General features: G+C 38.3%; 2 protein-coding genes across 5 annotated transcripts; one reads left to right on the top strand and one right to left on the bottom strand.

The window, feature by feature from the left end:
• The first annotated feature begins 24,441 nt into the window (after nucleotides 1–24,441).
• On the top strand, nucleotides 24,442–70,332 carry VRK2 (VRK serine/threonine kinase 2). 4 transcript variants are annotated; one of them, XM_032989417.2, is made up of 14 exons: nucleotides 24,442–25,006; nucleotides 35,899–35,954; nucleotides 36,476–36,545; nucleotides 37,383–37,470; nucleotides 37,609–37,717; nucleotides 39,142–39,234; nucleotides 47,853–47,985; nucleotides 57,985–58,105; nucleotides 60,647–60,705; nucleotides 62,549–62,730; nucleotides 66,570–66,746; nucleotides 67,067–67,261; nucleotides 68,018–68,109; nucleotides 69,793–69,882. In XM_032989417.2, coding segments are annotated over exons 1-14 (1,512 nt in total). In that variant the 5' UTR covers nucleotides 24,442–24,870; the 3' UTR covers nucleotides 69,794–69,882. The 4 variants fall into 4 exon arrangements, with proteins under 4 accessions (XP_032845308.2, XP_042645629.1, XP_032845306.2 ...); XM_042789695.1 differs by lacking the exon at nucleotides 68,018–68,109 and having other exon boundaries at nucleotides 24,447–24,659; nucleotides 24,866–25,006; nucleotides 69,793–70,332; XM_032989415.2 differs by lacking the exon at nucleotides 68,018–68,109 and having other exon boundaries at nucleotides 24,447–25,006; nucleotides 66,573–66,746; nucleotides 69,793–70,332.
• On the bottom strand, nucleotides 70,021–102,161 carry FANCL (FA complementation group L). The gene is made up of 14 exons (XM_042789696.1): nucleotides 101,790–102,161; nucleotides 98,677–98,735; nucleotides 97,664–97,724; nucleotides 96,531–96,587; nucleotides 94,710–94,807; nucleotides 87,939–88,035; nucleotides 83,019–83,087; nucleotides 74,645–74,795; nucleotides 72,769–72,852; nucleotides 72,079–72,124; nucleotides 71,908–71,989; nucleotides 70,995–71,111; nucleotides 70,593–70,664; nucleotides 70,021–70,131 (listed from the first exon to the last, which is right to left on the bottom strand). The coding sequence occupies exons 1-14, from the start codon at nucleotides 101,880–101,882 to the stop codon at nucleotides 70,096–70,098; spliced, it is 1,122 nt and encodes a 373-aa protein (XP_042645630.1). The 5' UTR covers nucleotides 101,883–102,161; the 3' UTR covers nucleotides 70,021–70,095.
• Between the last annotated feature and the right edge of the window lie 42,018 nt (nucleotides 102,162–144,179).

Here is a 144,179-nt window from a genome sequence, read left to right as displayed (position 1 = left end):
TAAAGGAAAGATAAAACTGCATCAAGAAGGGGTAGGAAGAGCCTTTTGTAAGGCTGCAATACAAGTAACTTTTTGTTAAATCCCCTGTAAGAATGCCACAACAGAGCTGCTTGCCCATCTGTTGCTGAAATACATACACCTCCTGGCACCATAACTAAGTGTCAGGTTCACAAAGGTGCTGGATTGGGGTTTCCTGGGGGGTGCTCAGCCAGCACATGGAACCTTTTCAGCCAAGATCTAAGCCTTGAGAAGTAAAAGGAAATGAAGTTATAGCATATCAGAGTCACTTAAAAAAAACCCAAGTTATTGCCTCCCTTCAGAATGTGCCCAGTGTACCCTGAAACATGTGTTGTCCCCTTCTTATCACATTACAAGGAAGTTGGTTGCTGTTTTTTTAAAAGAGTCCTCATTGTAGTTTGACATACATACGCCTGCTACAGCATTCAGGCATTGGAGTCTGTAGGTATGTACAATTCATTATACACAAGAAGAATGCTTGAAGAAGCCAGGGAAACAGTGCTGCAGAAGCCTGTCTTACAAACATGAGCACAAATCATGCCCTTGTAACAGCAGATGGATAAAGCTGCAGATGTCCAGAGCACATTGCTGAGAGCGTGCTGGAGATCATATCTGCTGCTCCAGGTTGGTGAAAAGGGAGTGAGAAGGGGAAGCAGGAAGCAAGTGACAGAGGTGTGCCTGACACTCCTGGGTGAGCAGCATGCCGCCCATCATGAAGAAAGCCTTAGCTTCTCATAATTATACACACTTAATACAAAGTTGAATTTACTATGTGAACCAATAGCTGTATTTTCTCCAAGCCCTAAGAGATCATGATAGATTTAGATTGAGCAAGATGGCCCAACAACCAGGGAAAAACTGAAACATTAGATGTCGTCAGAAGAGATCACTAGAGCCATGAAAACTGACAGCCATTGCTCTAACCCAGAATGGGGAGGCATATAGGACTGGCACACAATTCAGACAAAATCAGGTCAGGAAAGCCATCCTGCTGTTCCTATTGCTGCCAGAAAGATAGAGAAGAGAATCTTGCTACTTTTCAAAAGGACAACTGCTTTTTGCAACAGTTGAAGAGACCTGGCCTAAACACTCCAACAGAACTAATTTGCTTTTCAAATCTAGCCAAGGTATACCAATGTCCAGCCACATTCCTGAGAAGTGTGATGGTTAGTGATTTTACAGACAGCAAAGAGATTTTCCCATAAGAAATAACATAATAGAAGAGGGATGGATTCAGGGACTTCAAAAAGACACACCATTTAAATGCACAAGGTCAGTATGGTGAAACAGAAGATCTTCCCAATTATCCTAGCAGCACTGCTCATAAAAGCAAGATCTGGACGGTGGGAATGCAGAAGAGGCATTCTACTGTGTAGGTAGCCACACAGGTGATACCCCATACAATTCTATCAGCATTGATGTGATACATAAATATTACTTAAATATTAAAAATACTGAAGACTATTTTATCTCTTATTTTAACACAAAGAAGTTCTCATCAGGCACCACTTCAGTGCAACTTGGTGGCTCAGGGCAGTCTGTCAGAAAGGCAAAGGAAGGAAGAATAATGAAAAGGGGATAACCAATGGTCATCCCCTAACATGATGGCTAGAGAAGCCCCAGATACCGACACATTACTGTAGAGACACAACAGTTCACAAAGCCAGAAGTCTTTGCTAACCATAGAAATCTGCCGCTCTAGGTAACTACCTACAGGTAAAGTAAGTCCCAGTTTTCTCTTTAGAGGTGTTGTGGCTCCATTCACTGAGATTTTTAAAGGGCCACTCCTCTGAAAGCAATCCTGGGAAACAGGCACATATAAGCATTTTTTTGCCTTGCTAGAAAGAACATAAGGACCATATGGTTAGAAAGGGACAGGCTTCAGTTTCTTTGTCAGCATGAGAACTGTGCACACTACAGTACAGAATAAAGCTTCTGAAAACTGTGGGAGAAAATGGTTAGCGTAAGCTATTAACTCTAATTTTCTACATGTGCTGGGCAAGTATCCTGTGAAATAGCAGGACTCTCTCTGCGGTTACAGGGACTATAAAGCAACTCTCAACAACTGTTTAGATAGGAACCTGCTTTAAATCCTGAAAGCCTGGAATCACTTTATTTAGTCAGCAGTGGGGCAAAAGATGATTTAGAAATAGCTTCCTGGTGTGTCTGGAAATACATCTGTATTTCATCATATAATGGAACAAACATGGCATAGTTCAAATGCAGGAATCAGTTATATAGATGATGTGTTCATTATAGGTACAAATTAGGAAGCTCCTTTGGGAAGATCAGCCTATTCTGAAGGTCACTGTCAGGTCAGATTTATTCCAAAGCAGCTTCTTTTTACAGAACCTGGAACTAACACGCTTCTCTTAAATGCTCAGCTTGTGTTCAGCTGAGTTTTTATTTGTGTTTTGCTTTTTAATTTCAGAGAAGCCCTAAACTTAGGCACACTCATTCCTGTCTTTACAGCTTTGGAAGCCTTCATGCTGCAATGTCATGCCTGGCGAGAGCTGACACTTGCCACTGCTCTCACCCCCTTCCTGCTGCTGATAGGAGGCTCCTAAGCCTGAGCTGCATACGCTGAGCCCCATTTCCCTTGCAGCCCTATTCCAGCAACAGGAGACAACACTTTGCATTTCTGAGCAGGGGAGCAGCAGCATAGCTATCCCTTAGCCTTCTCACCCCAGCCAGATCTCACATCCCAATAAAGCAGCATTACAACTGTGCAGAAGAACTAGCACTCAGCATGAGAAGGATCTGAAGTTTTTCTGTGAAGTGAAAGAGAAAGGAGTGTGGAGTGGTCTAGAAAGGAAGAACTGAGGGGTAAGGTGGGGCTTTTCCAAGAAGAGGGGAGTGCAATGGGAAGGCAAAGCAAGGGAAAAATCAAAGGGATTAATAGGAAGATCAGGGTGCAAATGCTAGCAGGAAGACATGCAAGGAAGGAAAGGTTTTGAAGCTATATATTTATGTATATACATACACATCTATTTCAGTCTTTGGTACCGATTTCCTGTGGGCCCTTGGAAGAAGCATGACTTTCATATGCATATGTAAAGTGAAGATAGACACTTCCACCCCACAAGAAAGTGGCATCAGTTTCAGCTACTTGGAAGGAAATACTGCTGCTTATACAGGTTATATCAATACCAGATAGCTACTAATGTTTTTGTGTTAAAAACGAGTAGTGAAAGTAATCTGTGCAAAAGCTTAAAGAGTTTATTGTGGCAAGCCAGACTGAGTTAAAATACACAAAATCCTATCTTTTCTTCTCCGAGCAGTTAGCCAAAAACTCAAGAGTCTTAAGAGTTTATTCTAGTTAGAAGGCAGAACTGGCAATGGAGCTGTGTATCCCCTCCAAGTAATTCTGTTCATCTGTAAAGAGCATATGAAGTTCCAATTCCCTGAAGATGGCAGGACTCAACAAGAAGCACTCTTTTTGCTCAAATTCCAACATGCCTTCTCAGTCAGTGCCTACGCCTGTAGCCCTCCTCTGTGGGATTTTTCTGCGACCCAAACACTTGGCCCTGGTTTTCTTCTCTCCCTTGTACTCAGAAATGCAGATGCACACATTCAGTTAATTCCACTTGTTAATGTGGTAGATATATCAGTCCCTGGAAATATATCTTAGTGCTATTTGTCCTCACTTCTATTTATTTTTGACAGACTGAGATATGGTGTGTCAGATCTGGATAAAAAAAAAAAATTGCCCCGTCTGAAGCCTGGATGGAAGGACAGTTCCTAGACTCACCACCTGTTGCTGTTTGCTCACAGTATTAGTAACTTTCAAAAATGAGCAAATTAGGTAATTTCAAAGTTGTATCGCATCAAGGATTTTTTTGTTCTTTCATTGTTATCCTCTGATATTTGAAGTATCTCATAAAGGCCTTGGTTTCTTGTGGTACTGTGAGTCGATAAAAATTTCAGTTCTTATTCTAAAAGATTGTAAACCTTGCCATTAAAAAGAAATGTTGGAAAACATGAAATCATAGAAATCCAGGAGATAAATAAAAAAACCTGACAAACATTCACTTCATCGTTTCAAGTCAATGCTAAAACTTTGCAGAGGCGGATATATAATTTTGAACACTTGAGACTACATATTTAAAATCTGCATTTTCAAGTTACATAGAATTTACATGACAGATGAGAGACTTACAGCTACTTCCCAGCAAAAGCAAATCCATGTATGTAGGAACCCATCCATGACTGTCAGAAAGCTTCAATAATTTCTAGCTCTACCTAGTTGAAATGGAAATTTCACGACTTTACCATAAGTCCATAATTTAGGTAATAAGTCATATGACACAGTCCTTATAAAAGATCTTATTTAGACTAGAAAATATAATAAAATACTTGAATATAGCAAGAAGCTGCAGATACCTTCAAACCTACACTTCTGTCACGATTAGAATTTGAAAATTGAAATTTTCAAACCTGCAATTGTGGGTGACTGCCTATCATGTGAAATATTAAGAAGTACCAAAGGGTAAATTGCTTTCAGAAATTAACTTTTATTTAAGGCAAAAAACCCCAACCAAATCAACACCACCAAAACAAAAACAAAAATCCCCACAAACATAACCTTTAAAATAAAAGAGGATGCTCTAAGTACTTGCAGGAATTTGGAAATTCTGTAAATTTCTGAATAGGAAGATATTTACATTTTTATTAGATCACAAATATCTTAACTTTTTAGGTCAAAAAGTCAAATAGTTAAAAAAAGGTCTTGTATCTTACCATGAAGTGAAAGATTCTGCCAAGTACTTCCAGTGAAATCAGTCAAGTCAATGGACCACTCTACAGATGCATGAGACGCTGCACGTTCAGGGTTTACAACACTGTGTAGAGATGGATAGCAGAAAACTGGCCTGCAACCACCTGCTAAAACCAGCTGAAAAAATACAGAAATTCAGATGCAATCTTTAGCTGCCATTAGACACAATAGCTCTACCATCATCACAGCAGTTTCCAAGCATGAAAATTCTGCAATCTTGCAGAGCCTCAAAGAGAAACTGAATCAGACTGCAAATATACCTATCCCAAGGAAGGTAATCCTGTTGAAAAAAATGTGCCCAAGACACAGATGAGGTTCCTTCTGAATTCATCTGAAGAGCCAAACATTATAAGAAGAGATATAGACCATATTTTGTGATGTTTACGTATAAGGACAAAGATCTCGTTGACAAAATTGCTTGGAAGAATCTCCTGAAGGACTGGGATAAGCGTCAAATCAGCAAAAAAGTAATTTTGGGGCCCACATTTATAGGAAATGACTGAAGAATAGAACAGAGACTGGTAAGTACAAAGCAGTCCATTGAGTCTGGTAATGCAATCTATTAGGAAAACATGACAGAGCATAAGGAGCAACTGTTCCCCATAATGTGCTACAATGCTAAAGAATGCCAAACATACTTTAAAGAACCTGGCTTCCAAGAAGACTTCTGAAGTTCTATTTATTATGGTTTTTGTATAAAAGCTTACAAAAACCTTTTCAAACATTCACCCTTATATCTGAAGAATTCTAAACATTTGCAGAAAAAAAAATTATATGAAACACACAGACTGGCTTCTTATCACCTTGACTCAAATAGGTTTGCAAATATTTTGGTCCAAATAGCAGCATGATAGAAATGGTATTTTTGGGAAAGGTATCCTATTCACTCTATTGATGAGTCAACACATAACTGATTTAATCTTTTTCTTCCTATGCTGATCTCCAGACAATACTACATTGAAGTCCAGCTGACCTATTTAAAAATATCATCTTTGAATCTGATTTCAATTTTCACACAAGAGAATGACATGATAAAAAAACAAGAAAAAAGTGAGGAAACAGAAGAACCAAGTATTCTGTTCCAAGTCTTTTTTCCACAGAACGCAATGAGGAGTTTCCCATTGACTTCACTGAACTGGGACTTCAACTAAGTGGGGAGAAGGAAAAGAAAATAGAACAGTACTTAGGTTTGTAATATAACTTGTGGTTACATAATGTAAAACGTTTAAAAAGAACCGAGGTAAGTAATTTATCTTGCAGATATAAGATTTTTCAGATCTTTGAAAATCTTCTGCAAGTAGAAGTTGTGCAGAAGACAGTTACCTCGCCTGTATTTAATAACTTAGCTTTTCATGCCACTAGACCAAACAGTACTTTTTGATATTATACAAACCTTGACTCAATTAAAATTATTCTAGATATTCTGTTCTATATGTTACAATTTGCTCAGTGGATTTGTTCAGAATTATAGAAAAATGACAAATAAATAACAATGATATTCCTTAAACTACAATTTTAACAAGGGTGTAAAAAACAGAAGAGAAAGCAAAACACCTGAAAGAACTTTCACTTAATTAAAAAAAAAAAAAAAAATTAAGTTAAACTGTACCTAACTGTGAAAAGCTATTTTTGAAGTGGGTTGGAGTATTACATATCTGTTACACAAGATACACTTCTATGAATTAAAATATAAAACTTTAATATACGAATGTTTTAAACACACTCTTTGTAATCTGCAAATCATCTGGTATGTCACTACCTTCCTAGGCTACCAACAGCACTGTAGTCTACTTCAAAAACACTAAACAAATGCACTTTCATACAGTCTTGCTAGTTTGCTGCTTTCCTTGGAAGTCAAAAAACAAATCACCACAACAAAACAAGAAAACCCCACACAGATACAGATGTTTTGTGAAAAAAATCCGAATTCTTATGAATGCCTTGGAACAGCATCTGCAAAATAGATGCAAGTTTCATTAAAATCTAAATACTGCTACAGGTGATTTTGTTTAGTTCCCTTTGGTACCTCATGCTACTGCTAAATATTCATTAATTATGTCATCAGACTAATTGTCTGTTGTACCTCACTGAAACAGAGACCTGACATTTGTTTGGATTCCACCTAAGCCCTAAGAGCAATTTCAGTACTGTGATCACACCAATACAAGCATGTGCTTGTACTCTACTTTCAACTGCTCCCCCTTTCAAAGCAGTAAAAGTTCTTTAACAGGTTTTTTTTCCCTCCTTTTTTTGATAGTCCATAGTCTCAAACTTGGTGCAGACAGAAGACTTGCACTTGTAAGTTAGTAGTTTGACGCATGAACTACAAAGCTTTTGCTTTCTTTGCAAAAATGCAAAATCCTCGACCTCATATGTATCATGTGTCACTTGGGAGAGTGCATTACATGCTAGCTCACAGTACATTATAAGATATGAAGTTTTTTTAAAAAAAAAAAAAAAAACAAAAGCACCCCACAACTTGAAAGCATGTTGCATGCCTTAGCAGTAACTAGTAAAACAGAAGAATAACGCACTGAGATCTTGGACTTTTCAACACTTTGTCTACATTTCTGTTTCATCTGCTTGTGTTTCTTGACTCATTCAAATGTCAGCATGAAAATCACACTTAGAAACACAGCCCTCTAAGCATCTATGGTTTTTACTATGCATTTTGAACAAGCTTTTTGATATTTTCATTTTATAACCAATTAATGTAAAACCACTCTGAGCTATAAAGAGGAAACAATGTCAGGTTCTGACAGATGTTGTGCATGCATGCTGCATTTATTACAATGTTTTCACTATTAAGCTGGAAAGAGAAGCTGCAAATAATATTTTGTTTATCCACTGCACCTTAAAAATACAATTTGGGGAACCCTCGGGAAACTCAATGAAAAATCATCCCAGATGCAGAAAACAAAGTTCTGTGAAGTTACAGAAGTCTCCAACATTCCTGCCCAAAAGAATAAAAAGTTAGGTTCTTTCCTTGTTCTCTTTTACTTCTCTTTCTACAATCTCTTTAAACCTGGAATGTAAAATATCTATTACCCTTTTTCCACTCACTACACTTGGATGTCCTTTGCCTTCTCTTCTCTGGATTTCAACACATGGATCAGAAGCTGAATGGCTATCACTAGAACCATTCTGCAGAGGCTGAGTCTGTGCCTTTATCAGAGTGATTACTGTTTGCAATAGTCTCATAAAACTGTTTTGACCCCAACTACAGGTTTCAAAAGGGAGATGTTTTTTAGGCTTTTCTGTTTAGAAATTACCTCTTTGCCTAATCCATAAACTTCCTTCTTCACTTAAATATTTTTTTTAAATAGCTGTATTATGCCAGCAGTTTTGATTTTTCCATCAGAAAAAAAATCTCTCCTTGCTATAATAACAAAAAATTTAAAATCCAGTTACGCTTGAACTTTACCAAACAGCCTTGTACGAAACATCCCAGACTAGCTGATGAAAAGAACATACACATCTTTTAACACTTAGACACTTGCTTAAGTTCTGCCTTCTCTAACTGAAAATTATAATGACTTTTTCATCAGCCTGCCTCATACAGTTGCATTACAGCAACATTCAGTGTCAGCAACACAGTGTCACCTAGGGCAGCGTGGCTCTGAGAAGGATAGAGCTCAACTGAAGCAGCAAATTCCTCCGAGGGCTGCCGCGTAGTCCCTCGTGAAGCTCATCAGGAATCAGCAGCAGAGCTGCATTAAAACGCTCTGCACTAAGCAGTACGTTGCTCATGACAGCAGCTGCTCACTAAAGGAGATGAGTGAAAACACAGGAGCAGTAGGGTTTCCACAGGGCAAGGTAACTTTTCTGCCATGGACTGACACCAAATTTTTGCTCAGTGTTAGTAAGACCCCCTAGAGAGGCCAGTCTCAAAACAGATCAAAGGGGATCTGGGCAGTTACTAAGCATACACTCTTCTTTTATCAGGAAGTCTGCATAAGAACACTGATGAAATTAAAGCCTCACATTAGGCAAATACAAAAGCATTGCAGTATCAAGGAGTCAAGGAATGCAGAGTAAAGCCCAGAGAGTGTGTTTGGAATTATCTTACTCTTCCTTTTGCCAAAAAATAAGCCTGTATTAGTACAGAAGAACTTGGGCCAAGAAATATCTCCCAAGAACTGGAAATGAAACTCACCACGGTGTGCATGTAGCTATTAAAAGAGACATTTAAAAGTCACAGTGAAACTCCACTATAGAGTTAAGGAACAAAGCACAAGAGAGCTAGAGAATGACAAGATCACTGACAGCTTATGGGAAACCTTGAGAACTTAGAAAGTACTGTGAAAATGAAGCAACTCCAATTCATCTAATTGTAGGGAACAAGTACCTTCTGCAGGGCAGTAAAACAGACTGAACTGATTTCTATTTTGATTACGAAATTATGTTAAACTACTAAGCACAATTGCTATGAAACCAGAAACAATGCATGTATCTGATTTACAACAGGCTACAGCTAAAATGTTCAGGTCACTGGATGATGGCATCTATTTTCAAGTTAGGAGCAACTATACAGAGCTTCCTTTTAATGAAACAGGAGTGGCAACCAGGGTTACAAATATCCAGTGGGTACACCTTTGCCTGACAGTACGTACAGTTGAAAGGTCTAGAAATTTCAGAGATGCGAAGGCTGTGACAGCCACTGTGATCATCTGTTCAAATAATCACAAGCTATAAAACTGCACCCTGTAATTTCCACACCCAACCTAGTTAATGGGGCCAAATCCGTAGCCTGTCATAACTTGGTAGGATGGAAGAGCTGATAGCTATTTACTCTGAAAGAAAGATTACTCTTACAGCCTATAAGCAAGAAATTCATCTCAAGACACCTGCAAATCTTTCCTCTCTTCCATACTTGATATTTTGCAGTCAGTATGTACGGAACCAAAATGGTTTTTCGACATTTTAAAGTAACCCCAGTTTTGGAAGCTGAGTTATAGATTTACTTCCTCTCTCCCAATTCTGTGACTTGATCACTAATTTAATCTCATAACCTAGGAGCTTGTTGGCTGGGAGCCTTTGGCTTTGCGTCATCAAGCCTCTTTAAAATCATCTGGCTAATTTGCATGGAGAAAAACAATCTATTTGTCAATGTGCATTGTGTGTAGCCATACTTCTGAGCACATCTATACCTGGTGACTGGCCATCCTTCCCTCCTGGAAGAGGAAGAAGAGCCTGTGGCCAAGTATGCATTCTATTGTTGATGCAATGGGAAGCCATTCCCCACAGTCTGTTTTAAAATCTGTGGTTCCAGAGTTTGTGAAGAAGGTTTAGCAGCACTGCAGAGGTTTTGAGTCCTACACTGGTGTTGGATTAAAACCAATAGCAAGGACTCCCTGGAAATCATCACCTTTTGGTTGTGATGCTCCTTATACACATGTTCTCACCATACTGCAAAGTACATATAGCCCTTCTAAAATACCACACGCTAGGCTCACCTTCTCTATGGGTAACATTTACCTTGGCTGCATTATTGCTTTTTTATATGCCTCATGAACAAATGTACAAAGAGCTTCTTTATAGATTTTCTGCCACCTATTAGAATAGGGAATGTAACTCCATTTTCTTTATGCATATTGTCTCTCATTTGGATTCAGGCGCCCTTCACTCCTTAAGAGTAGGGTCAGCTCTCTAACAGAGAAAAAGTGCAAGACTGTATTTCTCAGTCTGAATAGATTGCTATCTACATGGCGATACGGCTGCTGGTTTACACATGGCTCTTGTAGTGTCTATAATGGTTTCATAAGAATGCAAATACAATTCAATATAACTTTATAAAGCTCTGTTGTATATAATTGTTGTATAGCTAAAACTACTCCTTTCTCTTTACATGCCCACCTCTGCCAGAAATTTAGCCACACACCTGCCAAAACCTCTCACCAAAATTTCTAGGATGTCAGCTAGTTCCTAGCACCCTTTCCCCAAGCATTAACTCCATCAGGTGCTGAACTGAGCCACACTGACAGAAAGGATACAACTGAGATTTACTGACTTGCTATGTGTATACATAGGCAGTGGTGTAATAGGGAAGAATGGGAAGTGTGTTTTTTATTCTGCTCCAGCCCCATAGAAGAGTCATGTGTCTGTGGGTCTCTTCCCAGGCAACAAATGATAGGACAAGAAGAAACAGCCTCAAGTTGCACCATGGGAAGTTTAGGTTGGATATTAGGAAAAAATTTCTTCACTGAAAGGGTTATCAAGCACTGGAACAGGCTGCCCAGGGATGTGGTTGAGTCACCATCCCTGGAGGTATTTAAAAGACCTGTAGAGCTGGCACTTAGGGACATGGTTTAGTAGTGGACTTGGCAGTGTTAGGTTAACGGTTGGACTCAATGATCTTAAGGGTCTTTTCCAACCTAAACAATTCTATGAGTTTATTCTATGATTCTATTCTATGTGAACAAGAGGATGGACTGGGATAGATTATTAGAGCTTAATGACCCTCTGATTAATCTGTTGACATTTAGTCAGAGGAGGCAGCAGAAGAGAGAATATAGCCATAAGCAAAAGGAAGGACTACTCTGGAGATTGCCTAGGGTTTGGTGTGTATGTAAGAAAATTTGGTAGTTTTAACAGTTATGCTAAACAGCTGTTCCATTATTTATGTAAAAAGTAGTAGCATATGAAGACTAGGATTCTTGGAAGGAAATCTTTTTCCTTTTCCTAAAGACATGCCTCTGGATTCCTGCAAATGATATTTATATCCTCAAGGGATTTCATCAAATGTCTTCCCATGACAATCTACTTTCCATAAAGCCTCAATCTGATGAACCACTCAACTACAGTAGGCCACTGTAGTGATATAATGACAATGTCAGGGAGAGATGCTTATACAAGGCAGTAAGGCAGTTTTATACAAGCAGAAAAATTCTAGTCATCTCAGGTGAATTCCTAGTTATTTCAGTTACAGTGCTTTATTTTGGAATTGTTTTTATCCTCTTGGTGCAATTTTCCAAGTGGGGCTCCACATAGTACATTTGGCATGACAAAGTCTATGCACCATTAGTAGTGCTGCTGAAAGTTCCCCGTGTAACTAAAGAATTCAAAGATGGTCTAAACAACAACTGCATCCCAAACCTGCCTGCCCCAAATTTCAGTAGCAATCTCCCTTCTACCCAAGCCACTCCAGAACATGGGCTGCAAGGTGGAAAACAAAGTCTTGAACATCACCTCTCTGTCTCATGTTCCTGCCAAAGGGAGAGTCTTGTAATCTACATACTAGTGATGATGCCATGGGAGTCTCTCATGGTTTATGCATAATGCTGTAAGAATGACAATGAGCTCTCCTTTGTTCCCTTTCTGCCAACTTCTCCATTCTCATCTAATCTTTGGAATATATCTGCCACTTGGACTCTGAGCAGAATTCTCCCTTTTGAAGAATCAATTGCTCAAGCCCCCTTGGTCCTCTGTAGCTTCAGGCATGCAACAACTCTGCTCTAGTTCAGCACTGCAGAAGGCACAGGAGACCACAAAGAATTGTCCAGAGCTTCCAGAATTGTGGCCAGAGAGCAAGAGAATGGCCACTGCACAACTCCTTACTGCAAAGTAAAACTGACCCGGCAAACATGTGACAGTGCCTAAGGAAACATTCAGCTCAACTTTCTACTACTCAGCAATTCCGTGACAAGGTGATTTCAGAGTTAACTACTTTACCTCTCTGTGTGATCAAAATTTATAAGCACAAAAAAAAAAAAAAAAAAAAAAAAGACTGTCAGATGAACAGACCCTCAACACTTACTTCCCCACCATAAAATTCTGGAATCCATTCATTAGCTACCTCGAGGTCATTGTTTCTTCAATGAATTTATAGCTTTTAATATCTTGAGCCCATCTTCCCCAATGATGCTGAAGCACAGACACTATAGAAATAGGTTAAATGGTTGTTTTTAGAGGCTACATGTTTCTCAATATAAAAAGCTATGGACCACTACTGAAATGTAAATGATGTTCACGTTAATTAAAACATTAAATACTTCAAACTGATGTATACAAGATGTATGATAATATATGCACTGCTAGGTTACCGTGTATAGACTTGAATGAGTACTTCTGTGTATTTTTCTTAAAGGTAGACAGTAAAAGCCTGGTGGTTTTGGTTGGATGAAGTGCTGAATGTGTTCCACTGTGATAGATTTGTTTGGAAACAGGAAAGTTTACCCCATGTGTTCTTACTGTTCACATAGCACACACAAATGAGTCCGAGTCATGAATCCAGACACTATCTATAAAGTGCTGTACAAACAAAGCAACAGAAAGATGGTTTCTACTGCCACAGAACATTTATACCTTGGGATCACAAGCTACATTTCAGAGACTAGCCACTTCTACCTCTCTATTTTTACCATGTTTGCTATGGGAAGGATCCAGTCCTAGCAAAGGCCTGTGGATGCCACTAATATATATCTGTTATTAGTGCAGATGAAGGTAATTAGCAAAAGAAAAAAAAAGTAAATTGTAATAAAACTGCCAGACATTCAATAACAAACTACTACACCTTTCAAAAAACAGGGAAGCCCTGGCCCTGTGCAATTTGATTTAGCTTCAAAGACTGATATGACTTCAGATTGGTCCTGCTTTGTGTACTGTTGTAGATCAGGTGACCTCAAGAGTTCCCTTTTGGCCTAAATTCTATGATATTGTGAAACTGTAGTTACCAAAGTGAAACATAAGTATTCTTGAATAATTTACACCTTCAAACTGTCACTTCTATGTATGGTACAATTAATCCTATGACCAATCTAAAAGCCTTCATTAGATGTGATGCATCACAAGAATTTATGTATCATCTAAGGAATCAAATCTGTGATAAAGAAATTAATACAGTACGTTACACCATAATGCACAAAGAAATCAGATATTTCATACAAAAACTTCCTATAACCAAAGTCCTTCTCTCATCATGTGCAACTTGCAGACTCTCCTATCTAAAGATGCTGGTTTAATAGTAATCCTTGAGACCTGTACCTGCTCTTGCTTCGCCATTTCTTCTAAACTATGGATGCACTTCAACAGTGTTTTACTTCAGATCAGGGTTAGACTTTTGAAGTAAAGCTCCTGATTGTCTCCCCTTGCAATACCTTAGTTTGTGTTACAGAACAGTTGTGGCGTATGAGAACTGACTCCTTTTGGAGTGAAAGAAGCTATGTGAATGTGAATTTATCTAGAAAGGTATTTCCTGGTGAGTTTCAGGGTACCAATGCTGTTACTGCCTTTTTCAACTCCGCACATCAAGCGTTACTAAAAAATAACCCTGCGATATCCCTAAAGGGCAACTAAATACAATCCATATATTACTGATGGTGGGAAGAGAAGCTGAATGTAATGGCTTACCCAGTTAACACCACAGCATTGGCAGAGCAACCGATAGAAAGCCAACAGCATCCTGACTTCCTGCTCCCATCTCAATGCCTAAGAAGGGAGGGAACTGAAATGTCAGTAAATGAGAACTATTACAAGCTACTGTTCAGCGGGCCAAAAGTCCTTTTAACGCCCTGGCATGGAAGGAAGAGTTTATGGCTTTCATACAACCTTTGACGCCCTATTTGCAACTTTGAGAGATGACTGCTGTAATTTGTCCTAATGCCCATCCCTTTGCTTGCTCACGAATTCACGGTTTCACTGCTGTGTCTATATAATACCTTAAATATTGGCAATATAGTCTCCATTCAGCAGTTAAAGCAAGTACTGAGTGTACTGTAGTAAAACAAACAGCTGTACCCTACACAGAATAGTTCAAACCTCCAAATGAAATACTGAAATGAATCTCTACAGTGCATCTAGCTTTATTGCACAGAGAGATGAGTCCATGAAGACTATATACACAGAAGCATTATTTTTTGATGGAAGTATAGTACTTAGCTTTTAGAAAAGCAGTGCTGACTGGTTTTCCTGTGCTCCACTTGTAAGTACCATGTACCCAGCTGTCCCTTTTACACAGCTTTATGTATCATTCTATGTATTATTTATACTTGGAAAAGGCAATGCCACACAGGAGTCAGAGCTGTTTTACATATCAGTTATGTAGGAAAGCTATTGATGCTATTGTGTCAAAGGTATTTTTGTTTATTCAGCATCTTATGATCCACAGACGACAAAAATAAATTAAACAAGCCCTGAAGTTTCAATTAAGAGATAGTTGTGATATTTCCCCCAAAATATATTATAGTTCTATATTGATTTAATAGCCTGTTACTTTTAAAGTGACCATTTTTAAAACAGTTGCACATAGTTGCCTTTATTATTACAAAAGCACTGTCAAATATAGAAGTATGGAATTAGTATACTTACATTAAAGAAAATTAAGGCAGAATGCCCATCTTGGTAACTTTATGTTCCTCTTTATGTTCCTTTAATAGACACTCATTCTTCATCTTTTTCCTTTCAAACGTAAGGAAGCTTGAAAGACTTAAGCCAGGTTTAGTTTAATAAGAGAAAATAAGAAACCTGCCACACAGAAAATGACTAAATTATGCTCAGTTTAGGGGTTCCACTTTTCTCTTTTGCCTCAGGCTTTTGGGACATTAAGGCCATGTTATAAATCCTGGTCAGTGCTTTTTTCTAAAGAGCAGAAATGAGAGTTTATTAGCATCACAGTGGTTGCCTCAATAATGACAAAACAGTTGCTCATTACTGCTCATTAGATTCATATTAGATTCATTTGCAATAGCAATACATCTTCTATTCATAGTCGATTGCAAAACAACAGATATGATTTGACACCTGCTGTAGTAGAGAATTCATTAGAAAGTAATAATACAAATAGGAATTCAATGGATGGACTTAGTCTTCTGTCTCTGATGGGTCTAAAATTTGTCATTTAATGTAGAATTTATATAGGATAAATACCACAGCAGGCAATCAGCTTCTTCAAACTGTATGTGCTCCAATAAAATATCACACACAGAAGCAGATATGCAAAGAGCAGACAGACATACAAACAAATTAACGGTACCATATGCGGTATATTATGTATGCAGTAATATACATGAACTGTTTCTGTTGATAGCCCTACTATATTAATGTAGTTACTAATTTTTAAAATGACAGAAAAAATGCAAAAAGTCGCATTTTCATCAAAATGTTAAGTCAACAAGTAAACAGGTCCAATTTTCCCTTGAAAACTTCTGGCACAAACTGAAGTCCGGATGTTACTGAAATACTACTTACAGGCCGTTCTCTTAATCGAGTAGAATAGTGCATAACCATTATTGTATCACTGTTCTCTGGAAGCACTAAACTAATAATGGTGCTTAAATGGTCTGAAATCTCTCCTTTTTCTAGAAATTCCCATGGGAAAAACCAAAACTATCTCAAAACTCAGCAGTTCTTGTCTTTTTTCCTGGGTAAGGGATGAAAGTATGCCCAAGCAATAAGTCTTCACATCATGAAGTAAAGTAAGTGGAGGATTCCAAAATCTAGCCCTGCATATCCTAAAATAATCCATATGGTATTACCCTCAGCCTCACTATTACCTTTAATAGTATTTCTGATGTTACTTCTCAGGGTACAAAATGAGTACCACCTTTCTGTCCTCTGCCCAGCTCCTAATTCATCTATCAAGTTAAATAATTCCCTACCACTTACTGTTTATACAAAGGACTTTCTGTGTGTTCTTATCCCTCGACACACCTAACATCTGAAAAGCGATGTAATTTTGTTTACCTCTGGAAAGAAATGTCTTCACAACTTATTTTCAAATACATTTCTTACAAGAACTTCTTTCCAGCAGAAGAGGTCCTCTTTCAACTCAACTGACAGTCACAATCTAGCTCTGCTTTCCACAGCAGAGCTGAATGTGATCATTTCCCTCTGTACACATCATTTGAGATAACATTCATGATTTAGCACTTAAGGAATATATAGGACAGTAAAGATGAATTCTCAGTTAAAGACTACCAAATATGTATACTGAATTTGATAATAAAAGTACTTGATCTGATATAACCTAGAATCAGGCCTGACTTCTTAAGTCACATTACCAGCCCGTGGTCATTCTGTGGTTCTCCTCTTTTTCCTCTAAAGCAGCAGTCTCAAAAACCATAGCCTCAAATTTTGTATTATGAAATTCTGGTTTGTTTCTCTTACAGCAGTACTTCAGTGCCTCACAACTTTATATTCATCTACAAATTGTATAATGACATTTCTATCTTGTTTTTGTTGTTCATGAAATTAGTAATACTGAATTAAACAGCTCCTGAGGTAGATCCTTAGGAAGCTAATAACCTCTTTGTCATTCACTATTTCCCCTTTCAGTTCATTACTCCTTGACCATTTCTCCATTGTTTCACACTTCTTGCACTTACTCACACATTCTCCAGCTTAATTAATAATTTCTGCATCAAATGCCTTGAAGCCCAAAAGAATCAGTTCTACCACACTTGTCTACCAAATCAGTTATTTTAGCAAAGATAGATACCAAGTTTATTTGGCATGATGCAAAGCAATACTGCATTTTATTCCATCTTCCATTTAGCATCATGCACTACTGTTATTCTTTCTTCCAAAATGAGTTCTAAAACTGTAAACTGCTGAAGTCAGGCTACCAGATTTTAAGTTGTTCAAATCACTTTCTTAATTGTAAGTATTTTCTGTATGGCAACATGTCATACAGACACATTTATTTTCCTTGCTGTCTGTAAACTATGAAAGTCATCATCTTCCCTCTTGACTTATGTCACCTAACACAAAACGCTCTGTATTAAACAGAAAGACTGCTCATAGAACAGCGCTTATAAAAGGCATACAAGTATTCCTCCTCTAAGTGGGTGATGTTTTCTCAGAACCTCTAGAAACTATATAGTATTATTTAAAGGTTATTTCAATGCATGATCTCTTATCCCTGTTCTTTATAGAGCAGACTTTATATAAGTCATACACAATTACTCTATGAGGAATATTTTAAAACAACAGATCTGTCTCGGTTCAGGTAACTATTAGAACAGCAGTTCAAAGCTTGGATTTTCAAGAGTCACTATAAATACAAAGAGAAGGAAAAAAAACCAAAAAGTCACACGCGTGCAAAGCCTCTCTTGAATGAGCTAACTGCTTTTAAAAATCAGCTGTTAAGAAAATTACTAGCATTATTGGAGAAATCAGAGCCCTAGATACTGAATTTCAAACCATCAAATTATCCCATCAGTCTGCTTTCACAACTATGATTCTGCTCATGGAATTGACTGCATGGCAATGGGTAGTGGAGCACTATCAGGTAAGGACAGCACCTTGCTTTCCTGGGCATACTGGAAAAGCGACACATTGCTGTCTTACTAGATGTACTGTACAATCTGTTTGCCACTTCACCACTGTTTTCAATTTTAAAAAATCCCACCAAACCATAAAAGCAAGAAAACAAAGAACAACAACAAAATTAAAAGTCTGAACAGTCGTTAAAATCAACAGCTTCCTGATTTCTCCTGGGACAGAAGGCACCGGCACCCTGCCCTGTCTTTCTGGATGGGATCAAGAAATAACAGTGCAAATATATTAATATTGCACGGTCAGGGCTACTTTCTATTAATATGCCATTAATAGAATGGCCTTTGCACTACAATTAAAGATCATGAAGATCAATATTTATTCAGAGGTCAGAAAAAAAAATCAATCTTGCAGTAAAATGAGTCATATTTAATATATCCTATCATCATAATTAAGTTTATACATAAAAAGTAGCATTGATATGTGAATAATGAATGCTATGACAGATGAGTTTCCCTTCTCAGACAACTTTATGCAGATAATCTCAGAAATGGAAAGACTTAAATGATTATATGTGCCTTCTCTGAGTGCTTTGCAAAATTCCTCTTTGTTTCTCTAAACCTTTTCGCATACACTGCTGTATAGGAAAAAAAGTCACTGCCTCCTGTAGGCCAAGAACACTGGTGTGCTACTGCTAATATTCCTGTAATTTCTTCATTTCCATTCCTAGATACCCTTTGAAAAGGCCCAGTGTCTAAATAATCACCGTGGAAGCTTAGCAACCTTCCTCCTGCTTTCTGGACCAGTGTCTCTTTACTTGTATACCTTGGGTGAAATGTACAAGAATACCAGTGGAGGCAAACTACTTGTTTTCTTTGTGATGATGTAATAACTTTAACTTAATGTAAATTGTGTGTGTTCCATGTGTGTTTGGAAGGGAGAAGCTTGAATTAAAAAAAAGCACTTGAAACAATGACAGAAAGAAGAATGTACATTTGAGCTGCCTATATGGGAAACCAGTTCTAATGCATCACATGTCCCATGGTAAGATAGGGCTAATGTTCACCACCAGTTAATAGCCATGGCAATAATACATACACAGTGACTCTCGCCTGAGAACCCCACTGCCTTAAAACAAGCCACCCAGACTGCTGCAGGTGGATAAAATGAAACAGATACAAAATTATTCGTATAAGGTAGTATACCAGTAGCAGAGCCAGGATTAGGATTCCTGGAATTACTCCCATAAGGAAAATCATTCCTGATCCCCTTCTTTGCTCTAACCACTAGACATTCTGCTCTCCCTGCAAACACAATCCATTCCCAAAACAACAATAAACTTACATTATCCCTTTGTACATTTCTGAAAGTAAATAAACATGGATAAGAAAACATTTTTTCTTCAGTGCTCATAAATAATTGTTTTCTAAAGGTATGAGCAATAAAACCTCTGACACACAAGAGATAAGGAACACAGCCATGGTCTGACTGTCTTTTCAGTTATAGTGATAGGAACTGGGAGCAGCATCTCATCCCAACAGCTATTAAAATGACGCGAGAGCAGGAACAGACTTGGTGAGCAGAATCCTGACCCTGAGTAGACAAATCCTGTAGCTCATTCAAAAAGCAGACAGCACTTATTCCCTGTTTCAGGGCTTTTGGTGCTTTTGTTGCCAGAAGGTTTGACCTAGTTGTAGTAATCCTTTATTCTGGCTAGTTCAGGACGTAGAACTGGTTACACATTGCCACGGCATCAGTAGCAAGGTGAGTGTTAAAGGGGGACTGGGTAGACAAGTTACAGAGGCTGAAGCTGCCCCTCTAGAAGTATAGGAGTCACTCCCTCATGCAGGCTACCTGGCATTAAAGCAAACGTCACCCATTGTCATTGTCATCTCCTGCACTCTAACAGAGCTTTCCTAATAGTTTGCTTGCACTATTATAATTAAGATGAAAGTTCTAAGATCTCCATTTCTTTCTATTTTCTTTAAAAAGAAAGGACCAATTTCTTGCCTGCCTTTTAAAAGTCTTGGCTGTTTTCTTCTGCTCTGTTTAACATGTAAAAAGCCTTTAGTACTTTGAACTTATTGTGAGATGCAAAATACAAGACCCGTCTATGTGGAAAACCTTAATCAGTCAGGAAGTTGGTAAATTATGTCTTCATGCCATCCATATTGAGTGTCCATTACTCCTGGACATAGCACATTAACTGACTCATTAGCTATTTCAAACCATATGGACTTAGGTTTGGGTGGGTTGATCTGATAATATCCTGAGGTGAGCTTCCTAATTATTGCAATTATGTGATCTCAATCATGGGGCCAGTCACACAAAATAGAGTCAAGAGTCTTTAAAATGGGTGTCAATGCACCTAGACAATGACTGAGTTGAGCAACATGCCCCCTGGATGTTGGAGATCCCATGATACTGCAAAAAGTAATTACTTTAAAAGTTCTAAGAAACTGGCAGTGAGCACAGCGACAACTGAATAAGCAAGGGCAGCGCACGGGACTCTGCACAGATGCACAAACTTGAATAGATTTCTCAGCAGAAATCGGGAAGCGGTCTGAAACTTGATGCCTTGTTGTCAATGGTCTTAATACAGAGATGTTACATCTCTAGTGTAAATTTAGCCATGATATTTTAAGCAACAAGGAGATCTGGAGCAGAGGGGGGGAATTAAATGTGGAAGTGCTAAAATGTCAGTGTTAAATACCACAAAAGCGTCACAATGCAACAGCAAAAGAAGCTACAAGTTGCTCACTTACTGTAGCACGTTTAAGGGGATTTCTGTATGTGATACTGCAAGTTTTCACATAAATGACTAAAGTCTTTTAAACTCAAGCTTTGATCTGAGCAAGAAGAAGAAAATGATTGAAATAAATGGAAAATGGACCAAATGTTTAATGTACAGTGTTTTAAAGCAAACACAGGAACAAATACATCTTCAGGACAGACATAAAAATAGTTTGCTGTATTATTAAACACATAAAGAAAGCACTCTTTGAGAATTTCACCACACTTTTTAAATGCAACCCATGATCTTACAGCATAATTTTTTGTCACTCTCTAGAACTTACTCTGGAAAAAGGACTAGGAATAGATTACTGCTTCTGAACCACAGATCAAGATAAAACATCTAAAGTTTATATCCTACAGGTTTACTTCCAAAGCACCTCCTGAACACCTACACATCCAAAAGGGCAGGTATTAAATAGCACCAGACACCTGAGTGCATAGCTAGATAGCAGAGCCACACGTTCAGAAGTTACTTGAATACGTAACTTTGATCCACTATGTAAAACAATTTACGCTCATATCTTCACCCCAAAACTAGATCACTGTATTTACCTTGCAGAAGAGCCAGCCCAGGGTATTAGCAATGAGTGCAGAACAGCCTCAAAAGTATACCATCACCATTTTCTTTTTCAGTAATATAATAGCAGCCATATCTGTACCAACTCCACAAAGAAACTCAGATTTCCTCACGTATCGTCTCAATACATGTATACCAAACAATACAAATTAACTTCTAATATATAATTCTCAGTATCAAGGAAAATACTCACCTGAGCTGCAAGAAGGATATGTTCTTCATGAGAAAGGCCTGTGGCTCTCAGCTGTTTGCTGCAATGTGCCATTAAGAAGTAAAACAACAGTAATTTGGTAGAATCTTCAGTTGTATGCTGGCAGGATTTGTATATTTTTACACCTACTATCATACACACCTTTCTCCTATAAGGATTCTTGAATTTGGCAGTAACAGTGGCTGTATCACCTTGAAGATAAATTGCTTCCATCATAATTATGCTTTCCTGAAAAAAAAAAACCACAACCAAACAACAATCAGATAAACCCACTCTTGTATCTACAGTTGTTTTGGCCACTCATCCCCTTTACACCACATCCCCAAATTGCTAATTTGAAGCAACTGTGAAAAGGCAATGGAGACTTTAACCCATTTAAATGAAGCTCATGTTTCTTGGGAGGGTTGCTAACTGGTTGGTGATAAGCAGGGAAGGGAAAAAAAAAAAAAAAAAAAAGCTAAACCAAACCTGTCTCCAGCCCAACAGGAAATGAGGTTTACTTAGTCTCACTCACAAAACACAGGGATGTGCTATTTATAAGGCAAAAAGGCCTAGTATTGAGCTCTAATCTGACTAGAGCTTTTTTTTAAGTAAACTGTTGTTTTAGTTTGTTATCTTTAATGATCTTTGTGGGGTTTGTTTGTTTTCATTGTATAGCACAGATCTGTATGAAAAATTTGCCAGCAATGTTTCATTTTTTTGTGGGTCTCCTAGTTATGGCTGTTTGTTAATAAAGATCTTGCTGCACAAGTTGTGGAAGAGCTGCATGATATTAAAGATGGCTAAGACTTAAGATACTCTTGTATTTGGATGGAGTTGAAGCTGTAAGCTTATAATTTCTTTCCTTTTAGTGGGAGAAGGAAATTTTCGTTTAAAAACTGAAGACCTTAAACCTTAGCTATTTATGTAGGTATCTGTGTTGTAGGAGTCAAGCAGATGTTATATAGTTTAACTTTTCAAAAACAGTAACAGATTGCATATGCTACTATATTCATTAACAGTGAAACAGACCCTTGTGTATCTATTTCTACTTGCAGTTTTGCTATTAGCTTATAATGACTGTTTTTAAAATAGCCTTTTCTGATGACTTCATTATTCCTTAGAATTGCATAAACTTGTTTTTGTGATCTTATCCTTGCTCATGAATAAAAAGCACTAAATAAGCTCAAAGCACCTTATATTTCTATACTGTTAAGTTTTGCATTGAATCCCAACCTTACATTAAATCAATGTGTTCCACTAACTTCTCCATTTTAGAGCATTCTCAATGGTTTCATGGGGACAAAAGGGAAATCAACTCTGGTTTTGTATACTTAAAAAAAAGGCAATATCTAACCAGTTTTGTTTCTTTAAAATTATGTATCTTTCATTCATGAAAACAGATAGAACTTTTTCTTCACGCAATTTCTATAAATTTTGATTCTTTTATGGGGTTTTCTCCTGGTTCTGCAAAAAAAAAAAGCCTTAAACTGTATAAAAATGTAGGTGTCAGCTAGAAATCAAATACTACCACTGGTATCTGCTAAATATGTAGAAGGTAGATTCAAGCCTTATCTGATTTGTTTTACCTTCTTATGCTGATGTACTTTTGTGGGCAGGGAAAGGTAGCTCAGAAACAGTAAACTCTCATTCCAAGTGACAATGTGAAAGGGTTACCAAAATGGTCTCTGAATAAAGGTGCTAGCTCTCTCCAGTGAGAGCTAATGGTTTCTTTGATGCGGCATTAGGCATCTGTGATTGGTGGGGTTTTTTTAAGAAAACAAACAACCCCAACCTCCTACAGAAACCCTGTGAAATGCTTTATGACAATCTTGAATTTATTTGCTTTATGGCTGAGTTATCTACTGGCAATTCTATAGGTGGTCCTTTCAGTAATGTTAAAACCATGAAGCTGGCAAGACTGATGAAACAGAAAGGGTTGCTATGTTAAGGTCTAATCTACTGACAGCAACATATACTTTGCAGTCACAATGTTAGTAGTTTTAAATTCATTTGCAAATTATGTAGTTGCTGAAGTTCTGGATTTTGATTTTTCTTGAACCTATTATTTTGGTAAAAACTTGTAATCATTGCTTGGAGTACGTGGTGGTCCCCAGTGAGCTCTACCTAGGTGTAGTGTGCTGGCTGGGTGGACCCTATTAATAAAGCAAAGCTTGAACAAGATGGTGGCTTGTGACCAGAGGTATGCCCTGGGAGTTTGGGGAGTGAAAAAGACCCACTTCATGGTGACCTTTATTAGCAACTCACAAGCTGATGGTGGTGATGGGGCTGGTCTACCCTTGGGTACCTGCCTGGAGCGATGGGCCGCAGGCCTGTGAGGTGGCTGTTCCCTCTTTCCCTGGCACTGTGGGGCTGTGGAGGGTTTCCAGTGCTCCAGGCTGCACAACTCTATCATCTCAACTGGCGCAAACGCAGTGTTGCATGCTGCTTTTGGGTGAGTATTTGTGTTCTTGGATGTAGAAATGATCCTGGAATACAAGAGGGAGACAGTGAAGGGACTCTGATGGAAAGATCCTGAGGTAAAAATGAAGTGGCCTGACTGAGTGGGGCCACTTTGACTTCACTACTGCCCCTGCCGTCCTTGCTGCACACGGAAACACCCCTTTTTACCTCAGTCAGGGAACAGTCTGACCAACTACTTCTATATTTACAAAAGCTCTTTAAGGAAAAAAAGAGGGGGAAGAAAAAAAAAAAAAAATCCTCACTGGCGAAGGCCGCTTAAAGAGAGAGACGGGATCAGGTGCGCCATCGAACTTCTCGGTTTGTCGCCTCAGGAAGGAGCGCGGCGCTGGAGGGGAAGCGGGAAACCTCCCCCGCACCGGCCGGGCCCCGCCTCGCTGAGGGGAGAAGGGCGGCCGAGGGAGTCCCGCCCCGGCGGCTGGGAGGCAGGGCGGGCAGAGACCGCGTCCCGCCCGGGGCTGGCAGGGCAGTTCCCCTTCCCGGGGTTTCCCGCCGGAAGACGGCGGCCCGCCTTCTCCTCCCGCAGCGGGCGGGCTCTCGCCTCCTGGGCCCGGCCTGCGGGAAGTTGGCGGCCGGCGCCGGGGGAAGGCGGCGGGGCCCCCGCGGAGGTGGGTGCGGGCGGAGCGGCCGAGTGCGGGCCGCCGGCTGCCCTGCCCTGCCCTGTCCTGTCCTGTGGGGCGTTGGAGGGGAGGCCGCTGCGAGTGAGCCGCCCCGGCCTGCCGCCCAACGGCAGCGCCCTTCGGCCCGCGGAGAGCTGGATATTGTTTCTTCTGACAAAAGTCAACTTTTTGTTTCGTTTTTCCACCCCGCCAAGGTGCGATGCCACCTAAGGATCGCGGCAGAGGCAAGCTGCCAGTTCCTCTCCCGAAAGACATGATCCTGAAAGACACCGAAGGAAAAGTCTGGAGGCTGGGCAGTCAGATCGGCCAGGGAGGATTTGGCTTGATCTATTTAGGTAAAATACTGGTGGTAATTAGAAGGGTGACTTGTAAACTTCTTTGTAACTTCCTGACACGAATGAGACAGAATGGGTTTATAAAGTTGCTGTTGTTTAAATGCTGGTGGGTCATCTGTGTTGAAGTGTGGTTTTCGGAGGTTTGCAGCGCCTTGTTGGGTGTCCTTCTAGTTCCAAAGTGTTGCTGATGGTGCAGTTTGTTCTCCACGGGCTGTCCAGCTCGGTTTGATGGCTCCTAGTGCCCTTCTCTGTGGAGCTGGCGTGGGGTAGGCAAGGTGCTGGTGCTGCTGCCAAAGAACACTGCCAGGTGATCCTCTTCAAGCTCTGGAGTGCTCTTTAGGTTTCCAGTTATTGGAAATGTTATCTTCTGGCCAACACTAAATCAGTTTTCATCCCAAGAAATGTAACAGTAACAATAGTTAGCTGGGTGTTGCCTCTGAATTAGTCTTTCACCAGAGGTGGAAATGCTGTTCTTTATTTGCTCTAGCCTAGGTGCATTTCTGTATTTTCTTCAGAAGAAGCTGCTGCATTTCGCTCAGTCTGTGTTTTATAAAGAATGAATGGTTCTGAAAGGCAGTTTGTAAAGCATTCTGGGTCACTGGAGAGGATATAGTGTATGTTACTATTGCTGGTCTCTAAGAAAGAGTAAATCCGGTTTTCAAGGCAATCTTAGGAGTTTGTTTTGGCTTGTGTTTTTTTTTTTTTTTACTTTATTTTATTTTGTCACACCAAATATATACAGGCAAGCTAGTCTACAGCAACTGTTAGGGACTAAATTGAGCTTGTATTAAGACAGCACTAAAGAATTATTTAGAGGCAGTTTTGTGCATCATCCCTGGAGCCAAACATGATCTTTTTGAGTTAGAGGTATGTTAACTCTCTATTTGAAGTATTAATGTTTAAAACTTGATAAACAAGTCACTCCTATACCTGAATTGACCTCCTTTCATGCATAAATCAGGTATACCTTATTTTTTTAAGCTTTTCCTTCTTGTGCGTTTCTGCCATGGAAAATAGAGTTTTGATTGTTTCCCACTCGTGTTTTTTTTTTCAGCTGATCTCCTAATAATGTTTCCTTTATATTGAGTGATTTGTCAGAAAATAATCTGTTAACATACTGTTATGCAGCATGAGCTTTCCACTTAGTGTGATTTCCAGATTTTTATAACAAGACAAGTTTTCATTAGTACAGGCATCATATGTCATGTGCCTTCTCAATTCTTTTGTCTTTAGTAACTCTTTTCAAATAGCAGAGCTGTGCTAGATTCAGTGTGGTTTCATGGAGGTGAAGGAGTTGTCCGTCAGTGTCAAATTGTAGCATCAGGCACCTACTCTAGAGAGAAAAAGTGTGTGTTTCCTATAGAAGGGTTAGCACGTTTGCTCTTTTCGTATTTGCAGACATAAACGTAGCACTTGTGTGCCACTCGTCTCTTGGTGACAGATTTACTGTGATCTTTGTTACATCTGTCTGGCTATCTCATGGTGCTTGTCTGCTTTCAGCTGTTCAGGAACATTTTATATTGCACTGAAGTGTTCTTCCTCTCCCTCTTTTTCCTCCTTGTGTCCATTATGGTTAATCACAAAGAACTGAATGGCAACTGAAGACTCATATTTTATTTCATGGTGTGATAGTCCCATATGTGGTCAGATTTTGCTTCTCTAAAGTGGTTGCCCAGTTGTACTGTTCTTCCAGCTATTAATGTGTGGCTGCAAACTGGATTTTACTCGTGCATCTAGACTTCTAGTTTGAGTAGAGAAGCTTTCTAGTGGGGGAAAAAGGGCATAATCTGGCACTTTGTTCCATTCACTGCCTGTGTAAACAAGGCAAGAAGATTTCAGTAACAACCTAAATGCCACTGCTTCTGCTTTTCCTCAAAGCAAACCCAGTCACTGAAAAACCTGGAGAAAACTAAGCCTGTGTATCTGTTTGCAAGTAGTTTGGTGTAACAGAAGTGAATGAGTAAATGGAAACAGTTGGTGGATGTGGCCCTACATCTACCCTTATTTAAATTGAGGGTTTGTTTGACTTTGGACTAGATTTGATGTGGTCTACTGCACTGAATTTCCTCACCAAGTGCATGGTTTGAGGCTGTTTGAAGGAACTGTTTTGAATTCTTAGGTTGCTGTTAGTAGCTGGAGTACATCTGCTAGGTTCCTGTAGTGGAGCTTCTGGTTTAGTTTCCCCTGGAATTCATACAGTTCACGCATACCTAACTGCTCTGCAGACTGAACCAGTGGGGATGATAGGGTTTTCAACTAACTGCAGTTATAGAGGGGTCAAAGGCTAGTGCACTTTAATAATATTTACATTATTTTTCCTTTTGATATATCTGATAGCTAATTATGACTTTCTTTGAAACATAAGTTGGTTATGTTTGAGAGATGCTGTGCATAGAGCATGTATGAGATGTTGCCATAAGAAAATAGACCTTAGTGTGAGCTAAGAAGTAAAGTTAAGGTGTCTCTGGATATTGCTATTCAAGGATAAAGGAGAGTAAGAAACAAACTTGCAGAAGGCTCTCACGGCGAGGAAGGACTGTGGGAACTGGGGATGCAGTGCAGAAAGCAAGGTAGTAGTAGTTTTCCATGTGTAAGACAAAAAATGTTGTGTTCCTGAATCACTCAGAATATAACTCTGTCATCTGCTGCAGTCAAATCACGCCGGACCTTGTGGGTGGTATCGTGTGTGGGATTCAGGCAGTTTCATGCAGATTTGATTAGTTTTCTGCCTGATCTCACAGACCACTGAGGTGATTTCATACATTGTGGTGTTTGTTGCAGTTTAGCTCCCAGTGAACCGAGGTGGAAAGCAGTCAGTGGATTAGTTGAGAATAAGAATATGATCTGGGACCCTTGGTATTATTACTATTCAGTGTTTTTTCATAAGTGACAGCATGGCTGAAGAAATACAGCTGCCACTTTTATAATGGTATTTGTGTTCCTTTAATCTCTTCTTTCAGAAGGGGTAGTGAATGTTACATGTAGCACTAAACTGAAGGCTTAGTTCCCCTTGTAGCTCATCCTACAATTAAAAGAGGAAATGGGTAAGGTTTATCCCCAAGTATTGACACTGACTGCAGCATTCTTTAGTCCACCTCTTTCTGATACATGTTTATACTATGTAAATTATACCATTCAGTAGCTTTTTGGGAGCTTGATCCTACAAAAGAATTCAGCTGTCTTTGAGAATCAAATGGAGTGAAGAAGGTGACAAGCCTTTGAGAGTAAGATACGGATGCTTGGTGCTGAGGGGCACCTTCTTTTTCTGTGCTGTTCGGGCTAGTTTTTAGTGCATATACAGCAAGATGTGAGAGGACCACTAAACTTTTAGTGAGAAGCTAACCCAGAAAGAGCTGTAGAGAGGTGGGCAAGACAGGAGAGCAGAGACAGATTCGACTGCCTGCCAGATATGAACAGCACAGCCCTTTTATAAAAGTAAAGGTTAACTTTGCCAGCTATATCTTTTAATAAGTATTTTTACAGTAGCGGTGTAAAGACTTTGATGTGCATTGTTATAGCTTAATTTCCCATTAAGGGTACTCCATACTCCATTAATCTATAACAATGTTCTCGAAATTTTACAGGAGCTCTGCAAAATATATTTACAAGGGATGCATTCTGTGGAAGATTCTGTTCATTGAATCAAAGCTGCTGAAAGCCGTTTACTGACCCTAAGCCCTAGGATGCAAATAGTCTCTTCAGGTGCAGGGCTTCTAAACTTCTAATTACGTACATGAAAGTTATCACTATCTACAAGTTTCTATCCTGCCTCACATTTCCCCTGGTTTTCTAATTATTCCTTCTCTTTTCTGTCTGTGCCATCTTGTCTGTTTCTTTGTTGACTTGTTCTGTCCCTTGGATTCCCTATATGTTTTTATCTTGACCAGAGCAAATCCAGGAGCAGAAAGCTTTTATAAATACCGATTCCTTCCAGTGCTTCTGAACAGGAGAGGTTCCTCTGCTGCCAGAAATAATAGAAGTCATCTAGAGATGTTATCTGAAGCATTGCTGTTGTAGCAAGAACAATATGGATCATAAGCTGGAATTAACTATGCTGTTGTATATCAGAAATTTTATTTTATTTTTGTTACTGGTACTGATTTGCAGACACCTCAGACAGTACTGTTATCCTTTTGTTAAGAAGGAGCAGAATGGAGAGCAACCGGACAAAAATGTGACATGTTGGTGGTCTCGGGACTAGTTTGTAGCCCTGTGGAGAACAGTGGCAGTACAGTGGAAAATTAAGCAAGAGTTAAGGGGGGTGCTACTGAGAGGCTTACATTCTCTCATTTATCTTCTTGATCACAGTCAGTAATTAACACCAGTCTTTATATAAATCATTCTCTAGTCCTACTGCAAGTACTCTATTAATGCACAATTTGGACTGAAAATTTAAATGCAGAAGGTCACACAGTGTTTTGCTAAGATTCCACTGTCACAGTGAAATCTGCTGTACACAGCATTATCTACTTGCAAGTTTCTTTCTCATGAAAACTGATCGTTCTGCAAAGTATTTATTTTTTATCTATATAATTTTATATGCATGCATGTTTGTTACTGTCTTTTACAATAGAATTTACTACATTGTAAATGTATTTTAATTGTATTAATATGTATATTGTGATGGAACTTTGAAAGTGATAGGTGAAAGCTAGGAGTTTTGAAACCATTTTTCATAGCTGGCTTTGCAGCAGGTGCTTACATGTTGCTGTTTGACTGCTATTTTTGTGTGTGTTACAATATGCAAAGCTCAGGAAAGTGCATGTTGATAAAGCTATAATCAGTGGTGACTCTGCCCTGCTTGGAGATGTGTCACCAGTATAGCCAGCACACTGACCTTTTCTTTTTTTTTTCCTTCCCATTTTCCAAGAAGAGACAAAGAGTATCTGCTTGAGTAAGCAGTGATTATTGTCTCTTAACGTTAAATATTGTTTTTTAATACCAGCAGCACAGGGAACTCTGCTGTTGGTGGAGATAGGGAAGAGGTATGGTTGTGGCCTTTTCTGCTTTCAAGCTTGGACCATAACACACTCTGGGGTTGATATTCTGAGGCCTGGTGTTCTGGGAATCAGGATGAGGTGTGAAAGTAAGTTTGTTTCTCTTTCAGAAAGAGTAATTTCCATGGATAATTTGTATAGCTGTAGCAGGGGTGTACATGTGTCAAGGAAGAGAAGCGTTCATGGAAGCACTTTCTGTCATTGTCTTGCTGTTCATGCCTTGGTTTGGGCTAGGAAGCTAGCTTTAGCAATTGGTTCTAGAGAAACAAAGTTCTTCAACAGTTGCTTCACTGAAAATACTTATTATAGTGCAGCAAATGAATTAAAAATGCAGTAAAATTACACTGAAAGATACATGTACAGCATATTTTTTACAAACTCAACAGAAAGAAGAATATTAATAGAAAACCGCTGTAATTAATAGCACTAGCAGCTAACTGTCTGGTTAGGGATAGATTTTTTTTCTTAACCTTCAGATGTTAAAATGCATTCCATCAAAGGTCTCATTGTACCTGCAGGTGTGAACCGTACTGTGAAAATAAATTTGTTGGCAGGCAAACACTATTTCAGGAAAGAGTGATTTTTATCTAGTCACTAATATTAAACTGTATAAATATAGATATAGCAAGCAGATTACCTAATTTTTCACCCTGTCTACAGACAAACTAAATAAAAAAATTAACCCCAATTTGTTACTCGGTGATTACTTAGGGCTGACCACGTGGTACAGGATCAGCCTGCACCATCTGTTAAAGAGGAAATCCTCTTTGCCTCAACCAGTTCTTGCTGATAATTGCTTCCTCTTGGATCTTTCCTTTTTCTTCTTTTTTTTTTTTTTTGGTCCTCTGTAGGCTAGAAGTCTTAACTTTAAAAGCAGAACTCATTTTTATACAGTAGTCTATAGTCTGTTATAAAATCTGCAGAGATTGCTACTATTACACTTCAGTGTTCTGCCACAGAATGTGTTGGTGTTTTTTTGTTTGGTTTTTTTTTTTTTCCCCACATGTATGGGCCTGTAATTTGGGAGCCATTGTCATGCTCTTCACTAGTCCCCCTTGCAAGAATTCTGGTCAGGGACTGAGACCCTTGCATGCCAAGTAAAACTAGGAAGTTCAGAGAGCAGGTTTGAGGTTTTTTTTTTTGTTTTGTTTTTTTTGTTTGTTTGTTTTTTGTTTTTTTTTTTTTTCCCCAGTGTGGGATGTATTTCTGAGCAGTGTTATACAGTAACAGGAAGAGCTGTGGATGAAAGGTAGGGCACCTGTTGCCTTATGGAGGGCACTCCCTTCAGCTGTCTTTGGCACCTGTACCCTACTGAGGCTGGTGTAGTATCTTCTGAGTGGGCACCATGTCAGACTAGCAGATGGGCTGGAGCAGAATCTTGCCAGAAAACAGTTTGTGCATCAAGGTTTAAATATTAGAAGCCTGGACTCCCATCTGAGAGTGCTGTAAGAGCAGACCACGCATAGCTTTTCTGCCTGGGGTTAAAGGATGTGCCATACCTGTTCCAGTTTAGAGTAATTAACTTTGAAAGTCAAACAGTGGCTTCCATTGCTGTGGAATACAAAACTTTGGCTCTAGTGAATCAAGATTAAGGTTTCACAGGAGGATGAGTAAGAAATGTAGAGAAATTTCTTACCAGTGATGAATGTTCTTGGAGGCATTTACAGTTATCCGCAAAACAGTTCAGCAGTTGAGCACAATTTTCTACCCAAACCAGTTTAGTTAGGTCTTGTGGAAGATGGTTTCACAAGCATGGTACAGAGGGCTATATATATGTAATTTGTGTAATAAAACTCTGCATTCATAAAGCTACCTAGAAGAAGAATCTAGAAAAAAAAACATTCATAAACACGGCTTAGAAAAGAGCCAGTCCAGGAAATGATGATGCATCTTTAAAGTAACAATATAAGCAGAGAAGCAGGTCTTCCTTCAGCTACAATAAAAATGGACTGTAAACACCCTTCAAGCACTGAATGTTTCAGTTCTCGGGAAAATATTGGACATTGTGAAGTCAAGGGGAGAAAGCAGTGTGCTTTGCTGGCCTTTGAATGTTTGCCTTAGTACCCTCCCTATGTAGGAAATATTTGAAGTTGTGTGTTAAATAGCAGGTGCTACTTTTTATTTATTTGTGTACATTTTGTTTTTAGTAACTTTAGTAACTTCCAGCAACTTGGATTGTGTTTTATAGTTAGATGCTCTGAGCAACACTCCTCCCCAGCCCCCCACTTCCCCCCATTTGTTAGCCATTGAAGTTAACAGCTCTTGGCTTGACTTAAATGGGGTCAGAATTTTCCCAGTTTTTTTTTATAGGTAGCCTGTAATTGTGAAGTGTAATATTTTTGAGGTTAGTTTTTGTTTCTGTGGAAAACTAAGCTGATGGTATCACTCTTCAGGATTAGTTAACCAATGAAACAGAGCAAAAAAAAAAAAATGCTAGCAACCCAAGAACTTCTGAAAATAATTTTATTCATGTTTCTCAAACAAATATATCCTCAGAGTATCCAGCAGTGGCAAAGACACCAGCTGTGGACAGGAGCAGGGATGTTTTTCCAAACTGCCAAATCAATGCTGTTTTCTTTTCCACTGTGTAAACTTTGTCAACAAAACTGGTTCTGTGAGAGCCATTGAAAATATTTCACCATATTCCAAATGTGACTGCCACAAATTAACTGCTAGAACTACAACAAGCACGTTTGAACTGGCAAATAGAATTGGCACGTTTCTTTGTCATACTGCATGCAATTGTGCTGTGTGGTTGTAGGAAATCGCAGTTCATCCAGAAACACCCTTTTGTTACCATGTCTTATTAACATTTAGAAAGCTACATTAATTAAGGTTGTGGCACTCAGCAACAAAATGGATGAAATTCATGATTAAAGTGGATGATAAGACCATGACTGCTGTGCCTGGGTGAAACTAGGGAATTCTGGACATGGGTTAATTTGAGGTAAGTTATTTGCTCTGTTGTGTAGGCACAACAGTTGGAAATGATGGCAAAGGATGTGAATCTTACTGCACTGCTTTATTTCAGAGTGCATTTTAAATTTGTATGCTTTTCACTGGCATGGTAGCTGCGATTGTGGGATGAAAGGGAGGAAGAGAAAATAGAGCTGTGCCCTTTGCAATTGTTTTGTGAGACTTGTCTTGGCAAGAGACAGAAACAGCCACAGCCCCCTACACAGCTTCATCTTGGGCCAGTGCTCCCAGTTAACAATTATGCAGACAATGGTTTTGATTGTGTACATGCACCAACATCCCTCCCCCCAAATGTAAGGAGATTGTGCATCTCTAGTTGATAAAAGCAACATTAACTGCAAACTGGGAACTCTCACACTTGTTATGCTATTTTAAGATATCCTTTGCAAACATAATCTCACCATATAGTGCTGCTGGTACTCTATGTGTATACTTATATGCCATCAGAGACCTCCTGCCTATCAGCATTGCTCTCCTGCAGGGTCTCTGCTTACTGTCCTGCAGTCTAGCATTTAACTGATTGTAATATTATAAATAGCCATGTGCTACCACACAGAACGAGGCTAGCACATGGCTAATTACGAGTATACAGTAATTAACTATGAGCTAAACTCGCAGGAGAGTATGTGGTGGTGGTCTATGAGGTATGTAATCAGACTGTTTGTTAAACCTTGGGAGCCTTTCCAGTCTGTTAAGTAACTATACATAGTAATGAGACAATTTTTTAAAAACCATTTATGTTTATTTATGGACAAAAAATAGTCTATCTTATTTCTAGGCTGCGGTTAAGGTATTGCTGCCTGATATATGAATGGTTAATTAAAATGATGTAACAAAAGGTACGCATGCAGGTTCTGCTTATCTGTAGGTATGAGATTAATTGTCTAAGCATTATCTGTGTAAGAAGTTTAGAGTGTTATTCATGGTGAATGTTATGCCTTGTTTCATGTATGTGCAGTAAAAACAATAATACCATTTCTCCTTTTGTAGATTTGAATGTCGTGTTACTCATTTTGTGGAGCATCTGTTCCTGTATCTTGTTGAGCTTTGTCTGACTTTTTTCCCTTTTCACATTGTAATGATTGCCAGTTAGTTTTGGTTTTATTTTTCTTCAGGATGTTCTTTCAGTGTGACTCCAAAAAGCATCCACACTGGCACAGTGTAAGAACCATGGGGGTTAGGCCCTTTTGCTGGGCTACCTCCTGTTAATTGCTCTTCTTCATTACCCTGACAGCTGTTACTGTCTGTTCCAGATTACCATGAATGAGGCCTCTCTTTATAAAATGTCAAGGTGTCTACAGGGAAGTTAGATCAGACTCTTTAAAATAAATTTAAATTTGATACTTCTCTATACCTATCAAACCTCTGTTAAGTAACTTGGTATTAAAATACATTTTCTTATACACAGATTCTTTTCTGATCCGTGTCAGTAAGGGAGCACATCTAATTCTGTTTGGGCACTGTGATGTTGTTGAATACAATGAAAACACATGGGACCTTCCTTTAAACTAATGTCTTCAGCTATTAACACATAGTCTACATGTGGCAGAGAAAGATAAAGGCTTGGGCACCTGTACCTTAATTCCCAGTTCAGTACAATGATATGGTAAGAACAAAGTTTACCAAAATTTCTTTCCTGGTCGTATGATAGCTTTAGATTGTATTCTGAATGTGACTGCTACTTGTTTGAGTCTATGGATAGTTCACACCTTCTAGAGATACTGGTTTAGGATGTGTTCATTTTATCTTAGTGTGTTATTAGCACAGAAGCATTCATGTGGGGGAGAGTCAAACAGAAGGCAGCAGGGACCCTGCGGGTGTTTGGGGTGTATATGCTGGCAGATTCAACCCAGATGCTGAATAGAATTGAAGGAAGATGGCAGCTGAAGGAGTTGGTTCATTGTAAAAATATTTTTATGCCCTGACCATCAAAAAATGTAAGCTTGGATGGTTTGATTAGATCCAAGTTTACTTGATTTTTATTATGTGGATAAAAGTAGTCTATTTTTGTGTGTGCTGATAGTTGAAGTATTTCACACCTGGACTGTTGTTGGTATTTGATCATTATAAGAAGTTTGAAAGGGACACTTATTTCCTAGGAACTGTATTCTTTTTAGTTTTTTTACAGTGATGATTCTAAAAGATGATTTAGTCTCATTAAATTTTAATCCCAGTGTAGCTCCATGTAGCTTCAGTAGTATCAGAGAGAACTGATAGTTCTCTCAGGGTCAGAAGAAAATAGGATTGCATTGTCTGTGCAGAGAGGTTCTGTCTCCTGGGCTGTAATTGGCACATGTGGTCAATTATTGTTTTGAAATCTCTACTTGCACTGAGAGACACAATCCCTCATCTCCCCTTTAGGCAGGTGGTGGTTGTGCTATCCCTAACTTAGGCCAGTGTCTAAATAATGTCAGAATAGAAATCAAGGTTCTAGGGCAAAATTAATTTGTAATAGAGGAAAGCAGACAATCCTGCCTAGAAGCATAATGTAGGTCATAACTTTTAAGCGGTGTCTTTGTCACGACAGTGGATTGACAGCAACCAAATACAGAGGTTATCCAATTGACTGGAATGACTTAAACATAGTCTGTTATAATGGAATACCTCATTGTGGTGCAAACGTGCAATGGGGACATCCTGCGTACTCCTTAATTAGCATCGAGGGGGAGACTTCTGAAAATGCGGATTAAAATTGCCTCTGTACTTCTTGATTAAAACTTCCATGTGTGTGTTGTTTTCGTTTTGTTTTTCTTTGAACTTGGCAAAACTCTGACCTTTAAAAGCAGGAATTCAGACAAAATGGTGGGTATCTCTGTCGTGTATTTTTTTGGTCACCTTATGCAATGTTAGCTTGGTGTTTGTTTGCAATTATATTTTCTTGCATACAGCTCGATCCCCATCTCTTTTCTCATTTTGCAGCTTCCCCGCAAACTCATGTTCCTGTAGAAGATGATGCAGTGCATGTAATTAAAGTGGTAATGTGTAGATCTCATTTCTAAATTGTTAACTTACATGCAGTTCTTTCTCTTAATTATCTATCCTTATTTTCAGCACTAGGTCTGTATTGCATGCTTGTGGCTTTTGTTTTTTTCCCTATTTTTTTATATCTCGATATACTTTCCCTGCTTGGGGATATATTTGGCATTTCTGTGACACACAGTATTTCCTTGACTTGATTCTTTCCTTTCATTGATTACTGCCCTCAACTGTTTAGTAAAGAAAATCAGACTATGAACTTAAACACACCTGTTTTACAGTATTTCTGAAAATAATGTCTTAAATACTTTCTGAAAGAATCTGTTCTCTTTATGAAAATGTGTTGCCAAACAACTTTTCTTTTTAGCTACTTATTAAAGTTACATTTCAGATGGCATGGTATATGGGAGGTGGGAAAAAAAGGGGGTTCATCCCCTTTGAATTTCTCATACACTTTTCTTTAGAAACTGTTGGCATTCTAATGTATTTTATGATACTAAGTTTATTTATTTCTCAATAGGAATATCTTGAAAATGGCCCCTTATTTTCTGAACTGAAATTTTACCAGAGGGCTGCAAAACAAGAGCATAGTAAGTAATATATTGGTTCTGATTCAGGCAGACTTAAGGACAAGTTTGGGTTTAACTACTTGTAGTAAGAACTGTTGCTTTAGAGCTCGGTAGTCAACTCTCATTACATGTACACTGAACTAATCCTAATTGGTGCTGTAAGAATTTTAGATTGCTGTAGGTTTCTTTACTTGGATGTCATCCTTGTCTTTTCTGATCAGAAGGGAGAACAGAAGCATGTCACGTTTATTATGTGCACACTTCAGAGTGCACAGCAATGAATGGACTCCAGAGAGAGGCCAGCCTTAGAAGAGAGGTACTAGATGGACTAATTGGTGACCATATTTCTGCTAGAAACTATTTTCATGTGCAGAGCTAAGAGTGTGTGTAATCATAACAGGATTTAGTAGTAATCAAGGCACTTGATTCTGCAGACGCTTAAGCATGGATGTGATTTATTCATGGGAAGTGTCCTAAAGACTCTAGATGACTTAGATTGCTGGTAGACATAAGCACTTTCGATAGCTTGAAGCATTCTGTATTGAATAAAGTAGAGCTTCTAAGGAAATTATTTCTTCAGCTATAGATAATTGCTTGTCTACCTTCCAAGGCAACAAAGTACCATGTTTGTTGAACAAAAAAACCTGCTGCTTGTTTTGCAGAATGTAGAGAACTTCAGAGTAAAGTAGGGGTCTGAACTGTTTGCTACACAAACTGCCAAATAGGTCTTACTAGTTTCATTGTTTCATTCAGAGTCTTAGCTTGATAGCTAAAACAAAACAGCAAAAAACTCTCATGCCAAACCTGAAATTCTCTAGCTACCTTTAACGCAATGCTATCTTTTATTTATTGTTACAGTAAGAAAATGGATGAGTCTCAAAAAAATAAGATGCTTAGGGATTCCAGTGTTTTGGGGATCAGGCTTGGCAGAATACAAAGGAAAAAGGTAATAAGATGAATTGTAATTAAGCGTCAAATTGACTGAAGATCCATTTTTATCAAAACAGAGACAAGTCCTTTCAATCTGACACAACTTTGCAGTCTTGTCTTAAAGAATTCCTCCCTTTTATATATTTCCTGGCAGCTATAGATTCATGGTCATGGAGAGACTGGGGGAAGACCTTCAAAGAATCTTTGAAGAGTCTGGAAGCAGATTTAAGAAGGAGACTGTTCTGCAACTTGGGGCACGAATGGTATGTACTGAGAGAGAGAGGAAATTGCTGTGTCTCAAACTTGCTGAGTTCAACTAGAAAATTATATTTCTAATGTAGTTTCTTTAGCTGACTCTTGAGTTTAGAATTAAACATGTGTAAATGGTATGTATTGTCTAATTTCTCACCTTTTTTTAAATGAAATGAGTACTAAGTGGAAAATCAAGACCCTCTGCAGACTGGAAGTTTGTGGGCTCAAACCAAAATTTTTTCCAATAGATTAAAACATAGGCCATACCCTTCAAAATGTGTGACTAGACTGAGATGTGTAAGCCTATTCTCATACGCTTTAACAGGTATTGATTTTTTTTTTTTTTTTTCCCCCCAATGTCTGAAGGGTATTGTATTAGACATCCATATTTGTTGAAGTTCACAATTGCATGTCTGAATGCAAAATTTTCAGTGTGTTCGCTGAACACAGTGATTGTACAGGCCAGGATTAGGCTAGTCTGCAAATACCGGTTTTGTTTTCAGATGTGTGTAGATTGGCACATACTAACAGAGGGTTGTATAGGTTCTCCTTTGTAATATCATTTGCGTTGTGAAAGACTGCTATTACTGGACAGAGGTGCACAGCAAGTGGAGTAGAGGCAGTGATCGTAAGTTGCAGGAAGAGGAACTCTGAGTATCAAGGAAAGGTTTTCACAGAAAGAGTGTCTTAGCACTGGAATGTACTTCCTAGAGGCTGTGCAACATCCATCCTTGGGGACTTTTAAAACTTGACTATTCAATGTCTTGTACAGTCTGATCTAGCTTACATTACTGCTGCTTGAAGCAGGGGGTTTAGATTGGACACCTCTAAAGTTTCCTTTTAACCGAAGTAATAATAATATTTTAAAAAAAGGTGAAGGGCTTTTGAAGTTATGTAATTGACAAACTTGTAACACTGTTTATACTCTCCAGAAGCCAGGATTAGGTTGTCCTTTGTATGAGTACCCAAGAGCAAGTGTGCTTTCTAACAAGAGCAGGAGCTATCCTACCTCAGTAAGGAGCTGAAGAAAGATGGTAGTGCAGGGATACGGTGACATGCAATAACTGGCGTTATAAACCTTCAGGGCTGATTGAATATGTTCTTTATAAGAGCTTGGTATTCTTAACATTTCCTCCAATGTTTATAAACTACTAGTTTAATTCTTGCTTTGTGACCTTAGAAGCTGGTACACAGGGATACCTCATGGCAAAGTATAGCTTGTTTATGATTTGCCAGCAGCTGTGTGCCTAGTGGAAACAGGCCCTGTGGACAGAGTGGGTAGTCCTTGTGCTCTAACTCAAAACAAACTTGTCAGCTCAGTCTGCGTAGCCCTTTATTTCACTGTATAAGTAAGAAATATTTGGTGGTAGGCATATGAGTAGAGTGAGCGGAGAAGATTATGATGTTTTCTTTTCTGTTTTAAATCCTTTCCTAGTTGGATACTTTGGAATATATACACGAAAATGAGTATGTTCATGGTGACATTAAAGCAGCAAATCTACTCTTGGGCTACACCAACCCCCACGAGGTAAGCATGTTTACCTATCTACACTGTTACTCTAAGTTGTTTATAACTGTTTAATAGTTTTCAGCTACGCATATTCTCCATTAACAATTTGTGTAATAAGAGGTCTATGCATGAACATTCACATCCTCTCACAACAAATCTAAGAGTGGCTCTGTGGAGTTTAAGGTCTGAGAAAGAAGCAGGACAAAAATCTGCTTTGCTCCCTTTGTGCTCTGCTGACATGGGCTACTGGGTATGCATGGGTGAACTAATCAAGAGGGGAAGTTAGAAGACCTAGTTGCTGTTCCGGGTTATGTCAGTTTAAGTATATTAGTGCAGTTTAAGGAGGTGTCCCATTGTATTTTCATCCTTGGGAAGTTCTGGCTTTCAAATATTGTCATGATTTGTGTTTCCATGCCACTGATTTTTATGTCCTGCTCGTTGTAGTGGATGTAACAGGTAAGTAGGATGAAGATGGCTGCTGTCTAGCACTCTAAAGCTGGCCTTGAAATTGAAGTGCTTTGGTGAAACATTTTGAAACAAGTCTTTTGGTCTTGTCATACTCCACATACTCTTACGATGTCTTTTTTGTCTTCAGTTAATAAAATTGAAGTTTGCTTTTTTTCTTGGAAAAAAATATAATTTAGGAAAAGAAGACGTCTTAACTTCACTCAAATATAAATTGCTGTAAGCAGTACTTCTCCTTTATTTCAATTTTTGGTTTTTGGCTGCAGTGACAAAGAAACAGATCTTGCAAAACAGCTCACTGCCATTGAGGAGCTTGAACCATTGATCTATATCTGCTTTTTTACAAGATTCAAGTTAAATGGTTGAGTCAAATTTGACTTTTCAGCTTTGTAAAACACATAGTTTGAAAGCTATCGTGGCTGTTTAAAGCAACTGTGTTTTAGACAGTGGCAGCAGCCAGTACATAATCTCAGTTTATGGTGTTTACCAGCCTGCTGAATCCAAAGAAGGAGGCTATTTAGAGGCAAAACGATCTGTTACCTAAACCCATTAACATAACTCAAATGACTTCTTTGTCTTGGCTATTGTGTATTTTTATGACAGCAAGATATGCTGCTGTTTTTCACATTGAAATAATTTTGGAAGTGTCCATTTACAGTAATCATAAAATTTTAAGACATGTAGCTGACTTTGATCAGCTGCTTTTGAATTAGCCAGATTGCAGGGTGATTTTCTGATTTGTTTCTCCTGTTGTCTGCATGAACATGCTATACTAGTATTTTGTTTTCATGAGTAGTAGATTCAGATTAAAAGTAAGGTATTTGTGAGTTATGGGACAGAGGTTTTAGGTGGAAATATAACTGAAGTTCTATACATTAAATGGAGAAATCAATAGATATTCCAGTTTAAGTAGCTCCTAGCTCAACATGTACAAGGTGTATGTTACTGCTGAGAGTTTTTGTGTAGAATTTGGTTTCAGTAAAATTTCTTTTCCACTGAAATTATTCTAGATAACATTTTGAAATGTCCACATTCTAATTCAGAAGAGCTAATGGGAGAGAATTTCTAATATTTGCTTGCTTTGGTAAGATATGAATGAAACTTTCATTTTTGTATGCTTAAGAAAACTTAGAGCTCTTCAGATATTATTCAGATAAACTTCCTGGTCATGGGCTTCAGAAATTCTGCAAGTGGCCACAGGTCTGCTGATTGCACTGAAGTCGTGATAACTGCACCATACCAGTCTACAGCCATGTAGACAGTGATGATTATTTCTCAATGTGCTTTCAAGTAATGTGTAGTATATTTAGCTTACATAGCAGGGTGGATGGCTTAATGGGTCTGCTTTTGGTCAAATAAAAAATTATTTTCCAGACGCAGCTTGCACAATATCTTGAAACATGTATGCTCTGTGACTTGTAGGGCATGAAGAGAAGGAATAATCTCACCAACACCATAGCTAAAACTTTCAAACTAGCACAACTACATATGCCATTAATTGAATATCCTTCCCCTGGAAATGTTGACTTTGATGTGCTGTCCACCCCCATGCTTCAATAAATATTCTTTACCTGTGTTAGGAGCAGTACTAGACAATATTTTCACACAAGTATTCAGAACTGAACATGTGTACTTGCACAGATGATTTTGCATTTGTCATGTCCTGGCTATTTGCATGTAGTTTTGCCATGAAAGTCGCTTCTTCCTGTTCCGAATATGTCCAGATCCTATGTAAGACTTTGTGATGTTGCAACAGCCTTGTCTACAAATCAAGCTGTCTTTATAACATGTTGGTGGGCTGAATGTATTATATATTTACCAGGACAGTATTTTGGGAAGCTCTGTGGAGCTTTATCACTGACTAAACATGATGACAACAATATGGAGTATCCTGTCCTGTATCCTCTAAACTGTTGTCAGAGAGCTGTATTTTAATTTGGCAATCTCATACTAACCTTAGACACTTCAGATAAAACCTCAGACACTGTTATTGCTACCAAATGCCTGTGAAGTGCTTTGTTGAACCTTTTCTCTCTCCTAAAATGGTGGGTAGCTAGATTGTCTTGGTCTTGTTTTTCTAAAACAATGGAACTGGGAGGTAAAGTGATCAACCTAATCTCATAAATAGGGAGTGAGAGCATCTAGGCAGTGGCAAACTCAAGCTCAGACATACAAGCAGAGACCTGTAGCTCCAGTGGGAGTTGGCATGATAAAGCTGTCTGACCTAACAATTTCTGTGGTGAGTTTTTGTTAAGACTTTTATGTTGGCGGGTTCTTGCTCTTTAGGGTCTAGGATTTTAAGAGAAAATAAAGTGGAAGTGTTCTTTAGTTCTAGAAATTTGCTTTTAATAAAACCCCATAACTAATAACTTAAAAAAAATTATATATATTCGAAATGTATTTCCATATTGTTTTGGTGAAGACACATAAATCTCCAAAAAAAGCATGTGTACCTTTATACTCAGCTTTGCATTTTTTTGTCATTTAGTGGCTGTTCATGTGTACTCCTATGTGTGAATTTATCACTGACTTCCTGCAGTTCCAAAAATCATTTTTCTGTGTTAGACTTTCTGCTGTTACTCTCTCTCTCTTCTGTAAATTAACCTGGTAAATTTACACCACAGCCGATAAATATCATAGTCCCCTTTTTGAAAGAACATGTGAAATCCATACTGCTATCCTCTACCTTCTGTGGCAAGGCAGAGAAACAAATAAAGTAAAGGTCCTGTCACTCTGTGACCTCCAAATGATGTTTAGAAATGGTTAGAAGATCAGAATCAACTGACCTCAAAGAGCAGCTTGCTGCAGATCTGTTCAACAGAAGGGAGCGAGGCCATTCAGCGAGTTACAGGTCAGAAGATCAATTCTCTAGTCAATATGTTTCTGAACATGGACCCAGCACAATGACTGACAGAATAGGAGTGATGTACTGAGGGAAGTACACAGCCCATGAATCTCAGAGAGGCCTGAAAGAAATCTTGAAGTGATCAGACCTATAAATTACAGAACAAGTGAAGCACTGTCTCAGTATTGCAGCAAGTTAAAGATAACTTGGTGCATAGTAGTAACCATATGATAAAGCAGAATGAGCATTATTGATATAAACTCTAAAAGAGAAATTCAAATCCATTAAACTCATTTAAATTGTGTTACTGTCGAAAGGGACAAGTGGCCACCAGACAACAGCTTAAAATCAGAGTTTTTAATAAATGAAATAAGGTTTGGAAGAAGGCGTCTTCCCAACAATTATCTCATAGTTATTTTCTTCCCCCCACCATGGGATATATGGGCAGTGTTGCAGACTCCATTCTGTACCAATAGTTGTCTATTTGGATTTTTAAGCTGTACATTTTAATTGCATTTGTACCTCAGTTCTGATTTTGATTTTAAGCATTTCTTAGACAAGATAGTTACAGAATAAAACTCTCAGACTTGATTATCATAGCCTACACAAAAAGGAAGAAAGAAGAATATAAAAACGTTTCAAAATATGAACTTCTAAGACCAGTTTTCAGTGGACCAGCATAAAAGATAAAGAGCTCACACACTGAACATGTGGGAAAAACATGCATGAAAACATTTCCAACTTGAAGTCACTTTTCATTATGAGATGGTTCGTTGTGATTGCTGTTCTTTAGTCCAGTACAACAGATTTGCTAAAGAGCAGATGAATTGAGAAAAAATAAAATATTTTCTGTTCTCCTTCCCGTGTTTTTAGGAAGGATACATTATGCAGTTACTATACAGAAACAGTTGAGTTTTAACACATGGATGCTGGCTGTGCCAGTGATCTGAGATGTAGCTTCATGATCAGATGGCCTTGATTTTCTTTCTTCAGTCCTACTGGTACATTTGGGTAGAACTGTTTACACTGGTTTCATTTCTTTTTGTAGTAATGGCCTGAATATCTTGGAGTTCAGTTGATTCCAACATCGGGACTTGCCACTGTCAAGTCACAGAAGATTTCATCCCTTCTCTCCTTTGTTTAACTTGCGGTCCTTCTTCCTTGGCTTCTGTTTTGTGAAAGATGCTATTTCTGTCCCAAACACTAGAGTTCAGACTTCATGTCCTGAGATGGACTTCAGTCTACCTTTAGCCTTTTTTGTAGTGTTGTGTCCAGCAGAAGCTGACAGCACTGTGGCCATTAGCAACCAATCTGCCTCTTACTAGTAGGTATCTACTTAATTATTTACAGCTCATTATATAACCTAGTGATGGAACCACTGGAAAGAAACTGTACAAAGAAAATCAGTGTATTGTTATGCTTTCAGTGATAAATCTGCTATGTGTACTTCAAGATAAAGAGAATCTGAAGTGCTAAGCTTCCCAGATCAGTGTAGTTATATATCATAATATATACAAATTGTAAGAATTTTATATGTTTAGCAGATACTTAGTTCAGATATAAAGCACTGTGAGGGAGTCCTGCACAGAAAGGACAAGAGGACTGCTGAATCTATGGCTGGTTGCTTGCGCACATAATGATTTGTGGCTGTTCGCATGAATAAGATGGGCACATTCATATTTGCATGAAATTAGGTGCGAAGACTTTTGAACTCTGGCTCCTAATCTATAACAGAATTTATCAATAACAAGACTGTGCTAAGCCTTGCTGAGTCTAGTGCAGACTGGGATGTGTAAAAAAAGATAAACTTGAACAAAACCAAGATTTAAAGTAAGTGTGTGGGAGGGAGTGTACAACCCCAGCTGTACTGGGCTTATGTCACTGTTGCACCTTCATCATCCATGTTACCATTTCTTGTTTTAGGTGTCTTGTTTCTCTCACTGTGCATACGCTTTGTTCTCTTTTTGTTCTTACTTCTTTTGTTGTTCCTAAAAGAAGCATGCAGGTGAAAAATATCTGTAGTGTTGAAACAGACACTAACACTGGCTTAATTTTTCTCAATATTCTTCAATACTCACCTTCTTTCCCCCCTCCCCATACTCTAAAAAACCTCACAACAACCTACAAATTTGTTAACTACCTGTACCCACCATGTTCTGAGCAAATTTGGAAGGACATGCTGTGCTACATTGTCAAAAAGTGACAACTAGCCATAAAGAACTATATATCTTTTAAATGATGAAAGGGTTATAATGAGAATTGATGAAATGAAATTAATGGTAATTTAAAATAATATAGTCATTCTGATAATGGTTGTGGCAAGGTTGTAACAGTGCATTGCTGGTTTTGTACAAGCTGAAGGGGATTGATTTTTGTTGGTGGCCAAGAGGCTTTGCTTTGAGAGGCTACCATCGTTTGCATGTTTGTGGAAAAAATCTGATGTGAAAGTTGTAGAAGTGATAAACAGCTTGGGTAGAAGTAAACTGAGCAATGACACTCATGACCAACTTCGGGAGCAAACTGTGGCGCAGTCATGGATGTTGTTGCAATTGCATGTGAATGGCTTTAAGAAATGATTGCTTCTTAGTTTCCAGGTTTTGCCTGTCAAGGCAGTATAATCTAAAGCTGCTTTTCACTTTTAGAGGGGGTTTTTGGTAGGAGTTGAAAACTGCTCTGCCGATATTATTACTGAAGGTATTTTAAAATAATGCACTGCTTAAAAATGGATTAAGAATACATAGTTACTGTGATTTATATGTAAGATAACAGATAACTATTTCACATAGTTCAAGTTTGACTAGCAAATGTTTGTGGCTACCTTCTAGACGCCCTGTTGTTAGTTTGAAAGACCAAGGCTGGGCTGCCATATGGGAGTGTCTATCACATAAGCTCGCGTTCCCAGCCCAGACAGAAACAGAAAGCTGGCAGAGTTGCTTTTCTTGTATTGTTTTTTCTAACAGTTAAAATCTCATTTTACTGTAAGGCATAGCCTGAATTTGTAAAGGTTGAAATCTGCTCTGTATTCCATTTTATTGTATCTGGTCAACTATACATGCCAGAAACTTATAGTCAAGCAAAATCCAAAATGTACCACTTAGCTTGGGAAGAATACATCTTGTAGCCTACTCTCTCCTTCCCAGCCCTCAAAGGATGCCGAAGACTCGCAAAACTTGATATTAAGGTAGTTTAAATTGGTTCTCTCACACTTACTGTGGGCTCAATTAGGACAGGTACCAGTGCATCGGGAATACACTGGAGAGCGGTTGCAGGAGAAAATCAAATTGGTCAACCCAACAAAGTTTATGCCTTGTCCCAGATTTTCTAAATGTGCCTATGGTCTTTAATCTTGTATCACAGTTTGTGTAGTCTGTCAGGTGAAAAACATCATCGGTAATCTTAAAAGCCATCACCCTGCAGGAAGTGAATGCTGCATCCAAGCTTACACGCTCCAAATAAGCACAGATCCTGCAGCAGAAACAGTAAAACCAAGAGAGCAGCCATCCCAGGATTTGAAGCTGCCTGGAGCACAAACAGGAATCAGTAGTTCAACAGACTGTGCTACAAAATAATGCGTTAAGTTTTCTTGAGGGTTTTTTGTTTGTTTGTTTTTCTTCTACCAGGAGTGACATAATTAAATTACAAGTGAGTGCCAGAAGAGTTTATTTTAGACTTTTATAGGATAAACTATTTTTTAGCTAAAGAGGAAACAAAACTAAGGTTCAAATAAGAAAAAGTTTTTCTTTATAATATGGTTTAGTAGAAATGATCTCTATAGGCCTTCAGATGATTTAACTTTTGCCCCAGAGATCAGTTCCATTGGCAATATAATAGCAGTCTGTGGCATTTTTTTTTTTTTTTTCAAGTGAAAGTACCATATTTGGGTATTTATGAAAAAGCAATTACCTAATGTGAAAACTGGTCAATGTACAGGGCAAAGGCCAGGTGGGAGTGTGAAAATGACAGAGTGAGAAAATAACCTGTGGGATATTGTGGAGTGGACAGTCTGTGATTAAATTCCAGCTGCTTTCAACAAGTTACTGCTTGTCAGCTCTGCTGCAGTAATCGACCATGTGCATGTATTAAGTCTACTGTTGGAAGGTAAAACAAGTTAATCTGAACTTCATAGAGTGGACTTGTGCCCTTAATCTAAATTATGTGAGTGGCAGAATCGACACGGATGCAGTGCTGCGTGCGCAATGCCTATTGAGCAATAGAGGCGTAGGAGCCAGATGGCATGTTCGGGTTTGTCTTGACAGGCAACAGAAGAACAGAAAGTAAGATTCAGCTCTCCTGAGGTGTTCTGTTTTCAGCTTCAAATACCATAAAAGTGAGCAAGACTTAAGTTTAAAGTCAGTTAATAATTTCACCACGAAGTCCCAAGAAGATGCAAGTGCATCTCCCAGATACATCATTCAGAACTGTGGGGCTTCCTGCCTCTGGTGTTTGAGGTAGCTATTGTGAAACATCTCGGGGAAAAAAAAAAAAAAACACCTGTGCTAGGATGGAAAGGTAAATGTGGCAGAATGCAGTATACACAGTGGGGGGCCCAAGTTCTTCTCTCTTCTGCTGATTTAGCTCCATGGATTTGCTTCAGAGTAACTTAGGGTGAAGTCTGGCTCTGTGCCTTTTAAAAAGTTTACTATAAATTCAGGAGTGATTTACTAAGATTGTTTTCGGGGGGGGGGGGGGGGCAATGCTAGTTTGTTTTGCTTTGTTTTATCTTACTTTTGATATTTAAATAGCTGTTGCCAGTACAAAGTTCCTAATGATGACAGGCAAAAAGATGAGGCTACAGTTAGGCTAATGGCCAGCAGCCCCGTGGTCGCGGTCCCTGTTAGTGCTGGAGTCCTGTGTCCAGTCTGGCTGGGGGAAGCTGCTGCCTCTCGCTTCCTCTGGCTTTTAAGTTGCATTGCTGTTATGAAATTGTACAGTCTCAGATGGTGGAAGATTTGAACAGGGGTTGTGTATGTGCCTGTTTAAGTAAGGAGAGGAAGAGGACCCATAAGCAACGTGAGGATACATAAAAGGCATATTGCAGTTTATGATGTCTAGATGCCCACCTGGAGAGGAGAGAGCTTAGGAACAAAATAAAAAGACTGAAATTCTGCTCGACTCTGAAATAAGAGTATAGTAGTGGAAGGATTTAAATGGGGAGGGCAGCTGTTATAGCCCCCAGTTGTACATATTTTATCCTGAGGCACCATTTGGTTTAATAAAATTTAGATCTAAGGCTGTCCTTAACCTATCAGTTTCTTAAGACTTAATTATAAAGGTTATACTTTCAAAGGACAAAAGCATTATTCATTTGTCTGTTCATGTCTTCCAGGTTTATCTTGCAGATTATGGACTTTCCTACAGATATTGTCCCAATGGGAACCACAAACAGTATCAGGAAAATCCTAGGAAGGGCCATAATGGGACAATAGAGTTTACCAGCGTAGATGCCCACAAGGGAGTAGGTAGGTTTCTTTTTTTTTTTTTTATTTCAGAGGAGTGATTACAGAATGAGTAATCAGGCTGTGTGAGCTGATGTATACAATAGAAGTAGTCTTGGGGATTGCTCAGGGTTGATCAGACCCTTGTGTGGTGACCTCTTCTTGTTACCTGGGAATGCTACTCCAGGGCTGGTGGGGGAAGGGGGGCAGCACGATTAAAACCGAAGGGCTGCTGCACATCTGGTACTTCGAAGGCAGACCAAGACACCCTAAGAAGAGCTTGCCATTAAACTTAATTGGTTCATGTTGGGAGTACTGGTTTGTGTTTGCTATACTCTGTAGAGACAGAGGCAATGTTTGCTAATGTTGCATTGTCAAGGAAAAATGTTTCGAGTCTGCACTGTCCTTTAGGGAGAGCTGTGTCTGAGTGTCACCATCTGTGTTATGAGAGGATATTTCAAGATGACATTCCTCCTGCAAGGAGAAAAACCTTTTTTGAAGCCGTAAAGTGTTAACTTTTTGAAATCTTTTTCCAGTAGCCTTTCATATATCTTACTTATTTAAACTCACTTTGATGGTATTGGAAACACATTTGCAGGTAAATTACATACATAGTCCTTTTATTGGATATTGATTGTACTGCCTTGCATTCCAAGGCAGACTTAATTCAACAATTCCCTAATTAGTTAAAGTCATAACCTATGTCTTGTATTCATTTACCATTAATTAAACCTTAGCTGTTTATTACACTGCAGTCCAAATCCAATAGCAGACCCATAGAGCCATGGAAAAGGGAATGGGAGGTCAATATCGAAAATATATGGTGCAAAGTCCCACTGATGGCTGCATTGTTCACAATCAATATGGTCAATGCAACACAACTTTCTTAGTTGCTATGTCAGCAAGACAAAAAGTCAATTCTAATGTTATGCTAGTGAAAAAAATGGTGATTATTGAAAAACTTTGACTCTTGCTACGAAACACTGTTTTTGTTAACTTTTCTTTCGCCTATTCCCCTCACCCCCAAGATCTTCTAAAACAAAAGGAATGCTTCTCTGCTGCCAGCTTTGCTCGGATCATAGTGTCACAAGCGATAACTGTAGAAATTTGTGCTTGTTAATAGCTGCTGAACTGTTACCTTAAACTAATACTTTCTAACGAGTTTTAGTTGGCACAAACAACTGTATATTATTGCTTTTTCTATTAAAAGGACCATTGACCATGTAATGTAGAGGGTCTTGATAATTTGCCGGCGCTGTTAAAACCTGCAATCGTTTAACTCTGGTCATTAGGAAAAATGAAATAAGACTGTCAAGTATTTGCTGCTAAGACAATTGCACAATTTCACCTGCTAAAAAATATTTTGTGGTGAAGACATCTGTTTCAGACCCTTCTAGCCCTCCTGAGCATACAGTGCATTTTCTGGAGATCTGACTCTGGCTGTTTTTCCTGGTAGTGCGAGCAATGTGGCTGTGTACTAGTGTTTGATGTGGATACTGTTTGAAGAATAGGTGGCAGCTGGAGTATTTGGGATTTGCGAGTTGGATCGTTAGAGCGGCTAGTTTGTCTAGTGGACAGGTGTCTGTTGATGGGTGTGTGATTACAGGATAGATAATTCCTTTTATTTGAAAGAGTAGGGAAATTTTACAGACTTGGGTGGCAAAAAGCGTGCACGTGCAACTGTGAGTTAAGTTGTGATCTTTTGCAATCTGTGGGTTAGATTACCCCCTCAAGTAGCTAATGCCATGATGAAATTGGTGAAAAGCAGAGGACTGCAGAAAACAAAATATTCAGAAAGATACCTTGAGGGAGCTTCCTCCCCCCCCATCTTACACTTGAAAATTTTTTTGCTTGTTAATAGCCGCAAACAGAAAACACTTAGATTTTTCTGATGCTCCTGCCGGAAAGCCTGCAGAGCAAGATGTGGTATCTGGTATACAGCAGAGAATCCAAACTTTTCACAATGAATGTCTCAGCTCTGACCTTGTAACAGCCTGAATCCATTAAGGTCAAATTACCGGAGTTTCCCATTTGCAGCAGGTCTCTCAACATCCCAGAGAAAATACACATCTGCAGCGACTTCTGTCGGAGATGCACAGGTCCAGATGGCAGAACACAGCAACTGGTTTCCCTTGTCTCGTTGTGAGGTTTAGAAGTTGCAGAGATGCTTCAGGATACTAAAAGACTTCCAACAACCGGGGCAGAGGGCTTTGCTCAACAATCTCCCCTGCTCCTGACTTGTGATTGAGTCTCATGTACCGAGTGAAGCGGGTGCTCTTCTGAAAAGTGGTTAAAGACTGCTTCACTGTTAGCAAATTAAAGCTGCATAGACAGCCTTCAGGATGGCATTCTCCAATTTTTCAGAGTGGAGTGTTTTTTATTTCAATGGTCTTGGAATATAGTTCTAATTTTTAAATGTTATTTTATATACATGAGTTCCTTTCCAGAGGGCATTTCCTGAATGTACATAGCAACATAAATATCTCAGTCCTCAAAACCCCTGAATAGTACCAGTCACTGTATCGAGCTAGACAAATGAGAACATTTTGACTTGCTCATAAAGTAGCTACTGGAATATATACAGCAATTTGAGGTACATGCTGAAACTTAAAACAAAATTATGAATTCGTTGCTTTCAAAAGTGCCTCTTGGCAATGCTTGAAGCTGATAACCTCCTTGCATAAATCCAATCAAATGTAACTACTTCCCACTAATTTAAATCAACACTGGTGTTTCCCTAGTTGAATTGAAAGTTTAACCCCGCTGCCTGCCTGTTTATTCCCCAAGTTCTCTGTGGAGTTCATCAGGTGTTAGATGTTATGCCGTCCACTGAGATCCAGAAAGTTTCCTACCAGCGGCCACTGCATGGTGACACTTTCGGGTTAACGCCTTTGGGCACTGATGATGCTTGGTGGCTTTGTGCTGGAACTGAAGAGGAATTCCCCCCGAGCTGGGAAGGGCTGGGAGCAGTTGCCCTGCCTCCTGTCTCAGCTCTTCACGCTGGTTTTCTCTTCAGTTTTGCACGGCTCAACTCTGCTCCGTGCAGCGTGTGCGGGCCCCCCAGCCGGGCTCTCCCGTGCCGCAGTGCTGCCTGGGGGCTTCCAGGCTCGGTGGGTGTTTGCAGGTATTCACCACGATCTCCATTACATCCCCTGTCTATGTCCAGAGTCAGCTTTGAACCAAATCAGGGCCCAAGTTGGGCTTTGCCCCAGGTTCTGACCCACACCGCTGGCATTCCTGTATTTGGTGACTGGATCTCACTGCAACCAGCATGTGGGTCTTTTAAACGTAAAACCTTTTTATTTTGGTGCAAACTTCATCTGGCGCAACAGCATTGTTAGTTTTAACGTAGTATTTGAGTATATTCATTTTTAAAGACCGTGCTGTATAAACAGTATTACGTTTTTGTTTGTTGATTGATAATTAAACAGAATTATATCTGCACCCAGTGTACATTTAAAAAATGGTTACATAGTTAGTGTTAAAAAGTAATATTTGGATCAATGCCTCCTATGGATTTTTGTAGATTTTCTACTCACTGAGGCATGCAGTCAATACCTAATTTCTCTGGAGATATACTGCGCTTAACATATTGAGTTTTTTTTAAATACTCCAGTCCTGTGCATTGAGTGCGTAAGACCAGTTTTAATTTGCTATCATTGATGACCATAAGAGTATGAACTGTCTATGTTGAATTCCCTCCAGCATATATTTGTGTTTGCCACAGATTTCAAGATGATTCTCCTCTTCCTTTTAACAACATTTCACAGTAACTATTAGCAATTTGCCATCTCTCGCGTTGGGTAAAAGGCCTACCAAAATCCTTGCAGAACTTACATCTACATCTGGAATAGTGAAAGCTGCTTCAGACGGTAGCGGTGAATTTTGAGAAGCTTAAGGATAAGTGGGCTTCTGATGACATTTGCCTCAGCTAGGCCCACTGGTTGTGACTTTTTTTGAACTGCTGAATACGTTTTGTCTGAGCTGGTTTCACTGAGCAAAAGTGTGCTTGTTTATTTTCATCTCCTGTGTTGGGGAAGGCAGTTGCAGCTATGTTTGGTGCCATGGTCTTTGTGCCCCTCTCATTGGGTTATTCCAACATGTGCTCCTTGAGGTCTGTCCAAACGCTTGTACGCTGGGTTTGTACGGGGCAGCACAGGCTTCGGGCTGATGGTGGGGAAAGCTCTGCGCTTCTTGTTCTTATTTTCCCCACTGGTCTGACAGAACTGTTGCTGTTTGGTAATAAAAACATAGCTCAATGCTTGTCTGTTTTTCCTTTTCTTTTACATGCAGAGGTTGACTGGAATATATGCAGGGTTCATTTTGTGAGGAAGGATGTGCGAGAATATAAACACCTATGCCTGGAAACATATTCTTTCTGAGCCTTCATGGCTTCCAGAGAACAGTTCTGAATGGCTCTGGATCAAGAGGTTTATGTGGTGTCTGTCCATATATAGTTAGGATTCAGAGGGAGCCTGCTGGATTTTTTTTTTGGTCAAATGAATTATTGATTTGCTGCAGTTTGGTATGTGTTACCCAAAGACTGTGTTCAGGGCAAACTGTAAATCCTAAAAGTAAAAGGAAGGTATAACTGGGCTGGTGAAAAATGGGTGGAACTTTGCAGTGTGAAATAAATAAAAAGATGCTTTAGTTTGTAAGTGTTGGATTGGAAATGTGTGCCCAGCAGAAGAGGGAGCAGGAGGTCGTTGTAAGCGAAAGAAAAGTCAGGCATTAGCAAGGAGAAGATTGAATAGGTTCCTATAACCACCTCTGTAAGCTTATTCTGTCCTGCCAAGAATGTCCAGAAGCAGCAAAAATAAGATGAGCATCACAACTTTCTAGCACAACTGTTGAACGTGGCTGGGAATTGGCTGTTTGATTTTTGGCTTTTGTTCTCTACACCAGGAATTCAAAAAGTTAGTGAATCTCCCAGCTGCTTGTCAGCCCCTTACCTTTGTGATTTTTTTTTTTTTTTCTGCCACACAGATGTGAAAGAAGAGTAAAACTTCCTGTCCCCACTCTCCTGCCACATGCTCTCCTTACTGCAAGCTTGGAACCTTTTACTTCTGACCAGGTACTTGCACCTCTTGCCCCCACCGTTTTAGCTCCCACACAGATCTTGTGGGGAAGTTCACTTCCATCTTCCAACCTTCCCACTACCAAATTGGGACCCCTGCCATCTTCCTTTCAGCACGTTCCACTCCACCAGTCCTGATGATTATTCACTCTGTCCGTGTTCAGAGGAGAATCCTTCTGCTGGCTTCACTCTTCTCTTGTGGCTTCAGCAGAGCAGGTGTGAAAACGAGGAGGCTCTGCAGTTAGATCCTGCTGGTCAGTGGACGCGTGTAACTCCCTGAGCAGTGCTTGCTGTGCACGGCTGCACGTTAGGCTGTTGCGAGTGTCCAGGACAATCTGCTATTTTGAAGAGGTTTGGGGATCACTGTGGGCATTTCTGGCCTGTGAGCCCTGCCAGCTCACTGCGTGCTCATGAACTTTACCACGGCAGGAGAGCGGCAGTAGCGTTGCTGCTTTTGTAGGCCCTGAAGCGAGTTACCCGGCTGCTATGCAGGGCCTGTGTCCCGTGGCCGACAGGGCTGCTCACGGGCTTTGCTGCTGCCTGTGGGAGGACGTGGGCCCTCGGGACTGTGAGGGGCTGGTATTGTCAGGATGGCTCCTCTGTGACGGCCCAAGGCGAGGTCAGTGCTGGGGAGTGACAGTTGCATCCTCCCCATGAACAGCTGCGGGAGCTCCTGCCCGCTCTGCAGTAGGTTTCGTGCCGATCAGCCGTGTGACCAGTTGAGTGTAGCTGTAGGATCCAAATTTAGGAGGGAGGCTGTAGCTGGCATGGGAAAAGTTGCTCATTGCCGTGGCCCAGACTGAGTTCTCTGGAAGAGTGGTAGTCCGGTTGTGGTGACACGGTGTTTGCACTGGATTTGTTTGGTTGATTGGTTGGTTTTTTTTTTTGTTTGTTTGTTTTTGTTGTTTGTTTGGTTGGTTTGGTTTGGTTTTTTTTTCCCCCCGACTTTCCGCGGTGGTGCTGGTTGTCAGTGGGTACTTCATCAGTGTGCCAAACCAACGGTGCAGAACTGTATGTAAGGGAAGGAGAGGTTGTTCCTGGCCCCTGCTGGTAGTTGCCCTGCCTGAGACTGGATAACTGTATAGAATGGCCTCCGAGCATTAAACTTCATCAAACTTTTTAAATTCAGCTATATTTAACCTTTTCTCAGTAGCTACCCTCTCTATTCAGTTAGTCGTTTTCCTGCTGCAGTGAACTCAGACTGACCAGTACCTTGGGAAAGCAGTACTTATTAGCTTTTTTTTTTTTTTTTTGGTCTTTTCTTCTGCTTCTAATATAGGCACTCATTTTTCACAGGTCTTGTATTTGTCTGGTTTTTTTATCATCTCAACCTTGAGTTAAGAAGCTATATCACTTTTAGTTTTATTAAAACATTGTGATGATACATTTTTAACATAATTTTATTTCTCCATGGTCATGTTAATACTCCTTTCCTTTATGGGCTTCTGGATTAATGGCTATGGTATGAGTTAGATTTGTTTGTGAATTAACATGAATTTGTATGCTGTAATGCCAGTGAGAATTGGAGGTTCCACTGTGCGTAGATGCAATATGAGCAACTAAAATGATCCTTTTTATGAAAAGCTTCCAATCTACAGAAACGCTAATGGTGAAATGATAATGTAACAGTGCTAAATAAAAATAATAGAAAAGCATTTTATCTGTCACTCGTTAGCTTCCTAGATCTTTACAAAAGGCTTGAGGAAGTTAGTTTCATAGGGCCATAGAGGACAATTCCCATTTTTACATGGGTTTCAGAGGAGTTCTTGGGGGCAGTGTAGTTTTGAGAGCATATTGTGGTCAGTGTGATATCATTTATGATCTATTTTGAACTAGTAATCTGAATATAAATTAGGGCTCAAATAGCTGTCTAATTCAGTATAGAGAGATGTATAACAAATTTTATTCTCAGTGTGAATTTGTTTCAGTTATGTTATTCTGAGTTGTCATTGAATCCTGTGCCTGCATGTTGAGTATATGTTTGTGGCATATGTAAAATCTGCTATGGCCTGACTGATTTCATTGTCATGGCTGTTAATCCATTAACTTCAGTGGAGTTATTCCTGATTTATCTTGGCAGGAGTGAGGACAGAATCAGACCTTAAATCTTAGAATTAAAAAATTAAACTATAAAAATATTGTGAAATAAAATATCGCCAACGTGTTCCCATTAAATAGTATTTCATATGAAATGATGATGATGATGATAATAATAACAATAATAAAAAATTCCTGGTTAATAGAAAAACATAAATCAAATATCTATTAAAAAAGAAAGAAAAAAACTATGAAGTTTTTAGTCTACAGAGAAGTAAGAGAATTTGATTTAATTAAGTAGTGTTTTGAATATGTACGCTTGTAACAGTGACAAGTTATCAAGCAGAATCGTTTTATGTTTGCATGGCTATCACATTTAAAATTAAGCCAGATTGACTTCTCTGTTGATGTTTATCAAGAATTCTTGCAATCTCCAATTGTGTTAGCAGATTTATTCTTTCCAGTAAACAGTTGAAACTTATCTGTGCTTTTTGGGGGTTTCAAAATTGATAATTCCATTGTTCATAGGTAATATTAATTCATTAAAGATTAGTTAGTTGAATACTTTTTTTTAATAAGGATGTAGATGATTTTAAAAGTTGAGAAAGTTAGCATCTTTAATACTGAGCTGACAAAGGAGCAGAGAGAAAGAATAAGCTAGTACAGTCAAATAATCAAATGTTGACATTTTCATGTGGTTCTATGAAAAACACATGTAAATGTCTTTATGTAGTAACATTTGCAGTGACTTGGGAGATAAAGTGATATGGGAATTTGCCATCTCTCTGTAAAACATTTCCCCTTTTACTTTTTAGTGATGTATGGCTTAGTTATAGGTACTTTCCCCCTCCAGCTGACTGCTGTGGCTTTAGGAAGGTATTAGTAGAGTCTTCCTTGCACACATCTCCCTGTTCCTGATGGCTTTGCCCTCGTGTGAGTCGGGAAATGGCCGGAGGATCTGCATGTGAGTGAGAAGGCAATTAGTCATGGCCAAACTGTTAACTGCGAAGTAAACTTGACTCTCGGGGGACTGTTTTGTCAGAAAACGAGTTATCTTGGGTTAGCTTCTGAAACCTAATTGACTTAGCATTATTTACAGATTCATATCAATTAGCCCCCTCAGTGGCAAAAAGTAGTCCATTGTAATTTTGACAATTTTTCTCAAAAGGCCACTTTCTGTAGCCCGTCTTACACAAGCAGGTGCCAGGAAAGCATTGTGTGAAAATTAGAGAATCTGCAATCAAAAATCCTGGCTTATGTGGTTATAATCTGGAATTGCCATAATGGAAAAAGGCGTTGTGAACACATGTGTATGAATGGAATTGTTCCGCAGTTAACAGGAGATTTATGGCTGAAGAAATCACTACAGAACAGCAAGTGGTAGAGATTGTGTTTTTATTTTAATACGAGAGCCAAGTCTTGCATTAGGACGTTGCTGAATCTAGTGCAGAAAATAAACGACACCCAAGGGATAGTGTAGCATTCTGTTAGATTGAAGGGCCTTTAATAATCCCGTAGTCTAATAGCAGTTAAGATAGAGAATGTATAAGAACTAATCTTCTGCTTTTACAATAATGTGTGTACAGTAACAAGAAACAGTTATGATGTGTTGGCACCGTAGCTTTTAGCAGATGACTTTTTAAATTAAAAGATAAGTTTGTTGAGTGACTTTCTGGAATTTATTTAATGAAGGCCCATAAAATATGATATCCATTTACAGCTGGATTAACAGCACTATGCTCAACTACTAGTTTTTACGCTAGACAAGAAGTACCAAACAAATCTGAAATCTTCTTTCCTTCCTGGAAAGTGCAAATCCATTTCGGAAAAGCATAAATTTAACTTGTACATATGTCTTTCTTTAATCACGATTAACGATTTCTGGTTTTGCAGATTCCATATGGTCTCGACTTGCAAACTATAGGCTGCAAGTCAAATGTGTACGAAGAAATTTTGCAGCCATCCTGCTTGTTCGTTTTTTTCAAGTTTAGTTTCCTCTGAATAGCAGCAAGCAACGGCAATTCTATTAGTATTGCACATTTTCTCCCTTTTTCTCTCAGAAAAGTTGATCTACAGATTAACTTCAGTTACCTGGTTTTCTGCATAGATGATGTTTGGGGTTGGGGTGAATTTTTTTGATTGAATTATGTCTACTGTATTTGTATTCTGTAGTTAGTGTATCTGCTCGGGGTGTGCAGAGTGAGAGTAAGTTGTTCCTGAAAAAACTTCCTTTTTGGAAGCAGCAGTGGTAAGTTTACCCAAGACTTGCTAAGCAGCAAGTGTGTTTCAGCCTGTGCTACGACTCTCTAAACAAACAGTTCACGGTCCGCGTAAGCAGACAACTTCGGTGTGTAAATGTACACTAGATGGCAGTTTTGTCATATCTTCCAAGTTCAAATAGCTCTGTAGGAGAACAGGAAAGGCCATCAGTGTTTAGTCTGCACTCGCAGGGTCCCTGCATGACCAATGTGGACCCCATGGACTTCCTGGAACATGTGTTAGCAATTTAGCAGCAGACATTTATTTCTTTGTTTTACTGCTTGGCTCTTTGAGAAAGTGTTGGTACTCAGTTATGGGCTGTCTGGATCATGTCAGAGGCCATGGGGATCAAGTCCATGTGACAGGCCAGACTGAGGAAGGATGAAGTTGGAGGAGGTGAGGAAGCTGACCCTTCCTTCAGCAGTAACAAGTCACTGCCTGTCTGTGGACTGCGGCCAAATGCCGCGGCATTTTAGGTCTAATACAGCTGAATAAACAAAACACTTTGCCCATTTGGCTTTTTCATACTTCATCAACACTAATTCAATCAAAGTCTTTTCTATTTCCTAAGAAGAGGCTCTTATTCTTAATTTTTTCTTTTTTCTGTTTTCTTTCTTTCCCATCTTCCCCCCTCCCTCCCCACGTTTTAGCCCCATCCAGACGAGGTGACCTTGAAATCCTTGGCTACTGCATGCTGCAATGGTTATGTGGGAAGCTGCCCTGGGAACAGAACCTGAAGGACCCTGTAGCTGTCCAGACTGCAAAAACAAAGTAAAAATAAAACAACACACATATGTGCACATGCATGCCACCCTAGAACCCTGGAACGTCCTCATCACTTAACAGAACAGGTCTGAAAAAGCCAGCTTTACATCCTGGAGAATAGCACCTTGCAAGAAAGCTAAAACAATTTTCCTTAATTGAGAGATGTTAGGAGCAGTTAAAACTATGACCTCTATGTGCACGTATACCCTCTTCCACATGTTTATGTAGGTACTGCGGTAGAGAGATGATGAATTCAAATGCAAAGTACGCGGTCATTTTGTCTGCTGTGCATTTTTTTAAGTCGTCTTTTTTTTAAAGAAAACATTTGTGAATTAGTGCAGGCCTTATTGCACATACAGAAGGTTGTCGTGTGTTTCTATTCAACTTCATGGGTGCTTTGTAGAGACTATAGTACAAACATCTCTTGGAAGTTTTTCCACATGTGCATTCAATTTATTTAACTTTCTATATGATAGTATTTTTCAGATGTTTTTATGTAGGTTTTTAATGTTATATAAGCCTACTGCCGTTACAAACAATTAAATACCAAGATACTAAAGAACTTGATTAAAATCTTTCCTTTTTCCCAGCATGACTCATTTAGAGCTTACTAAAGCAACAGTGTATTAATGTTTTCTTTCTCCGCTTTCACAGTTGGGACTTGAGAGAGTTAATTGCATGTGGTACAGTGGAGCCTGTAGAAGGCTGTACAGAAGAGTAGTTACCCATAAATGTAACGTTACAATTGGAGAAGGCAGAAAAACTTTTAAGTAGGGCAAGTCACAACAGAGGTACACAATAGGGATAGCTGATCCACAGAAATCAATCTGCAAATTCAGTGTGGCATCGGCTCTCAACAGAGAAAAAGGTTAGCCTGCAGACTGGGGATAATACAGATTGCATCTGTAAATGTTGACATCGTATGTTATGTTTAATATTTCTCCTTTAGAAGTTCTGATCATTACACAACCCCCTGCAATGTAACACTTACACAATTCAATGTTAAATCAATTTAATCAATCAAGCTGCTTCACTAATGCTTCACTAATTCTTCCCTTGCGGTTAACCCTTAGATTGCTAGCATTTTCAGGATGCCAAGCAAACAGATGCTTCGAGGAAACGCACAGAAAATGTCACAGATTCCGTTTATCAGAAATATCCTATTAGGCTAATGAATTACATTCTTGGCATTAAGTAACTTGCCCAGGTCATCCCTTTTTATTTATCTGAATTTTCAGTGCCTATACTGTTTTCAAAGGCCAGAAATAGACATCTGGATATATGTGCTTATCCAGTTGCTTAAAAATTAAGACGTACGTGAAGCAGCGCAGCGGAACCGCTCCCGAGCGGGGCAGCGCTCGGCTGCGGCGGCTGCGTGGTGCTGAGGAAGGAGGGGCTGGGGCTGGGACGGGGGGCGCGCTTGGAAGCGGGACCTCCAGCCCCGTCGTTCAGCGGTTCTCTCCTCCTCTCATCCCTTCACTACAAGCTCTTAGTCCTTCCTCCCAGTAGTGCTGGGGCAGTGAGGCAACCGTGCCAAAGCTCTGGGCGTTGGTGAGGGGGTATTTAAGTACTGCTGGTATATTTGAGTTTAGAAATGTTGGTGCCCTGCCGTAATTGGAGGAGAGGCTCCGTTTGAGTTGGGATTTAAGCTAGACTACAGGAAAATGTTTGTGTTTAAAAGTTTCATTTCCCCCAAATTGAAACCCTGATTTCTGATACTAAGCAACAGATTACTGAACTGAAGGTTATTAGCCTATGTGCTCCAACTTTATGCATTTGGGAACGCATCCTGTTACTTATTGGTGGAGCTTTAAGGCTTCTTCAAACAAACAAACAAACAAAAAGGGATCCTTTAGCAGCATTAACAGCCAGACTCAACGAACGGGTGTCACTTACTCGGGGCAAGGGGGCTTGTGCAGCTGCAGGTCCTACATGTGCTGGGTCACGCCGGCACAGAGATGGGATCTGGTGTTTCTTCACCCGTTTTTAGGGTATGATTGATTCTGAGTTCCAGGGCCCTTGGCCATTTTTCTAGATAGATGGAAAGCACATCTGTGGCCCTGCCCTCCAGTTTGTGAAGTGCATGGGACTTCAGGTCGTTTAACCTCCCTCTCCCCTTTCGTGCCTGCCTGTAGTTTTGACAGCCGTCACCCAGCTGCCCGTGAGCTACGTGGCAGAAAGAACCTGATGCTAAATGGCTGGTAGGCCAAGCAGAACTGCTTCTTAAATTCCAAAATACAAATATTAATCATTAAGCTGGAATCAGAACAAGTCATGTCAGCTCAAAGGATTTTTATTTGCCTTTCTGAAAAGTGTTAAAGCTCAGTCTTAGCTGTAAGCCTGGTTTTGGTGAAATCAGCAGTCTCCGAAGAGTTAAAAATATAGCTGGTAGGAGGAGATTTTGTTTTAAAAACAGTACTGTGAATCATTAGCTATCCCGGAGGTCCACTCCCTTTGGAATTGAGACTTGCTGTCTTCCTAAATCCCAAATGAAGAATCACCTGCTTCAAAACCACATTAAATTGTTGCATTCTCATGTTGTTTCAGACTTATGGATGAGCTCCCACATTCGGTGATGGAATGGGATTCTTCTGGAAGCAGCTGTAGTAAGTGTACTTGCACTATGTACCAGATAGCTCTTTCGCCTCTTACAAAAAGCACTTCAGTGTCTTACTGTGGTTGGGGGAAGCAGAAGATAAGTAAAAGAAACACAAATTTAACGAAGTCTTCAATTTCAAATGTTAAATGCAATTGCTAAGTTTTGCACCTTGAGGCAGTTGCCTTCCCCAGGCCCGCCTCCATGCCATATTATCGGGCTCTGGTCTTAGGGCAAACTCTAGTGTGCAAGCAGAGATCATCCTTGAATCAACCCCTTGAAATCAAGGCTGCGTGAACCACTCCTGTACGCACCTGTCTGACAGAAGGATTCAGCCTGTGATATCTGTATTTTGCTGATAACACAGGAGTTATGCAATATTCATTGTTAGATTATACGTCACGGTCATTAGTTCGGGGTGCCATTTAACTGAACTAGTATTTCTGACTTCAGCAGAGCTGGATCAGGCCCTCCGTGCACAAGCTTATTGTATTTTAAGCATTTTTAGCTCTAAGGCTTGTTTACTGCGAGGGAAGAAGGTAAATTTCTGCATGCTGTCGAATGCTGGTCGCTCTGCAATAAATGATTCTTGATGCTTACTGCTACAGGATACTTGGGATACTTAATGCTTTTATTGCAGGAACTCTTTGTCTGCTGCTTTCCTGCATTATCCCATAAACAAGTAGTAAGTAGATGAAATAGACACTGAGGGCTAAATTTTCAACCCCAGTGTGTGGTAGCATAAAAATCTCGATCAGCCTCATCTGTGATGTATGGCATAGAGTGACATAAGGGATCTTAGCCATATGTAATCCGAGGTGTTAGGAAGCAGTGACTATCTTAGCAACAGAAGTAGCTGTTAGTATGGAAATAGTAAGCAACTGTCTACAAAAGGTTTATCGCTTAGTATTCAGAGTTTGAAAAAGCAAATGAATGGACGGTTTGTCTTGTCATATGTTTCTTCCTTCACTGAAATACAAAAGTAGCCCAGGAAAAAACACCAAACTTCCTTCAAAGGTCTGTATCTATTTTTGATTTATTCACTTATTTTCATAGCATTCCTGTATTGGAATGACTGGAACCCATTGTGTATTACATAAAATATATTCATGATATATATGCATATTTAATAAACCTTTACTTCTGGGATTTTACCAGATGCTAATATCTGGTGTAGTACTCCAGTTTTAGGATACACTTGGGTCTTCAACTGAAAGAAAAGTTTGATCCCCCCCATACGTGTTTCCTAATGAATATCATTATTTCTGCCCATTCAGTGATTTCCCTCTTTCTGAAGCCACTCGATAATGATAGGAAAAAAAAATGCTGCCGTTAGTCTGTTTTAGGATGTAATCTCAAAATCAGTGTTTGTCACAGTACTAGAAGTAAAAAAAAAAAAAAAAAAAAAAAAAAAAGTTGCTTTTTTTCCAAAGCATTCAAAGCATAATAACTATGCAGAATAAAATTGTGTTGTTGAGAGTAGTTAATATTTAAAGGGCTATTATGACCTATCAAATATAAAATACCTCAATTTTACACAGAACTATCAGTATCTGTCAATAAAGTATTTAGATTAATTTTTATACGTGGATAGCTTTTGGTACTGTAAGAATTAGTGCATGTGCACAGCAAGACATAGCATTTAAGGGATAGCTTGTTTATCCAAGTCCAGCTTTTCCTTTTCTCATCTCAAGAAGACAAGATATTGTCAGTTCTGTGTTTTGAGTGTGCCTTCAGCTGAAATGGTGTCATCTTGTTTGGCAATGTAGGATTGGCATCCCACTTGGAATTAAATTCTTTCTGAAGTTCTAGGTTTATACCAAGTGAAATTTACATTAAAATATGCTCCGCAGGTGAAATATCCAAGTTTTTGGCATGTGTTTATGGCTTAGCTTATGATGAGAAGCCGAAGTATCAAGTGCTCAAGAAAATCCTGCTGGATGGACTGGAGTCAAGTGGAACTCGCTACGACGGCCCTCTGGAATTTTCTGCTGCAGCAGGCACACGAAATCACCGTGCTGCTAAAGTGTCAAAAGTAAGACAGACAGTTCTGGGATTATTTCTGACGTCTCCTGCTTGATTGTTGCCTTTTCTTTTGTCAAAGAGGAAAGAGTTTACGGTCTCAAAATGAGACTGACACAGCAGTTCTTTTGCCTTAAATACACTATGTTTGTTAATTCCTGTTTCCCCTGGCTTTGCTAAAAAGTGGGATGTCAGCCCTTAAGGAGGAAGAACTGCCATGAGTCCTTTTGACCTGCAGCCTCTCACTTCAAAGCGGTAGGTCTGTGGAGGACGATTTACTTTCAGGATAATGGGGAAGTCAAGGACTTTGTTCACTAACATCTTGAAGAGAAGTCTGAATGCCAGGTTTTTCCTTCGTTGCAGATTAAAAGCGAAGTTACCTTTATTAGTGAAAGCATTTAATTCATTTTCTTGCTTTCAAACTGTTCTTTGTCATTTGCCTTTATACTCCTGCAGCCACTAATGTGGAGGAGGTATTATTCTGGGATTTAACTGTGCTATTGGTATGCAGCGCTATGTGATGCGCTAACACAGAATTTTAAAACCGACAGCTCTCGCGTTACATTTTCCTTTCGTACTTTTAAGTCTGAAACGATACAGTTAATAAAACCATGTTTTAATAAGTGGGGATTGAGGTAATTAGCAGTCTTGCTGGACTTGCTGTGAAATGTCAGTCCCGTCATACCTCTGCCTCAAAACTCCCCGTATGCACAAGCCCCGTTCCTGTCTCTGATGCGTGTGCAATAAGGCAGGGTCAGGGGACCATTCATTTTTAATATTTCTGGTGAACTTTGGACCATCACAAGTGTACGTGAGCCAAGAATGCAGGATGCAAACTAATGTGACTGATAGGCTGCTAGATGAATGGTGATTCAAGTATCAGTGCACAGATGGTTCTGATTTGCTGAGTTTTGTAGCTGCTGCAACTGAAGACATAAAATATCCTTCTAGTCATAAATTAGCTCTTTGGAAGCAAAACCTTGGCACCAGAGCTTTACAACCTTCAATTAGTAGGGAAAGAAGTATTTGAATGACTGTGGTATTGACATCTGTAGGCCTGCATAGTAATCATTCCTAATAGAAGAGAATATCTGTTTGAGGGGGTTTTGCATGGCTAATTAACCACCAGTGAGAATATGTAATTTTTTCATGATCTCCTGATTGTCACCTTTCTCTCATGATACAATTACATTTTATTGTAGCAAGTGCCTCACAAACCAATTGTCAGCACTATTTACGTATTACGGAAGGCAGAACAAAAGTTCATGTTTAATAAAAAGGCACCGGGTTTTGATCTTGGTAATTACAGATACTTATTTGAGCAATTTTGTTGACTTTTCTGGTTTTATCACTTTTTAGTTTTTTTTTCTTTTAACAAACCCAAAAGCTCTTTCAGTGACAGTATTTCTCTTACTGTGATGGTGACCACTTTGTCCTCACTATTTTGAGGAGCTTTTTTTAAAGTTTGTACTGTTTTCTGAACTGGATTGAAATATCAGGTAGCTGCTAACCGATCTCCAGCTGATCCTGTTGGATCTCTGGTTCACAAGAGTCTTTGATTTCTTAGAGTCAGATACTGAATAGTAAATCTATTTTCTTCTTATTGCCTGGCCTAAGACTTGACAGTATGCTGGCATAAAAGATGATCCTGACCTTCCAGGCCATAAAAGCTGCTGTAGCACTTGCTATTTGCAAGTGCACAACCCGGCTGAAAAAAATCCATGAATGAGGAGTGTCAGTTACCGCTGCTGTTGTGCTCTAGGACTAAGAATTGGCTTTGATGGCCAAGAACAAGATCAGACCGAGGGTATGGCTGCGTATTACTAAATCTTGGCACCTGCCATCACTTCTTCAGAGAAATTTTTCATGTTGAGTGTCTTGCTTCTCGGAACAGTAAGAGTGCTAGCACTGCTCCAGCGATCACCTATTTTTCACTTGGGCGTGTTTCTTCAGCCAGTTCTGCTTCCTGTAACGTTCGCTGCAAAACAGCTGCAGAAAGGAAATTTCTAGGGCTGTTCAAAGGAGCATTAAAATACAAGTACAAAGAGTAGATAACTGAACTTTCGCTAAGTTTATTGCTAGATTTTCAGAAAATCCACTTTTTCAACCTGTGGTTGTTGGCTGTGGAGGATATTCAAGGCCTGGTGCACTTTGGTGCTACAGTCCTGACAGTGTTCGATGACAGGCAGGCACTTCCCCCTGCATCTCTTCACGGCACTGTCTGTAGTTATCCTAGGTCTGACTCTTTTCATCTCTGCATTCCCTTTCCACCTCTCCTTTTATTCACCAAACACTTCTCCCATTAAAGAGGCAACCTAAGAATAGTGGGAGCCACTACAAACAATCCACTGTCTCCTCACTTCTTGCTTACGAGCGGAATGTGACTCTAGGTGACCTGTCTGATTCCACCTGTACCAGTTTGGTGCACAGTAGAGAGGTGATTTGGGGTTAATTCCCTTCTGAAGACCAGTAAGCACCCGTAAGTACCAGTGAGGGGATCCTGTAACGCTAGCTCCTCGACGATGATGTGATGAGGAATTGCTACAGAAGATGAATTTTAAGATGCAGCTCCCTGAATAGTACATGAATCTAATCTTGAGATGACATAAAAAGCGTAACAGTGGCTACATCCTGGTTCTTTGTTTCAACTGCACACCAAACATGGGTGGTAAAATATTAATTGCAGTAATTCTCAGATTTTTTTGGCACCGGATAAATATTTCCAGCTTTTTCACCTGCAGTGAAAGTACTAGCAGAGGGGCCAAATGAAGTATGGTGAGGCCAGCTGACTACTTGCGAGATTGTGTAGAGTTCATATTGAAAAACGATGACATCAGTACCAACCTGTAATTTTTATTAGTGTGGAAGATGGTAATTTTTAGGCATAAAGTAAGTATTTCCACAAGTGCTGTATGTCCTGTTGTGGAAGCATCGTAGTCATTTAAAGTGTGCAGAGCTTGTGAGGACACCAGCTAGCTGCCAACACGGCGAGCAGTTCTTGTTGGGCCCCCGCGCTCGGGTAGCGGGTGGCGTGGCACTGGGCCTCCCCCCCTCCCCCCTATTTCTTGGGGCTATCTACAGTCTTACGTCCTGAGGTAAACTGCTAGAAACTACCTGGAGTTGTTGTTCAGAACAGATACACATTTACGTTTCTAATTAATTTTTACAGAACAGAACCATGGATTATATTCTTACAAGGTGTTTTGGATTAAACAATACATGAAGTGCCTACTGGCACTTTCAGCGGTATTTAGTTTGTGCATTTCTCTCTCCTGTATGTATTTAATTTGCAGTATAAAAAAGCAGCCCATTATTTCTTTTTTAGCTGCTATATTCAGATACAGCTGCTGCATAGAGGACCATATGCAAACATTACAGTCACAGAGTTATTAGTGTGCCAGAAGTACCAAAGGCATGTGGCATACAGCCTGTGTTTGGGCTACATTTGTCTTCCAAGTTACAAAAGCCAAAACCAGACATCATTTGATACTTAGTGCTTAGAGCGGCACTGGAAAAAACTTGCATTAACTCCTGCAACTATTCACCGTGTATCCCCCATTTACATTTTAGAAGACTGTAAAGGAATATAAGCCTTAACTCTTAAATTAGATTACCCGAGTCAGAAGACGTAGTGATTATCTTGTTTTAGAGTTTTGCGTTTGACTCAGTCCAGTGATATGAAATGCATTCATAGCTCTAACTCTGTACAGTTTGAAGACGACATTTATTGATAATTAAAATGCTGAAAACAATTCTTTTGGGAAAGACAAAAGCTTACTCTCCTTCTGTGTTCTCAGTACTGAAGAGGGAACATTTTTCTATTTGAAATACTTTTTTTTCACCGTACATCAGCAGGTTCGCTTACCAAAGCCTATGCCAAAACCAGTTCAGCAGAAGCAAAAAAATATGGAAGGTGAAGAATACGTCTGTCAAAACAAAGCCTGTACTGGGGTAACAGACAAACAACTCCAAGATGCAGAAAAGCCAAGTCAAGTATACAGGATGCTTCACCCAGCAGAGCCTCGGCAGGTGCGGGTCGGTGCAGTTGTGCATGGTATCTCCTGGGCGTTTGTCTGCTCTGTTAGCTCAGCGTCCACCTTTTGGGGGGGGGGGGGGGGGGCAAGGAAGAATGCTTGAAAAAAGCCAGGAGCTATGTCTCAAACTCCCGAAGTTGGCGTGTGCTTACTGGCTTGTATTCTTCCAAATGTAGAACGCAGAGTTCCAGGTGTAGCCCAGGTTATAACTGGAACCAGGGCTCCGTCCTTGCCCAGTGCCCGTCTCACACCTGACAGGTCCAAGTATCGGAACGGTACCCGTGGCATGTGTGAACATTACTGAATTCTTTTCAGCGCGCAGAATTACCGTCTGTACCTCAGCGGGTTCACTTACCGAGGCCTTCACCGAAACCAGGGCGACAGAAGCAAAACCCGGCCCAAGAGGAAGCAGCCAACTGCTGCAGCAGGCCCCACGCTCGGGTAACGCGCCGGCAATTCCAGGCTGAAGAGAAGCCAGGTAGATTTCAGGAGCCTGGCCACCCACAGAAGGTGAGGGGGTTTGGGGTTACCTGCAAACAGTCACGGCACCCTGCAAAAGATCGGCTTTTCTGAAAACAAGGATTTAAAAACAAAACCCAAACCAACGAGCACCCCACACCACGGCAAAGAAAGCCTGAACTATATATATGCAAACTAAATGTTTGCCACAAACACACTTAAAAGAGTGTGTGTAGTTGCTTGGGCATGCTATTCCCAGACTAACACTCCAGTTTTTTTTATAGTTTGATAGTAAAGCCGTACACCGAGCACCGCACCAGTGTGCAGGTAGAAGGGATGGGAAAACAACCCCTCTCTGTTTGTTTTCTCAGTAGAAACTTACTTTAGTAGTTTCTGCTTCTAAGTAGTGGAAAACTTCGTAGCACTCTGATTAAAGTTCTTAAATTCTGACTTATTAATCTGAGGATTTTAGTAATTGACTAACTCACCCCAAATATTATTGGTAATTTACTGCATAAAAGGGTTGGATGAATGTATTCAGTCTTACTCTTCAATTGTACATGAAAAAAATTGATGAAAAAAATTAATCAAGGTTTTAGTAAAAGTAATGTAGAATAAACTACATTTTAGTAATCGCACTGTGCTCCTTTTCTGTGGAGTTTAAGTATATTTTAACAAAGAGATTCTAGCCTGGCTTTCTTTCATATAGAAAAATAACTTGTTAAATGAGGACGATTTCTAATAAGCACAAAAACGCAACTTTAAAGATAGCTTTATTATTAATCCCAAATTCTTTGCTTCAAGCAGTCTGCTGATCACTGCCTGGAGACTCCAGTACAAGCTAGGAGAGTGAAGCAGAAAAAGCAGAGCTGTACCCGAGAGCATCAGGCAGTAAAGTGGTGAGCAGAATAAGTTTTAGAGATGTTTTGGCTGATGGCAAGGTAGCCAGATTCTGAAAAGTCTCGGGAGTTCTGACACAACAATGACTCAAAGTAACAAATACAACTTTGTAATAGGAAGATATTCCAGTGCTACCTCCGAGTCCTCAAATGGAAAATTTAAAAGATATCAGCAAAAAAAGGTAGCAAATCTCCTCCCTCCTTTTTCTTTTGTGTAAAAGCTGCTTCCGTCCTAAGAAAGGAGTAGATAGAGAAGGCGAGCCACATTTAGGTTTCTAACATGACAGGGAAAAAAAAGAGCTGGTGTAACTTCCCCTGTTTACTTGAACAGCAAGCACCCAGTAGGCACTGCAGGTCTTGACACCAGGAAGTAACTGGGGGATTTGTTTTTCCCTCCTTTTTGTGGGAGGATGGAAAAGTATTTTTTTACAGAAAAGAGACCAATCACTGGTCTAGTATTTAGATTATATTTGTGTTTTGATTTAGTCTTTATAAAGGAAAAGCTGCTCTTCCAATGTGATTAATAACGCTGCATCTCTGTAGATTAGTTCTGAGGTAGTCCCTGAATATCATGCATAATACGGGAACAGTTAAAAAGGATGTCAGATAACATTTAAGATATTTAAAGGAGAAACTGGAGAAGGAAAAAAAAGGCAAGATTGTATTGGTTTCAGTTTGCAGCCTTCCTCTCACTTCCTTTCACGTAATCTAGGAGATTGGTAAAGGAGGGCTATATAGGAAATCTTAGAGTACTGTGGTTATGAAAATTCAGGAGGATTCTTCAGGCACAAAGCTGGGCAAACCCCCAGTGGTTCCTGCAGGAACTAGAGCGGCCAGAGGCTCTCAGAGTCCCACCTGCCTTGGCGTGGGTAAGTGCAGGTGCCTCCCCTGGACACGTCCGTGGGGTCATTAACAGATGCTGCAGTTAGCCTGAATACAGAAGACAGGAACTTTCTATTAGAGAAGTATAATTTAGGTCATGAATTTTCACCAAGAAAAAACCACTATTGCTAGGGTTGAAATTTAAGTGGGAGGTATTGCTAAAAAACAACATTGTTGTAACAGAAAGGAAACTAAAGCTGGAAGTTTTTCTACAGGACAGTGAAAAACATGGTCTTGGATATGTGAGAAACAGAATTGTAGTGTTTGGGGATTCTTTTCAGAGCTGGAGAGCAGAGCAGCAAGCTAAGGCTGACACTGCTTCTGGAGACCAAAAAAACCCCAAGCACCCCCCTGTCCACCAAGGCCAAACCCCACACTACCAGCCTATTTCTGCTATCTATGATAAAGCAGCACTTCAGCTTTGCTATGAAACACAAAAACTTGCACACATTAAAACAGCAAATCAAACTTTGGAGTAATGGTTAGGGTTTCCAGGCTAAAACTTTATTAGCAGGAACACTTTAAAGACTTGATATCTTAACATTTTGTGGAAACAAGTTAAAAATATAGAAGAATTTCAGTTGTTGACTTCAGTAATACATACAGAGCATGTCTCTTTAGAAGGTGTGTAACCATCCCTAATGTTTTACACATAATATACAAGATACTTATACCTGTAAATCCCAGAGTGGAGACTTTGTAAGAATTGTATTGCTTTCTCCAGGATAAGTTAAAGACCTATAGGGCATCTTTGTTTTTCTGCTTCATCTCACGTATTCAATATTATTTTTTTTCCTGCAGAAAGACCCTGCAAGAGAATTACCACCCTTCGACCCCCAAGCAATATTCTCAGAATCCAAAAAGCAACCCAATCAACTCTTAAGTACCGACCATCCCAGTTCATTGCAAGAAACTGGTTCTGACATTACTAGTCCCTCTCTATCTGTTCTATTCAGGCTTGCATTTACCGACGAAACATACCGCTACAGTATAGCCATACTTGTACTTCTGCTGCTAATATTACTTTCCTTGTATTTTCTTTGATGTCACTGTTTCAGTGTCTTCAATGCAAGTGCAGCGGTGTTCCCAGCGCGCAGTTTTTTCTCAAGGCTTCTTCATTGAAGATTTCAGTGTCAGTGGCTTGGAAAAGATTTTTTAAAATAATACTGTCATTACGTATCTTTTAAAGGCAAGCTCTCTTAAACTTTCCAAATCTGCACTCAATAGTTACGTATACACTACACTATTTGTACAAGGCTGTTTTGTGTTATGAAGGTTGGGATTCCTTTTGCAAACAGGACGCTTTGCTACAGCAACATTAAAAATGTATCATGAAATACAGTGGCGTGTGATATTTAATTACTCTGACACTAATCTGTTGATAACTGCTGTGTCTTTATACTGTTTCAGAAAGCCTTTAGTTAAATACTGATGCATTAAATGCATGGGAATTTAAAGTTTTCCTCTCTTTCTTCCAATGTGTGAAGGGAAGATAGCAGCCACCTATTCTGTTTCACGACGGCCCTTGTTACAGTTTTGCCTTTATCTAAGCTACCACACACTATTGAGTTCAATCACTCATTTTCATTGGATTTCCTTACCTTATTACAATACGGACATTCACCAAAGATGACATTAAAACTCTGTCTGCTAGAAGGAAGACCTTGTAGCCACTGCAACATAAGTAAGAGGATGAAAATTCACATTTGCTTTATGTCAAATTTAAGCATGATCTACTGCCAGGAGTTTTTCCAGACAAGAGTTCCTTGGATGGAGATCTGCCAGGGTGTGTGTGCAGTCAGCCTGTGTAAGCACGGGGCGAGGCAGGTTCCCCTCCCCAGGGAGCTCACGCGTGAGCCGGGCGCTAGAAGACAAGAGGAAAGCCCAGTGACCGTTGTAGCACTCCTTAAAGGATTTTGCTTCATCTCAAATTTGAGTGGGTAACGCTTGCTTTTGAGAATCTGCGAGTTAAGGAGCAAAGTTTGTCCCATTGATTACTTCACCTCGTACAGGCAGGCCTGGTGAAAGGGCTGTCCGCAGCGGGGATCATCACACACTTGATCGGGAGTAGTGCCGGCAAGGCGGTAGGCATAGCAGATTCCACAGTCCTTAGTAAAATCCTTAAAACACAAGAGGGTTTAGCTGCCAGTACAACTGAAAGGCAGAAATAGGGCTGGTAACAGAGAAAACACGTTCAGCTCTTCGTCTTTGCTTTTGCCTTTTTTGTCACTCAGAATTACCAACATCTGTGCCTTCACTGTATCTGTGTTTGCACCGACATGGCACAGAGCGCGAGACGTACAAGACTTCGCTCGGTTCTGGTTTAGCCTCTCCCAGAATTACGTCTAGTTTGACGAGCGTTTTCATACCCTTGGGCCCCACTGTTTCTTTTTTATTGAACGCAGTGATTTGTCATTCCATTTGGACATCAGACACAAGACCTCAGTCAGATATTAATTTAATAATTTCACAAGTGAAAGCGAAGCTAGTAATCCAGTGTTACAGCATTGTCAAAAATTAATTCCAAGTTTGTTTGAAATGCACCAGTATTTGGATGGCCTCTTGTCCCCTCTAAGCAGCTCTACCTAATTAGAACTTAAGTCATCAACATCCATAACAGAATGTTTGGATTTTCCACATCTCATTAGCTACTCTGGAACTTCCTCTTTCCCTTTTCGTAGCGAAGCCTGTTATTAATCGCCTTACTGCTATGAAGGCCACAGGAAAGTGTGCACCTCTAATCAAAGGTTAACAAGCTCTGACAATTGTTGCTTGAAGTTCAGAAGTCCTCATGACAATATATTAATCCAATTACCTCTCTTCTAAGTCTCTTATTTTTGCTGGCACTTATAAAGTGACCATTGAAATTTTACTTATTCAGAAATAACGACTGATGATTAACAAAAAGCAACTTACGCTTTTTTCTAACACAGCACGAGATGGAAAATCCATTTCCAAGAGGTCTTTCAAGTTTTGCAATAAACTGATTTCTGGATCCCTGCAGGTAGGAGAGAGGGAGAAAAAAGTCAACAGCAGGAATGGTCAATACTATTTTGGTTTCAAACCTATATTATTAAAGATGCTTACCATAAGTGCAAATTGTTGTTCAGCTTAATTCTCAAAGGGTTAACCACTGCAAACAATGTACAGAAATAATTACTTCATTTTTAGGATCCCCTTTGCTCCCCCACCCAATTTAACCTCTCATATTTCAGCACTGAAGAAGAAGGCAGGGGTTGGGGTTTTGAATTAATTAAGGTACCTAAGACAAAGACTGCTCTTAAGTTTTTAGTTTGGGGAATTCTTTACACTAATATTTAAATTATCATACTGCCAAAGCTATGATGGTAGTTACCTTAAAGTTGGTAAAAGGTTGTGGGACACAAAGTAAAAGACTTAAATACTTCCAAACACTATTAGGACATATATAGTTTTGTTTCGGGTTTTTGTTTTAGTTTGTTCTTTTTAAGAAAATTTTATTAAAACAGAAACCCACTTGGGTAATCATCTGTAGGACACAGGGTTCCCTCCAAACCGTGCTAGGAAAGCACTGGAAAAAAGCATCACTCACGGAGCAAACCAGCATGCTACGGGTTTAGGCTGTTACAAACCCCAGCATCTACTAGTGTGTAAAACTCCTACAAGTACTCAGCTTCATTTCTGGCTCTGCTTAAGTGAGGTTTACACCCTGGGAGTCTGACACAGCTTGCCCGAGTGGCTGCTCACCAGAGATCAGCTTCTAGAAGAGACACAAATGGTGTATGTCTGCAGCCTTACCATGATCTGCTCCGAGAAAATAACACTCGGGGAGCATGTTTGGATGCCGAGGGTCGACCTCCACGTTCACCGAGACGTTGTTCCCTACAAGGAGAAAGTAAGTCACAGGGGAAGCTTTTCTTTGCAGTCAGGTATTTGAAAATGGAAGCATTAACCTTTTTTTTTTTTTAAAAAGCAGTTTCAAATTGGTTAATTCAGGCTGGTCTTTATTACAATAAGTAATAAAGTTGGTAGGTATCCAAATTAATTGCACAAAACACCAGTATATGTTAAATATTTAAATTTCAATGGACCGTAATTAAAAATAGCAACTGATTAAAAAAACTGCCAGTCTTGCATTTCTTTTAGACTAGTCTTAACACCAAAACTTATTTCTGAATAATGAGAAATCCATTTGAAATCTTGGAGAAATTTTAAAGGTAGTAGAGACATAATTGTTATTAATTCCTCATTATCTTTTACAGTCAAAAAGAGAAGCAGAAAGACAATATTAATCCATAAGTCAGTCCCCTCCACAGCATACTCCCAGACTGAGCAAACGATAGCATGTTTTTGAGAGGGCAAATACTTTTCTTCTGCGAGATACCCCGTCATCCTCCGAGGGTCTGCTATTCATCAGGGGCAAGCAGCTCAAAAGTGTTGTGGATCCAGGTTAAAAACCTCACAGCAAATTCTCTTCTAAACAAAACCAGGTGAAAGCCAACGTTTTTTTGCAATTAAGAGGTATGTTAGGCTTCTCCTCCTTGAAGAAATTGGAATGAATGAAATCAAAGTTCAGCCCTAACTGCCGGTTGTCTGTGCCCGACAACAGAGGGCTCAGAGCCCTGCCCTGCCCTCCATTGATCTAACGTGAGGCGCTTTTTGAGGCTTTTCTTTCCTTTTCAGTGGTCTGTGTCAAAGTACAGCAGAACCAAGAGAAAGCCACCCTGACTGCACACAAGCACACACAAAAGAAAGAAGTGGTGTCCGTCCCATGTCATTTTAGCCAGTTGCTGAACTTTTTCTGTCCCTCCCTGCACCCCCCAAGGAAGCAGCAGCCTCAGCACCCCACTAGCTCCTTCCCTTCTTCGCTCTGCAGGCAATCCGTCCCGCAGGTTTCAGGGACAACCTGGGTGTATTTTGGTCCACCGTACGTTCTCAGATTTCTACAATATGCTACTGATATTTTGGATTTCAGCTAAAAATCCAAACTCTTCTTTCAAAGATAAGATTTTCACCACCACCACCCCCGCCTCCATTTCTAACCTCCACACTGGCAAGTTTCTCCTTTGCATTTACAAGACTCCTCATCCTATATATATTAAAACCTTAAAAAGCCAGACATCAGCATATGAATTAAGGTACTTTTTCAGATGGTTAACACCATAAGCCTCTAATTTCCTCTCTTCTCTTATTTCTTTGTCCTTTCCACCTGCCTCTTAACTCTCCTTTCTCCCTTTTGACTGCACTCTAATATTCCTTTCACTCTTCCAGGACAGGATCAATCTAAAGTAATAGTCTGTGAAAAAAATCTGGAATTTGTGAATGAGATAAGGGCTTCATCTAAGCTGATTTTTTACAAATACTGATTTTTCTAGAGTTATCATGCAAGTCCTCAGTTTTCGACAGTTCCGTGTTCATCATTTACAAATACACAATATTCTCCTGCAGAAACTTTCACTCCGTGTAACACCATAAAGATGTAATTAATTTCCTAAACAGGTTCAGTACTCTGTGGAAGGTTATGGTTTTTTTAATACACAAAGAGAGTTATGTCTTGCTGGTTTTAAGTGCTACCTTTCACCTTCCTAACTCCGACTGATTAAACGAGCAAAGCAGAACAGCACCCTGAGTTTTACTTCTCAAATCCACTGTATTCCTTCAAATCTTTTCATACCTATTGCAATTCTTCTTGTTGTAGCACTTCGTGTGGGATTTTCTGGCTCAAGCACCCAAGTCTTCCCATCAATTTCATCCATGGCATTCCAGAATTCTTTCAGCGATTCTAATGCTGCCAGGAACTGATTATAAATGTCTATTAAGGAGTCCTTAGGAAAGAAATTGAAACAAATTTCATATAGTTTCCACCTGTGGCCATACAGAATATTAAAAACAAACAAACAAACAAACAAAACAAAACAAAAACAAACACAAAACCACTGTAGGTCATTTAAGAAGTGTTAAGATCTAGTATGTATCTAGTTGCATCATGGTAGCATAAAACACTGAACCTCACAGGTTTTTAATGGAAACAGCACAAGTAGAGCTGTATCTTGAGTACAAATAAGTTCTCTGTTCCTGGTAGTTGTCACACGTTGTGATATACAGACATCATACCTGGATTTGGTGGTGTTTTATACCTTTTCAGAAAACATTTCTGGAAGCGGCTAACAACTATTAATTTGCATTGTAACTTGTAATGAACTACTGTAAAATTCAAGTAAAAATCATTATCTGCTATTAAACTTCTAACATTCTGATATTTAGTCTCTACTTCAGCTGAGCAACATGGCAGTGGTACCAAACACAAATACACAGAAATACGCACGTAACTAAAGTAGCTTATTTATTTTTTCAAGATTCTAAGAAATATAGCCTAACAATGTCATCATTATCTCGAAATTAAGCAATATAAAAACAGGTACTTAACATTAGATTTCAAGCCATGTAAGTACGGTAAGAGAAGGAGAAGCCATCTAATAATCAGAGGATTACACTCAAGGGATTTCAATATTTGAGAGTGGATTAGATGGAATCTGAAAAATCTTTCATTATACAGGACAATATACGGAACAGCAGTGTGAGAGGAGTATTTTTAAAATCATCAGTGAGCACAAAAGAAGTAACTGTTTCTACAGGGAAAGACTTCTTCAAGTAGAGAAAACACTCAGCAGTCAACACCCTTCCAAGTGCAGATGCTGAGGGAGTAGAAAACATTAATTTAGGGAGCCGGAGGAGGAGGAGAGAGACAAGTTCCCTTGGGAGGAATGCGCCGTGCGGGTTTTGAGCCCGATGTCAAGGTGGAATCAGTGGAGGGACAGGGAAGTGTCATGAACAGCAGGAGGAGATAAGGAGCTGTTGGACAGTGGCTGCGTGGGGAGAGATGAAGCTACACAGGAAAGAAGTGAATGTGTCGAGAAACTAGGCAAAGGGGGCACTGAAGGGAGACCAAGGGTAGGGGGATCTGGAGACAAACTCTTCCTGGTTAACTTGTTTTCTCAAATTGTTTGGTGGTGGGAAACTCATGAATAGAAAAAGAGGAATCACTTAGGAGCACCAAAAGGCGTTTTGAAATCATTTGCACAGAACACAACTGACCAACGCAATGCGTGAGTGTAAAGCATGAAGGACAGAACTGAGGGGACTTCAATTCAGATAAAGGAACCCCCAAATAGTTAGCAAAAATACTTCAGGTATCTTTTGGCCTAGGCACAAGTTACTGGGGTCAAAAAGAAAAAGCAGACTGAGTGTTCAGTTCTTAAAGAGGTGCTTTTCTATAAATAACACAAAATATACATTGAATGGTTTCCTTCAATCTTTAATAATTATGTTCTTCCTTTCTCACCTGGAAAAAAGGCAAATTATATGAACATTGTCAGATGAGGAAATATCATTTTGATATGTAATAAATTTTTATATTTTATGCATACATATTTTAGAAAGAAACGGGTACCTTAGAAATAAAATGCTACATTTTTTCCTGTTATTAGATTATATTAAAGTAGGAAAGCACTTAAGCAGAAAAGTGTGAATACTGCCAATCTCCAAATGTAACGCTTATTATCTTTAAAAGCATTTTGTTACTTTTATAATACCTGACGTGATATAATAGTGTCAGTCACTTAACCACATCTTAGAGTATAATATCTTCATCTTAAGTACTATTATTTCCAGTATTTTAATAATTTTCACACAGTCCTGAAATGTGATCTTTTGTGCTCTGATGACACTTAAATTAATAGCATAATTTTCTGGTACTTGCAACAGTTGCTTTCCATTTTGATTTTTTACATTTTTCTACATCACATACAGATAAATCCTCTAATAATCATTTTTATCTTTATCTTCCGGGAATTCAAAGGGTTTCACTAGAAAAAAGAAACATCAAGGGATTATAACCCACAGATAAGTTTTAAAATCCAATTAATTTTAATACTAATTGTAATTTTTCAATGATGTTCCTTAAAAAGGTAGTTAAATCTTTTTTTTTAAATGCACTGTTCGTTTGATCTTATTTGCATGCTTCATTGATGTTGCCAGCTGTCTACTGCCTATGTACATAAATGCATCTATAGCTATTTAAATACATCACATGCTTCTCGTGCAAACCATGAAAACTGTAACATTCCTTTTTATTTCATTAACCAAGTAATTTTTGGTCATTGTCCAACACTTTTAGAAAAGACTGGTATCGTGCTTTTTTTTGGCCTATGCTACGCCAAGATAGTCAGTAATGAAGTCAAATAGCACAAACTATTTGCTTCTTGGTCACCTTTCTACAGGTGCATTGGAATTTGTATGAAATATGTCTAATGTTCTTTGACAAATAAGACAGTCATAATTCGGGATAGCATCACTGGCTGCCCTGACTCTAAAAAGCACTAACAAAACCAAACCGGTTACTCCATCCTCTGTATCTGTTAGGTTTCCATGCTTGTCAGGCAAAACATCCATTAGAAAAATAAAGAACATTGTGGCAGTTCAATCATTTACAACTAAAATTAAGATCATTTTAACGTAGAGTGTAAACCTTGCGTTTTATTGCTAGCTCCTGAGGATACCGACATCAGCTGTGCAGACGGCAGTAGTGAGGGTAGGGTCCAAGCTGAAACACCGCGCGTGATTCTGACCAGACCTTTCCAAGCAAACCAACCAACCACGGCTGGGACAGAGAGGCTTCCGAGAGGAGGAATGGAGAGTCTGCCACTGGACAAGGTTAAAACCGTTTTACTGGTTTAGACCAGCAAAACAGCGCAAGAGACGTGACTCTTACCTCTTGCCTACACTACGGTAGCTGTATGAGATACCTAGAGCTAGGGGTACCCACCCGATGCTGGGCTGCATCAACGAAGGCATCACCAGCAGAGATAAAGGAGTCATCATCTCGCTCTGCGCAGCACTTGTCAGGCCACACCTGGAATACTGTACTCAGCTTTGGTCCCTGCTATGCAAAAAAAGCTGTGGACTGGCTGGAGAGGGTCCAGAGAAGGCCCACAAAGTTGATCAAGGGACTGGACAGCCTGCCCTGTGAGGAAAGGCTGAGAGAACTGGGTTTGTTCAGCCTTGAGAAGACTCAAGGGAGACTTTGTCACCATATTCCAGTATTTGAAGGGCGGCTACAAAGCAGCTGGAGATTCCCTTTTTACAAGGTGTCACTTGAAAAAGACGAGGGGTGATGGGTACAAGTTAATCCTGGGGAGATTCTGATCGGACACAAGAGGAAAATTTTTCACAATGAGAACAATCAGCCACTGGACTCATCTCCCCAGGGAAGTGGTGGCTTCCCCAGCACTGGACACTTTTAAGATTCAGCTGGACGGGGTGCTGGGCCATCTTGTCTAGAGCGTGCTTTTGCCAAGGTTGGGCCAGATGATCCTTGAGGTCCCTTCCAACCTGCTATTCTGTGATCTGAAGGACCCAGCAAATGTAAATTCATACAAAGTGAGCAGCTGGAGCTGCCTTCCTCTCCCGTTAGAGCACGGAGGTCCTGAGAGCCTTACAGTCCTAGGACACCTCATTACTTCCAAGTGGGAGCTCGGTAAGTTTTTGACAGCACTATAATGCATGATTTAATGCTCCTGTTCCCTTCAGCTCTCTCTAATGACCATCACAGCAACAGAGCAGCCCCAAAATATTGTTGAGTTTATAACCAAAATGCATTTTCAGATTAGATGGCCTTGTTCTGAGTTTTGATGGAAAAATAAGAGACTGAGAAAATATTAGTTTGGAATACTCAGCTTGAGATCCCTTCATCTGGCATTAAGAGGACTGTTTTTGTTAGAGCATCACCTCCCGTGACCACAGTCATCGCTTTAAACACTCAACACTTCTCCAGATTTTTCAAATTTCAGGTTGTGAGCATAGAAAACAAAGAATACAATTAGTGACGACTTGTGAAAAGGCGCTGTAAGTGACTCTCAGCACAGACCGTTTTCTCTCTCAACAAAGCATACATTCAGCCTCAAAGCCCCAGTTATTCAAGGCAAAAATCTGATATATACTGATACAAGCTATACCAAGACAGTTCTCTGGACTGAACAGCAATTTAATGTTAATTTGGAGGGCCATGATCTTCTGAAAACAGGTGTTTGTCGAGAGTGGGGGTTTTGGTTATTTTACAGGAAAATAGAGATGTGAACATATCAACTTTTGATAACTCCCCAGCAGTTTTAGAAAACTTTGACCCAAAGGTTACCTTTGTGCTATCAGACTACACGTATCCTCCATTCATTTCAACAACTGGTAGGAGATGAAGCACTTAGTTTGGTCAGTGGAAATCAGATATTCTGGAGCCATCAGTTTCTGAGGGGAATGTACACCTTCCCTTCTACTGGGAGAGTTTTGTGCAGTTTTGCAACATTTTTGTTTCCCTTTCTGTCCTCTGCACTCTCATCTCCATCTCATCACTGGTAGCTCCTCATGCCAATTCTTTCCTCTTTCACTTTATTCCAATTCACCCACTTTCCCAAGTTTACACTCTTTTCTTCAATTAAAGGAATAAGAAGGAATGGAAAAAAAACCTCACTCTACTCTTCATTCTTATTTTCAGCGCCATAGAGGCTGGGAATAATAAAGAGGAAGTCTTGAGTCTGCGCCTGCCATAAAACCCATGAAGCCTTTCAGTAACATTTAAGAAGTGCTATATGTCTGTCTGGCTATTCTGCCAAATTTCAAACACCTGCTCCAAATAGTGGATGAACTATATACTATTCAAATGGTAGCAAGAATGTTCTAAGTAAGGTAGATACAGTACAATTTATTAAAATTTCTTTTTAAAAGAAGAGAAAAATGTGATCTTTTTTTTCCTGAGATTTTTTGGCTAAAATTCTTCCTAACACAAAATTTGTTTATCAAAAATTTAAAATTGCAAATCCTCCTAAAAGGTAAAGTAGCCTAAACTATAGGTGCTGTTACTTGTTTGCCATTCATGAATTCACAGATAAAATACAGTTTAATAAGGTGAACAGTTGTTGGCTGGAAAAGGGATCACCTGTATCACCCCAGTAATTTCTGATTCTTTAGATTTGTTGAGAAACTGCTTATTTCTCACAAACAGTAGTTTAACAATTTTCCCTCTCCTTAGCACAAATCAAACTGAGACACAACACTGAAATCTTTGTAAAGTGTCTTGTCAACCATCTCCATTTTTTTGTATTTACAGATGCATATAAAGCTGGTGTCTGTGAAGCTTCTTTGCTAAGAAAAAGCACGACTGTGATGCATTTTACTGTGTTTTCATCAAAATAACTGAAGAATAATCTCATTTGTACCACTATACTGTTTGAATCTTGTATTACTGTTTCGTTGTTGGCTGGCTGCATGACCTCATTAGTCATTAATTTCCACTCTCACGACCTTCATGTAGCCAACCAGGTGGGCAGTGGTCAGTATAGAAATAATACCCTGATGGGAGGGCAGCAGGATACAGATGCACTGAAACTGCAGAACCGTGTTTACCATGTATGCTAAAATGTGGAGACAGCACATTTATCTGGTTATTTAGAGAAAGAATATAACTGAAATAAGTAGATGTTCTTGCACTTGTCATTGAGAAGCACTCTGCATTTATTTGGCACTTACAACAGTAGCAGCAGCAGCAGCATTGCCCTTGGTGCTGATTTCTTACTACTCTAAAATGTCTCCTCTGAGCCAGAATACACTGGCTGTTGCTGATCATGCTGTGAGACACCTGCACTGGCTACTAGGCTTGTCATGACGCACAAAACCCTACCATCTTCAGCTTGACATTGTGCAAGTTATAATTATTCATCCAAATGAATATGTCAGAGCAGCAGCAGCAGACCTCTCATCAGAGCAAAAGAAAAATACATCAAAACATTATCAACCCAGCAGGAAGACAGGGACCATAAGGAAAATTACCCATTTTTAATATGGATGCCATAAAGCCATGTCTATTATTATACGGAGGCAGGGGAAAAAAAAAAAAAAAAAAAAAAAAAAAGAACTAAAAAACAACCACCCAACAACCCCTCAAGTTTAAAGTCCATGAGCACTGAAAAGAACTTGAAATAGCCAACAGCACACACGGGGGGGTGGGGGGGGAAAAAAAAAAAAAAAAAAAAAATCAATTACCTGAGATCTATTTCTATTTTCTTTCACAGAACTTTATATTCTAGTAGTGCAATTGCACATTTTTAGTTAAGCCTTGTCAGTTTTTACATTGAAGATGAACAGTAAATATTAAAATTTAAGACCTATCAGTATCAAAACTTCATGTTATTTTACTCGAAAACAGGGATAGCATCTTCCTTTCCCCTTTTAGGAACCAAAATTTTCAACCACTTGAAGACCTGCTAAATTCTGCTGCCAGTGGTGTTTCAGCATTATCTAACCTTAACCCTTATTCTACCATGGCATGAAGACTGCTCACTGCAGTGATTTCCATGCATTTTGAAAATAAACACAATTTACACAATTACTACACTCATTTTTTCCCAGAAGCATTAGGTTCCTGTCACCCACACAGATAAGGTCAATTTTCACAAAAGACTGTACGGCTACCACAGTTGTACCGGCACGATGCCCAGGCTGCTGGTATTCGGTGCAGTGTTGTAACAGGCTATCTGCAGCTAGGGTTAGCATCTCGTGATTTCAAAACAGGGTCTTCGGTTACGTACAAACATCTATTGTTTACGTTTTCAAATAGTCCATTGGTAATTCTAACTGTAAAAAGATCTTGACGTCTCAAGCATGAGAATATCCTATTTTTAACATTAGATTTTTACTTAGTTTTAGTGTCAATATTTATATAGTCGCTCCCATTTTTCACTTGTCAAAGGAAGCTGCTTCATATCATGGTTTTCAAGAACATTTTATTAAAACGTAAGTCCAGCTAGTAGCTTTAAAATTACTAACAGTAGACACAGAGAAGCAATGACTGTCAAGGAAATTTGAAATGCTGTTAATTTGGGGTAACATAAATTGCAGAGCTGTAAACTTTATACATACTTTTAATAGTATTTTATTAAGTTTGAGATTAGGAACAGTACTTGAAATCCTGCCTGTAGTATATGGAACCCAGTATGATTTAGGGGAAAAACAGTATCTGTTTAAATTGTTCCAAACCATACCAGAGAATCAAAATCTAAAATTACATATGAAACTAAATATATTTTTCATTTGCAGTACTCCATTCTTGCAGTTATTTCATCAGGCTCTCATATTAGAGGGTCTGAGGTGACACACAAAACCTTGAGCTTTGCAGTCAAAATTATATGTCCGTCTTAAACTCATTGTGATGCAACCTTTCAGCCCTGCTCCCTATGCAAATTTAGTACCATAAAGACAGGCTTTACTGATGGCTAGAAATCCTCGCGAGAGTTAGAGTTATGAAATGCAATCATTTATGTAAAATCTATTTTCCTGAATTAAATGAAATTAAACATCAACTATTTTCTAGAGATAATTCAAATTAACTTTCATCTAAGTGGTCACATTTAAATCCATTTAATCAAGTACACACGCTCTATTAAGGAAAAAAGATACATGAACTAATGCAAGAGAGACTAAAAAAAGATAATGGCTCTTGGTTCTTTATATTAACAATATCAGTTAAACTATAAAATCAGAATACTATGAAGTATTTTCCTGTTGTTATTTTGATTGTAACTGAAAAAGTTTTATTATTTTATGAAAACTGGATAGGATAACAAACTAGGGGACCGCCTTTTTTAATGTCAGCTTTAGAGAGCGCTTCTTTTCTAGAAGACAATCATTTCTCATGCATATATTTTCCCAATATCATTCCTATAGATATTTCTGCCATATGAACAGTGTAAGAAAAAAACAGCCAGTATGAGTACAAAGCATACAACATGCAAGGTACAGCTACACGGCAAGGAAAATACTTAAAACCTATCATAAGGAATACGGAGTTCAGTATTATTACATTTACATAAACATGTATAAAAGTAAAATACAGACAGGGAAAAAAGCTGGAGTTAAAAAATAAAGTCCAACCCCTCATTACTACCTCCATATTGCACATGTATCTCAGTTATTAAAAAAAGATGCATAGTACAGCTGTTTACCTGTGGCATCCAAGAAACAGCAAACTGAACAGGAAAATCCACAAGGCAATCCGGTGGTTCTGTTGGATACTGAGGGAGGGAAAGAAAATACAGTTTTTCTTTTCTTCTTTTTTTTTTTTTTTTTTTTTTTAAAGCGATTTAAAGTCAGACTGATACTCAGCTGCCAAAATTGATAATGAAATATAAGCACTTCAAGCATCTTGAGAACTTGGCTCTTAGAGGAAACAGTATGTAAAGCATTTTCAGAAATAGTTATGAATGTTAATTATCATTTAAAGAAAAAAATCTACATGTAAATCTACATGTATTTTTACATATCAGGTTTTAGTAAAGGCAGGAGAATCACAGTTTTCTGTATTCAGTGTTCACAAAGACACATTAAAAAGGAACTTAAGACAAAAACCATCAAATACCTTAAAATAATTTCTCCTCAATTACCTGTCCTGGATAGGAAAGTTAAAAAAAACAAAAACAAAAAACAACCCAAACCACCCTCTCACAGGTCAAGAACTAGTCTTCATTTAAACTAGAATATCTGGTCTGATTGGCAGCATTTTTTGTTTTGAAACTGAAAGCAGTCAGAGTAAGTACGTAACTATTTAGAAAGAGATTAATAAACATACGCCCAAAATTAAAACAACTCCCTGCTTCCCACCCCAAATTAAAAGGTATCAATGAGGAAAAGAAAAAAAATAGCTTTATTAAGAAACTGAAGCTGTAAAAGGTTGGATAAATCCAAAAATAGCCACTGAATATTCATTGCACTAGTAAATCCATTGCTGTTCAGCATCCGATATGAAATCTGTGGAAAAACCCCTGGTGTTCTCTGAAAAATACTGTAGCAAAGAAATACAAATAAACTGTGTCCTTTCTAAGAGCACCTATCCAAAATTTTATTCACCTGAGAAGTTGCCTCCTTTAACCCTATGCAACCTTTCAAATTCTACCAATGACGTACACTGCAATTTTACAGAAATTGTACTAGGATTCCATCAACTGCCAACACAAGAAAATGTTACAGGGAACGTTATTTGGGGAGACATATGTAAAAAAGTCCCAGCTTCCTCACAGAATTAGTCAAGACAAAGAGGTGAAGTCTTGCTGTGTTGCTTCTCACAACCATTCTCCATCCAAAGTAAACCTCTAGACATAGACACCATCCTTATTTATCAGACATCTGGCAACCAATTTATCAGAATTTTTAAGATGTGTCTTTATTTTATGTAAAATGTCTAATTATACAGTAGTTAGTTTCAAATTGTTCTCTATGGGAAAGAGCAGAAAAGAGACATAGCTTCCCTAGAGCATCTATTATTATTAAAATCAAAGCAATGAAGAATCTAGTGAATTTACAGATTTCACAGAAATTTGTTTGAACTTGCTTTTCAATTTGCCTTCCTTTCTGGTTTCTGTTAGGTATTGCCTTTCTGAAAACAACTCCCACAACTGGAATATCTTGTGCTTTACCATTTTATCAAATTGGCAGCAGACAAGTTAAATAACTGTGACAGAGCAAGAGAAGCAAAACAACTGATTTGGACAGGAGGTGGTTACAACTTAGGAACGTATATCCACAAAAGCTGTTACCGTTTCTTTTCTGGTAGCGTTATTGTTCTTGTATTATAGGCATTGTAGTGTTAGTGGTTTTGTATCGTAGGTATTATTTTTCATGAAATACTTCAAGGCTTGCATAGAAATAAACTCATTTTCAGTGTATAAAAGTATGCCTAGAACAAACTAAGAACAATTTTTCCGTAGGACTGATTTTAGGACTAACTCATTTAAATCCCAGCAGCACTAGCCAATTATGTGTTCACTTTCTTGGTAAGTAAATTCATTTTATGCAGTCTTTTGTAGGGTGTCTTCGAACAAGTGCTTGCAAACAGATTCTACTAACTTTATATTACTTAAAAAAAAAAAAAAAACAAAAACAAAAACCTACAGCACTTTTCCCCTGCATTTTTAGTCAACTTTTCTTTAAGAGCACAATATTGTACCATGCAACACATAAGTGCCAAGAACTATGCAACAATCATTCTGTATATACGTACATAATGTTTTTAGACCTTGCAGAGTGAAATCCTGTATAAAACAAGGTGAGTGATCCCCAGGAGACAGTATTTTAAAGTACTATACCAGAGCATATCAACGACATCATATGCTATTACAGTTACATTCAAATGTATATGTCAGAAATCATCCTATTATTCTTCAGAAAAATTTAAGCAATTATTAAACAAAATATTTATATTGTATTTTTGAGCATGCAGCTAAATTTATGTAGGAAAAGTATTTTCATAACCCTTGCCAAATCATTCAGATAATTACCAAACCATCTTGATTGCTACGTGGCATGCAAATTCTTGCAGTGGCCCATCTGAATTCTTGGGATTTGAAATGGCAAGCACCCAATCCACTTCTCATGCAATACAAAATAATATCTGATAAATAAAACCCAATGTATTTGGTTTCATGCTTGCAAAGATACATGCTTTGTTTCCAGAAAACTTTTAAAGTCATTTAAATCATAGATAAATAAAGCTTTCTGGACCAGATGTTTTCAACCAAATAAATTGGAAAACTATTTCACAAACTCAATCTAAGCATTAAACAATATATCCTCTATGAGGCTTAAGCCTAAACATTTACAAAGGTCAAAATTGTGTAGCACATAATTTGGTTAACATATCTATGATATGACCATTCTCAATAGTTGCAGGTTGAAATCGATCACCCCAAGATTCCTAGACACCTTACAAGTACAGTATATAGAGAGCAAATGTTTTGAAAGGACAGCTCATAAAACAAAGAATATTAAGACAAGGATAGCAGGTAGAAACATCTGACAAAGCATTAAGGAAAAGTCCTCAAAACACATCCAGACCACTCAGAATGGCAGCAAAGGACTGTGTAGGGGATAATCTCAATACACATGATAACCTTATGAAAAAGAATTTCCTAAATCACTGATTGAAGAGTTTCTTCCTGAAAACCTCGTCAGCAGGCTTATAAACTCATTTCACTGTATGGCATCCACGAGGACGAGGCTGAACAAACCCATCTGCCAGAATACAGACAAGAGCCAGCAATATATGCTGAAGAGGTTTAGCTCACATACTAACCTTAATCAAAGAAACAGCATAACAAAAATAAGTATACTTTTATTAAAGCAGCTTATCAAAAGAAATCCCTTCAAAAAATACTTCGGCAAAGTCTTTCCAAGTGTATTAGGTATGTATATGAGGGCTAATCAAATCCCCATGTTGCCAAAACCATGTTTCACATATAGATTTTCTCTTGTGGCAAGTTTAAATGCCAGACATGGTTTAAAAAGGACAAGCAATTGATCCTTCATTGTAACAATCACTTGAAGTAAAAAAATAAAAAATATAAAAAATTGATGATTACTTGTTACAACAGACAAGTTGGATAATCTAGTCTCTTTATTACACTCTATCCTTAGTTGTTAGACAGTGCTTTCTTCTGCTACTAGGAGTCTCAACCTCAGATATTTTATTACTATAAAGAAAATACACAAGTTTTAACAAAAACAGAAAACAGGAACCTTGACTGCTCTTACAGTACAGTGTTAAGTTAAGGCTAAACAGAACCAGCCAATACATGAGTGTAATAGTGTTTGACCATGGCAGCTGCTTGGTAAAAATAGGTATTATACTGGGGGGTTTTTTTGCACTTTTATACTTCCAAATAGTTAAAATACGACAGTTGCCATAAAACTAAGCAAAAACTTAAGGGCAATAGGCTGCACTTAATTTCTAGTGTCATGCTAAGTATGGGATAGCAGCTCCCTTATAAACAATGCCACTAGAGTCTGGTTACTCCCCTCGCACACTCAATAAACCATAATCATACTTCCCAGTACATTTTTTTCCATCAATATATTTAATAATGGAGTAACTACCAAATTAATCATACATTCATTATTCTGTGTGTGTAGGATAGTTTTACTCTTTATTTAAGATCTACTTTAGCAACCTCAATTCCCAAACAGTACTCTCTCCACAGGCTCCTTTTTCCCATCTAAGGGAAAATGAGTTTGTCTTAATGTAAAACTAAAAATTCCTGCTATTTAAAAGAATATAGGATGTCTGTGAGGGTGACATTTAGTCTGACAATACCATGTCCATTCCTCATCCCTTCAAGATTATTAGTCCAGATGGTGGACCGAGGATAGTCCCAAACAACAATGTTTAGACACTTTTGGATCCACTTTTTCCCCCTAGACTGGTTTTCTGAAAACACCTATTACCATACAATTGTCACCATACAGCCTGCATATTCATCGTTTCCTATAAGAGATTTATGCCCTGAAATGAGAAATTCTATGAAGAAACATTGCAATTTGAGTTTAGTTCTAAGTAGCAGGAGGAATTAAAATTTTTCTGCTTCCACACACCACATGGATTTGCTTTGCAGGCACTGTGAAAATCAGACAATTATTTAGACTAAAAAGAAACAAGTTTTTCAACATAAGGAACTCACTTCTATAGTCGGTTTTTCATAAATCTTTATAGCTTTAACAGTACGACTTGCTAAAGAAGTAACCCAACATCCCCTAATTCTTGTTAGACACGTAGTCTCTGGATGGAGCGATAATGAATGAAAGTCTCCCAGATGACTTTGTTGGTAATCCAGTAAAATAATTGCAATATCATACAGTGTTTTTCACGTGATGCACCGTTTCCTATGAAAAGATTCTTACAGGTAACCATAATGCTGTATGAATTTTAAACATAAAGTCTGAAAACGCTACTTTGTATTAAAAACCATCTCACCCCCACCGCCATTATCTTGCAGAACAGACATACTAACAAACCAACTCTCTACAAAGCTTATGAATTAAGAAAACCCCATTTACTTCCAGGAAGCTTTAAAATATTTTCTCCCACATAAATTCACCTTTGCATTAAACTTCAGAGTGATGAGATGCTGTCGACCGCAAGAGTCTTCAGCTTTTAGCTTGATTGTGGCAAGGCCAGTATCCACATACGCGACTCTGAAAGAGAAATGAAACCTCTTAACGGCAGTATAAGAAGTACAGTTTGCAAAGTCTGCAATACTCTTATTAGTCTGTTACAAATATTAATCAGAGGAAGTCCTATATGCTAACCATTTCTGCTGTTCTAGATTTACTGCTGTTAATACACCAGTCTACTGCTTAATGCAGTCATATATCTTTGGGTTATTTACAATGTGTGTCAAGGCTCATGCTGTGGTCAGTGAGCACTGTGTTTCAGTTTTCCATCACTGGAACCTTTGACACACACAGCATGTTCCTGTCAGCCTCTACTTATGTACACATTAAACTTCCTGTCAAATCTTTGATCCATTTCTGCAGTTTCTTACCGTATGAGACTTTTATGCTCTTGATTTGCTTTTCTCTTCAATGAAGTTCTCTTTTATTATCAATACTATTATTGTGGAAAATTCAGTGGATATTGGTTCATATTCTGAAATTGATTTTCTGCAGAAAATAGTACCCAAACAGGTACAAAATGAGTTATTTATGATGATTTGTCTTCGTTTCATGGCAGTTTTACACAGCATACGTGCACCCAAGCAAGTAGCAAGTACATACTAAATGTAAATAAGTTTTAAAACTTCTGACATAATCACTGGCTCTTTTCTTAAGATGTCACTGATTTGTGCTTCCCACAACAATGAAGATGAATACAATTGTAAAATACATTGTTCTCTAGAAATACGTTCTGCTGAGTAGCTTTAACAACTGCCAAAAAGGTTCAGACTTCTCCATATATTTGCCAGACAACTGGGCATGTGAATATTTTGGCATTTTTACTATGTCATTCTTGGGTAAAGATAAAAAGCAGTCCAAGATTACGGTACAACTTATCACCTAGATTGATGGAAAGGCCTATCAGCGTTCAAAGAAAGCATCTGCTTGCTGGCCTACGTAACATTATTTTTTTAAAACCATTACATACTAGCTCAGTCACTTGAGACAGCATGCTTGGAAACATGGTTCTTTCAAGGGAAAACTGGGAACAGAATTGCAGAAGCCCCTACAAGAAAAAGTAGACATACACCAAAGTGTGTGTACATTCCTAGGAAGGAAGTGACAAGAAAATGATCTACATAAGTGACATAGCCTCAATACGAGGGAACTGGAAAATACAGATGGAAAAGGCAATAGGGATAGTAAGAAGGGAAAGAGATACATTATTTCATGTTTAATGCTGATTAATGCAATATTAAATAGTCCTAAAGATTCCTGAGAGTATTCTGACACTCCTTTTTTCCACAACAGTTGAAAGAAATACAATTCTTGATAGAAGTGTAACTCAGCTGTAGTCAATTAAACTCAATTTATTTAGAAAGAATTGGAGCAGTCTTCCTCTAATTGGAAAAAAATCATTACTCCTGCGTTCTTTCAACTTCACCTCAAAATTATATCAGAAAGTTTTATAAAGATAAGAAACTACGTATACCCCACCTCTCCATCTACTGTTGCCTTCAGTAAGGAAAACCTAAACCAGCAGCTAAAGCACAGAATGGTTACTGCAATAAAATATATCACAGTGACCAAAACAAAGCACAACTGGTGCCTGCATCAATACACTGTGAGGTTAGATAGCAAAAGAGAATGGAAATATTAAAGAGATGCTGTTGAGGTGTTTACGATTTAAAATTATCTGTTCTGACAGTCATCTTGTTTGGACGACTCCAGTCTTGAGGTGCCAGAAAAGTATGGATTATTTTAGTTTTAAATCAAGCATTTTTGTAGTTCCTTACTCTATATTGTGTGGGAGGGAACAAGGTTAAAAAATTATTTTTATTCCTTAGATAGCAATGGACATACGTATCTTAAAATCTACTTCTGAAATCCTAAAGGGTTCGTGCGTTTACAATTAGTTTAACAACCAGACAGCCTCTAAAATAAACATATGTACATGTATGTGTCTATTTATATATTTAAAATATAAATATAAGCACACCATCATATTAAAAATACAGTGACAATATGATTGCGTTCAATCATATTTATAAAGAACCTTCACATTCAGTTTTATTGACAGTGTAAATTAGACACTTTTTTTTAAAAAAAAGTAAGCATTTGGAATAGGTGCTAAGAGCACAAATAATGGCTGTTTAATTATGTATAGAGGGATACATCATAAAATTATTTTCACGTTCTGTCTGTTACAATTTTTAACATGTTTTAGAATTCATATTTAAAGTATCCTTTAAAACCAGTTTCAAATGCTATTTTCACTGAGCTTGGAGATAACAGAAAAAAAAAAAAAAAAAGCAGATCATCACTGCTATGAAGCACCACTACAGTCCAGACTAATCTGGAAATTCTTAGGACTTTAATTTTAACTTCAACAGCTAACTGCTAGTAGAAGACAACTATTCAAGCTAAGCAACATACCACCTTTTAAGTATTATTAATTACAAACCATGTACTTAAAGGTTTTCTAATAAAACATTCTCTTCCCTTCCAAACTTTTTCACAAACAGAAACACCGAGGAATAAAAACCTCCTTAAACAAGGGGCATAGAAGGTTGAAGAATGCCCAGAATGAAAATTCACAGCTAGCCTTCCTTCTTCTCAACAGAATGTAAAAGCAATAAACTGCCTCTGGAAAATGTAGGAGGATTCAATTTTCCATTTAAGATGGAAAAAAGGAACTCAGTAGCTTTGCAGCTACCCATTCTGTAACATCTCTCTACCAATCTTTGGATAAGAAGAGATGAAAGGGTCAGTTCCATAAGACTGGAGAAAGTTGGACAACACTGTAAAAGTCATACGAACTTCATATGATTGTATAATTAAATAAGAAACTGTTTGCATAGCTTATATTTCATCTATATAAACCTTTATTCCCCTGTAGGCTCCATCATTTTCTCACACGGAAAAAAATGGAATGACCATAAAGATGGAAAGCCTCCATTAAATCCCTGAAGTACTGTAATTCAGCATAACACACAAATGATTGAGAGCACACGACAAGGCAGGATTCCCTTGGAAATGGAGAAGGCAAGAGAAGATACTTTCTACGAAAACCCTGGCAAATACCAAGCAGAAACACACTGAGACCTGAGACAAGTGGGATCATGACTCAAACCATGGACTTAGATACTGGTAACCTTTGTGAATCCACATGAGGGTGATAAGAGTCCTACAAATGTTTTATAGTTGATAATTTACCTTCCGAAGACATTGTCATTGAATCAACCAGCGAGATTATGAAATTGTATTAGAAGAGCCTTTCCTAGAGCTTAATACTACTATGTGCGTACTCTCTCCCACCTCAGCTGAGTAGGTCTGTGCTAGTATTTTTCCATCTCCTTAAAATGAAGTATCCTCCTTTGATCTCCTCAGCTGTTAGGACAGCGCTTAGTGGTAGAAATTTGGTACAATTTTACAACCTGTTGAACTGTGACTTTTGTGTACAAGTATATGAAAATGAAAGCATATTCAGCCTCCCCCACACTAAATTAGGTCAAAAAAAATATCAAGTTTTCTGTATCACAGAGAAAGTGATTATATCCAATCACAGCAGCCTACCCATTTGCAATCTTCATTACCGTTTGTACTTTCTGTGGTTTAGGAGGAAAGAGGTGCAAGATCATTGCAGATAATGTCTTCAATTTGTTTCTGAGAAACTTCTCATATTCTTTAGATGAAAGCCATTAGAAGACACTAAATTTGTGCCATACCTGAGAGCTCCATAACTCACTTCAGATATGAAGGAACCATAGCTTATTGCTTTGATTCTGCTTCAAATGAAGTAGCCTGCGGTTTTTCAGTTGGATTTAGATGCAGTCAGCTTCCAGCATGACCTAAAACCTCACTGGGAAACACTAAATCTAGGGTCCACAACAAGCCAGATCTTTTCTAAGAAAACTCATGATAACGCAAGCTGGAGGCTTCTGAAGATGTGAGCAGAGATTGAGCCTTACTGCCAGTACAAAACGCAGGCTTAGGTTTGTGCTGAAAGACCATACCAGGATGTGTTTAACCTACACACAAATACATATCACCTGCAACTCAAAAATAGTCTGGATTAAGAGGCCTTCTTAGTAATTCATCATACTGATAAAAGCACACTAAAATTAGAGGTGTAACTTACTAATGTACTTCAAATCGCCTCTCTAGGTTATTCTCTTTCCAACTCATAGTAAACCAGATATAATCCTCTATGTACAGCCCACCCCCCTGATTAAAGACTGACTTCCCCAATCAAAAAACCCAATCAAATCAAGACTTTACCTGTAACACAAGTCAATCAAGCAATGTATGGTTACTGAATTACATGACTACACTGGACAAAAGCACAGTACAAGTTGTGTGTCTATGTGAAGACCATCTTTGACTAGAAACCAGGTCAAATTCTGCCCTAGAATCATGCTCTCTGATAAAACACTGATGTGCTTTTTAATAATAAAGCTCTGGATGTTTTGTATGTGCAGCAAGTCAGAAGAAATATCAGTTTTGAGATAAGCTACTAAATTGTATTTTCAAAGTGTGTTTGTGTATATTTAGATATATACTATACTTATTAATAAAAAATACATTTTAGATATTTATGCCTAAATACATTATTAATATATTTATAAAATGCATTAATAAATATTAATATATTTTACGTATTTATATCTTTAAAGTATATTTATTGTATGTCAGCGTCTCTTTTGCTGGCATGGGCTTTTTGAAGGTGGGGTGTTCGGCTTATTTTTTTTTTCCCCATTTTGGGAGAGCAGGCATGATTCAAAATTTATTTCCCACGTGTTTAGGAAATTTTAATTAATATCCTCAGACCCTAGTTTGAGAAATTTGAATAGAATATGTCATCAGCTGGCACAACTACATACTTAATAATGAAAGTAACTGAGAAAACTTCAGCTGATGTAACAAGGATGTTTTAAATCTTTAAATAAAAGTCGCCTTGAAAGCAAATCCCTACTTAATTTTAATCACGTTCGTTATTTATTTATATACAAATCAGGTGAGGAAACTGGAAACTATTCTTAAACACAAGGCTTCTTTACTTCATTTAGCAAAATAAACACTTGTTAAAAGCTATATTACCATCTAAGACTACGGTGAAAGTAGATTTGTCTTCTTGTAAACTGCAAATGTAGACTTTTTTTGAACTTCCATTTTACTGAAACTAAAAAGCAGCTTTTCATTCAAAACTCTTCAACGTCCTACACAATCTTGCATTTTAACCCCTTGAAAGAAGGCACCGTGAGATTAATTATATAGTATTAGTTAAGGACAGCCTTAAAATGTATTTCCTTAATGCCTCCCTACACAGAAACAACTACTTTCTTCAAGCCCATAGAGGTCTCCTGGAGGTTCTAGGGGAAAGGATAGAAACCAGCTCTCTGCTGGAGGAGTAAAAGACTCAGAGAACCTGGCACACGTGATGGCAGTTACAGCCTTCCAAGTAAAAGTCTGCAAAACAGGAAGGTTTGCAGATTTCTGAAAAATATCCACATGGACCTCGAATACTTGATCACAACTGTGTGTTCCTTCAGGTTTCTATAGGAGGTATGAGGAGAACCACCTTGTTTTCCTCTGTAGTAGGATGAAATTAAGTTTGTTCTCTGAGCTCACCTGAGAGTATATGGGACTGTGAATAACAATCTCTTTGCACTCATTCAAGACCCTAATGAGAAGGCACCCAGAGGCAGCTATGTGTACATTTCATTCCTCAGCAAAGCCAAATATCCTTTGCTAATGTGACATTCTTTCCCACGGTATTACACCAACCACTTTAGTTGGGGTGAAAAGATTCATTTATAGTTCTCCTTTCCCCAGAAAACAACCTGAACTGTCACTTTTTGTTCCACACTCAATTTACAGCATATCCGTGAAACCATGTTCTTGGGTGAACCGAGCCTCCACCCTCAGGTGACACAGTTTTTATACTCTCCTTGCACAGTAACCAACATTTTTCCCACTTGGAAATGCCCCACTGCTCCCCTAAAACATGGTCTGCTTGCACAGTTTTTGGAGACTAAGAAATGCTTTTCAATAGCCCTCATCTCTGTTTGAACCCATCTGGGTAGCAAAAAATATAAGTTTCTCTCTGTGGGTGTTGGAAAGTGCTGGCTGTTTTGAAGTTCTGGATTTACAGCTTTCCAAATTCTCCCCCTCCACTCACATATTTTTTTTAGCAGATTTACCTTCTTGTGGATAAACCATGTTATTCCTCAGACTAAGGACATCTTTGTGATGTGGAAAGCAAGATAGAACTGTTCTTTAAAAATACTTATTCTAGTTCTAAAAAAATGTATGAACTGTTTTTATGAAAGTGTAAAGGTACACAATGATCAATGATAACATATGGGAATAGTCAAACAAAGCTGTACAAAGTAGGGAAAAGAAGGAAGAAAAAGGAGAACTATAAAAGTTGTATTAAATACGTTTACTATGCCAATAGTTTATAGGTCAAAGAAGACTTGATTTCTTAGGAGTAGCATCTCATCTTTCAGCTCAGTTATTTGTACCTTCAGTTGATACAGCTTTGGGGTTTTTGTTCAAATTAGAAACAAAGCATCAGTTTTTAAAGCAAAACCAGTTTGTGATATGGACAAATTAACAGAATAAGTGCATTTTATACGTTCAACACACAAATACAAAAGACAAACAGATATTCTAAAGATAATGTCTGTTAAGAAATAAAAGAAACATACTTATTCCAACCCAGTATTTCTAGATCTCTGACAAGACAGGAGTAGTATTCTGGCGGCCATGGTATATGCAGGTCTTGTGTATTCTTTAAAGCAATTTCCTGTTTAAAAGAACATTAAAAACATCATTAAGAGACATTTCAATATTTTTGCATCTATTTAGTCATGTGATTTTTGCAATTCATTCAAAAATATTAAGCTTATGTAAAATTAACTGTACACTGCATTTGTTTTGTTATAGCCTCCAGCTAAAGCAGACAAAGAAAGCTGTTTTGTAAATTACTTCAGATACTGGTAATGAAAACATCTGCAATTTAAAAAAACCCACAGATGTTGACAACGTAGTCTTCAGATGCAAATATCAAATGTGCCTCTTTTTCAGCTAATAAATTTGAAGTCAAGCATCTTGACTGAAAGAACATTTCAAAAGAAGGTTCTATTAAGCCCACAGCTGTCTCCTGGGCTCCACAGCCACAAAAGATGACACATATATGAAATCCCCCATATTATTTTTAAGTATCTGTATGCAACTTTATATAGAAATAATAAAAAAACCAAACCAAAACAAAACAAATAAAAACAACAACAAAAAAATCAATTTCAGTTTTAGCATCACAGGATCCTGGAGATTAAGTTTTGGTACAGACAGTCATCAAGTATGTCATAATGACTCAAAAAAGAATTTTTTTATCAAAAAGGTAATGCCGTGTTACAGAGAAAACCAAAACCAAACCATGTGCCATTCATGTTGTGCTACTTGTTCTTTAAAAGTGTACTTAAGTTAAAGTTATGCTTACAGGATAAATAAATGAAATTTCTGATAAAATTATTATTAATTTTAAATAAAATAAATTATAAATATAATAGTAAAACCAGCGTAACAATCATTTCTGCTCAGTTCTCCTGCAGTGTCTTCTTTAGTTTTTACTACCTACACTAAGGATCACTATTTTACTATTTTGAATGAATTATGCTTTCATTGCCTTATCATTTTCTGAGTGCTTGTGTATCCAGGCAAATAGACCGGACTGTGAATATTGTGAAATATTCCAAAATAGCCACATGTAGACATTCTTATTCAGTCCTGTTCCAAGCACCTTTGCCTGGTTTCGTGTAATCCAATTTGGCAGGGACTTAACCACTACTGAGGAAAAGCATTCCCAGCATAGAGCAGTTGTGTAATACCAGGAGGGTATTTTTGTTGTTGTTTTGAAGAGTACTTACTGTGTTTTATTTCTAAGTTAAGTAGGTTGTACGCAAGTATTCTGTGCCAGGAATGTTCATGGAATAATGTTTTACCAACAGCCAAGCAATTGTCTGTTTCGTGTTGTTAACTAAAGACTTTGCTACACTTCAATCCAGATTAGAAAAACTTATTAAAAGAATAAGCAGGAGTCTTTGAACTATAAAAAAAAGCAGCACTTTACATTTATTGGTCAAGTTGTCACACAGGTGAAAGCACCTTCAGCAATCCACTGACTGTAAAATCCTCTGTATGATTCTAAGCTTTCTTTACCATCCAGAGAAAACCAGGAATTACAAGAAAATCATTGTAAAGAGGATGGATCTATACTGAGATCCCTTGCCAGGATTTTTATTTTTCTGTAACACTCCAATTTCCAAAGTGTACAGTCACTTAAAATCCTAAAGGATATTTATACAAATATTACATGAACAGCACACATACAAAATCACCTCTGCTTTAAAACAAACAAACAAAACAAATGTAAATACATCTATCAAACAGTAAACTGCAAAAAAATGAAAGGGAAAACCAAAGCTATAAGACCATTCCATCTCCCACATATATATTCTGGCACTTACCAAAACAGTTTTCAGCTCCACCATAAAACTGACAAGATCTGGACAGCTGTGCAACCTCTGGAGGGAACACAGTATCAGTTCATTTTCTTCAGCTCCTAACTTCTAGTGGTAAACAACTTCAGTCTAACTATCTATTTTTCTAGTACTGCCAAACCGACTGGCATAAAAAATTCCAACTGTATACCACATGTTTAAACATTTCAATTACAAAACAAATCTCCCAGAGTACAGGAAACTTTCAGTAAAGTTAACCATCACTTTCATCACATCATATCACATTACACATTTATGTGGTTTATGAAGACTTTACACTTTACTTATTTACAAAGACATTTCTGAAGACTTTAGTCTTCACCAATGAGAACATAAGCTTTAGAATCACCCAGAAATGTTTCTCAGGTGGTTACATTTTCTTTAGGAACTCTCCAGACCCGTCTGTACCTGATTACAGATCCCTGTCTATCTTCAGTACATGTTTACACTTTCATTTCCTCAGCTCTGTATCTTTGGCTACTCCCAACTCACAACCCTTGTTCTACAAAGCGGTGCACAGTCCATGAGATACAGGGTCTCAACTAACAAACTAACATGTGTGACAAAGATGCCTTCTTAGAAACAAAATATTCTTTGTGACTGCAGGGCTGTTACATCCCTGCTCCAAAGTTTCTTCTGGTTAGGGAGGTTTAACTCAGATTCCTTGACTGTCTACAACACAGAATGAGCTAGATTTATCAATAATTAATTTGAATTCTCTTCTTTGCATTATGAACAGCTTGTTAAAAACACACACACACACACACACATATATATATATATATATATATAAAAAAAAGGAAAAACAAAATCCCCTCCTAATTGAGAGATTAAAGAAAAATTCCAGTGAAATGTCAGCAGGCATTTATTAAAAATCATTCTATCTTCAAAAATTAAAGCTTGAATAAAAATAAATATTTACTAAATTCTATCCATCTCTCTCTAGATTGACCTGCAAACCCTCAAGCATTTCAAAATAAATCCTGGCCATACAATGAAAGGAGAGTTCTTTAACACTTTAAGAATATGTATGTGAGTATAAGCTTTTCAGAATTGTTATCAGTATAGATTTGACAGAAGTGGTTTTAAAAGTTATGTACCTGCTTTAAAATATGCAGATGTCCATGCAGGATCTTCTTCAGGTGCCAGCTACACTCTATCCTAGACAAACAGTATTTTGCATAAACTTTAAATTGACATTATATGATTTTTTTAGAAGAGATCAGAAAGTCTGCTACACAACAAAAAGGTTTTCTTCGAAAAAACAAAGTAAACAATACTTCAAAACTTCTGTTTCATATTTAAAGTTACTTAAAACTTTCAAATGTCACTATCCCAAAGCCCATTAAAAATTAATCCTTTACCTACAAAAGCCTGTTCCTTTGCAGAAAACAACATAATTCTTGCAAGCTAATATGACTTCATAAAATATACCAATATTTAAAAACAATACCCTGAAAATGTCAAAGTCACCTATGATGTTGTTCTAAGTACCCCACTTAGGAGATAATAAAGCTATTGAATACCACAGCTGTTCACAGCTCAGAGCAGGCTGGCCCAGGCACAAGTATGGAATACAATGTTAAAGACTAATCCATGCACGTGTGCATACACACAATACACATATCCACACCACACCACCCCCATATTACCATGATACCCACAGTAATAAGAACAGAGCTTTTAAAGTAAAGTTGGGTAACACAATATGTATTAACAGGAAAGAGAAAATTAAGTTTAAAAAAGCTATGCTAACCATCAAGTACATAATTGATTAAATTTACAACTTTGCACTCAATTTTGTTTCCCAAATGATAACATATGAACATCTTTTTCCAACTACATTGATTTATATATAAATACAACCAATGAATTACAACAGGTTTCAAAGTTAATTAACAACAAAATATTTTGATATAGGCAATGTTTATTGTCAGCATTTATTAACACTGACGCTGTACAATTTTGTTGCAAGGTTGAATTGAAACCAGTAAGAATTAATTACCACACTGATATTGGAAAAAAAAGAATAATTCATATGCATATCCATCATTGCTTTTATCAAAATAAAATTTCATTACATACACTTACTGCTTTCAGAAAACTATCTCACCTTGCATTTTTCAGTTGAAAATCCATTGGTAACAGTATCCTGATATGGAAGTCTCTACCCTTTAAAATAAACATTTAGTTAAAGGAAGGTCAGCAAAGAAAAATATTAAGACACTTGTGGGAAGTATTCCCAATAAGATCAGCTACTAAGAAAGAAAGAAAGTTCATCTTATCTGACTTTCCAGAATATTATTCATAGTTTCTTTATTTAGGGGAAAAAAAGCAGCATGAGTAACAGGTAGAAATAATGCTGATTTTAATTCTGAAATTGAAATACTCTTAAACTCCAACTCACAGCATTCAGTAAGAATTCTTCAGTGCATCACATTTCATTAAGCAAAAATTACGCCCTTTAGATTAAAATAAACATTATCCAAATCTGGACAAAACCAAGACATATAACTTAATCCAAGTCATGCTGAAGTACATGGAAGTCTCTTCAGCTCAAGTAAAAGTTAAAATTTACTCTTATCATAGAAGTACTACACTAAAAAGGAACTTGGGCACTGATCCACAACACATTTCAGCAAGGTTTTAGAAACTGTAAACAAAAAACAATCCCAAGTACATGAAGGTATTTATTTTTTCCTGTTAGTGTAACCCATACCAAGCAGATCTTAAATGCCACCTACTTGTATTTTCAGTAATTGTCCCTATTTGTGATCCTCCTTCTACTTTCTTATGGGATGATCAAAATAAAACTGAAATAAAGAAAGTCTGCAAGTAGGTTTAACTCCTCCCTGAAGCAAAGAGGGAAATTATCTCAAAACTTTTATTCCAGACCCTGTTCCAGCTCAGCATACCTCGAATTTATGTCCACAAATTCTGAATTTTCTTCAGCAGCAAGTTAAGAAGAAAACAAGATTTCCTCCTGTGATTAGGTTACTAATACAGTGGATGCTTCATCTCAATTTCCAAAAGGCTTTTCATACTGTTTCCTATTAACATCCTCATAGACAAACTGAAGAAGGATGAACTAGATCAGCTGACAGTGAGATGGACTGAAAACCTGCAGAGCTGCTGGGCTCAGAGGGCTGTGATCAGCAGGACAAAGCCCAGCAGGAGCGCACACAAGGGATCTGTCCTGGGGCCAACACTAATTGACCTTCTGTAGTGACCCGGCTGATGGGACAGGATGCACCCTCAGCAAGTTGGCAGAGGATACAAAACTGGGAGGAGTGGTTGACAGATCGTGTGATTGTGCTACCATTCAGAGGGAGCTCAACAGGCTGAGGAAACAGGCTGATGGGAACCTCATGAACTTAAGAAAGAAAAGTGCCAAGTCTTGCACTGGGAAAGGGTTCACCCATGCACCAACACACACTGGCAGCTGACCAGCTAGAGAGCAACTCTGCAGAAAAGGACCTGGTGGTCCTCATGGACATGAGGTTGACCCTAAGCCAGCAACATACTCTTGCAGCAAAGAAGGCCAGCAACAATCCTCATGTGCTGGATTAGGCAAAGCATTTCCAAAAGGTCAAGGGGGAGGGTGATTCTTCCCCTCTGGTCAGCACTGGTGAGGTACACCTGGAGTGCTGGGTCCTCAGTACAAGAAAGGCATACACATACTGGAGTTAGTCCAGTGAAGAGCTATGAAGGTGATTAAGGGCTTGAAGCATCTCTTAATTGAGAAGAGGCTTAGGGAGCTGGGACTGGTTAGCCTGGAGAAAAGAAGACTCAGGGGGCATCTTGCCAGCATGTACAAACACCTGATGCAGGAGGACTGAAGAAGGTGTAGCCAGACTTCGAGTAACATAGTCTGACAGGATGAGAAGCAATGGGTACAAGTGGAAACACAAGAAATTTCACCTAAATGCAATGAAAAAGCCTCAGTAACAACGGGGGTGGTCAAACACTGGAACAGGCTGCCTGAGAGGTTGCACAGTCTCCGTGCTTACAGATATTCCAAACTCAGCCAGACATAGTCTTAAGCAACCTGCTCCAGCTGACCCTGACAGAGGACCTCCAGAGGATTCTTTCAACCTCAGCATTTCTGCAATGTTCACAAGTGACAACAAGATACATGTTTCAGAGCTGAATATCGCTCCTTGGCACACCAGTTGCTTCCAAACTCTCCCAGAGCTGATGTTTACTGTACACTTAAATTAAGCGCATAACCTCAGACTCTGCTACATTACGGCCTCAGCCCTAATCAAAAGATCACATCTGAGAAAAGACGCTCGCATTCACATCCTAACCTTCCCATTAACTCCAGGATGCATTCTAACACACAGAACATTTCAAACGTTGAAGCTGTTAGAGTACAAATATAATCACTCGCTTGCAAATGTCTTGTGAAAGCTGAATACGAGAGTCACCAAAAATCGTCCTGAATTTTGACTAAAAAACTACCTTTTGAAAGTACAAGTGTGACACAGCTCACGTCTTTTGTCTTCTATTTATTTATATAGGAAGAAAATCCCACATTGTTTCTAATGAAAATACACCCATTAAGAGCTGTTTCTGTGGCCTGTGTGCACAAGCAGGTGTAATGTTTTAATGAGCCACGGCTATAGCATCACTATGTAGTGCCTGTGATGGCAAAGTTGGCTTAAGAGGACCCGCTCACAACCTGTCTTAGGTGTTGTTCTTCTCCCTGCACTGCAGCTTACCAGATCCTCTGCGAGATGATGCAGCTACTGAAACTGAAGCCTCACAAACACAGTAAGCGAGAGGAAGCCACCCACAACGAGCCATTTCCTTCAACTTTTACCTCAGGCCAAGAGGACGAGGGCATTGAATCTACCCCCAAAATAACACTTCGACAAGTATCATGACGAACGCGGCCAGAAGAGCCACCCCGCGTGCCCGAACAGCCCAAACCCGCGGGATGGCGACGAGACCGCCCCCCCCCCCCCGCAGCATCCCCACGGCACGCGGCCGGCAACCGGCCCCGCAACGCCCCCGGCGCTTCCTGCTTCGCCAGCCCGGCGGCTCCGCGCTCGGCCGGGAAACTGCCAGCCCCGGCGAGGGCCGAGGCGGGAACCGCTCCCCCCCTCCCCGAGAGCCGCTCCCGGGGCTGCCCGCCCGCGCAGGCCTTGGGCCGCGTGGGGAGGAGGCTGGCGCGCAGCAAAGGAACGCGCCGCCGGCCGAGCGGCGTGCGGGACCCAGTACCTGCGCGGTGACGAAGCCCTCGTAGGCCGTCCCCTCCCGGTTCTGCGGCAGCAGGAGCGGGCACTGGCGCCGCAAGGCCGCCGCCGCCGCCATGTTCTGTCCTGCCCGCCCGCCCGGCACGGCCGTTCGAATCCCACGCGCCGCCGCCTGAGGGGGCGGGGCTCGCGCCGGCCTTCGCCGGAGGCGGGAAGGCGTGTGGGGGCTCCGGCAGCGGGCGGCAGCTTCTCGGGCGCTGAAGGAGCCCGGCCTCCCCGGCCCGGCTGCGGAACGGCCCCGGGTTCCCTCACGGTTTAAGGACGTCCCGAGGGCGCAAGCGCCCCGGACGGAGGAGAACCGTCAAGCAAGGCTCTTAACGCCCGACCGGCTGCGCCAAATGGATTGCAGTGCTACGCAAGGCAAGGCAAGGGATTACTTCTGGCTCGGTTCATGGGATGCTTTTCTAGGAAGCATACAGTGTTTCCTGCCACAACGCATTTAGGGTCATAAAGGGTCTTCTGCCCTCTCGTGTGGGCGTCTGGATAAAAACCTTCCTCACTTTTCTCGGTGGGCTGCCACTAGGACCTGACAGTCACTGTGTCCGGGAAAGCCTGAGGAAAGAGACTTGAACCAAACTTTGGGGGTTGTTAGGTAGGTTGTAAGAGGCCTTAAGACTCTGCATATTACTAAGGCCGAGCATCATGCAAAACAGTGAGAGGCAGTTTCTGGCTTAAACAGACATATTTGAGAAAGAAGAAACGGTTTTATGAAGGGAAAGGCTATTTACCAAGGTCACCTAAGAGTGTGTCACAGAACTAGCGACAGTCTTGAGAATAAGGCTTCCAGTGTTGGGTATGGTATGAATTAACTAGAGTGGCTAAACCTTGTCAACTTTTCCAGTTATTCATCTCCTGTAATAGAGGAGGTTATTTCTCCCAAACGTATGTTGAGTTTTTCATATTTTTAAGCTAGTGCTTCTCACTGTGGAAATGAGGGCAGAAGGCTCAGCAAAATGTAGAAAAGGCAGTATTAGCAGGAGCTCAGCTGTTCCAGGTTAGGGAGATGCAAAGTGGCTTCAAGTGTTTCCTACAAGTTTTTGTGGCAGAGAACCAGTGTCTCTGATTGCTGGCAGCAGCTGGGTACCTGCAGGACAAGAGGAAAATTGGAAGAGAAGCAAAGAAAACAACAAAAATGTTTACAGCTGCAGCTAGATCTTGTTCCCTTAGCTTGGGAGACCCATATGCGGACTGCATAGAGATAGAGGAGTCAAAAGTGGTCAAACCCTTTGCAGTTTTATATTGTTAGCTATTAGAAATATAGGTACTACATGAGGGAGATGAACGTGAAGCTTTGTTTGCTCATCTCATCTGAGCTACCTGTTAAAGTCTCTTGTGTTCTGTGTTCTTTTTGTATGTTGCCAAAGTTCCTTTGTCCTGTATCCAAGTGCTGCCAATGATTTGCCCAAGCATCAGGTGTACAATGCACTGAGTCAGTAGAGAGCTGAAAGAGACCCAAGATTTACCATTTAAATTCATCATAGTAAAATTTGCAGGAATATGTGCTAATAAAAGTATATCCTCAGTGCTGGTTAATGTGTTTTTCTACAGCTTGCAAGTGCCACTGATGATTCCCAGACTTCCAGCAAAGTATAAGTGTACCTGAGAAAGACATGTTGTAGCAGTTCAGTTCTTTGCAAAAATGTTGTTCTAGTCACTCTTTTTCACTCCAGAGAATTTTGAACAATCCAAGGCTCAGTTATCAATTCAAGAAACATTTTCCAAATATATGCACAAACAGGTTTTAAATACCACTATGTTTAACCTGTCTGCCCATAGTTTGCTCCCCTAAAGCCATTCATGTGCATTTCAATACCCAGCATAGCTCACCTTGAGTAGTTAAGCCAATGCTTCATAGTAAATTGCATCTTTCATATTATCTATTAATTTCATTTTGATCAAAACATTTCTTCTCTTAACCTGTTCTTCTCTCCATATGCATCACACTAAAAATTACCTAGAGGTTATTTCTTAATTGCATCCAATGCAAAACTGAAGACAGTTTTTTTTCTTCTTTTGGCCATGTTTATCTTAGTCTCTGACATTAAAAGAAATGTCAAGTCACTTTAGACAAGTGCAGTTATGGACTTGTTATGTTATGTATCTAAATAAAAATAATGTAATATCAGAACCATCAAATATTTTCGTACTGGGGCCCAGAGAACATTAATCATCACCTTACACTGTATATACTGCACACTTTTAAACTTTGTATTAAAATGCAATTACTTGAAACATCATGTTACTTTGATCTGGCACGCAGACTTCAGCATTTTTAAAGCAGGAAAAAAACAAAAGCAAGAAAGTAGTTTGATAGGTATACTTCCTAGGGCAAAGGAGTTCTGGTCTGATCTTTCAACCACAGGTCACCTTTACTAATTTAATTACAATCATTATTTGTCAGAAGAATCATAATGGAGTTTGTTATTATTTATTTGTCCATTCAAATACAATCACATTCAGCCAGTTAGGTAATCAAAAGAAAATCGTGACTTGAGTGACAAAACAAACAGTATGCAGACCAAACACTTCAAAGCAACAATCTCTAGGCTAGATTTTGTTAGTAAAATTATCCTACAAACAGTCAGACAGCAATTCCATTCACAGAAGACAGAATTCACATGCAACCACTCAGTAGCCTAAAAAAAAAATTCATTGAAATAATGTAGATTTCTTACGAGCTTGATTTTTTATTTATTTAAGGATACTATGAAAAGCAAGAAAATAACAGTGCATTGTTCCCCAACATTAGTATCTCCAACATAAACCAATCAATTTAAAAACATGCAAAATTGCTAATACTGTTATTGCTGTCCTTCTTCATAACTCTGTCATTTTATTCATCTCACCCCCAAGAAATGACCTTTTCTGTGCATATCCCCACCTTTTTCCACAAATCCCCTGAGTGACAGAATCTCATCCTAATCCCATTTCCATTTAGATGTTACAGAGAAGCATTGTAGACCTTAGAGGGAATAAGTAATCATAATGGAAAGATAATAATATGTTTATGAAATCTGGATTTTATAATAGCAAATTGAAAAATTACCATAGTGTTTCAAGCTACTGAAGGTCAATATTACTAAGAGTGCAAAGCCATTGATCAAGTGGTTTTAAACTTTCATAGTGTAGATTACTTTTTAATACAGAACATCTCCATTTCAGAGAGCATCTCTCTTCTGAGGTGATTCCTCATCTACCTAGCGATCACAAAATCTGCTGTTAAAAGCAGTAATTGTTTGTAAGGAAAAGCCACACTAGAAAAATATTTAGTATATTTTAGCTGTCTTTTAAGCAGGCTTAAAACAACAATAATGACTTCACAGGCCTCTACAAAGTGCACTGTAGACCACAGTTTAAGAATTTCACCCCTAATGAATTCTTAAAGCTAAAATTATAGGAAAAGACTCATAATTAAATATAGCAAAAGATTTCTTTGATTTGTTGTTCCTTTTTTATTAAAGGTAAATTTGCTTGCTTATGCCTAAAAGCTACACCAAAGGTGTACATACTAAAAAGCAGTGAAACTTAACTGAGGTCCTGGTCAATCAAAATAACACTTAAATCTTGTCTTCAGCTAATTAAGGAGTTCCCTCTCTTCCCACTGTTTGAAAGCACAGCTCAGACACACAGACATTGGGATGAGATGGACTTTTCTGTGACTAAACCAGCAGGCCATGGTTGTCATCTGAAAGAGGTTTTATTGAAAAACTGAAGGGCTCACTGTTGTGAAGGGCAGACATGCTCTTCCCTTCACCCTGTTCCTGGCCCTACACCCCCTTCTTCTCATTTCTGCCAACTCTGGTTCCCAGTCGATCCCCTTGTACAGGAGGCCAGTTTGTTCACTGACCAAAAACTAATTGCTTTTTTGATGAATTCATTTTAGGCTGGCCTGGCTTACTGAAGCTGTGACACAAGCACTAGAGCTGGCACAAAGAAAGCATCAGGAGGGTACACCCACAAGCCAAACCAGCCTTTTTGGAAACAGTGAGATGTTAGATCAGACGCTGGAAGAGCATGCAGGTGAGAACCACCACGCTTCCCCTTCTACCACAATCCTCCCAGACCACAGCTTGTTACTGGCACAGTCTTCATGTATACCTCTCCCTTTGTTTTACGCAAGAAATTTTTGCTACAAAATACTTGTAGTGATATGCATAGAGTTATCTTACACTGTACTTTTATTTCTGGCTATTTTAAAACCATTTTGCATGATTAACAGTTCACAAACTCAGGTGGAGACTCTGGACATCTCTATTGTAATACCTCAGTACAAAGCAGTGCAGCTGTTAACAAAAGTGTCTGAAGCAGCAGATGTGTCTGTTCTGATGATGTTGAATGCAATTGTTCTTCCATGTTTAAGAACTTTAATATCAGAAAACACATGTTGGTACCAAACCAAGAACACTGATTGATCTATTAACAGTATAAAATGATTCAGTAAGCATTCGATATTTTAAAATGTCTTGGGTCTAGAGGGCTCTCAGGGCTCATGTTCATCTATGTACATATAGGCAAAATCTTGGCACTCTTTTTGGCAGATGACCCAGTGAAATGACTGATGTATGAACATTAATGCATTCACATAAATTAACTTCTGCACATAAAAAGCACAGAGGCTTTAAGCCCAATTACATCTCCCTGAATTGTACAAATACTCCCTTTGCAGTCCATGGCAACTCAAGACGACGAGGCCAATCCATATGTTATATTGATTGTAAAGGCACAAAAGTATGGAGTTAATCCCTTTCAAACCTTGCAGTGCACAAACTGTTGGAGATCTTCCAAGCAGCCAGATGAAAGTTGCCTTTCAGAACCAGGGAATGTATGTTGTTAGAGATTCCAACAGATGCTGGGCCAAAATCTGGTCTTGCTTTTACCAGTGTACAGTGAGACTATTTCAGTGGAGATGTGTATATGCATGCCAATACAAAACTGACCATTATCTTGCAAGATAGAGTATAATGCTAACATCCTATTTCCTGTTAATTCCTAGAAAATCAAAGGGAATATAAAAAACATAAAAATATTGTCTTGTTCCAACTAGAAGTTTTATAGCCCCCCAAATATCTGTCAGATACTTCATGATAGCTTTGAGGGTGTTTTGTGCTGCTAATAGGTTTTACCTGGAGATAATTCAGATACCAGACTGATGACTGACAGTTTAAATCTTCCCAGGTAAATTGAAAACTGTTAAAAGTTGCACATGCACCCATGGTCTGTGTTTGCATGTAAATGGGATCTCCTGTGCACACGTGAATTGTAGCATCCATGATAGTCATTACAGATGTGAAACTTGAGAAATGTCTTTCTGGAAAGTTAAAGGCTTAGCACCTTTAGATGTGTTCACACTGAATTTTTGTCCATTAGCCAGCCACTGAATCCAAGTATTTTGAACCTATGATATTTCACTTGGGTGTTGGCACTGCCTTTTTGTGGGATTTTTTAAATACTATAGGAATACAAAACCATCTCTCAAGCATAACTCAGAATCCAGAGTCTGACTTGCAGGATCCAGATCAGAATCCTCAGATTTCACAGCATAGCTAGGTCAGGCAAATAATACTGAGGTTGAAATGAAATAGGTTACTAAATAAATTTTGTATTTGTATGGTGTTAAAATATATTGTTACGACTGGCTAAATTCCAGCCTTAGTGCCCATTGTAAGTCAATATTGTCTAGCCAAATAAAATAAAATGCCTGTATTATCCAAAATGAGGGAAATCATTACGACAGAGCCATATCACTGAGCATCATTTCCTCTACATTTTCAAGGTTTCCTCACCACAGTTCAGAAAAATTACATAAGAAGAACAAATTTTGAAGCAAAACTAAATACATTCTTTTATAAATTTAATGGTGACATAAGCATGTAAAACACACGTAATCTAAGTTTCTATCAATTTTTAAATGACAAAATTACTCCATACTCTTCAACTGCTGGGAAGCGCAAAGTATACTCACAGCAAACACTAATTTTTAGAAAACTCAGGTCAGAAAGGTGAGTCATTGCTTCCCAGTAGTAATTACTTTTAACTCTGAACCATTTAAAAGAGTTGCCTCAAGACTCACAGAAAATACAGCCGTTATTCACCGATAGCCATCGATAAACTGGGGCAAATCCATTCTTTGTCTTAGAAACAAAGAAGATGAATAGTTACTGTTCTGTCTAAACCTAAAGTTGCACATGATCAGTGGCTTAAAAATTCATTTTATCTGCATATGCAACTTATGAAGAAAGATAGTATTTCTCTAGATTGGTTTTCAAGGCAGTAGAAGCAACTCTAGTGATTTTATGCTAAGCAAAAAGTTTACATTATAGCACTTTATTACATTTAACTTTATAATAGTTTCAAGTAAATGCGTAAGAGGAGCACAGACTATAAAAGTAGAGAATACTGTGCAGAAATTAGAAAGAAAAAAGAAAAATACATAATGTATGATGTAAAAAGAAACAGATAACGAAAATTAAAAGGATTTTACTAGAGAAAAACAATTTCATTTTATTGTAAAGCTCTAAATGAATAAAATAAAGTCTTTGAATGTGAAGATGATTAAAAAGACAAAATCATTAGCTAAAGATATTTACAAGTTTAGACTTTCATTTTGATTGTAATTTTAATTAGCTGGACACTGGGGGGGATGAAAATGAAAGCCTACATCATCTACTTACTCTTTAAATTGCATTCCACCTTAATTTTCTGCTCTTCAGTTCTTAATTTTCTCTATTTTTGTTCTAAGTAATCCGGTTATCAGAATAAAGTGATTTCCTCTCAGCCAGGTTTAACATTCAGTATTTGAGTCTCTGAACCAAAAGTTCACCCCACTGCTTCAATTTTTATTCTTTCAATAGCAGAAACTCTCCAGGAAACTTTTCCAGTCTTTTGTCTGTACAGCAGGGTGCTTTATGTACACATGACAGTTATGTAGCTAATAACAAAGGATTCTATTTTAAAAATAATTATGTTCCATTTACACAGTTTCCCACGGAATTTACTCATAAAATGCAGGATGCACCAGAAGATTAAATGCCATTTTCCTGTTCATTAAAGCCATTTTTCTAAATGTAACTGAGTTATTTGCCTTTTTGTCTTGAAGGAACCACATGCCCAAGAAGTGGTTAGAGTCAGTTTATTCTTAAACAAAAGAACTAATTACATTTAGGCTGTCTGCAGTGTACAGTTAACTTGCAGATTTGTACCCCAATGTCAGGCCACAGACGGATACTCCTTTCATGAATAGCTGTACTGGTTGAAGATGCTGAAGACACTGTTGACCTGACTGTTCCTTCTGTGCCAAAAAGTGCTACTTCAGCTGATCAGTCCGAGTGAGGGAACACAGTAGGTCCTCCTGCTTCTAGCAGAGCCATCTGGGTTGATTTAAATATTTGAGGAAGGTGACTGAAGCAGGTTCTGTTGCCTTTTCCAGAAAAGCTCTGGAAGCAGAAATCCAGAGCTGAGATGGCTGCTGCAGGTGCATAAGCAAGACAGTCTAGTCACCGTGTGAGCATCCTCGCTATCAAGCCTTATCTGTATGAAGGATTCCTCACAGTTTCTGCCTTCTCCTGATCATGACCTGTTGTTAAGTAACATGAGATTCCTCTGCAAGCTCACTTGTAAAACGCCTTGTTGGCCCATGAGGGTGAGCTATGGAAAGGGTGTAAAGGGACTATCAACACATTAGGGCTTTCATCTGCACTGAAAATGGAAGATGTTATATAAAAGGGAGCAAGACTGTATTTCAACCCTTAACCTAGCCAGGTTAGCTGGTTTGGGCTAAAAGTAGCTGCACTGCAATTGATGTTTTCTCTTAAAGGTCGGAAGAAGAGTTAATGTTATCTCAGCAAGTCCTTGTTCCTTTCCAAATAATTTCTTTTAGGAACAGTTCAGTCCTAAGAGATGTCTTATACACCATTCTTATATTACATGATTAGTTTTAGCTGGCTAAAAACCAGCAAGCATAGTTTGATCTTGACAAGATTATTTTAACTCATTGTTTAAAAAGCAATTCATTCACATGCCTTTTTGCCCTGTCTTCCCACTTGAGGAAAGAATGCAGATAGAATTCACTCAGAGCCTTTTTGTAAGACAGTTTCCACTGAGTGTATAAACAATCTTCAGCAAAGCCTACACATACCTTTCTCTACCTGCGAGTTCTTCTCTTTTTAGTATCATTTCAGTTCAGATCAGCATTGTGCTTTTGAAGTGAATCTCTGATTGTCCCAACGTTCTGGGCTTTGATTCACATCATGATGTGGTACTGAAGCACATAAACTGAATTCCTTTTGGATTAAGATGAAGTGGAAAAGCTGGAATGCATCTAATGCACTCCAGCTGCAAATGGGCATTCAGTCAGTTGAACCCAACTACAGCTTTTTTTAAATAAAAAGAAATTTTTAGAAGTGTGATATGGACATCACACCCTCATCACCACCTATTTTGCTTTAAGATAACATTCTTCCTGGTCTATAAACACTGCTAATGCAGATGCAAGTTTAAGGGTAGTCTACTTCAAATTCAGCACCTCCCTATTTCTAGTTTTACTTATCTCTCTTTTATAAAATTAGATGTTCATCATGTAGTCCCTGTCTCCCAACTAATTGTAACAGGTTCAGAACTCCTTCAAGATACAGTTGTCTGTTCCCTGGGCAGAACAGCCAATTGCAAATGTTATTTAAAACTAAAGGTCCAATTACAGGACCAATTTATGATCTCAGTTGAGTAAATCTGATATAGTTCATTGACTTTAACCTGACTGCAGTAGCTTTATTCCAGATTTGCTCATGTGTAATGAAACTGAGTTCAGACAATGGCTCTGTTTATTACTTTTTTTTTTTTAAGAATTAAGTAGTAATGCAAGTTGCAATAGAGGGTCCTTCCAGCTTTGAAACAAGGCTTAATAATTATCACTTGTGAGTCAAAAGTGCCATTCAGACCAATGGTGCTTCAAGAACTGCAGTGCTTTAAAGATTTTGCTTAAGAAAGTGAGAGGTGGGCATGCCAAGACATGAAGACTTCAGCAACACTGCCTGGAAATAAGGACTGGTCACCTGGTGTAATGTTTACATACAAAAACAGTACAAAAAAGACTTTGGATAAACAAAGTAAATGATAAGCTTAACTTTCTGTGTGCATGCTGTAGTAATATTAAGAATTTTGATGGGTTTCCGTTTACAAGGTTTGGTGGAATTCTCCAAAGGCGAGGTACACTACGCAGAATCTGCAAAGGCCACATATCTGCAGACTGATTATTTTCAATATCCAGCTTGAGAATAGACATACTGCCCTAGAGTTTCAGTGCTTCCATCCTATTCTTTAGGGGCTGTGCACACATGCTGACTTTAGCAATGTCAAGCAATATCTGTATAGCAAGAACCAAACCCTTCCAAAAGCAATTCAAAGCACTTAAAATTAGGCTTTTGCTCTGTATTTCTCCCCAGAGGGGCCTGTCTATCTGTAATGACTAATGCAGTTTAGTGAGGCAAATCTCTGTAGACAAAATTTGGATTTTTTTTTTTTTTTCAGTACATCCCCTTATTCCTATGGAAACATAGTAGTTTTCTGGGTGTATCATTAAATATGTAGTAGAAATTTGTATACAGGTTGTTTTGTTTTTATTAAACACATAGGAAGAAAATACTGTCTCATTTTTGTTTACTCTGCAGAATGTGGTTTAAAAACCCAAGTAGGCACATTTGATTTCCACAGTACACACCGCTATTGAAGAAGCAAGCATCAATACTGCATAGTCACTTTTCAAACCTGAGCTTAAAATACATTTTCAAGTTTTGGGCAAAGACTGCCCATCAGATATTTAGCATCTACAGGTATTTAGCATCTATCTAAATCTATCTACAGATATTTAGCATCTCCTATTTCAAGTTTTTTATCTTTATGGATTTTCTTTAACGATTGCAGACACCTTAAAGGTTTTTTTGTATGGTTGGGGGTTGTTGGTTTGGTTTTGTTTGTTTTTTAAGCTTTATGCAGTTCATTTATGTTAGATCTTGCCAACAATTCAATGCCAGTTGTTTTTTTCTTTTTTTCTTACTGGCATTTTTCAGAGAGTCCAGGGAGTAGTTTGAATATCCCTGTTTTACCAGTACTTTAAAGACTAGCAGAAATCTGTCAAAGGAAAAATATGGCAGTGGAACTCTCTTTTGGGCTTTCACAGTCAGCATAGTCCCCTGGTTTCTGTGATAACTATTTGTGAATTGCTAGAGGAGAAAGGAACAAATAATCTCGTAGGTAACTCACTTATGTTAATAGTCCACTTGAAATAAGTATGACTATTCACCCTCCATATTCATGAAAGAAGAGTCACGCAGAAAAACATTTTAAGTAAACATCTAACGTAAACATCTATTTCAGAGCTGTTCAGGTCAGGTACGGTTTTGCGTAGGTGCTATTCTCACAGAAGTTTTAATCCAAAACTCCCTGAAATTCATAGATGTCCCGCTTTACTCTGTGGAGTTTTATTTTTGTCAAATTAACAAGAAAGAAGTTAAGTAAGTTAATAAATGCTCTACCCAGTTAGTCTGCTGCAAACAGCTGCAGATACTTGATTTTCAGAGTCACTGACTAAATGACATTGGAACAGAAGACTAACTGTAATAGTGAGTGCTAGATTCAGTAAAGCACATGGGGACTGAACACAAGGTTAAAACAGAATTCAGGTGTCTCAATTTAAACTATACTGCATATCATACACTAGATATATAGTAAATAAACATGTTCCAGTTAAAGCTAGAAGTGAAATTCTTGACACTGACAAAATTTTCTTACCTAGTAATCAGAATCCTGCACAATCACAAACTTCTGAGTTTATACTGGCCCTGAGTTTAAATCGGTACATTTGAATGCTTGGAATTAGTTTCAGGTGTAAGAATCACAGAAAGAAAACATGTGCAGAGACATAACTTTTTAAAGAAAACTGAAACAGGTTTAGAGAATTATCTATCAAATTACATTTTTAAGAGTGGCTATTAAAATGTTGATGAAAGAATATAAGATGATGAGTCAGGGACACTAAAAGACCAAATGCATGGGTTCTACAAGATATTACACTAAGTACTAAGAATTTCACTTTATAACCCGATGTGATTAAATAGAATACTGCTGAAAATGCAGATGTTATACTACTATAGTAAAAAAAAAAAAAAGTGCCTTTTAAAGATGTTTCTAATTAAATCATGAAAGATCACAAAGAAAATAGGGAGGGGCTTTACTAAGACTGCAGTCATATAGAAGGACTAGGCTTTGGGGCTGATCTTTGAAGTTTCCTTCTTCAAACTGCTTGGCCTTGAAGCTATTGAAAGATTTTTCTGGTGAAACTGGGTAATGTTCTGGTTATGTTGTACTACCCAGTAATATGTGTGAGCTGTTTGTAAGGAAGGATTATTTTTAAGAAAAATCTGTTTTCAGACTGACCTTGGACTCATATTTCTAAGGCAGCTAAAGAGAAGGCAACATTCACAGCAGTGAAGATTCCTGCCAGGTCTATAACATTCAAATCTCCGTTAAGCATGTTTTAAAACGGCAGTGACAAATAGAAACAGTAAAATAATTCACCTATTTTTCAACACAGAGGTGTTAGTATAAAATAAGACTTCAGCAAGGACAGCAGGATTTATGAAACCAAACATTTGTATATGGGATTTTTTTTTATTTTTTAACAATCCTGATTTCTTAGGTGTTAGACAAAAGACTGTTTCTGAACTAAAAGAAGTGTGAGCATTCCGTTATGTTTTATAGGGTTAGAAGCACATGTCAGTAAATACTAAAATAATCCATAACACAGTTGAGATTGTGGACCTTGCTTAATCTCAAAATATTCTAGTACTTGAGGAATAATGTGTTGTGTATTCCAAAGGTTTTTCTGCAGCCATTCAACATACTGTCATTATGTGTTGTTTGAAGGAAATACTTAATCATGAGAGGTTATGGATGAATATTTTCAAGTATGAGAACAAGCCTATGAATGTATTCCAGACCCCCTTGTTCTGGAATATTCCAGTCATACACTTAAATCTATTTTTACGGGGTTAAGTCTGGCTCTTTGTCACTATTTTCTCCTACATAACCAAATTCTTCCAGGCTGGACAAGAAGTATGTTTCTGTTCAGCTGATGCTATTTGTCTTTTATAGAAATTAAACATTCTGATTTGGGAGCTGATGATCTTCACTTGCCAGCAGGCCAATAGTAATTCCTTGATTCCATGCTGTCCACACCCTTCAAAATCTATGACAAAATACTCCCAAAAATCAGGTGCCGATGGAATTGTGAAACATATTAATTCTTGCAAACCTCTTCTGAAAAGAGTTGAAGGAACAAATTCTTTGTAGAGTTAAACTTGCCAGACTTTCTGGCTGACATCCCAAACTAAAAGCTCTCTTGCATTTTGAAGTTTGGATGTGACCTCTTCACCCACTCTTCTGGGGAACTACTTTAGGTTGATTGCTTTATTCATGTCTTTCTTATCTCTAAAGTTTTCATCACTTTTTTTGTTGTTTTAGTACAGTGACCATACTATTAACCCAGTCGGTAGGGTCAGATTTTAACTCAAAATGATTGAGCCATCTGGTGAAGATCAGTTTGTGTTCTGTCTCTGAGAGTTAATTGGGCTTTATGTGGCACATCTACTTCAGAAAGCACATTAGGGCCTATAGCTATGTGATATATTATAGATATAATGCATCCCAATCCATTAAAAACTTCATCAGATTCATTAACTGTAGTTTGTACATACAGTTCAGTAGATAAATTTGTTTGATCATCTGCTTTTGCAGTTGGCTGTTATATCTAAGCACGTTTCCTCTTCCATTGCTCGTGACTTTAGCCAGTGGAATCTCCTCTGTAGAAAGAACAGTATGGCTTCATCTCCTTAACACTTTAATTGCTTGCTAATGAATCATATTTAGTAGTTTAGTATTTGAGCATTGGGTGGCTATTAGTTTTTCTGCATGTTTACCACTATTACATTTCATGCAACTTATAAAAGTACTGCATTTTGCCCTTATTTTTAGTGTCACAAACTATAACTGCAAGGGTCTGGTTTTGAATGTTTGTATAGAAACAGAATAATTAACTTAGTTTCTTTGTGACCATCTAAACATTGCTCTCTGAATGTATGCCCAGCCGTGTAATTTGGTTTTGCAAATATTAAATTTCTGTTGAGCGTAAACCAATTTTGCAGAACGGATGCTCTCATGGTATACCTAGTATCCATCCAAAGCTGTGAATTGTAGAGATATGACTAGATACCATGACTATTTTTTTAAAGGCATAGCTGCTGCGAGCAGCTTAAGTTGATGACACTGTGGCTGTCATCAGAGCCTTAGAAGCACAAATTCTGTATTCTCTAGAATAACTGTAAAATAGAAGAAAAAGGTTTTGCCTAAAAGCAATGACCTTAATGGTAATCTCTGACTCATCAGAGGCTGATTCCTTATTTATGATCATTTAGAGGTTGCAAGTATTATGCAGTCTTTCCTCATATCTCTTCATCCTAGTGTGACTATTCTTTGAAATTTTTTTAATTGTTTAGCCTTGAACTTTGTCTTTATTGAGAGAAATTTATTTTTTTTACTCAGATACGTTTATTTTTCCACAACTTGCTAGTTCCTTTAGAAATATTTTTGTTATTAATGTAAACACTCACTGTATTTGTAACATCCAAATTACTTGATACAATAATCCTGTAAAATGATAACTATTTATATCAAGATATTCACCCTCCAAACAATGGCATGGAAGTTGAAATTTGTCAGATTCTAAAAACTAGTTTACAAGAATATTTATTTTATATTTAGGTAGCCTGAATTTATGTAAAATGTTATTGTAATACTTTTTTTTTTTTTTCTAGAGTTACCATATTTTCATTAAGAGAAGAATATCAGCTATCATTCTTACAAACCTTCTCTAGATTTTTTGATAAAAGAGGGAATGACATTTTTATAGGAAAATAAACAAATCTGAAAAGGGTATCATCTTTCTCACAATACTTGCAGGCTTCAGGACAGCTTCAATTAAAAATAACACCCTGATTTCAATTGGTTTGGTCCAGTCTTTTGGATGTTCCATGAGTGTGCTGGACACTATTATGTGCATGTTCAAAATACCACTTAGTGGTCCTTCCTTGTTACTAGTTTAAAAAATAAATGTTTCTGTACTGATAACTTTTTGGGGTAGATCAATATTTATTTGACTTTTTTTTTTTTTTTTTCTGAATTGTTCAGCAATTTCCAGCTATTTCTGGTTGCAAAGAAATAGACAATAGGTCTTGAAACCCTCTGGGCCTATGACAAGCAACAGCGTACATGATTTCTCTCCCTTCTGTTTTATTCTTTTACAGTTCTCCTTCCAGAAAAATTTGGGAGTGCTTCAACTGCTTCTGGGATTGCAAAATTTCTTCCAGCATGAGGAACAGTGGTAAGTTAATTTGCTCTACTTTTGTCAAGATCCCATTTATTTCTGACACTATATAATTAGAACAAGTGGTGGTTAAAAATTCTCCTGAAAACTAATTTCCTGTTCCCATTCAAAAGCATAGATCAAGGTCATGACAGGCTATGCTTCTCTCACAACTCAGCATGTACTGACTCTAATGGATCCTCAACAAAATTCTGGAGTTGATACACCTAAAGAAGGCATTTCTTCCATGACATGAGTTTACCCCTTTTTAAAGACAAACCAAAACAGAAATCCCAACCATTTAAACAGAAATCCTGTGGAAAAATGTATTCAACATATGGCATCCTAAAACACCTGATATTTTAAATCTATGGTAAACGTCAAGAGCATTTTTACTGTCCTCCCTACATTACCTCACTTGGATCATTTGTCTTTCCAAGGACTAGTAAACCTTAATTTGCTTTAGCAGCTTTGAATAGATTTTTATTGTTTCTCACCACAGCCTTTCAACTCTAGTAATTTGAAAACTAAATATGAACTGCAAAACTCAATCAATCCTGTAGTATTCTTTTAATATCAATTTTTATATAATTAGCCCCCAAACTGTGTTCAATTACTGACAATTATTCTCATGCACTTTGAGGGACAACACTAATTTTACACTTAGCAGCGTTTTGAAAGGAAGGTGATTCAAATACTGTATAAAGAAGTTCCTCTCTCAGGAGCTATACAGCATTGTTGCAGACTTTATGAAAAAAGTAGGATTTCACTGTGGCACAATACCAGAATCCAGATTTTACAAAACCACACACGTATATGTGATTCTGTTTGGCAGGCAGTTTGTGTTAGTTTTCTTATATTGCTAACTAGGTCCATTAGAAGCTTGGCCATGTTCTATTTCAACCAATAATGTCATGGAAAAATCCACAGAAATTGAAGGGCCAGATTAAGACTAATGATTAAAGTGGTATCATCAGGATCTCTGACATCCAGATTCCTTTCTCTTAAGTTGTCTTATAGATACTGGCAGCATCCCTCTTAGAACTGCTACAAGGTGCCTTCCCTCAGTTTATATTATATGTTTTCTCACCCTTGGCCCATTCTTTCTCCTTATCCCATAAGAATACAGGTGGAAAGGATCAGTGATGTCATTATGGTACTATGGTAATGCCATATGGCTTCTGTTCCAGTGAGGTCATTGGAACTATCAGTCACTTTGTAGGGACAAATTAGTTTTGTTGTATCTATTTTGTTGCTGGACACTCTGATGGATCTTGTGATAACTGGAAATTCTATTTATTTATGTGCATATTTTTAAAAGGTTGTCAGCAGAGCCCAGAGCATTGACTGGGTACTCTTATTATAAAGTAGTAAAAATCCAAATAAAGAAGTAAATCACATGACACCTTCCCCAAATGAGAGCTACAAAATGGAGCTAACAGATATTGATAAGTAGCAGTCTTCAGAAGATCTTCTAAATTATCTAGTATGTGCTATGAAGTTTAAGCAGAGGAGACAAGGAAACAGAAGAGTTATTGTCAAAACAGCATGCAGACACTTAACAATAAAAATAACAACCTTTTGTTGGCAAATGACAGCCAATCTTAGCTGAAGTGTATATCTCAATGATATGAAGGAAAGCTAAACGATAAATAAAAGTGTATGCATTGCACCTTCCCAAACACACTGAGTGGCTGAAGAATAAATACCAGTAACTAAATTCCTGCAAAGGATAGACAGAAGGTTATTTTAGTTTAAATGTAAATTTGGGGTAGAGTCCTACAAACACCATCAAGTGTAGTGGTTTTGTTGTTAAGATTTCATTCTTTATAGGAGGCTCTAATTTCAAGTGAAATGCTGATTTAAGCCTCTATAATCAAGATTTTAAGGTGAATCAAAGCCAGTCCACAGTACTAAGCGTGATAACCAATTGCAGGTTTTTGCAGTATCTTGTATTGGGTTGGTTCATATTTTTTCCAGAATGCTGAGCTATAACTTCTTTCCCCTTTATGGCATATCAGTGCCATTACAAGTCACCAGGAAAAAATTCAAAACTTTATAAAAATGTAAGAGTCAACTACAGATCATGCTAGTGACTACTTGGGTAACATGAGTGACAAGATGAGAACTCAGTAATAAAAGGAAGCCCCAAATGATGCTCAGTCAGCAGCGCTGGAAAAAATGAAGACCTAACTTGGGGGAAAAAGGTGACCAAAATGCAGTGGAGCCCCTTGAAGGACATAGGTAAATAATGACTCCTAGGCTAAGTAGAATCTATCTTTGGGGAAAAGGAGCATCCGTGCATGTATAAACCCCATCTTTGGAAGGTATATTAAAGTGTAGACTAATCCAAAGCCCACTGAAGGCAATAAATTCTTTTTCTGCTGACTCGGGTGGCTTTGGATAATGATCCTGCAGATGACAGAAGCAGCCTCAGAAGCTTTTGCAGACTAAGGAAAGGTGTGATTTCTACAGTATTCCACTGTTCATGTAGGTACAGTATTGTAAACAGTCTCAATGCTGTTAGTAATGCTTAACAATCTGCAACTTCACAGCAGTAGTTATCCTCTCTAAAGTGAATTCTGTGAGAATTAGGGGCAAAAAGAATTTATAACAAACACTGTAATGATTCTGACAAAAGCATTTACAGTTTGTCAGGTAAGTAATATGCATTTTAAAATTAGGTTGCTCTAACCTAGCTAATTGCAGTGGGTTTTAGCATTGTAGATCCAAACTATTATTTGAATGTATTTTAAAAGAATTTAGCTAAACATTTTAAGTATTTACACAAGAGATCTCTAAGGATATTTTTTTACTGGATCACATAGCCTCAACAAAGATTCAAAGTTGAAAAACTGAAATAGTGAAAGATAAAACTCAGGGAATATAAAAGGTCTGGTTAAAACAGTCAGGATGCAATCTCATAGTGAAGACTGAAGGTGTATTGCAAGCTCACCTGCTTTTGTTTACCTATTGCAGCGTTCTTGGTATTTATCAAAACAATATGTACAGCAATACCTAGGCACAACACAGTGAGTTAATAATGGAGCTTCAGTCTTAACTGTGAATTCCCTTGCATTAGTTGGTATATTGCCGATACAGATAGGGTTTTGTGGCTTAATACATAGCAGCACATAGAGTGTCAGCTGGAAATCCATTTCATATTTGTGGAACAATATACAGAATACAATAAACCCATTCCCACCTTCCCATTCCTTTCTTACAGTAGGAAGCCAACATTTAGAAACCCATAGCAAACAAACACCTGCTAAGCATATATCACAAGCATGAGCACAGCACTGGACAAGTTCAGAGAGATACGATGGGAGAAAAATCCATTAAAAACCTTAATAGTCATTAGGAAAACCTAACATTTATTTCACAAACTGACAGGTGGCCAGTGAATCGACTTCAGAACAACCATAAAGAGAGAACTGGTTATTATGCTAGTAAAACTTAAACAGCAGAGCTTTTTAATAAGCTGCACTCTGTTAGGAGTACACTGAGGGAGCCCAAGCAAGAAAAAGCAATAATCACGTCTAGCAATAACAAGAGGATCAACTAATATCCATCATAATTTCTCCCTGTTTTGCTTCTCCCTATTAGTATGACATATAGTAGAAGTAGAAGCAGCCTAACAAGATACTGAGCAAAACAGGTGCAGAGACAAAAGCATCTTCCATTTAGAGAGTCAGCATTTTTCTTTGAAAAAAACTCTTTGTACTATGCAGGTTGGAGCCTAGGTTGCCCATTGTTTATACCCATTGTGTGATGTGTGCACTATTTTATCTCTTCCTGCAGAGTTTGGTTGTGACATACATAACACATGCGCCCATAAAGTTACCCAGAAATGCACTGAAAAGGTTCAATATATGTCATGGCAAGCGTATTTCTTTGTTAATTCCATAAAGACAATCTGGAGAAGCCAAGTCTCCTACAATTTTTGTGTCTGCCATGGGGAGAAAACAGTACATTGCATGCTATCATTATCACAGAATTATAGTGTAGTATGTAACACTTTTACTCTTGCCACAGAATGATAGTGAAAATGGCACTGCCCCATTACTAATGCTTAATGTATGACCAATCAGAAGCTGAAAATCATACGACCAGTGGCAGCTTATGCCATCCCATCAGTTAGTAAATTGGATGCCGTTTGTCAGATGGACACAATATCCCTCCACTGTAGGTGGTCTCTGTTTCATTAGGTTTTAGATTGATGGTAGTGAACAGTAATCCAAAAGTGTGCAATAGGTACATCAACCTCATTTTTCATTAACAGTGCTTCCCAAATGTATTGGAAGCAGGTACAAAACATAGATTTTGTTTGGCTTACTTTGATCCATGCAGAGACTATTGGGTATCTGACTTCGCTGCTGGAGGCTTATGGTTTCGGTTAGCAGAACTTGGTGCAGCAACTGGATGAGGTGTTTTTGATATAACCTAGTCATTTAGGTGTGATGCAGAAATAGTAGGTGGCAAAGCTGCTGATTTTTTTTTTTTTTTTTCATGAAGTAATGAGCAACCAATATTCTATTTACATACAAGTCACTGGAGTTACTGGAGTATCTTTCTAAATTATGTGGCAGATACAAGAGCGGTAGTGATTTTTCTTCTCTATATTTCCCAAGGGAGTAACAGAAATGTTGGTGCATTTTTGCTGCTTCTAAAAGAAACGAAAAGACTGAAGGTCTTTCCCAGGGTCACTGAAATGACATACAAAACAGCTACTAGTGTATCTTACCTATTTTTGGCTTATAGGGATATGTTTTACTTCACAGTGAAATAAATTAAAGTAGTATACTATGTTGCTCAAATACTGGCTAATTGAAAAGGCATTTTTAAAGCAGGGGACTTTGGATCCCTGCAAATAATATAATATTTATAAAGATGGCAGAAAACTGATGTTAGACATTGCAGCACATGAGTAAGAACCACTATCATCAGAATTGATAGGGTACCACATGCTTCCACTATCTTTGATACAGTTTTCTTTCTAATTTATATATTGAAAAAGTGTGCACATACATTATTAGCAAGTTAAACATACTTACTTTTAAAAATAAAATCAAAGCTCTAAGTAAAATATTATGAAGCAAATCACCATCAATTTTCTCTTATATAAATTAATTTTTAATGTTAAGATGAATGGATCTTATTATGTAGAAGTATATATACCGTTAATCATGTAACATCAAGCTATACATGTAGTCAAGATAGGCAATATGGTTTACTCTTTACTTGCATTTCTTATCTGAATTTTACAAGAAGTTTCCATCCACAATATTTCATTGTCTCATTCTGAGAAATGTATGTCTAGGTCCTGAAGATTTAAAGAAACCTCTCCATTTGAACAGCATGAACATGAGCACTGTTCTGTATGGGGCTGAGGGAGGGCGACATCTGTGTGTGTATGTATTTGGCATGAATTTATACGGAACATATTGATGCAGGGTCTCACATCATGCCATTTTTTCAACAGCATCTCTTATCATTGTTTAAGAATATCTTTTCACTTTTATGCTTTTCTGTAGTTATCTAACATAACTGGGCAACTTTTCTTCTGAAGTTCTAAAACATATGTCCATTGCCCTGGTTTTTCAGCCTTGAGCATATCTCTTTAATAGATCACTTTCAAGATGATGACACATTGATATTCTGCTTTAATTAGTGTCATGAAAGAGAAAAAGCCCTTCAAATGTCAATGGCTTGCAAAAGTTGTTGGAGCATCTTCTTAAAGCAAATCTGAAGGACTGGCCCTCACTAGTTTTTTTTCTTCCTTTCACATGATCCTATTACAGGAGTTTTTTTGTAAACTGGTGTTATAAACGATTATTTTTAGTTAAGAGAAGCACCAGGAAAGATTAAAAAATGGATATAAAGACATTTTGGTTCTTGATCTTCTTTCTTCTCATCTCAACCTTTAGAAAGTCTTGCTGGAAGAACACAAGGAGCAGCAGGAAGGTTTCTAACAGATCTTTGAGACCTCCTTGCAGTCAGATCCCAGGGGAGCTAGAACAGTATACCTCTGTGGTTCAAAAACTCTTTGGGCCAGAAAAAGGGGCCTTTATCTGCTGACATTTCAAACATATTCAATCAAATATTGATCTAGAAAATCAGCCACTTTTTCTCTAGCAAAGAAATTAAATTAGTGCTACCTACTGAAGATCTACAAATGGTTCTCCTGAAGATAATGATAGTACCCTAGGCTATTCCTAGGATCAAAAGTTTTTATGGACACCAAACTGATTTAATATTTTCTGTAATGCATGGAATAAAAAGGGTGAAAGATCTGCTTGCCAATAGTAATGTGCTGGAGATTAGCTCATGTGGCGAGTCCTTGCATCAAGGAGTCAGGTAGGTTTTTCAAATCCATCTCATCTTTGGAATAAAAGAAACAGAACATAGCCCATTTCACCTTACACAAAGATTTTCATCACCAGAAACATCTGATACCTCTTATTTAAGTTGCCTCTGGTAGCACATGCTCCTCCAACTCATAAACATTTCCTGTCTCTGTTGTGTTTTGTTTTCAAGACGTCCTTTATGTTGCTTTGGAAGAAGTGAGGAGTCTCTTCTTTATATTCTAAACACTGACATATCATAAAACATATCTAATGTGCAACAATGGGATAAAGATTCCTTCAGAAATGTTTTAAATACCACGGTTGAAACATTTTCATCATTTGTGTTATGAAAAAAGGTAGTCTTTACAAAAAAGCGTAAGAGTTTAATAATTTAATTAGTACTCTATTCTGTGAATTTACTGGAAAAAAATAATGAGGCGTTAGTTTTTATTAAAGTGTTTCTCACATTCTCACCCATAAAATGATGTCTTGGGGATTTAACTACACTGGAACGAGGAACTGAATTGTTACTTGCTGAATCAGTAAAGGGTGGGGTTTTTTCACTTCTCTCACTTCTTCACAATAATGGTGCATAGATTTGATGATGTTTTGAAATTCTGACAGTTTATATTCATTACTGGACCCGTATAATTGGACTAAATTTATGCATAAAGAAGGGGCACTAAGTATAAATTCTGTAAATGTATCAAAGCATCTCAGAAGTTTTGAAGGACTGACTTCAAAAGGAGCTCGTTAAGTGGTTTGGAATTTCCAGGCTTCACCAAAGACTGAACTGCTCTCATCTATTGTTTGGTTTGGCTGGTTTGGGATTCTGTTTGACTTGTTAATTAGTTCCTGTGTTTAGACTGTCTATTAATATTTATAGTTAACATTAGATCATTAAAAATAATAATCATTAAACATTCTATATACATTTACACAGAATGATTTAGGTTGGAAGGGACCTCGTGGACCATCTAGTCCAACTCCCTGGCTCCAGCAGAATCAGCTGGAGCTGGTTGCCCAGGACTGTTTCCAGTCAAGTTTTGAGCATCTCCACGAATGGTCTCCACAGCCTCTCTGGGCAGCCTGTTCTAGTGTTTGATCATCCTCACAGTAAAAATGTTTGCCTGTGTTCAGGCTGAATTTTATGCTTTTTAATTTGTGTCCGTTGTCTTTCGTCCTGTCAGTGGGCACTACCAAGAAGAGTCTGGCTCCTATTCCCTCTGATTCGGTATTTATGCACATTGGTAAGATCCCCCATCAACCTTCTCCAGGCTGCAGTCTCAGTTCTCTGAGCCTCTCCTCCTATGAAGAGATGATCTTAAGTCATCAGATCACCAAAAATATTCAGCTTCCATATCTTGAAACTATTTGCACAATGCCAAATATATTTCCAAGGAATTTAGAACCAGAACAATTGACGTGTGCCACCCTTTCACTAGGATTTTTTCTAACAGTGATCTTGTATACAACAGATAATCCAGCAAAGAGGTAGAGACTCCTTTTAAAAGGACTCCTTTGTGTAAAAATATTTCTATTCTGCAGTTTGAGCTCTTGGGTGTTCGAAAAGCTTTGAAAATCTAATGCATGGGAAAAAAACCTGTAATGTGAGTGACATGCAGATTACATAATTATCAGATAGATATGTTAATTCTGTGTGTATATTGTAACTCATGTTCCTGAGAAAATAATAATACAGATTCATTTTAAAGGAATTACAGAGGATCAAGATGTGGAGTTAAATATTAATATAACTTTGAGGATTACTTCCAAATTTTAGGGAAGCATCAATGAAACTTCTATAGCTTCTAGTCGCTTCCCTCTACTGAATCCTTAGCAGACTCAATAAACTTTCCCAAAATATCTCAGGGAGGTCAGCAAGTGGATTAAGTAGTTCCCTCTATCTTCTGTTATTCATTCCCTTTTCCACCTTCCAAAATATCACTAGTCTTCAGAAAAGTCCTCTTGTTTCAGGCAGTGGAAGGGTCCACTGCTGCTATTAATTTCACTTTCATCATCAGGCAGGGGCACTGGCAGAGCAGGGTCTCATCTTTCAGGGGAAAGACAGGTAGCCCTGACATACCTGCTTACAGTCTGGTTACTTTCAGAGTAGTAGTGTGGCCCATTCTCTGGCCTTCATTGAACTGATAACTTGCTCTCAAGGGACAGAGAACTGAGGAAATCTGCTAGTTAGAAATACAGAGAATTTTTATGTTTGAACTAACAACTGCAAATCCTTCTTTGCAGGAACAAGAAACTTAGCCTCTCAGTACTGGTAATGATTTTGCTTGCCAGACTATCCTAGGGAGCAATTACATGTCAGGTGGGGAAACAGGTTGCTTGTTTGCTTCTGAAAATGAAACCTTGCAGGGCTAAAAGAGGCTCCAAGTGTGCTGAGTGTCCTCTCAAACATAAATGACAAATATGGGGAGCCACACTTTCTGAAGGAATTCAATTAACCCCTTCAGGCAAATATTCTAAATAAAGACACATGTTGAAATGTCCAAAGTTCTCAAAACAATGCACCCTAGAATTAGTATAATATAAACATAGCTTTTAAATGAACCCAATCTGGTAAACAAAAATTGGTTTTCTGATTTTCTGTATACAACAGGACATTCGCATACCAATTTATCTATTAGAAATTGTTGAATATGTCATACCAATGTGGATAAAGGTAAACTGCTTAATCATTTAAGTCTAGCCTTTCAAACCCTCGTAACATTTAAAGAAATTAAATAGTCACAAAGCTGGAGACAAAAATAGAAATTCTATGGCCGACAAAGTTCCCATAGCTTTCAGTCAAAAAAGATTTCAGTTAATTTTTGTCATGGATCAGTCCAACTAGGAGATATAAAAAGGAGGAAGAAATGAATTCTCAGTTTTCACCGTAGTAGAATTTGACATCCAAGTGCGTGCTATTCTGCGGCAGGAGTGTCATAGTTTAATATATTTTTTTAATGAACTGGAAAAAGGGATGAGCACTGAGGTGATAAAATTTGCAGGTGACACAAACTTATTTAGGTTAATCAAATCCAGAGAGGGTAATAAGAAACTTTAGAAGAAAATAAACAAGAATGATCAACGTGACGGCAGATTAAATTCCGTGTTGATATGGGCAAATGAATGTGCTTTACAAGGATTTTTTTAAATCTATTTTTACACCTTAGTGAGTTGCAAATTAATTGTATCAAAGGAAAAGGACCTAAACAGCATTGTCAAGAGTGCAATGAAGTCCTCCACTTGGCATGCAGCTGTAGTAGAAAGTTTTGGTACAAGAAGGAACAATACTATGAAAAACTCTTCAATGTCATTAAATCAGTTGTCCTCTGCATTCCAAACACCATGTCCAATCCTGGTCACCAACATCAAACAAGTTTTGCAAAATTAGAAGCAGCTCAGTTCTATCTGGCAAGAATGACAGAGGATAAGGAGAAAAGACTGAAACGAATGGCATCACCAGCTTCACAGAAGGGCTACATGATAGCTATTTTAAAAAAGCTACGAAACAATGTCTTAATAAGGATGGTTAGGGTCTTGTCTTGTATGATAAGAACACTCAGTGAAATTTAAAGCGGAAGACATACTTCTTACACAATGTGGAGCTTGTTGCTACGGGATGTTAGTTTGGCAAAAGTCAAAGAGGATTTGGACATTTATATGAACATAGAGGTCTTAAACTCTGGAGTTAAATTTTTCAGTTTGCTCTTTGCTATGCAAAGATAGTTCTGCAGGAATTGCTTCTATCTATTATATATAGACTATTTAATCATAATTTTCCTCAAAGTATTTCTTCAGGATGATAATTCCCCATGAAGAACATCTGTCATGAGGTAAGAGAAAAATTGAGACAGAGTGGTAAAGAGGATAAGAACTGTTATGTAAATAGAATTTAAATGCAGGTAATGTACTTTTAGTAAGGGTCAGCTGTGCTTTAATGGTGAGATAATTTTAGTTGAATTAGTAGACTGCAGAGAGGCGACGCAGATTGCTAAAGAGCTGTCCTTGAGTTGATTTGGTAGCATACTAGTACTTTTGAAAAAGGCTCATAGTATGTCTTTAAGGAGAGTTTTCGCCAGTTTGTTTAAGGTTGATTGCTATTGAAATTGAATCCACAGAAGCAATTAACAATAAGCAGTGCTTTACTGTAACCAGTGAACAAGCCATATACTGTGCAGTGTGGTGAACATGAGGTTTAATAAATAGAAATTCCAAAGGATTTTCACAGGTTTAGTAGAGTGGTGACATATGTTAGCATCTTGCTCACCACAGACTGGAATATGATTTTACACTGTCATGTCACATCGGCCCATGATAACCAGAAGTCATTTATTTCCTAAGAAAATAGTAACTAGATATGACAACCTGTGTTGCCTCATGGTGAGGTTATGGTAGTATTTACTGATAATGTGAAATATAACTTGTGTCATCTATTGTATTTTTCAGTAGAAATTCAGAGCATTTCTAAGGTAAAAAGAACAGTCCAGCTTTTTTTGTGTCTTTTTGGGTTGGTAATATAATAAGAACTTCTGTCACTTGCACAAAACTTATATTAAAAAATACATAGAAATTCTCAAATTAAGGATTAATTTATGTTCAGAGTGCAACAAATAGACTGCTTTGTAATTATAAAATTCCTCATTATTTAGCTCCATTTTTTGCAGAGGTAGGGAGAGAGGGAGCTATCTGTCTGTCTGTGTTTCTCTCTTTCTCCCTTCTGGGTCTCCTCCACTTTTATTTTTCTAGATAGGATATATTAGTTTTATTTTAATGCTGCAGAATCTAAAATGAGACCTCTATTAAACTAAGAATGCATAGTTACCATTTTGTTTTTATTTTCCTCAGAAAACATAAATAATTAAACTTGATTTCAAATAAAAAGATGAAGTTAGCCTTCCTACTGTACTACAATCTTTTTTCCTTTATGGTTTGTCTAGCAGAATGGTAATCCTGTACTCTTGCTAAGATATGATGCTAGAAATTATCACATAAGAGTTCTCTTCATTTTAGTCCTTTTGCGAGATGGATGCACTAGATGTATACAACACAATTTAAAAGGCTTTTCATCAGGCTTCATTCTTGATTTCTACTGTAAATTCCACAAGCTACAGTAGTTTAATGCAGAAGCGTAGATGTCCATAAAAAGCTGGAGGGAATGGTGTATGTTATAATGCTGTTATAAAACTGTCTGTGATATTAACACACACTGTATATTAAATACACAAAACTGTTACAATAACTTGAAGGTTGAGACAAACTCATGAAAACAAATAAATTCTTTAGGACAGTAGGCAAAAGGTTGTTCTTTGCAAAAAGATTTAAATACAGTTGTACAGCAGTCCAAATTAACCCTCCCCCCCACCAAATAAAAAACATTCTCCCACTAGGCATGTAGTCCATGCACAAAAATCCATGCACAAAATGGTTGCTCCAGGGAGGTTCTTCACCTTCATGTAAGTTTAGGCACCCAGTGTGTGCTGGGGGAAGGCAATCTCCCTATACATGAAGAGAGTGGAAGGACCCTTCACAGGGCAATTCAGAGCAGAAGCCTAATTCAGGTGGTCTCCAACACTCTCTGGAGGAGCTTTTCTTTCCATGTGGATTATACAGAAAGCTTCTGGAGACTAACCTCCTCACTAGGACAGCATTCTCAGTTTAGAGTCAAATATCATGAGGAATGAACACTTCCCTGTTGCTTGTCACATTCATACCATTGGCCCTCCCAGTGTGGCAAACTATGTAAAAACAAAATTGTGAAAACTGCATATAAAATTGGAATAAGACACAGCTCACTCTCTGCTCACAGTTACATTATTGTAAATCCAGAATAACTCCAGTGATACCCTTAGAGATAATTTAGCTTAGTTTATAAAAGAATTATCCTACATTATCTAAAGTGAAAGTAGGATCAGTAACTACTGCTCTGAGTGTAGTGGCTCAAGACAAATACAATGGTGTTGTGTTTGCAAATGTTTTGGGGTTTTTAAGCAGAAACAACCTCGTTACTGGGATTTTGTTATGTACCACAAAGAACCTAAGAAGGAAAGAGATCCACTTGGGTTTTATTGTTGTTGTTGGCTGGTTGGTTGGTTGGTTGGTTGGTTGTTTTTTTGTTGTTGTTTTTTGTTTTTTGTTTTTTTTCCAGTTAACTGAAAGATAGATAAATGTTGCTTTTAGTTGTATGAATAAAATACATGGAAAACACCACCATCCACTAAATGATGCGTTCCGGTATTACAGGGCTTAAGAAATGTAAGATTTTTTAAAATTTCCACATTTGTCTGAGATGCCTGATCAACAGTGATGTAAGTGAGCACTGGAAAGTCTGAAAACTAAACCCAGTGAAGGTGTTTGTCTCGCAAACTTTAGACATCTGCAGTGAGGTACCCACCGCACACAAAGCTCCCTTTTAGGTCAACAGAGAAAAATAGTCACTGGACTAGAGTCTACTTCAAGGTGAAACAAACTGAGCCATGGACTCCTTTGAAGAGATCGGAACTAACTATACCAAGAGAGTCTAGGTGATGTCAGGGCTGTTCTTAGCCAGATGAAGCCCACCCTCAAGTCTGAAAAACCAGTCTCAAAAGAAATAGATGAACAGCTGGAAAATGTGGCCCTTCCAAACTTTCTCAATCTCCAGAAGCTACTACAGATTTACACCAGCATAAGCAGTATAAGCATTTCTCTCATCTGCATTGTGGTTTTGCTCCGTGCCGTTAGGAAAAAATAAGATTATTAGCTGTGCTGTGCCAGTTGGTAATTTCACTCACAGTAGATAGGAATGCAGTATTAAAGTATGTGTGAAACCTCACTGTTTTAACAGTGATTTTTCAGGCACACAGTATGGGTCTTTAATGTGCAGCAGTGACACAGACTTAGTTCAGGATAGGACAGAGCACTCCAACTTAATTTACTAAATTATGTATCTTTTTTCCTCAATTTATAGCATTACCACCTGAGTGTAAGACTATTTTACATGGCAGGGTCCCTCATTTCTGGCCTAGCATAGTGCCTGGCTTTTAAAATGCCTCCTAAACCCACTCAACATTCAATTCCTCATGTTTTTTTTGTCTCTTGAAACATCAATAGAGTGAAAGTACAGATGTGCTTAGGCACAATTGCATTGAATTAAAGGTGGCTGCCATTTTAGGTAGTCCCAAGGTCATGAATAGCAAAATATGAAAATTTCAGCTCTTTACTGTTGGTCAAAACCTTAATATGTTCCATGACCCTACACTAGATTCAACCTATAAAATGAGAGAGGCTTAATAAATCTCTCTGTAATAAGTATTACACATTATGACAAGGAAAACTTAGATCAAGCTTATCCTTTGAAGTTTTAATGGACACTCCAGTTTCATGACAGCAACTCACCTATGCTTGTAATAAGTTTGCAAAGCCTGGAGCAGCTCCAGTCATTTTGGACTGTAGCTTTGGACGACAATGAACTCAGGCAACTGCAAGCTTCAAAGGGCTTATTCAAATATTCTAGCTCTGGTCTTACCAAGCATTGCAGGCAAACTTTTAAATACATTTCTCCGTATCAAAGAGTATTTCTAGCTTGAGCTGTTCATAATAATTTTGTCCTGTAATAAAATTGCAAAGCCTTCCAGTCTGAAAAGGATTAATCAGATATGCCCCTTTGCTCCACCCTTGTGCAAGCCAGAAGAGGGAAAAAAAAAAAAAAAAAGAGAACACAGCAGGGCAAAGAGAAAGGAAAACTGGCTCTTCGATCGGTACATTTCTCACTGCTTTGTGTAACTACATCAGGTCCCACCTGGGAAGTCCACCAGACCAAAGGTAAAAAGAATATAGCCATGGAGCATGACAACAACAAATAGGCAAAGAGTTGCTGTAAGCAACATGTTCCCTTCTGTGCACTTACTGTGTCTGCTGGTGGATAATGTTACAACTCATCCTGCATGTTCTGTGACAGGGGAGGAAGCATTTGGCTGCCAGATGCTAGAAATGAGACAGAGAGCTGACCTTTCAGACTGATGCAGAAGGGCATCAGCACAATGTGTAGAAGGAGAATGTTTACCTGCTTTTTTTAGAGGGAAAGGCAAAGGGATTTAATACATCTGCAGCTCTAATGTACTCCTAATACAATTCCAAATAATGCTGAATGAGGGGAGAGAGATGTAAACATGTTTTCAGGCAAAGCCTAGATGAAATGGATGTTTTCTTCTGTGGAGAAAATTTTTCTTCTTTTTTTTTTTTTTTTTTTTTAATTAAATATGAGTTTCCTCACTGACTTCAGTAAGACTTTGGATAGGAATAAGATTCTCCTTCATAAGAAGATGCATAGTTGGGACCGTAACTCTCTGCAACCTTGGGACTATGTATCTGAACATACTCATCTGGTGCCATTTCAGAGGCCCTAGGGTATCCTAGGGCCAAAACCATTTCTCTTACTACCTGGATTTTAAAGTGGGTGTTATCCAATGCTCATGCTTTGGACAGGTCGAACTGGAAAAAATAATGGAGGACAGACAAGAAATAATACTAACTAAAATCATTTATAGTCTTAATAATTTAAAGTATAATAAATGATACTGGAAAGAGTTTCTAAAAAATCAGCTCTCTATATAAATGCACTGTCACTTTGAGATGCGGGCAAATGAAAAAACACTGTAGTGGATGCATAGAGACTGAGCCTATTTGTTATTATGACCCAAATCTTGCAAAGCTTTATGCATATATTTAACTTCCTGCATTGCAACACTTGATTTCAGTGGGACTGCCAACCATGTGTACAGACAATCATTTGTATAAATCTGTCTGATAATGAGCATCTAAAGGATTGGAACTGAATTCATTCTCTCTTTGCATAGGAAGGATGAAGCAGAAATAATGCTATGTTTGTTCAGGCATTGTGTGCTATAACCAGTGTTATGTACCCCGTAGACGTGAGTCTCTAGTGATTAAAATTGCTTTAAAAGGCAGGGAAAGTCATTAAACTTCTGTAAGATTAAACGAGGAGAATGTGGCCCTGTACATTTTAGAAAATCACTTATGTAATAAGGATGTAGTTTACCAACAGAAAACATGAGTCAATCATTTTTGAAAGGCTGTTCTTCCTGGGAAAACAGAGGAACCTGCCCCTACCCAGGCACAGGTCTCCTCCTCTTATCTCGTGAGTCAAAAATAACTTCGATTTCCTCAATGAGCCTTCTTTCTGGGTGAATGTGGCACCACATTATCTTGGCTTATATTTTTCATTCCCAGTTTAACAGTTATAAACACCTTTCAACATCAAATAAGAGCAGCAGTGTAATCCAGATAAAAGAAAATTCTTCAACCCTAACAGCGTGACTCAGATTTATATGGCTGTTTCAAATTTCTGTTCCTCATTCCAAGACTTGCAACATTTCACAAGTACCATATAATGTGCTACTTGATTGGTCTTTCCAAGGATACAATGTGCTGCAACACATTGTTCAGGAGTTTTATAGGTATGCATCCCTACCACTTCTGGTATTCATTGAAAAAATATATCATGGGCTTCTCTTTCTGTGCTCTACAATCTTGACATTTCTTAATATAAGGTTGTATTCCACGATGTCAAACTGGTTTTGAATTATTTTATGGTGTTCTCAGTTAAAACAGTGTCATGTAAATCAATCACATCCTCAGGTCTCTGTCAGGGACCTGCAATCTTAAAGTACAGCCTTCAAATGGAGTGAGTACTGTTACTAGATTTCATTGTAGAAAAGCAATCATCAGTCAGGGATTTACTTGTTACTGTCCCAGGTAAAACCTTTGCTAATAAATTACTACCAAGGGGTATGAACCTTCAAAGTGAGTTTTCACTTGCTTGACCTTGATCCAAACTTTGCCAGTTATCACTGTTAACCAAGCAAATATCACTTATTATTCTTGTCCTGATGCAGCTTTCAAATTAAAGGAGGGCCAAGTGAGATGGTCAAAGCTTAACTGCAGTTTACAAGCCAAGGGGCAGAGGCCTCCTCTGAGGTTTCTTGCAGCTTTTTCTCACAACTTAACTTTTCCCAGCAGTTGGATACAAGGTTACACAGCTGCAGCATATCAAAGCTGACTTTGGATGTGGGGGAAAGAGGTTTTAGAGACTCTTGGTACACACAGGGCCTTGACATACTGTACGGGTAAACAAAAGAGGCAGAAGAGAAAGTAGTATTAATCTCATTTTACAGACTGGACACTGAATCCTAGAGTTGAAGGTCTTGATTTAGAAAAATAGCTTTAGCTCATCTTTTAAGCCTATGCTTAAATCTGTTTGAAGTCAGTGCTTAAAACTGCTGTGAATAGGGATGGTGTCACACATTTTCTACCATCGTGGTCTAGGTAATTCACCTGAGGTCACAAAAGTCGTATGTGGCAGAGGTGAGCGTTAATCCCACGTCTTCTGGAGTACCGAGCAGTGTTTCACTACAGAATCTTCAATCTTTTTTCTTCCCTCCACAGAACAAATTTTCGTTACTTTCTTTAGTATCTTATTCACTGCAACTGTTGATCTGGAATTTCACCTAACGTATTACTGCAACCATGATATTTCCAGTTAGTGATTGATCCCGTGGGATCTCGTTCATGTTACATCCCTTGAGTCCTGCTTTCCAAGGCTTCAGCTTTATGCTTTACATGGGGTAAAGTAGGTGTAAATCACCATCACTGATTATTTGCTTACTGCTCCGAAGTTTCTTTAAAGATTTTATAGAGACCCATGGTTTATAAATGATTTCATATGTCCCATGGTATTAATGTTTATAGCTGGTAGTTAGAACATCATTTATTAAACATCTCTTGAAACATCAACCATATGTGTTCCCACATGTTAAAGCATATCTACAGTAATTTAGTTTTAAAGTAATTTCTATTAATCACATAACATTAGTAAAATATTTATAAATGTACCTTAATTTAAAGTGTCACTGTTTTATTCTCATAAGTCAATAAGAAGTGACAAATTACTAGTGAAGAATTACATTGCATTAGAATAATCCACAGTTTTGGAGACTTCAAAGCTTCAGTGCATAGTTGTTTCTCCTTACATTGTCAATATATGCAATTTTGCTACTATTCCCCCTTTCAGATTCATAATGTATTTCCTGTTGTCTCTTTCAATGCCCTCAAATCCTGAGGGGGGCAATCTTGTAATTACATGCATTAAGTCTATTATATTGTGGACTTCTATGATTCTGCACCCACAGAATGAGTAGCTGCTGCATTCTTAAATGCCATCTACTCTTTAACTGTAAAGGCACCTACTATTTTATTGGAACTATTCTTGCTTTATTACTGTAAACAACTTTGATCATAATGATGCCATTTGAAAGAGCTGATCAAGCTGAGAAAAATGACACCACAGTCATAAAGTCACACTAAATTTTGCTATTAACATTTTATAGTGCATATAAGGAAAGCGTTCCAAGTTGCAACTACAGACAAAAGAGAAAATTAATTTTACATAGAAATGTAGATTTAAGCATTAGCAATATACTGGTGCAATCATTTGCACCATATTCTTAAGCACAACAGATGACCCTCTTTGTAGATAAGAAAGCATGCTGGTTGTCATATCTCAGATGAATCTGTGCTTGCTCTGTGGCAAACATGAGAATATATTATGGCCCCTATCCCTGAAACAAAGATAGAATTATTGTGTTAGGAGGCAAATACAGAAATGTCATATAAAACAATTTGAAAAGTTAGCAGAAAGAAAACACAGTTCACAGTAGAGCTCTTGACAGAAGAGAAAGCCTTAGCTGAAGGCTAAATTGCTTTCTCCAGCAAAACTGATCATGTGACCCCTAGGATAAGTTTGCTTTCTGAGATATATGCAAAGCATGGAGCTTAGTGACAACTGGTGAAGTAGTATCCTCCTTTGGACAGAAATAAAAAATAGAGTAGACTGGTATCTGTACTGGGAAATTTCGCTAGAAGTGATTTAGTTTGGGCTATAAGGTAAAACAAAGTGATTTTGGTACAACATATGTTGTAAATTCACAAAGGAACTGCAAGTGACAGATCCAAACAGTGAAGTAACTGCTAGCTCTGCTGTAATACAGAGGAAACTGTAACAGGGTGAAATGAAAATAAATGCTAGCTGGTAAGAAAGATATGCAACTGTTTTAATGTGAATTAATGAAGTTAGACGTGCAAGGCTGGAACCTGGCCTTCATTGGGGCGATTTTCTCTAATAGCACAAACATGTCCTCAAGCAGCAGTATGTGGGAAGTCTTTGGATGAGGGTATCTTGGTATTACTTCAGTAGAAGAAATGGCAGGGAAAAAGCAACATTACAGAAGCACTCCTAATTCTTTGAGGTTTCCAGCTGCAAGAACAGCCCCTTTTTGATCTTAAGTTTCCCTAAGTTGTGCCAGTGATTGCAGTTCTCAATTCCATGCAATGGGAGCTCTTGTCAGCCCTCCTGTCTTGCTGTAGCCGTCTGAATTAGAATAAAGGGGAGCATGTATCTGGCAGTAGGAAAGTGAAGTTTTCTGGTTTCTGGTATATGTGGTTGTACCAAAAGGATTGCACTTGATCTCGTAGAGCAGCTCTTCAACATTGCAGCTGGAGGGACATCTCTTTGCAGGTTACACTGGAAGTATGATACCTTCACATGGAAGTGGAATAAAATCGCCTCACTGCAACCTCTGATACGGGCTACCTGCCTTACTGACTTCTGAGTACCGTATGCTTCTTTGTAACTGGGAGCTTTCAAATTAAAGGGCTAGATTTTATAGGTATACCGCCTTGACTTACCCAAGCCCAAGATCTAGCAGAAAGTAAGAGCATTTGACAAAGCTCACAATCAGCTTTTGGAAGCGATGCACATTTAAGAATATTAGAATGGTCTCACATGAAGGAAGGTTAGAACAAAGAGCATTCAGGTTTCATCAGCATCATGCCTCTTTACAAGGCTACAGTAGGGGTATTAGATCCTTCCTGGGAGGAACAGCCCTGTCCTCTGGAACAGCAGAGAGCTGCTTTGCTTTGAGGGGTGAAAGAGGGAAGGGAGAATCCTTATAATGAAAAGCATTGTGTTTACTAAGCTAATGGGAGTGACGCTTTCTTAAGGAGTGCAGCAGACTTGTCTCTAAGGCCAGTGCATGAGATGCAGAGTCCTTGATGAAACCATTATCTCTTCCTGCCTCCTTAGGACATACTGCCCTCAAAGGGCATTTCGGTATCAGCCCTTTACAATTCTTTTTGCATAAGACCAGAAACAACTCGTTCCAAAAGATCAAGCAGGCAGATTGCAATGCAACTGTATATTGGGCTTCACTCTCAATTGTACTTAATGTTACTTCTTGCTGGTTTACACAATGTATTAGGTCATCCAGTCTTTTAAAATTTTTGCTTTCTTTTTCCACCAGTCTTCCACTCATGTTTCTCTTTTTATTTTGTTTTCAGGGCAATAGCATTATTCTTCCTTTAAGCCCTACTTTTTGGACAAATTTATTTTTAGATATTTTGCCTCGTTTTATGTTTTTTTGCATAATAATGTGGAAAGTTCTGCGAAGGTCCACTGTTTTGAGAAGACTGTTTTGTTTTATTGCTAAGGCCTGGTAAAGGGAAAAGTGACATTTTAAACAAATACCTGGTAAATTAATAAGCTTCATAAATTACAAAATCTCTGAACACCAGCTGCTGAAATGCAATAACTCTCTGACCTGAACCTATTAAGTGAATAAGTCTGCTGTACATAGTTTATACCAGTACCATACATTAAAAATAGCTTATGTAAAAAGAATGCAAAGTGTCTGTGGTGGAAGCAGGACTTCTGTCCACTAAGATCCATCACAGCAACACTGGCTCCTCTGCTATTTTGTAACTTTAATTTTTCTTAGTTAGTAATTTTCTAGAATTGTGCAGTTATCAGTAATTTAGCAATTTGGTTCCTCTTGGTTATGACATAGGTGAATGGCTACTATGGTGTCTGTCATGCTGTATCTCATGCCATATAGATGTAACATAAGCATATGGATATGCTGTTATACTGTATGTTCTATCTTTCTGAAGAGTTCCATTTACTTCATATAAATAGATTTTCCTCTTTACTAAATCACAAATCAGCAGCTCTGTGTAGATCCTCAAATGCTTGAATAAGTCTGTTTTCTAACAGTCATAAAGTCCTTTTAAATAAATCTGCTATTGCATTCCTGTAAAACTAGAACACTTCATTCATCAGGAAATCCAGAAATTTCTATAACTGACATCTACTTTTGTTACCGTAAGATGGTCATGAGTTTAAGGTTGGATACGTGTATCTTTCTACTGCCAAATGCAAACGGTGGTATCTGTGGCTTTGGGATTCTCCTCTTCCTGATAGCATAAGCTTTCTTTGTCTACTTAATGAAGCAAAATAGCTGACAGACAAGACTCTGAAGAATTTACTATTTGCATGGAGGAAGAGAGAAGAGAAAGAGAAACAGCAATTTTTGAAACATCAGATATCTTACATACAGAATAAGAAAAATAAAGCATGGGGGACGAAAAGAGAGGAAAAGACATAATTTTTTTCTTAACTGGGATCTAGAAGACCTGAAATCTTGAGGACCTGAAGCAGGAAGCTTTATAGTGCCCCGACTCCTCTGACATTCAAGTTTGATAAATGGCAGCTTGATTATTCAACATCCCAAATGTCTCCATTATGTATGAAGAGGAAAGATACACAGAAGGACATATCCTGGTGTAAGAAGCATGAGTGTTTCTGAAGCAAACCAAACCAAACTAAACCCTAAGCAGTTCTCTATAAAGCTATGTGAAGAAATGCACTGATGCACGTGGAGAGACCACCTGATTTCTTACTGACACTTTTATTTCTGTAACAGGTTTTTGTTTATTCTTCAGGGCAGAAAGGCTGCATTTTCTCTTGCCTTGAGCTAAATTCTCTAAAACTGCTAGGCAGGAAATATAATATCCAATATCCTACTATTTCTCACTTCATTATACTAATATAGTTTCACATACAATGAGGCAGAAATAACGAAGAAAATATGGTGTAGCAATGAGTCTTTAGGTGACTACTTTTTTAATATAGTCTTGTAGGGTGCATTTTCAGGTCCCTTATATGTGATTCTCTTTCTGTATTTTAATACATTTAATTGTACATTTTCATTTGATACAAAAGCTATTGGGAAGGAATCTAAAAAACACCACCAGACAATGGCCCTGATTCTCAGCTGTCACAAGAGAGCTCTCAGGGCTGCATGAGTGGTGATTTGGGGGCGGAGTGTCCTTCAAGAAAAATCTTAGCCAATGCCAATGCCAACAAAATCAGTAGCTTAGGCTGGCACCAGTATGCGTTAAAGCAGGGCCTGAACTTATGTGAGGACTCATATGAAGGATGAACTCCTGAGTAGAAGTGTTAAAAACACTGTTCTGAAACTACACTGAAATGACATCCACTTAATGCACCCTTGCTGTAAAAGCAGCTCACTACCAGCATCGTTTGTGCCCCATCACAGGCAGAGACCTAAGACTTTTACAACAGAAACCCCTCCGAGGACCATATTGGCCAATGCTTCAGCAATTTCAGCAAAAGGCATTCAACGGTGGTTATGAAGCCCTTTTCAAAGAAACATGTAAGAAATGTTTACTTATTTCATATAGGCTGTATTACTCTCTGCAATATTTTGCTCATATGAATACTTGAAATATTGCAGTAGTTTAGGGCTTTTAGGAGCCAGAAAACACAGCTGTAAATGTGAAATCTACACTCAAGAAAGGCACTGATTGGCATCCCTCGAGGCTGATGACCTCCATTTATCTGTAAATTGATAGAGCATAGGCAGCAGCTATGTTCACTTCTGCACAGCCTCCAGCATGACCCAGAGGAACCCCAGATGGGGCTGACAGCATTGTTCATTCTCCGTGCCCAGTCAATCCGTAGCTATCTGAGACTTGCCAACAAGGATGCTAACCAGTATCACTCAGAATGGTAAATTCTGTGGTGTGAACACTTGGGTGATAGGAATTGGACCAAAACCAGAAAACTCTCTTCATCTAGGCCACTGACAAAGTTGTTATATAGTAACTCCTTTTGGTCACTGCTAACTTGGGTTGAATTCAAACTAAAGACTTACAAAGTTTCTAGTATTAATCTTGTAAACTACTTGTTAACTCAGTCCAGCTGGTCTCCCTGAATATAGTTTTCTAGAATTGTGCTTCCAACTTGGTTGTCATTATTCATGAGGCTTTCTCAAAGTGCTGATCCTTGCATTTAGCTTCATCATTCATTTTCTCCATTATATTCCATCTGAAATTGCATCTGCTACTTGTAGATTGATAAACACTGGATATATCTCCTAAGGGCTCCTAAAGTTTCAAAATGGGATTGGTTGCTATTATTATTGAAGGAAAGCGTATCATTAAAATACGCACACACATACTGCAGACTAAGAAGTTACATGTGAGGAAAACAATTTTTTTTTTGTATGAAAACCTTATCCCAAATTTTCAAAACTCTAAGCAAGCTTAGAAAACTTTTAAACATTCTGTTGGTTTTACAACATAAAAGCTATTCCACCATTACAAGTAGTCATCGTGTCTGTTTTCCATAAACTGGATTTAAATACATTTACATAGTTCTTGTGTGGAAAACAGTATTATAATTGTGTGGTTTAAGGATGATTTTTATGCAGCATAAAGAAACAATTACATGTTTTAAAGTTGTTTTTCCATTGAGTTTAAGAATCTACTCCCTCAAATTAATCTACCTTGTTTTATTTTCTGCACTGTTGACTCCTTTCTCCACAAACAGTTTGTCTTTGAAGCACTGTTAATCTTTTGCTTTCAGCATTGTCAGGTCACAGTACTGTAAGAACTAGTAATGAAGTCACGTGTCCTGACAATTAAATATACTAAACAATGGTACTTTAGGTTGCATTTGGCAATTATTTGACCCTACTGGATCTTATCAGCACTATCCATAGGTAAACAAGTGTGTAGAACAGAGTTCCATGCACAGAGGTTGGTTGGTCTATCACAAATGCCTGAAAGGGATATTCTAGAATAATTGTGCCAGTTCTGCATTATGTATATACATGCTCTTCTGATTGGTTTAAAGGAGAAATTATAGTTTCATCTGACACTCTCTTTGTTGCAGAATTTCATGTAGTAAAATGGTATAGTAAAACTTGATAGTAAATAACAGTAATAGTAAAACTATATAGTAATAGTGAAATAGTAGATGGTAGTACTAAGAAAAAAAGTAATAGTAAAAAAACCCAGATAGTAAAATAGTAAAACTAGATAGTAATAAAAACTCGGTCATAAGATGCAGTGAATGAATTAAAAACAGGGTAAATGGATGGCAGAGAACAAAACATAAAATGAAAATAAATGCAAAAGCATCGCAATGGCATCTAATTTTTAATATATTACACAGTAGGAAAAATTGTCTGGTTTTACTTGACTTTGCTATGGTCAAAACACCCTCATGAAAGTAACCTAGAATATCTCACTGTTTTTCCAGGATAGGTAAATTGATGTCCCTTTATTGCAGAATCTAACCTAGATTGCTACAGGACTAGCAAAATAGAAGACTGGAATACTGTTTCCTTAAGACTTTGTATCACGATATATTTCCCACTTGTGTAGAAAGTGGGAAAAGGAGAAAAATCTACCAAGTGAATTATCAAAAGGAACAAAATAAAAACCAAAATAGATTTAATAATACTTCAGTAGATTCACATGGTCTTTTGACTATGAGTGAATCTCACTAAAGTCTTTACAAAACTTTGAAAGATAAAACACCATCACACGCTAGCATTAGACAGTTCAGTGCAAGCAATGCATGCATTTAAAATGAAACATCTGTCCTCTCTGAAAGACAGAACTTTATCCTGTCCTGTCTGTATCACAAATAAATACATAAATAAATATTCAGTAATTGCCATGGAGCAAGGAGGTCACAGAACAGACAGAACTATCCCTTTTGGTACAGAGGTGGCTTTCCTAAACTCACGGCAAATGCATATGACAATTTGGGAAATGTAAATAGGAGATACCATATTGGATCACATCAGCAGTCCAATGCCCTGCCTCTACAGTAAATGGCCAGGACCAGATGCTTCAGTGGAATTTGCAAGAAAACCCATAATGGACAATTATTGAATAATTTGCTCGTAGGGGAAGTTTCTTCCTAATCCCAGACAGCTAATGATTGGTTTATGCCCTGAAGCATGAGGGTTCATACATCTCCACCCCCAACCATTTTTATCCTATCTAAGGTATCCCTGGGCGCTCTCATTATCCAAATAAGTGTATAATCCTTTTTGAATCCTACTAAGCTCTTGGGCATAATGATAGCTTGTTGCAGTGAGTTCAACAGGCTAATTATGCATTGTGTAAAAAAGTATTTCTTTTTATCAGTTTTAAATTTGTTTCTTTTCAATTTAATGGATGTCACTTTGTTCTTACATTATGGGGAAGAGTAAATAGGAGCACCCAATTGACCTTCTCCATACCATTAATTATTTTATATCTCTCTATCATGTCCCCACTTATTAATTTCCTCTTCCAACTGAACAGTTCTCATCTTTCAAATCTCTTTTAATATGGAAGTTTCTTCTTGTTTCTGTTCCTTTCTGTTGCCTAACTTTGGGCTCCTTCTATTTCCACTATGTATTTTAAGACGGCATGACCAGAAATGAATACTGTATTCAGAGAAAGTGTGCCAACAATGTGTATAATTGCACAATTACAATATTTTCATTGTTTTCCATCCCATTCTTTATACATACTCACATTTTGTTTGCTTTTTTAACCTCCACTGCTCATTGATCAGATGTTTAATTGAGCTGCCCGCAGTGACCCCCAGGTCTTTTTCCCAAGTAGTTACAGTTAATTTAGAACCCAGCAATGTGCATGAGCAATTCAATCTGTTCCTTCCAATATGTATTTTCATATTTGTCAATGCTGAATTTGGCTGCCATTGTGCAGGCTTATTAGGTCTCATTGAACATCTTTGCAGTGTTCTGTAGTGCTGACTAACCTAAATAATTCTTTGCTATCCAGAAAGTTTACCACCCTCCTGAATGCTCTTTTCCAAATGTCTGAACGTATTTGACAGTACCAACCATAGGACGGTGCTTCTGGCATGCTACATGTAGTCTGTGGCTGGATATAAGACTACTTTTGATTAAGTATCTGACTAAGACATAGGGGTTAGAGTAACTAGAATTTCCAAGAATAAAACATAAAGGCTAAACCCTACCTGCAGTTATAAATTAAATTAACTCTGGTTGCCTAATGAGTCCCCATTTGGACACGCATCCCAACCACACTGAACTTCCACATAATGTGCAATTTTTTTGTGCAGGCATAACCATATAATGGGATCTTATGAGCATTACAAAGGGACAGAAGTTTGCTGCAGAGCTGTGTGTGAGACTTTAAATAACACTCTGCATTTCAGACTGCAAAAGCCAAAATTGTAGGCTATCTCTTACCAGTCAGTATTTTGCACTGGTTAGTATATGCGCCCTCTCTGGTGCTTGATCAAGGCAGCGACAGCCTGCAGGTTAGCAGGAGAAAGAGTCTAGGTCTTAAGATCTTAAATTTCTCTTGTGCAACAGAGACTCAAAAGATTTGTCTTCATATGCACACTTTTTCAGTATTAATTAACCTGAATCAATAAGAGCACATTCAGTTTTTCACAGTAACCTGAAATTATGTTAAGCATTGGACAAATTTAAAACATAAATAAGTTTATACAAGTAAACCAGAGGCTTAAGTTCTCAATTACAAACTTGTACTGACAGTTCAAGCAGAGTACCCAAAACATTACCTGAAAGGCAGTTTTCTTTGACATGTGTAAGAAGGTTGTTTGGAAAGCTGATTGTTTTGCACACGTACCGTTTTTCCAGAGGAAATCAAGGTAATTGCCACAGTAAAGCTTGCGTTTATTTGTGGCCTCTTGCAATCCACTCACTGTCAGGTTTTTGTTTTGCAGCATTTTCACCCATCTTCAGCTTATTAACATTTTTAGAGAAGCCACACATGGCACAATAATAAATAGCTCTTCAAACATGATGTTGATTTGAGGGGTCACCATGTTGCGCTGTTGTTAATCTCTCATTTTCATAAGCACCACATTGATATAAAATCTTAACATGCCTACATACTTTTAATTGTGCTGATATGAGAGCTGAGGGAGACAGCGGAATTTAGCACACAGCTTTATCCACTTTGGGATATCCTTGCTTCCTAGCATCTAAATTCCCTCTGGAATTTGAAGCTCTTCTGTAGCCTCTGAAAGCTAATTTTTTTACCTTCTCCGAGAAACACCTTTTGCCCCATTTCCCTGAAACATCTAGATGCTGGAAATGCTTTAGGTGAAGAGCAGGTAAACAGTAGTCTCTTTTGAGGATGGCGCTACTCCCACTGCATACATCAGCCTACAGAGTGCAGGTATGCAGCAGGAGCTTTCTATTACTTTCACCAGGCCATGGAACAGGTCATCATAAATCTTATCTCCCCATTCTACGGGAATACACTGTCTCTGCAGCACACCTGAACTCCACTGACCCTGGCACAGACCAGCTCTCAAATGGTGGCCTTCTGTGCAGTTGCCAAACTAATGGACTGAGTACATATTGTTTCTGACATCCTTAACCATGCTGGACAAAGCCAGCCCAAATAACACAAAACAGAGGAAAGACCTGGAAATATGGCTTCTCCATACAGAACCTGAATCTCAGAAAATTTAAAGCAACAGATGTGCAAGGCAAAAGCAAGACTGGTTGAAAGAAAAAAGTTCATAATTCTAATTAATTAAAAGGATCTTGATAAATAATATTATGGTAGGTAAAATTTTAAAAAATCACAGCAGGCTATAAAAACATCTATGTGGAATAAGGTATGTAAACTACACTCCAATACTGTTTACATTTAACAGGCCTACAAGGAAATGTATTTGCTCACCATAACAACATAAAATTTCCCTTATATGCTCCCAGTACTAACCTGCAGTTTTCATATGTGCTAAAAATTAATCGACCTACTTCTTAGTAGTAAGTGACAGGGATCGTTGCTGACAATTAGCAGAAAAGCAGTATGTTAAAAAAAATATCAATTACTAGTTACTTCCAAATATTTTATTAAATGCATTATGTAAACTAAATGTTGGACCTTTCTTATCATTGCAATACACCTATTATTTTGCAATGCATATTTAAAATTAAAACCTTAACAAATCTCTGCAGCTGATATGAGATCTTTGATATCTGTATCTGCAGAAGTTTCTTGCAGGTAAATATGCAGAATAAAGAGAGAATATTTAACGGTTACAATTAACTGGCATGTGACAACAGCTCCATGCATTGCATTGAAGCACTAAATTCTACGATAAAATTTCTTTTCAGGTTTTTATATTAAGTTCATTCTTAAATCAGTGTTAGGAATCTTCTAGTAAGACAGTTGATCCTAGAAGGTAATAATAATAAAGCAGTCAAATAAAGCAGTCCTTATAGGAGTGAATCCTAAAACAGGTGAACAGCAGTACCAAGCAAATAAACTACTTCCGTAGTTTAGAAGTCCAGAAAAATACTTAGCAATCTTCTATATGATCCAGTTTAAACTTGTGTGTTCAGAAATCAGTAGAAAAGCT

This window comes from Tyto alba, unplaced genomic scaffold (assembly GCF_018691265.1).
Source record: "Tyto alba isolate M040663 unplaced genomic scaffold, T.alba_DEE_v4.0 Super-Scaffold_16, whole genome shotgun sequence".
Classification (NCBI taxonomy): domain Eukaryota; kingdom Metazoa; phylum Chordata; class Aves; order Strigiformes; family Tytonidae; genus Tyto; species Tyto alba.
Note: the sequence above shows the minus strand (reverse complement) of the source record. Positions and strands in the feature narration are given on the sequence as shown.

What these genes read in the sequence shown, in the direction of transcription:
- VRK2 (XM_042789695.1), top strand. Translation starts at nt 24,871, where the DNA reads ATGCCACCTAAGGATCGCGGCAGAGGCAAGCTGCCAGTTCCTCTCCCG. An exon ending in CAGTGCATGTAATTAAAGTG is followed by an intron (nt 35,955 to 36,475) that starts GTAATGTGTAGA and finishes ATTTCTCAATAG; the next exon opens with GAATATCTTGAAAATGGCCC. An exon ending in GGCTGCAAAACAAGAGCATA is followed by an intron (nt 36,546 to 37,382) that starts GTAAGTAATATA and finishes TTATTGTTACAG; the next exon opens with TAAGAAAATGGATGAGTCTC.
- FANCL (XM_042789696.1), bottom strand. Translation starts at nt 101,882, where the DNA reads ATGGCGGCGGCGGCGGCCTTGCGGCGCCAGTGCCCGCTCCTGCTGCCG. An exon ending in TGGAGCTGAAAACTGTTTTG is followed by an intron (nt 94,808 to 96,530) that starts GTAAGTGCCAGA and finishes TCTTTTAAACAG; the next exon opens with GAAATTGCTTTAAAGAATAC. An exon ending in GAAATACTGGGTTGGAATAA is followed by an intron (nt 88,036 to 94,709) that starts GTATGTTTCTTT and finishes TTTCTCTTTCAG; the next exon opens with AGTCGCGTATGTGGATACTG.